Source organism: Juglans regia, chromosome 12, assembly GCF_001411555.2.
Source record: "Juglans regia cultivar Chandler chromosome 12, Walnut 2.0, whole genome shotgun sequence".
In the NCBI taxonomy this organism is placed as follows: Eukaryota; Viridiplantae; Streptophyta; class Magnoliopsida; order Fagales; family Juglandaceae; genus Juglans; species Juglans regia.
Genome location: NC_049912.1, coordinates 2,482,936 through 2,623,274, shown reverse-complemented (window position 1 = coordinate 2,623,274; position 140,339 = coordinate 2,482,936). Strand labels below are relative to the sequence as shown.

Sequence of the window (140,339 nt, the reverse complement as noted above, 5' to 3'; positions counted from 1 at the left end):
TGGTTGGGTCTTTAACAAGACTTGTTTCCAGCACTAGGCCTCCAAAAATATATCATCTAGAATAGTATGAATCTTCCCAAAACAGAGTAAAAGAAAAAAAAAAAAAATCTGAAGCCCAGTCGAGGGGAGATATAGCATGTATTTATTTTTGGTAAATAAGAGAACAAACGAAAGTAGAAGACAAGGAACAAAGGATCATAAAAGAAAGATCATAAAAGAATACCATTTACGCCCTTCAACAGGGAAGACATGAGGGAGATAGTCTTTCAGTTGGTCAAATTCTGTCAATTTTCCAATGGAAATAATGGGTAGGAGGTTCCTTAACCATTCACAAACAGTCCCCCACGCCATTGATCACTTTAATAACAAAAACTTCGACCCCACAAAAATGCATGTGTCGTACGTCAACAATATAACCATTTGAAGAAATCGATTGAATCCTTGTTCACCTTGAAGTCATGGAAGCGTTTAATTTACACTCTCATCTGCATCTAAGTTGTTGAAATTTATGTCAAAGGCATGTGGCCTGATTGACATAACCTCCAACCTCCAAAAAGGAGGTTTGGAGTTCAAAACCCCCTCCCTCAAATTTAAAAAACAAAAAAAAAAAAAAGTTGTTGAAATTTATTGTTAGTTATCTACTACCAAATTAAATAGAGATCTTAAAAATTAATACACAAGGGCAAAAGTACTCGAGTGTGAAGTTGGAGAGAAACATTAAATAGATATGGACTCCAACTCAATATTTATTAATATATTAATATATGTTGTGAGAATTTTATGAATATTAAATATTTTTAGCTACAGTACTAATAATATTTTATATCTCAACAGAAAAAATGAGGGAAGAAAGTTTTTGGCAAATTAATCTACCTTGAATAAATAGTTATTTGTCACAATTTTTTTTTTTGGATGCATGGGGAGGGAGGATTCGATCCTTGGTTATTTGTCACGTATTTGATCAAACACAAATAATCTAATGTTTACGTGAACCTCCCAATTACCGGGCAAAATATTATTTTCATAAGTAGTCAAAGATTATCCGATTCAGATTATTTTTTTATAAGTAATCAAAGATTTTATTGAGAAAACAAGATAGACATAGATATATCCAATCCAGATGTTATAATCTAATAGTTGTCACAATGTTTTGATGACAAAAGTTATTTTGGTGAACACATGCATCTCCACAGAAGTAAATTCCCACATGGTTGCTAGTTATTTCAATACTACGTATTATGTTACAAAAGAATTCACCAAAGAACAAATTGTAGATCTACAGATTGGCCCTACATGACTGTCCAATAATCTGGGCTTTCATTAGAAATTAAGAAGCATCCTTAAAAGCAACACCATGAGTAAACAAAAGATGAAAAATGTTCAAAATTCACTCCCTTAATGGCCATAGAAAGGAAGCAGGTTTTATGGATCTTGTGCATGCCGAGGAATGACTGTGGCCTATCAGAAACTTAAGTCAAATTAAGATCTGGAGTCTCTCCACCGGTAAAATGTAGAAAACAGAGAGACTATAGAAGGAGAATGTGATCAATACTTCTTGTTATGATCGAATGAATTGAAAAATGCTATACAATCAGTTCATTTATATAGATACAATGATTATTTACAACTTGCCATCTGGACCACTAATATTCATAGTTGGATAACTAACTTAACTACCAATTTCATGAACACAAGCCTTTTTGTTTCTGTTTGGCTTATTGAGCTTTTAACTCCAGACCTTCTATATGATTTTGTAAACTCCAACACCCCCCTTCAAGATGAGAATGGATTATATTAATCATTCCCATCTTGTAAATAAGGTGATGAAAACTGAGTGAACTGAGGGGTTTGGTTAATATGTCAGCTAATTGATGTTTAGAAGGAATGTGTATGATTTTGATGAGGCCTTCTTGTAATTTTTCCCAAACTAAGTGACAATCCAGTTGAATATGCTTAGTCCTTTCGTGATGCACATGATTAGAAGCAATTTCAGAGGCTGGTTTGCTATCAGTATATAATAAGGCAGCTTGAGAATGTTGAACATTCAAATTAGCTAGTAGATATATGAGCCATTGGATTTCACATGTAGTTGCATTGCTAAGGCCCTATGCTCAGCTTCAGCAGATGATCTGCTTACAGTGGGCTGTTTCTTCGATTTCCATGAGATAAGAGAGTCTCCTATAAACACTGTGAACCCAGTTACACTTCTTCTAGTGTCCAAGCAGCCACCCCATTCACTATCTGAGTATGCTTTCAGATGTAGAGATGATTTTGCAGACATGAAAAGTTCATGTCCTGGTGTAGCTTTAATGTATCGAAGTACCCTCTCGGCAGCTTGAAGATGTAATGTACTTGGATTGGCCATAAATTGACTTAATGCTTGAACATAATAGGCTATGTCAGGTCGAGTTATAGTTAAATACAACAATCGACCTACAAGCCTTCGATATGAAGCAGGATCAGTGAGAGTTGGTGAAGAATCAATTGCACTTAGTTTTAGATTGGACTCCATAGGAAAAGCTACTGGTTTACAACCAGAGAAACCACTATCTTATAGAATGTCCAGGGCATATTTTCTTTGATATTGTGAATTTTTTCGTCGCAAAAAGTAAAAAATCGTTGCAAGAGATCCCCAATTTAGTATTTGCGGCAAATTTGTCTGTCACAAAAAGTCTAAAAATCGCCGCAAGAGACCAGTTTTGAAATTTGATGTAAAAAAATTGCCACGATGTAAAAATCTCCGCAATTAAAGGATTTTTGCAGCAATTTTATTTCTAACAGACAAAAAATTACCGCAAAAAGCCTTATTTCTTGTAGTGACGTGTACACACACACATATATATGTGTATATATGTGCATATATCATGGATGCTCAATCCCTCAATGATATAGGATAATATAGAAATTGTTTGATTTCTTTCACTTATGAAATTACATTTTACATTTGTAACAGTAGTACTACTAGTTGCTTTAGTACTTGACATAATGTTGCGGAGCTTGTGTTGAAATTTTCAACTGCACAACTAGTACTGAATTATTGTGTATATATATATAGCTTTTTTCTCCAATTACTTTAGGAGGAGAAGTACTCCTTAACAACATATATGAATTCAATTCTGCATTGAACGGACAAAGCATCACCCTTTACGTAGCCTTTTGAGGTATCCATGAGATCTCTGAGGGACAAAAAGCTTGGGAAACCAAAGCCAACAGTGTCCAAGAACCAGCGCTCACCTGCAAGATAAATATATAAAGTTTTCAACCTCAAAAAGAAAAAGAGAAATTAATAAGCTTTCCACGAAGGACCCAATTATGAGATCATCTCTCTCTGACCTGTTTCTTCAAGGTGGTTGCCTTTAACTTCGTCCCTTATTTGCAGCCAGTAGTTTGCGTACAATCTTGATCGGCCACAAGTAAGAGTTTCTGAAGCATCAAACTGGAGATAGAGAGACAAGAATCCGTCTGCTACGCTTTTGATTCCCTTTAGATTGAGCTTCAACCTCCTATATATATAAACCTAATTATGACATGTTTTACTAACTGATAAACCTAACCCACATGAAATAATTGTTATATGTATATATAAAAGCGAGATAACAAACAAAAGATCATATATAAAAGAGTACCATTTACGCCCTTCAACAAGGAAGACATGAGAGAGATAAGAATAGTCTTTCAGCGGGTCAAATTTGTCAATTTTCCAATTGAATTGATGGGAACTAGGATATTCCTTAACCATTGATAAACACTCCCCCATGCCAGTCACTTTCATAACAAAAACTTCGACCCCAAAGACACATGTGTCGTCAACAATATAACCATTCGAAGGATCGCCAAGAAAATCGAGTGGAAGTAATTGGGTGAATCCCCATTCAGTTTTTAAGTTATGGAAGCGTCTTACAATCCCATCTGCACTTAACAAAACAAAAAAAGTTTAAAGAATATATATTATTATAAAATGTCAACTCTCGAAATGTAATAAATGCTGGAGATCTAGACATAAATGAATATGGAAAATTATAAATGTTATAGATTCACGATAAAAAAATTGTTTATTTGTGACTATTTATTTCTCACGAAAATAACTATTTTTTGTTAAAATGAGTGTTTTTCGTCGCAAATAGTCATATATTATCGTTACAATTAAATGTTCGTTTTTCTTTTAGTAGAACTATTTTTTTTTTTTTCCATCTCAACATTTAGTATAGACTGGCAAGAATATTCACGATATATATAGCATTAAATATAAGAAAAAACATTGTTGAATCAACTTCATATTAATAGAAACAATTATATATAAGCAAACTAAAATTTGGGAAAAGCTACGCGCGTATACCTTGAACACACAGGTAGTTGTTGCGTATTTGATCAAACACAAAGAACTTGAAGTTTACGTTAACCTCCCAACCAGGCAAAAGATTATTTTGATTTGCTATTGCCAAATACAAAGAGATGTGATCGTTCCCATGATTGCAATATATATTCTTCTTCCCATCTGTGTGGAGTTGTAGTACCAATCTCCTGGAAATTATGAAAAAGAAAATGGTCAGAATATTTTATTGGAAATCAAAACAAAAGCAAAGACAGACCAACAACGTCTAATCAGAGATCGGGCATCGAATCTTCAAAATGCTGTACTTACCATTGATAGCCGCCAACTTCAAACTGGCCCGATTCACATTTTTTAACCTCATTCTTAAACAGAAACGAGAAATTCTTTATTTGAAATGTGTAATGAGCTGGCGGAAGATCTCTAGTTGATCTTACAACTCCTGATCAGATACATAGAAGATAAAAAAAAAAAAAAACATTCGTACAAAAAAAAAGATATAAACTTACTACTATACAAATTTTACTAGCTAATTAATATATACCACTACTCGCCGGTGGCGGTGCATCCAGCGCCGCCGCTGCACAGCCTAATTCATCAAAAACCTCAGAAGGTGGTGCTCTTACAGCGACACTTGGTTTTATGCACTCCATGCTTAATTTCCTTTTTAACACTTCTTTCTCCTGGCCATCCAGCTTATATATTCATGAATTGGAGAACTCTTGATCTTATAATATATATTTGCTTTGTTTGAGAGTTACTTAAGGAATAGAATGAATAAAGTAATAGAGTTAAGAAAAAGAAATGAATGCGTGCGATATATATTGGAATAAATATAACGAATGAAAAAGAATAGAATGATACGAAAAGTAAATAACTCAAATTATAATTAAGTTTAATAAGAAGGAACGGAAAGGAACTTTTATAACAACATGATTGATATTAATAAATTAATAGCTTTCATTTCTAAGTTATCAATTTTTTATTCATAAATTGTAATCTTACTTCTGTTAGAAAACCACATAAAATTAATATAATTCAATAATCTTAGAATTTCTTGATCTCCCCATGGCTCAAGCCAGCTTTGAAGTACGTACTTGATCTTAATTAGGTACTTCTTCTTATATATACATGAAGAGGTGATACAGTTGCCGATTGGTGAATGGGGGATCGACGGAAGAGTCAATTGATAATTGGTATGGTCTAAAGTGTTCTAAATTTCTAATTGACAGAGTGGAGATTAATATGCAAAATACCTGCAGGCTATTTTTGCCAGAAGTCTAGTTGTGATATGCATGTTTGGATGTCTTTAAAGAATCTTTTCTGCTTATGCATGGTTGCATGATTCTTTTCTGCTTCTGTAACTTGGTTACAACAGTTGAGTAGGCCCAAACCTAACTTAGGTTGGGTTAAGCTGATCAATGTAGATGGGAGCAATTTTGACAGTCCTGGCCCTAGTTGGAGGTGGAGGGATCTTGATCAGGGACTTTGAAGGTAGGTTTTTGGCAGCATTTTCCTCTCATTTTGGATGCAGTTACGGATGCGCAGTACTGCGTGCGATTCTAGATGCAGCAAGTTTCACTTCAATGCAATAGAACTGGAGTACTCTGACTCGGTGGCATGCAGTGGTTAACTGATTGTGGGGAAAAGATTCTTTGCATTTGACCACGCTTGAATTTTTGAATCAAATTTTGGTTTGTTGTCAAGGAAGAATTGCAGCGCTAGTGTTGGAGTTGTTGGAGAGGGGCCGGGCTACATTCGTGAGAGGCTCGTGGGAAAAACTCTATTCCCACCAATTTTATTCGTGGAAGGCTTGTGAGATATAAGTCGCCACAAAAAGTATTTTATCTCATGAAAGGTCCAAGTCGTGAAAAATACCATGGTGTTCTCATGACAAATCCCGCAGCAATAGCCTACTAAACTCGCCACAAAAGCACATTTTCTTTCGTTCTTGTTTGTGGGAATAGGAACAATTACCATGAGGGGTAGTGGTGGGTATTTTTATTACCCACTACAACATTTGGTGGAAAAAACTTCTTCGAGCAAAAAAAAAAGTATTTGCCGCGAGATATATTCATGGCAAATGCTAAAAGAATTAAAAAAATATATTATAAAAGTAAAAAAAATAAAAGACATGGTTTCACACCTATAAATAAATATTCAACTAATCATCACAAACAAACATGTATGCAGTTCACAAGAGGGGAAATAAAGAGAGGGAAAGAAATAGAAAAGAATATGGAAAAATACATAAAACAGAAGAAAGCAAAACATTGTTTTGGCAAAACTCATCTAGCTGCTCTTTTGATGTCGAAGGAATACTTGAGTTCCAAATGACATCTCTTGTCATCATCTTCAAACTGTGTAAAGAAGGTAACAAGAAAAATTAACATCTGTCAAGTGTGTGATATCCGATTCAGATTATTATTATTTTTTTATAAGTAATCAAATATTTTATTAAGAAAACAAGATAGACATAGCTATATCCAATCCAGATGATATAATTTAATAGTTGTCACAATGTTTTGATGACAGAAGTTATTTTGGTGAACACATGCATCCCCACAGAAGTAAATTCCCACATGGTTGCTAGTTATTTCAATACTACGTATTATGTTACACTACAACAGAATGTATCTTTTGTGACAGAGGAAACCGTCACAAAAATATGGCAAATCGTCACTAAAGATATTTGGTGACGGTTTGAAACCGTCACCTAAAGTGCGTCACAAAAAATATTTGGTAACGGTTTACTGTTCAACCATCACAAAAAATATTTTTAGTGACGGTTGGATGTGTTCCGTTTGGTAGAACGTTTGAACATTCCTTTTTTTGTGACGGTTGAGAACTGTCACAGAAATTCACGTTTGGACGTAAAATTAAACGTTCGGACGTTAACCCGACCGATTGGCGTTCGAATGAGAGAATTTGACGTTCGTTAATGCGTCCGAACGTTAATTAGAATAAACGTTCGAATTTCCGTTCGAACGTAAATGGAAATGTTCAAACGTAACGCGTTTAACGTTCGGACGTTATTTTGAATGTAAAGGAAGGAGCGTTCGAATGCAAGTGGTTTGTTCGAACGTTAATCGTTTAATCGTTCGAACGGTTTGTTCGTTTGAGTGTGAGTACGTTCGAACGTAGAGGTTTACGTTCGAACGTTACTATCCAATTTTTGTATTCACGTTCCAACGTTGGTTGGAATGTGAACCAACGTTCGAACGATTTTAATTTACATTCGAACGTACAGATCATAAATACTAATTTCATAAAATTTAAAAATATAATACCAATTGTATTATATTATATACTATCAATTAACAAGTAATGATGTCTTATAAAAGCACAAAATTAGATATTAAAATTAGCCACAAATACTGATAAAATTTATTTCTTCTTTTTCCCTCGCCCACCGCAATTCTGTTGCAACAACATAACACGCTCCATTTGTACCATCATCTCCCGTTGCACTTGCTCTTGCACTTCACTGTGTATTCTTTCCTCCTGGTCTCTCCATTGGTCCTGCAAACGCGTCTCTAAATGAGACTGTCGTTCTAAGAGAGACTCTAACTCTTGCTGTGTGACCTCATATACTCATTCTCACGCCGTGCAGCTTCTAAATCTGCCGTAAGATTATTAATTTGTGAAGCCGATGAGGTTGAGGAGGATGAACATCTATGCTTAATAAATCATCCCAAACCTCTTGCCATACTAGACTGCGGCCCGAGCACTTGCGTGAATATGTCTATGTCACTAGGAAAGGATTCCCCAGAAGCCGACTGTATCTCCATCATTTTTTCCTGCAATTTGAAAGGTAATAATCGTAAATAATTAGTAACGTATTAAAAAAAATAGAAATAAAAAATAAATTATTCAAATGTTACATAAATAATTTATTTAACAAAATTAACACATTGAAGAACTTGAATTGTATAAGAATGCAGAAGGCAATTTTGGACATTCTTTAGCAATCCGCCAACGTGACAAAATTAATCTAGGTATTATTATTTATCAATTTCATTTGTTAAATAGTGTGAATTTATACTTTAATTTTGCCCTTTTTTTAATTTGCATTTAATTTATAATTTATAATTGCACTATTGCTACAGTTGCATGGTGGACTAATTTTGGTCACGAGGTTCCAATGCTTTAAAAGTTTGCAGTTCGAGTACTAAGTCATTGTTGTTGTGCAACTGGATGTGAAAGAAATTGGAGCACTTTTGAGTTTATTCATTCAAAGAAGAGAAATAGATTAGAGCATAAACGTTTGAATGATTTAGTATTTATTCGTTATAACTTGAAGTTACGAGAGAGGTAAATTTTTTCAATACAAATGTTTTTCATTGTTGAAAAATATATAACATTTTCACATATATTTGACATTTATTTTGACAGGAACATAAAAAAAGGTAGAGATGCTTTGGATCCAATCAACCTTGAAAACATTGACTTGATGGAAGAATGGGTGGGTGAAGACTCTGAGCTTATTGATGGAGAAGACTTGGATTGGACAAGTATTGAGGAGCCATTAAGCTCACTAAATTTGGAAGACGGTGATGATGATGGTGACGTTGATGGTGATGGTGACGTTGATGAAAATATTATGAATAACATTTCGAACGTTGATCCTTATTGTCTTTTTTATGAAGATGAGTGATTTTATTTTAATAGTTGGATTGAGAACTTATTTAGTTTTACAAGTATGTGTGTTGTTAAAATTCAAGACTTGTATTGAGAAGTATTACTTGTTTTATGACTTATTTTATTGTTATTTTGGAATATAGTTTGTGTGTATATATATATATATAATTTATCCATATATATACTATTTCGAAACGGTACTGGTACCGAAATATTTATCCAAAATGGTACACGAAACGGTACAGGTACCGAAATATTTCGTTCCAGTGCCTTGACCGAACCGGCCACCGAAACGGTATTCAAAACTTTGGGTGATATACCATTACACATCGTGCAGGGCCAATAGGGATCGCTATCTGAATACTGAAGAGTTCATTGATGCTGTTGCAACACAACTTAGAGTAAGACTTTCAGCCTGAGCATAATAGCTGTATGTAAACACATTATTATTCTTCTATGCACTAGAATGGTGTTGGCACTGCAGTTGCTATCTTTCTTTTAATTTGTATGTAATAATAGATAAATATATGATATGTCACTGTTATGGGAGTTTATTTTGGCCTACATCATCTATTTTTAACTACAAGACTAGTGGCAAGTGCTATAACAATGGGAGATAGATGCTTGTTATTGCATTAACAACGAGAATACATTACCTTGCTTTGTTAAAAATTTTACCTATATAAAAAAAAAAAAAAAAACAGCAAGAATACATGGAACCGGATTAGAAGAAATTATTTTCTTTTGCTATTGTAGTTGTGTGCGTAAGATTGTGTTGTTGCTCTTGGTTTTCTAATCTGAAGATCGATCTTAATCTCTTATCTTACTTTGTTGCTCCTTCTGTGTTTGAGTTGGGGAACAGAGTTTATTTATTTGTGTGCTCTTCCCACCATTGGTTGTTTTTGTTTTTCTCTTTCATTTTTGACCAAAATCTAAACCATGCATATGAGTCCTATCTGTAATTCCAAATTAAAAGCAACTAAAACCATACATGAAGATTATTGAAACACAAAACAGAGAACAAACCCTTATATAAACTATTCAGAGTGTGAGAGAGAGGACCTGCGAGAGTGGTGATGCCATAGACGAGTTCGTGGACAACTTAGACCGAGAACCGTGCGAACCCCTTTGCTCGATCCTTGTAAAGTGTCTCAGGCTGGAATCCATGGAGGGACGCACTGAGGCGACGCCATGTTCCGTCTTCGTAGGAGCTCGGGGTCCAACCATAGGAAATACGATCCACGACGTCAACGAAGTTGGAAGCTCCACCGATGTTTCTGGGGTTGAACGTGGTGGATGCAGGTTGTGGGAATCCCTCCAACTGGTGGATGCCGACGAGGATGATTTGCGAAATTCCCGGGAAAACTTGGGACTCCTTGCAGAGATCTCTGCAAAATTCTATCCCCAAGCCCTAATTTACCCAATCCACAAGCATCAATTACGGGATGTGGCCAACAAATGTGAGAAAATATAAGAGATTTCACCTTCAATTTGGTAGATTTTGGTCTGAGGAGGTCGGCAATTTTACCGCATGAAATGAGAGAGAATCTATTCCCACCAAGGTTTTGTCCAAAATGCAATCAAAGTTTGTAGACGTGTGTATATTTGGGCATTTTCTTTTCCGGCGAGTTCTTTTCATGGGAAAAGACATACTTATTACAACCAAATAGACTGGGTCGTAGTGATGTTGATGCAAAAAGTAATTTCTTATGTCATGCACCCATTTCGTGGCATCAAGTACGTATTTCCCACCAGCGTTTGTCTTGGAAAACAAATTGGTGGAAAAAGGTCTATTATGTTGTAGTGTATATATATGCATCAATGTCGGCAGGAATTTGATCTTAATTCCATGCTTTCCTTTTGGAAACTACTTTTCTCCCGGTGGTCGCGACCACCGATCGGTCCAATGTATTGGAGATCTGATAAACAAGAAGCCCAAGGGACTCCTAGATAGGCTATTTGCAAAGGAAGCAGTTCCCATATATATAATCTGTAGTGTGCATGCTGCATGCATGAAACGTCAACTTTCAAAATTCCCAATAATTAGTCTTTAATGTTTTACTATCTCCAACGTTTGAAACACAGAAATAATAAGGTTATGTATAGACGTAATTCCCAGTGGGAACCATTTAAGATTCCCAAATAAGTATATAGATAATAGACGTCTTTTTAATTAATTTAAATGAAGAGATCCAGCTGGGAACTAAATTCTACTAAGCTAATGTCATCGTGTAATCGGTCCTATTCGGTTTTGATCAGATCGGACCAGTCCGAGCCGATCGGTTATCTCTAAAGATTGGATTGAACCGTTAGCTATCGGTCCAATTTAGTCCGATTCGGTCCATATGAGCTAGAAATATTATTTTTCTCGTTTATTTTTTTGGTAGATAAATTAATACAAAAAATTAATTAAATTAGTAAAATTAAAATTAATTAAGCTCTTTAATGTGGATTATGTAACTAATTACTCGATAAAAAATTAATTACAATTATATTTATGATGTTAATAGTTACTAATTTAATACTTTAGTAGAGTATGTATCTGCATATAATAACATATATATCCTATGATTTATTGTATGATATATTAGTTAATTAATAACATATATTATTTTACAATTTATATAGCCAATGGTGATAAATTAGAGAAAATTACATATTTAACTTATACAACTACTATATAAAATAATATATTATATATTTAAAAAATATTTAAAATTTTATATGTAAGTTATTTGATTGGTTTTGGTCCTGTGCAAAAAAATACACGTGGGACCGGATTGAAAATCTAAATTTGGAAACACTATGGACCGAGACCGAGTAGGGGTGAATTCAATTCAATCTGGTCCGGACGGTATTTCCAGTCTGGACCAAAAAATATTTACCCCTAGTTACCATCACTACAACATACATATATATATATATATATATATATATATATATATATATATATGGGCTTTAGTGACCAAATATGGCTTTTATTGTGTCACTTGCGAAATTCAAAGATGGGGAGAGTAATTAGCCTGATAAAACATGATGGAGATGATCATAAATTAACCTTCTAAGATGTTATGCATGGACAATAGAGCAGCCTAGATAGTAAATTTAATAAAATTATATGATTGTGTCAGGCAATGTGTTTTAGGACATTATAACAAGTCACGATTTTAAAGGACAATTTCGAGAGACAAATTTAGAAAATTATATTGATAAGTACTTGGCGTAAAAGATAGTACTCAATCTACGTATTCTAGATAAGATACGAGTAGATTTATAAAAGAGTTTTTCTATAGAACAGTACTCGATCTACATATTTTTTTCTTTTCTTCTCTTTTCTTTTTTTTCTTCTCTTCCCGTTTTCTTTTCTTCCCATTCGAATTTTGCGTCCCATCCCGCGAACCCACCCCTCCTCCCTCGCTAGCAACCTCGCATCACCTAGCCTCCCTCTGCCCAGTGCCACCCACAACGCTGTAAAAATCATAGTCATGTGGCATTGACCACAAATTATAGTGTAAAAATCGGTAGCAATTACAAGTTGTCATTTGTGGCATTTTTCATTACTATTTTGTAGCCACTGGCACGCTACATATATTGCGACTGTAATTTACTTTTCAAATTGATCATAGTCATGTATATATATCAACCATCAAATTAAGACCATAAAATTGGCAATCAATTTTTCACATGATCGATCCTTATAAGTTTCCCATATCCTAATTAATATAAGTACTGTTTTTGCAAAAAAAAAAAAAAAAGGGTCCAAGTCATGTATATTATTGAGGGCGGCCAGCTTTTCTCGAGATAATTGATCATGAATAATATGAGAAAATGCCAGGATTTTTCTTTTTTGAAGCTAAGAGATCCGTACGTAGGAAGCCAACTCAAAAACCCAACAACGAATGCAAAATATGAATAATACAAGAATAATTAATATATACATATATTTTTATATATAATATATATGAATGGCCCATTAAGTCGTAACGTCATTCGAAACAAGATTGGTTTAGTGCTGTGGATTTCTTGGACGTAAACTTCACACAAAAGATATGGGAAGAATCGTACGAGTGGATTTCAAGAAATACATAAGGATGCCCAATCCATCTATGATAATTTATTAGGATATTGGATGGCTTTGATTTTTGTCACTGATCTTAAAATTACATTTTATATAATATCTTTAATTCTTACTTTTGCTATAGACATAATAATAATGTTGCGGAATTTTACATTTGCTATAGACATTTGCTACTGAATTATTGTATATTAACAGTAATATTATAGCTAATTAATTTGTCTCCAATTAGATCATCCGGAGAAATCCTTCACTACAGATATGACATCAATTTTGCATTCAACCAACAAAGCATCATCCACTAAGTAGCCATTTGATGGATCCTTGAGATCTCTCAGAAACGTAAAGGTCGGGGAACCAAAGCCAATGTTACTGCTAGAGAACCAATACTCAACTGCAAGATATATAAGAGTTTAGTCATAATTTTTTCAACCTCAAACAGCAAAAGAGAAATAATATTTTCGCATGAATGATCAAGAGATCCCTGACTTGTTCTTTCAAGATGATTGCTATTGACTTGGTCCCTTATTCGCAGCTTGTATTTTGCGTACAATTTTCGGTTAGGAGTAACGATTTCTGAATCATCCGGTCCAAGAAAGAGAGACAAGCAGAAGCCAAGATCTGAGGTTGCCATGTCTGATCCCCTTGGATAGAGCTTCAACTTCCTATATATATAATACTAATACATGACAATATACTAAACTCATATATAAAGTATAAAACTCAATACATTTGAAATTCTGAAATAAAAGCAAAGATTCCAAATATAAGATATAAAAAAGTACCATTTACGCCCTTCAACAATGAAGACATCAGAGAAATAATAGTCGTTTTTCCGCGCATCAAAGTTGTCAACCCTCCAAGTGAAATAATTGGTTTGAGGTTGTTTTATCATCGACAAGCACACTTCCCTGCCACTACCTTTGATGACAAAAACTTCAGCCCCAAGAATGCAAGAATCGTCAACAATATAACCATTTTGAAGGATCGTTGAGGGTGTTGTAAGAATTATGAAAGTAGAAGCATGAAAAGAAAACAGAGAAAAGGCATGAAAGAAACAGAGAAGAAATTGTTGAAAATGGCTATTGTATTCGATATTGCACTCTGTACATGATGCCACTGCTTTATACAGAAAATGAATCAAAGAGGAAATCCTAACTAACTAAAGAATATTCTGACACTATACAGCTAACATAACAAATTGTAAAATTACATATTAGTACAAAACATGTCAGCTATGAATGGGACTGTTTAGTAAATTTGCTGAATAATGATCATATGAGAGCAGTCCATTTGATATAGAGTCTGACTGCATATCATCATCTTGGAGGAGGACACGAGTTGCTGCATTTGCATGAGATAAGCTGATGTTGGACTCTGCATTGATATTGGACTGCTCTAATATCCCCCCGCAAGATGGAGAGTAGATGTTAGCTACTCCCATCTTGGAGATATGTGAATAGAGTAAATGAGAGGGCAAAGACTTGGTAAACATATCAGCAAGTTGCAACTGTGTAGGAACATGAGCAGTCCGAAGTTGGCCTTCTTGTATCTTGTCCCGTATAAGATGACAATCCACTTCAATGTGTTTTGTCCTTTCGTGAAACACCGGGTTAGATGCAATATGCAAGGCGGCTTGATTGTCACAAAATAACTCAGCTGCTTGAGGATGAGAAATGGCAAGATCAGTCAACAATTGTCTTAACCAAGTGAGTTCAGTAGAGATGGAGGCCATTGCCCGGTATTCAGCCTCGGCAGATGACCGTGATACAACAGTCTGTTTCTTGGACCTCCAAGAAATGAGAGACTGTCCCAAGAAAACACAGAAGCCAGTGACAGACTTGCGAGTGTCTGGGCAAGAGGCCCAATCCGAATCAGAATAACCAATGAGTTGGATAGAAGAAGTAGAAGACAAGATGATGCCTTGGCCAGGAGCATTCTTGAGATAACGTAACACTTTGTGAGCTGCAGCAAGATGAGTAGTTGAAGGACAATCCATGTATTGACTCAAGACTTGAATAGGGTAGCTTATGTCAGGTCTTGTGAGTGTAAGATAGAGCAACCTACCAATGAGTTGACGATAAGGAGTAGGATCAGATAAAGGGGTTCCAGAATTTTTGGTTAATTTGTGGTTTTGATCCATGGGAAGTTTAAGTGGTTTTGAAGCAAGATTACCCGTATCAGCCAATATATCAAGTGTGTATTTCCGTTGGCAGAGATGAATGCCTGTGGGAGAGCGAGCTACTTCAATGCCTAAGAAATACCTTAGTGATCCGAGATCTTTGATGCGAAAATGAGTATTCAAAAAATTTCGCAAAGAAGAAATGGAAATGAGGGAGCTGCTAGCAACTACTATGTCATCAACGTAAACAAGTAGTGCTGTGAAATCAGTGGCAGTGATACAAGTAAAGAGGCTGTAATCAGCTTTGGATTGCTTGAAACCAAAGCTGATCAAGGATTTAGAGAACTTATCATACCACTGCCGTGAGGCCTGTTTGAGGCCATAAAGACTTTTGATCAGTCTGCAGACCTGTCCAGGTTGACCTTTAGTGTATCCCGGGAGCTTTTTCATATATATTTCTTCATGTAAATCCCCATTAAGAAATGCATTGTTAACGTCAAACTGTTGTAAGTGCCATCCTTTAATAGCTGCCAAGGCAAGCAAGGTTCGGACTGTAACAATCGTGGCAACTGGAGAAAATGTTTCATGGAAATCCACTCCCTCTTTTTGAGTAAAACCACGAGCAACTAAGCGTGCTTTCTTCCTTTCAACTGTACCATTAGAATGGTATTTAGTTTTATAAACATACTTGCAATCGATTGGAGACTTCCTAGGAGGTAAATCTGTTAAGACCCATGTCTTGTTGAGTTCTAAAGCATCAATTTCAGCTTCCATTGCTTTGCACCAATCATGATCTTTAGCAGCTTGTCTATAGGTTTGTGGGTCTTGATGTGAAGAAATGGTAGTAGAAAATAAAGCAAAAGAAGGTGATAAATGTTCATAAGAAATAGAAGAAGATAGTGGAAAGGAAATACCTGGATGAGCTGATGACATGTCCACGAGTTGTTTGGGTGAGATGGAACTGACTTGCTGACAATGAAAATCCTGTAAATATTTGGGAGCTGTTCTGGCACGGGTTGATCTTCGAAGAGGAGGACGTGATGGAAGTGCTGGGTAAGTTAATGAAGAAGAATCTGTGAAAGGTAAAGAGGCTTCTGGTAATGGAGCAGAAAGGGTGGTATGGGGAGAAAGAGAAGATGATGAAATAGGTGATGATGATGTGTCTGATGGGAAGTGAGAAGGATTTGTTTGAGAAGAAAAAGAGGGTTGTAATTGGACAGTTTGCATGGGGTAGGGAGAAGGTAAGATGATGGGAGTAGGAGAGGATGTAGCAATGGTTGGTTGATGGAAAGGAAAATTATATTCATGGAATGTAACATCCCGAGATATGAAGATGGTCTTGGTATTGAGATCAAGCAATTTGTAACCTTTTATACCAAAAGGATAACCGAGAAAAACACAATGCCGACCTCTTGGATCAAATTTTTGGCGATTATGAGAGAGGGTAGAAGCAAAACAAAGACATCCCAATACTCGCATGTGAGAGTATGTAGGAAGTTTGTTAAACAAGAGCTCAAAAGGTGTTTTGTTTGAAAGTAATGGACTGGGAATGCGATTAATAATGTAGGCAGCTGTAAGTATGCAATCTGTCCAATACAAAAGAGGGAGGTTGGACTGAATTTTTAGAGCTCGAGCTATGTTTAGTAAATGCTGGTGTTTACGTTCAACCTTTCCATTTTGTTGTGGAGTTTCCACACAAGTTCTTTGATGAATAATGCCATGTTTGTTGAAGAATTCAGTCATTTGAAATTCAAGGCCATTATCACTATGAAGTATCTGAACTTTGGTGTGAAATTGAGTGTTAACCAGATTGCAAAAACTCTCAATACATTTTCTGGTATCAGATTTGGTTTTAAGCAAGTATATCCAAGTACTCCGTGAATAGTCATCAACAATGGTTAAAAAATATTTTGTGCCATCATACGCTGTAAGGGAATGAGGTCCCCATATGTCACAGTGTATGAGTTCAAAAATGGTTTTACTTTGATGAGTACTATTAGGAAATGGAAGACGATGATGCTTTGCAAGTGGACAAACAAGGCAAGGATTTTTATCAGATATGGTAGAAATGTGATTAGTGATGCAAGGATCTTTGATTACATGTATTTTGGAAATAGGGGTGTGACCCAACCTACAATGCCATAGATCAGAAATCATATTCACATCCTTGAAAATTGCTGAAACAGAAATGGTTTTATGTAATGAAATGGAAAAGTGATCGAAAAGAGCTAAAGGAGGAACTTGAGCAGAAATCAGATTGTAAAGTCCAGCTTTCATCTCACCCATGCCAATCGTGGTCCATGACAAAAGGTCCTAAATAAAACAAAATTGTGAAAAGAAAAGAACACAACAAGAGAAAGAGTTGATTAGTTGTTTGACAGAAATCAAATTGAGGTGAAATGAAGGGACACATAAAACATTGTGCAAGATTAGTTTCGGGTTGATATGGACAGTGCCAATGTGGGAAGCAGGAGCTGTTTGGCCATTAGGAAGCTTAACAACAAATGAAACAGAAGATGTTATTGAAGAAAAGAAAGAAGTGCTACAGATCATATGATCTGTAGCTCCTGTGTCAATTAACCAAGGGGTATGTGTGTGTGTGTAGGAGGAAGTACCATTCATGGTGGGTAGATGTGAACATTCTGCTTGGACGTTATTGACTGCATGCGTAGCAATGGAGGCCTCTGTTGGTTGCAGTAGAGCCAACAACTTCTGGTATTGGTCCTTAGTGAAGGTCAGCTTTTCATTTGAAATTTCTTCTTCCTGGTCGAGAGAGGACATGTGAGCAGCTGCATTGTATTGCTTGGTTTTGCCATGAAACTTGTGGCCTGGTGGATACCCTTGCAGTTTATAGCATTTTGTAGCTATGTGGCTTGTCATATGACAGTGAGTGCAGGTTGGAGGTTGAGCATTTCCAGCTTTGAAACAAACATCAAGAGTATGACCTGGAATTTTGCAATAGGTACAAAATGGTCTGTCTCGTTTGGATGTTGGGGTAGATTGAGGTGAGAATTTGTATGATGAGTAGGGTCGGTTGACAGCAAGTGCCATTGTTTCAGTTGAGGGAAGATTAGGCACCATAAGATGTTGCATTTCCTGTTGTTGAACCATAGAAAAAATTTTGTTGATAGGAGGTAAGGGGTCCAAGATCATAATCTGATCACGAGTGGCATTGAATGAATCATTAAGACCCATAAGGAATTGGATTACACAATCCCTTTGATAGTGATCAAGGAGAACAGCCAACTTGCCACAAGAACAGTCAGGTAATGGATCAAACAAGAGAAGCTCATCCCATAGAGTCTTGAGTTTACCAAAATAAACAGAAACAGAATCAGTATCTTGAGTTAAACCTGTTAATGCCTTCTTGAGTTGAAAAATGCGGTGGCCATTAAATTGAGTGAATCATTCTTGGAGTTCTTTCCAGACTTGAGCAGCATTGTCCACCAAAGCAATGCTGGATTTGAGAGAAGAATTTATGGAATTATGCAACCAGGAGACCACGAGGTCATTGCAGCGTTCCCATGCATCAAAAAGAGGGTCTGAGGTTGATTTTGGTTTGGTGAAGGTGCCATTAATAAAACTGAGTTTATTTTTGGCACGAAGTGCCCTGCACATGGCTCTCGACCAAGTAGTGTAGTTTTCAAAAGTGAGTAGGTCAGGGACTAAGGGAAGAGATGGATTATCTCCATGGTCAAGTCGGTAAGGATTGGTTGGATTGGAGAAATCCAGAAAAGGAGAATCAGCCATTTGAAAAAAAAAAATTTTACTCTGTATCAATCTCTGATACCATGTAAGAATTATGAAAGTAGAAGCATGAAAAGAAAACAGAGAAAAGGCATGAAAGAAACAGAGAAGAAATTGTTGAAAATGGCTAATGTATTCGATATTGCACTCTGTACATGATGCCACTGCTTTATACAGAAAATGAATCAAAGAGGAAATCCTAACTAACTAAAGAATATTCTGACACTATACAGCTAACGTAACAAATTGTAAAATTACATATTAGTACAAAACATGTCAGCTATGAATGGGACTGTTTAGTAAATTTGCTGAATAATGATCATATGAGAGCAGTCCATTTGATATAGAGTCTGACTGCATATCATCATCTTGGAGGAGGACACGAGTTGCTACATTTGCATGAGATAAGCTGATGTTGGACTCTGCATTGATATTGGACTGCTCTAATATTGCGAAAGTAATTGAGTGAAACCCCATTCAGTCTTAAAGTTATGAAAGCGTCTTACACTCCCATCTGCGTCTAAATTGTTAAAGGTTACAAGAAATCTTCAACTATCAAAATAAATATCCCAAAAAAATATGCATATATATAAATAAAGAAAATCCCATGCTAAGCTTTAAATTGAAATTTAACTTATCTGTATATGTATATATTAAAAGAGTAAATATTTATTAAAAATTTTGTCCCAAAAAAAAGATATAATGATCAGATGAGACAGTACTTTCACTATCCAAACGGGGCCGTCTCTTTTATCTAATATTTACCATTGAATTTGTAAATCTTCTTAAAAGAATATTAAATGTTAGAAACCTACGTACCTTGAACACACAGGTAATTGTTTCATATTTGATCAAACACAAAGAATCTGAAGTTTACGTTAGCCTCCCATCCAAGCGAAAGAGTATTTTGATTTTCTATTGCCAAATATAAGGAGATGTGACTTTTACTATTCTTCTTCCCATTTGTTTGGAGTACCAATCTCCTGAAAATGGAAATGAAAATGAAAATGGTTGGATTTATTTATTTTTTATATAATTAAATAAAAAACAACTGAGAGATGGATATATCTTCCAAGTGCACCAATTGTAGCCGCCAACTTCAAACAGGCCCGATTCACATTTCTTAACCTCTGCGTCAAACAGCACCGATAAATTCTTGATTTGAAATGTGTAATGAGCTGGCAGAAGATCCCTACTTGATCTTACAACTCCTTAGTCGACATAAAGATGGGGAAACAAGTTCAGACAAAAGATATATATCAGTTTACTAAAAATCTTATTTTAAAAATATTAATAACTTTATGCATGAATTGGACGCACATCACCAATGTATTAATTAATATTAATATAATTTATTTCCTGTTTTGACTTTTAATGGATGGGATATACATGGATTTATAAAACCGACGAAGTCAGGGAGTGGCCAGATGTATATAACATTATTCTAAATATATATATATAACTAACTATTCCATAGTTTTTTTAATATATTATATAATTAAGCAAACAAAATGAAACCAATATTGATATGTCTAAATATCAAACAACAATACTGGGGAGAGAGAGAGAGAGAGAGAGAGTCATGCATGTATACCATTTGTATCGATGTCAGCAGGCAGAGAATGGCATGCTTGATCTAATTCCATGTTTTCCTTTCGAACACTTTTTGTTCTGCCGCATGCATGCATGGTCATCCTTATTATATATATGCACTGGATCGAGAACTGATCTTCCGATCCGAATATATTCTAATTGTTTGGTTGCGGAGTTAGTCAAGGAATTATAGGATTAACAGAGTTATAAAGTTAAGAAAAAGAATGGAATCATGAGTTATAAGAATATATAATATGTGACGAATGAATTAAGAAGAATATTGAAATCAAACGAAAAGCAAATAACTAACTTGGATGATAAGTAAAATAAGGAGAGGAGAGGAACTTTTATAACAACATTGATATTATTATCATGTCCTTCATTTTTAAGTTTCCTTTTTCTATTCATAATTAAATTTTATATTCTATATTAAAAAATCAAATATAATTAATATAATTCAATCATCTAGAATTCCTTGATCTCCTCAATATGGCTTGAACCAGCTTTGGAAGTACGTACATCGATCTTAGATACTTCATCTTACATGCATACAAGTCATGTCTTTTATGTAAAGTAAATAAAGTTAACAATTGGTTCATAACGATATTGTATATTATGAAATTTGTTTGGAGGTTCAAACTATAAAAAGTTTAAATGCTTGAAGGTTTTCAATTATTTGATTCATGACATGCACTTGGTTATAGATTTCAGGACCTACTAAAAAAAAAGAACTACCACCACAAAAGCCAACTCATATTATCTTTTGGGGCTCTCACTTTCTGGTACAACTGACTTTGTTTGTAGTGTGTGCTTTAAGCTCTTTTATTAATACCCATTTTGAATGATTCAATTAATTGATCATTCTAGATAAGTATGATCGATCAATAGCTCTTAAACAAAGCAATCACTGCACTTAAATTATTACAAAATAACAAGTGTCACCACCATGATCAATTGAGGGTCTGGAAAGAGCTAGAAGGCCAGAGAAGTACTCACTCATCTCAAAGGTTGGAGAGACTTAATTTAATTAGAGAAAGTGCTGCAAATGTCCTAATTTCTTCATGTTTTTTGTTTACAATTTACCCATTTTTCCATTGGGTATATATCATATAGAATATACCCGATAGATGATCTCTATTCTTCATGATAAGCTTTAACTCCTGGTTTCTGAATATAAAATTATTTCAAAATGTCCCAAACTACTCCTTAGCTTGATGCCACTAAAATATAATGGGATAGCTTAGTCAATGTCTCAAAGCAATCATTCAAATTTAGACGAAGAAATTACGGTGAAATTTCACTTCAAGAAAAGAGCCACGACAAATATTGTATCCAATTTCTATATAAACTTAATTTGCAAGTAAGAAGAACACAAACACACACAATATAAAGCAATAAAAAGGTTATGGAGACACTGATAAGGAGTTATCAGGACCACAACCCATTTTAATAGCTTAAGGTAGAAACAACGTGAGGACACCAAAAAGCAAAAGAAATTACAGATAAACAAAGAAGACGACAATCACCACATTAATACATGCAGATCCAAAAAAAATAAAAAAATAAAAAAAAAATAAGAAGAAGAAAGAAGCTGAAAGAAGAAAGAAACACCCTGCCCATAGGCATGTTTAAATGGGCATTCCATGGTCCTCCATTTACAATTCTCAAACCCATGAGAATAAAAGGGGTCCTTCATTTCGGTGCAAATTACGTTGCTTTACCAAACAACAAATTCACAAACCAGTAACACATTTTGAGACCTATATCAAACTATTGAAGACAAACTTAACACAAATTGGAATAGTAATGTTCTTGCTCAACAGACTCTGCAACCCAGAGAAAGTGCCCATCACAAAGTAGGAATTTCATGCAAAAATCCATCAAACTGTGGTGTGCAAATTAAAAATATCACCCAAAAATTATTAACATCTAATACACACATCAACACGTAAACAAAATGCAGCCCAACAAAATTTTTCTCATGCAAAAAAGGACATGTTTTCAGATTCAAACATCCCAAAATTATATAAGAGTATCTTACCAATGTTAATCGGCGACAACCGAGTGGAGGAGAGGACGCGGAGGACGTGATCAACAAAACCCTATTAATCGGCTTAGAAAATGTCAAAAGAGGTCGATTTTTGAACTGGAAATCGCAGAAAATCGAGAAATACACAGAAAATTGGTGTTTATCGTGCTAAGAGAAAATGTATAACAAGCTAGCCATGGGCGCCAAATCAGTGGAGGCAGATTCGCTGTTAATGGTGATTTTCGGTGGAAGAGGACAGCCGTGTAGCAACAGAAATGGGTGGGTTTTGATTAATTTGTAGGTAGAGAGAAAATGGAGAAGATGAATTTGGGAAAGAAAGGGAAACCAGGATTTCTGAGCACTGTACGGGTTAAAGTCGAAGGGAGGGGGGAAAATAGAGTTTTCGTGCGTATTCGCGCCTGCTTTTAAAAACTCATTTCGGCAATTCTAATTCGCTGCAAATAAGCATTCATTACCCAGAGATGACTTTTACGACGAAATATTTCGCCGCAATAATTATTTATTATGGCGATTTTCCTATTGGACGGAAATAAGTCGCCGCTACAGTAACAATATTTTGTTGCAACGACATAAATCACCGCAATAGATAGAAAAGTTGCCGCAAAAGAGAACAATACTATTCTCCCTCAGCATTTCCAAACTTCATTAAAACAAAAAGGGCGAATTTTGTTGTGGCAATTTTAAAATCACTGGAAAAAACCTATTTTCTTGTAGTGACTCCTCTTGCCTGGGTACTAATTGTTTGCTTTAAAAATAAAAAATAAAAGTAAATATCTCAAATCAAGGATATAAAAACTTATTATTTTCCAGGTTTTTCGAAAAACCTCAATATGTGACACTTGAGAAACCTTTATAGAAACCATGTAAAAGGGTGGGGTATGGTAGAATAATAGCCTCTTGGGGACTAGTCAATTTATTGCTTGTGAAAAGATCTTTTTGCTGGTATGTTTTATAACAATACACAGTAGTGAAGTTTATTTTGTTGTAACTAGGTTTTTTTTGTTGTGTATCATTGCCAGATTGGAGTTGGAGAGATCAAAATATTCACTATGCTTGGATTTTAGCCATTAAGGGATTGTTGAAGTCTTCATAAAGCTTGTTCTACCCACCCACTTGAGCCCAGGTGCATATTGAAATAGCTAAGGGGAAAGATATATATAATTTGTAATGCTTGGATTCAGGTGCAGGACAATTGCTCAATATTGAATGAATGTGCACATTTCCAGATAATATTGTTTAGAACATATATTTAGTAGTTGAGTTGTAGGTTTTGGACTCCAATTGGTACACCCTAGTGTAGCCCAAAAATTACATTAATGTGAATTCTATGTAATTGAAGGACTTTGCATGGATGAATGAATGTATTTGATTAGGAGCTGATTCTGTACTTTAACATTTTACATGTGGTGTTTATTATTCTTTTAAAGTATAATTTATGATATTTTAGGTCAGATACTAAATATATATTTAGTGACTGACCTGAATTTAATACAATGTGCAATATGCCAACATTATCTGTATAATTATGACAATAGAACCCAGCGAAACGGTGAATGGAAAGGAAAAAAAAAAAACTGAACGAAATCTACTTTCGGCGAATACAAAATCGCTGGTATTAAGAAAAATTAAGTATTAGCGGTGACTATGTATCGCCGTAAATTCTTTACTTCCAGCGATTTATATGCACTGTAAATACGCAGTACTTCCGTCAAATACATATTGCGGCGACTTCTGTATTCGACGTAAAAACGTTTTCGGTGGTTGGCGAACTTTGCGGCGACTTTTCGTCCTTTGGAAAATCACAATCCGCGACGAAAATTGAGATCGTCGTGATTATTGTCGGGTCCATTACGTCGACTCATATCGCAATAAAAAATATAAGTTGCGACAATATCCCAATATCCCTAGGACTGGTAGAATTTCTTGCGGCGATTTTTCGGATTATTTACGACGATACAAATCGTCGCTTATTACCTTTCCCAACGAAATCGGACCAAAAGAATAGGCTCTTTTGCGGCGTGTTATCATATTTTTTGGGACGAATAAAATTCGCCGGGAAAAATAATTTTTCCAGGAGAATTTTACGTTTCGATGCAATTGATCAGAAAAGACATCTTTATTTTGTCAAACACGCAGCAAGGTAGAAATCGCCGGAATTGATCATATACAGCGATTAAGGTATGTATAAGCGTCGATTTTGAGCGCTGGAAAAACCCTTTTTTTCTTGTAGTGTTCTATATATAATTTTCTTCAATATCACTACATGAACACAAATTATAGTGTAAAAATCGGTCGCAACAAGCTGTCATTTGTGGCATTTTTCATTAATTTGCCAGTGCTGGCATGCACGCTACATATATGCGACTGTTGAGACTACCAGAAAAGAACTTTCCACTACCCCTTGACATGGATTCTCCACAACAGAATACGCACTACATGGATACTGCATGGACAGCTGCAGAGTTGGCAGAACGTGGACGTGAATATTCTTCTGTTAGTTAGTTACGATTGTTATGAGCTGTAAATAATATTTTCCTTGTTTTATATTTCATTTCTTTTGTATATATATACATTAGTCGATAGCATACAAAAGACATGAGAACATATTCCAACTTTAGACATATTCTTCCTCTGTTTTCTTCTGCTACGTAATCTCCTTCATGGTATCAGAGAGCCATGAGCACTGATTCTTCCTCATCTTCCAATACTTCACCAGAGCAAAACATGCAAAACCAAAACCCTTCAAACCCTGAATCCAACCCTCATCATCCTGCAAGTCCTTATTTCATCCAACCTGGTGAAGGAGCTTCTTCTCTGTTAGTTCCCGAGCTGTTGACAACAGAAAACTATGTCACCTGGGCACGGACCATGCGTCGAGCTCTCAATATCAAAAACAAACTCGGTTTCATCGATGGTAAAATCACTAAACCCACCAATGCATCTGATCCTTTTTTTACGGCATGGGAAAGATGTAATGATATGATAATTTCTTGGATTCAACACTCTGTAAGTATCGAGCACAGACCAACTATTGCACATGCTGACAATGCTGCTACCGTATGGCATGACCTTTGTGAACGATTTTCCATTCAAAATGCACCACGCATTTTTCAGCTTCGGAAAGCAGTTTCTGCTTTGATCCAAGATGATGATTCTGTGAGTATTTATTACAATAAACTCAAAGGATATTGGGATGAACTAGAAATATATGAACCAATGCCTCTATGTACATGTGGTTCTGTCAAGATCTTGGCAGATCACCACTACCGGAGTAAGGTTATGCAATTCTTAATGGGGATTCATGACTCTTATGATAACAAGTCAGCAATACTCCAGCCATTATTTACAGCTCATAACAATCGTAACTAACTAACAGAAGAATATTCACGTCCACGTTCTGCCAACTCTGCAGCTGTCCATGCAGTATCCATGTAGTGCGTATTCTGTTGTGGAGAATCCATGTCAAGGGGTAGTGGAAAGTTCTTTTCTGGTAGTCTCAACATCCCCCCGCAAGATGGAGAGTATATGTTAATTACTCCCATCTTGGATAAATGTCGTGTGAAGGCAGGAGAGTGTAGCGGCTTAGTGAACAAGTCAGCCAACTGAGAGTGAGAAAAAACATGAGCTGTGACTACTTGTCCTTCTGTGATCTTATCACGAATTAGATGACAATCTAATTCAATGTGCTTTGTTCGCTCGTGAAAGATTGGATTTGCAGCAATGTGAATTGCTGCCAAGTTATCACAATATAATGTGGCAGGGTTTAAGATTGATATTTTCAGATCAGCAAGAAAATATCTAATCCATGTGAGTTCACAAACCACTGAGGCCATAGCTCTATACTCGGATTCCGCAGACGATCTGGACACAGTTGTCTGTTTTTTTGATTTCCATGATACGAGTGATCTGCCAATGAAGATGCAGAAACCTGTTGTAGAACGCCTTGTATCAGGGCAATTAGCCCAGCTTGCATCCGAGTATGCTGAAAGTTTCATCTCCGAATTCGCAGGAAAGAAAAGTCCTTGTCCTGGAGTTCCTTTTACATATCTAAGAATTTTGAGAACAGCATTGAAATGAGGATCACGGGGAGTCTCCATGAACTGACTTAACAGGTGCACACTTTGGCTTAAATCTGGCCGTGTATTGGTGAGATAGAGTAGCTTGCCAATCAATCGCCGATATAGTGCTGGATCTTTGAACAATTCCCCTTCATCTTTACTGAGTTTGACATTTGGCTCCATAGGCAAATTAGATGGCTTTGCAGCTAACAATCCAGTTTCAGCAAGTATGTCCAAAGCATACTTCCTTTGGCAAAGTTGAATACCTCCTTTTGTGCGCCCTACCTCAATACCAAGGAAAAATCTAAGACTTCCAAGATCTTTGATTTTAAATTTTGTTTCCAAGAATCTTTTGACATCAGAAGTGGATTGAGGATCGGAACTCATTAAGATTATATCGTCTACGTAGACAAGAAGTGCTATAAAAGATGTGGTTGTAGCCTTGATGTACAAGGTGTAATCTGCCTTCGATTGAACAAATCCAAATTCAATTAAGGAAGATGAAAGCTTGGCATTCCACTGCCTCGAAGCTTGTTTGAGACCATAGATGCTTTTTTGTAATCGGCACACTTTGTTCAGATTTGAGGATGAATGACCAGGAGGTAAGCGCATGTATATTTCTTCATCAAGGTCTCCATAAAGGAAAGCGTTGTTCACGTCCAACTGTTGAAGATCCCACCCTTTAATTGCTGCAACTGCAATGAGACAACGTATAGAAACTAACTTAGCAACGGGTGAGAAGGTGTCATGAAAATCAATCCCCTCTCGTTGCGTAAATCCTTTTGCAACCAAGCGAGCCTTAGCTCGCTCGATGGTCCCATCCGCCTTAAATTTGTACTTGTAGACCCATTTGCAATCAATTGTTTTTTTGTGGGAAGGTAGATCAACAATAGTCCAAGTTCCATTATTTTCAAGAGCATCGAGTTCTTCTTTCATTGCCTTACACCAAACAGGTTCTTGGATGGCTTGAGTATAGGAAGTAGGTTCAGTATGTAAAGAGATAGAAGTAGTGAAGGCCTTGAAAGCATGTGAAAGAGATTCATAAGAAAGTGAAGCAGATAAAGGAAAGGATACTTTTGAACCTTCAGCATTGGAGAGGGAGGAACCTTGAGTCTCGGATTTTGACTGAGAAGGGTCAAGTGTAGCAACCTGTTGGCAATGGAAATCCTGTAGGTAAGCAGGTGCTCTTCGAGTTCTATTTGTCCTGCGGAGAATGTTTTGATGAGAAGTAGAATCAGAAGATGAAGAAGAGATAGGATCATGATCTTGTTCTTCAGGCTGGAGAAGGGGAGTGAAGGTTTCGGTTGATGTAGCAGAATTTTCAAGAGATGTGGTTATTTCAATATTCTGAAAGTTCTTTTCTGGTAGGCTGTGAGAAAAGACAAAATCTGTTTTGGAATATTGTGGTTGTTTTAAGGGAAAGATAGCTTCATGAAATACCACATCTCGTGAAATGAAAATCTGATTGGTGGACAAGTCGAGCAGCTTGTATCCTTTTACACCGTATGGGTAGCCTAAGAACACACATTTTCGGGCCCTGGGTTCAAACTTAGTTCTAGCATGACTAAGTGTAGAAGCAAAGCATAAACTGCCAAATATTCGAAGATGGGAGTATATAGGTTTGACTTGATATAGGAGCTCAATTGGAGACTTGTAATTAAGGTTGGGAGTGGGGGTGCGGTTGATCAAATATACTGCTGTTATGACAAATTCATTCCAATACTTTATGGGCAAACCAGATTGAAACTTTAAGGCCCTTGCCACATTTAAAATATGTTGATGTTTGCGTTCGGCTAATGCATTCTGTTGGGGGGTGGCAACACAAGTAAGTTGATGATGGATCCCTTTTGTTTGATAAAATATTGGCATTTGAAATTCACCCCCATTATCGGTTCTAACAATTTTTATTTTGGTTTCAAATTGATTTTCAATAAGGGAGCAAAAATTTTGAAGAGCAATACGTGCCTCTGATTTGGTTTTTAACATGTAAATCCATGTACATCTTGTAAATTGATCTACAATAGTGAGGAAATATTTGGATCCATCATGAGCTTGAGTATTATTTGGACCCCAGATGTCTACTGAAATCAGGTCAAAAGGCTTTGTGACTTTGTTCTCAGTGTTTGAAAAAGGCAATTTATGTTGTTTTGTAAGTGGACAAATATCACAAAGGAATCTGGTATGAGCTTTAGGTCTATTAGAAATGTCATAAACTTCTTTCAAAACATGCTCAGTCAAGGAGCTATGTCCTAGCCGATAATGCCATAAAGTAAAGTCATCAAAGTTTGTAGTAGCAGCAGTATTAACAGAAGTAAAGTGAAGTAAGGTTTGAAGATGAGAAGTTAAAGCATTAGGTGAGCTTTTCTGGTGTTGAAAATGGTAGAGGCCATCCTTCACTTTACCCTGCCCAGTCGTCGTCCAAGAGAAAAGGTCCTGAATATAACATGAGTTAGAAAAGAAAATTAGACAACAATTGGAGGTTTGAGCTAAAGACTTGGCAGAGATGAGGTTAAAAGAAAACGTGGGAACACAAAGCACATTTTTTAGAGTTAGATTTTCTGATATTTGAACATCGCCAACATGAGTGGCTGAGGCAGAGTTACCATTTGGTAATCTTACTGCATTTGAAATTGGAGCAGTGATGTGAGTGTAGAACCGTGGGCTACAAATCATATGATTTGTAGCTCCGGTGTCAATAATCCACGGTGCAGCAACATATTGTGCAGCAGTGTGTGTTTGTGCAGAAAAACATATGTTGATACCAGACATGGGAGGGACATCTTGAGAAGTAGAGGTAGATGTCATTTGAACTTGATTTGCAGCAGGGACATGTGCTTCAGGTGGCTGTGTTTGGAGCAAGGCAATTAAACGACTATATTGCTCTTGAGTAATGGCTGGAGTATTGCTGACTTGTTCCTGTTCAAAAGAAACATGATTAGCAACTGGTCTGTTTTTGTAGAAATTTTTGTGTCCAGGGGGGAATCCATGAAGTTTGTAGCACTTCTCTTTGGTATGTCCAGGAATGTGACAATGTGAGCAAACCGGGAGACCAGGATTGGCCTTGAAGCAGCGTTCCAAGGAGTGGCCAGAAATATTGCAATGTGAGCAGAAAAGTTTGTCTCGACGTGAGTTTGGATGAAATCTCTGATCTGGTCCTTTAGTGATCATTGCAACAGGTGTGGAAAGTGGAAGGGAATGCAGTTGCCGACGCCTTTCTTCCTGTTGTACTAAGGAAAGAACACGATTGAGCGGTGGAAGAGGGTCATAAAGAAGGATTTGAGCTCGAATATTATCATAAGAGTCATGAATCCCCATTAAGAATTGCATAACCTTACTCCGGTAGTGGTGATCTGCCAAGATCTTGACAGAACCACATGTACATAGAGGCATTGGTTCATATATTTCTAGTTCATCCCAATATCCTTTGAGTTTATTGTAATAAATACTCACAGAATCATCATCTTGGATCAAAGCAGAAACTGCTTTCCGAAGCTGAAAAATGCGTGGTGCATTTTGAATGGAAAATCGTTCACAAAGGTCATGCCATACGGTAGCAGCATTGTCAGCATGTGCAATAGTTGGTCTGTGCTCGATACTTACAGAGTGTTGAATCCAAGAAATTATCATATCATTACATCTTTCCCATGCCGTAAAAAAAGGATCAGATGCATTGGTGGGTTTAGTGATTTTACCATCGATGAAACCGAGTTTGTTTTTGATATTGAGAGCTCGACGCATGGTCCGTGCCCAGGTGACATAGTTTTCTGTTGTCAACAGCTCGGGAACTAACAGAGAAGAAGCTCCTTCACCAGGTTGGATGAAATAAGGACTTGCAGGATGATGAGGGTTGGATTCAGGGTTTGAAGGGTTTTGGTTTTGCATGTTTTGCTCTGGTGAAGTATTGGAAGATGAGGAAGAATCAGTGCTCATGGCTCTCTGATACCATGAAGGAGATTACGTAGCAGAAGAAAACAGAGGAAGAATATGTCTAAAGTTGGAATATGTTCTCATGTCTTTTGTATGCTATCGACTAATTCCAACTTTAGACATATTCTTCCTCTGTTTTCTTCTGCTACGTAATCTCCTTCAGCGACTGTATATATCAACCATCAAAAGACCATAAAATTGGCAATCAATTTTTCACATCGATCCTTAATTATTTTCTCATATCCTAATTAATATAAGTGTTTTTTAAAAGAAAAAACAAATCGGTCCAAGTCATGCATAATATGAGAAAATGCCAGGATTTTTCTTTTTCGGAGCTAAGAGAGTACGTACGTAGGAAGCCAACTCAAAAACCCAACAACGAATGCAAAATATATATGAATAATACAAGAATAATTATTAATATATATATATATATTTATATATATGAATGGCCCATTAAGTCGTAACGTCATTCGAAAAAAGATGATTGGTTTAATTTAGTGCTGTGGATTTCTTGGACGTACACTGCACACAAAAAATATGGGAAGAATCGTACGAGTGGTTTTCAAGAAATACATATGGATGCCCAATCCATCTATGATAATTTATTAGGATATTGGATGGCTTTGGTTTTTGTCACTCTTAAAATTACATTTTATATATCTTTAATTCTTACATTTGCTATAGATATAATAATGTTGCGGAATTTGTGTCGAATGTATATATCAGTACTTCCACATGCAACCATTGAATTATTGTATAATTAATAGTAAAATAATATCTAATTAATTTGTCTCCAATTTGATCATCCGGAGAAATCCTTCACTTCAGATATGACATCAATTTTGCATTCAACCAACAAAGCATCATCCACTAAGTAGCCATTTGATGGATCCTTGAGATCTCTCAGAAGCGAAAAGGTCGGGGCACCAAAGCCAACGTTACTTTTAGAGAACCAATGCTCAACTGCAAGATAAGAGTTTTGTCATAATTTTTTCAACCCCAAACAGCAAAAGAGAAATAATATTTTCACATAAATGATCAAGAGATCCCTGACTTGTTCTTTCAAGGTGATTGCTATTGACTTGGTCCCTTATTCGCAGCTTGAATTTTGCGTACAATTTTCGGTTAGGAGTAATGATTTCTAAATCATCGGCCATTAGGAGATAGAAAGACAAGCTGAAGCCGTGATCTGAGGACGTTGCCTTGTTTCCCCTTGGATAGACCAGCCCCAACTTCCTATATATAAATAATACTAATTCATGACAATCTACTAAACTCATATATAAACTATATATAAAACTCAATACATTTGAAATTCTGATATAAAAGCAAAGATTCCAAATATAAGATAAAGAGTACCATTTAAGCCCTTCAACAATGAAGACATCAGATAAATAATAGTCGTTTTTCCGCACGACAAAGTTGTCAACCCTCCAAGTGAAATAATTGGTTTGAGGTTGTTTTATCATCGACAAGCACACTCCCCTGCCACTACCTTTGATGACAAAAACTTCAGCCCCAAGAATGCAAGAATCATCAACAATATAACCATTTGAAGGATCGTTGAGGGTGTCGTGCGAAAGTAATTGAGCGAAACCCCATTCAGTCTTTAAGTTATGAAAGCGTCTTACACGCCCATCTGCATCTAAATTGTTAAAGGTTACAAGAAAATCCCATGCTAAGCTTTAAATTGAAATTTAACTTTTCTGTATATATATAAAAGAGAAAATATTTATTAAAAATTTTGTCAAACAAAAAAAAAAAATATATATATATATATATATATATAATGATCAGATGCTCACACTTTTACTATTCAAACGAGACCGTCTCTTTTATCTAATATTTACCATTGAATTTGTAAATCTTCTTAAAGAATATTAAATGTCAGAAACCTACGTACGTACCTTGAATACACAGGTACTTGTTTCGTATTTGATCAAACACAAAGAATCTGAAGTTTACGTTAGCCTCCCATCCAAGCGAAAGAGTGTTTTGATTTTCTATTGCCAAATATAAGGAGATGTGACTTTTACTATTCTTCTTCCCATTTGTTTTGAGTACCAATTTCCTGGAAAGGGAAATGAAATTGAAAATGGTTGAATTTATTTATTTTTTATATAATTAAAAAAAAAAAAACAACCGAGAGATTGATATATCTTCAAAGTGCAGTACCAATTGTAGCCACCAACTTCAAACACGCCCGATTCACAGTTCTTAACCTCTGCCTCAAACAGCACCGAGAAATTCTTGATTTGAAATGTGTAATGAGCTGGCGGAAGATCTCTACTTGATCTTACAACTCCTGAGTCGACATAAAGATGGAAAAACAAATTCATACAAAAGATATATATCAGTTTACTAAAAATCTTACTTTTTAAAATATTATTAATTTTATGCAATTGGCCGGACGCACATCGCCAATGTAATAAAATATTAATATAATTTATTTCCTGTTTTGGCTTTTAATGGATGGGATATACATGGATTTATAAAACCGACGAAGTCAGGATTATAAGTCAGCCAAAGTATATAACATTATTCTAAATATATATATATATATATAACTAATTATTCCATAGTTTTTTTAATATATTATATAATTAAGCAAATAAAATGAAACCAATATTGATATGTCTAAAAATCAAACGACAATACTTGGGGGGAGAGAGAGAGAGAGAGAGTCATGCATGCATGTATACCATTTGTATCGATGTCAGCAGGCAGAGAATGGCATGCTTTATCTAATTCCATGTTTTCCTTTTGAACACTTTTTGTTCTCCTGCATGCATGCTGCATGGTCATCCTTATTATATATATGCATTGGATCGAGAACTGATCTTCTGATCCGAATATATTCTAATTGTTTGGTTGCGGAGTTAGTCAAGGAATGAATTATAGGATTAACAGAGTTATAAAGTTAAGAAAAAGAATGGAATCATGAGTTATAATAAGAATATATATAGTATGTGACGAATGAAGAAGAATATTGAAATCAAACGAAAAGCAAATAACTTGGATGATAAGTAAAATACGGAGAGGAGAGGAACTTTTATAACAACATTGATATTATTATCATGTCCTTCATTTTTAAGTTTCCTTTTTCTATTCATAATTAAATTTTATATTCTATATTAAAAAATCAAATATAATTAATATAATTCAATCATCTAGAATTCCTTGACCTCCTAAATATGGCTTGAGCCAGCTTTGGAAGTACGTGCATCGATCTCCTTCTTCTTGAAGAGGTGATACGTACACTTGCCGATTGGTGAATGGGGGATCGGAGAGTCATTAATTGACAATTTGGTTTGGGTTTTTCAAACTGACAGGGTGGAGAACGTGCAAAATCTCATTACTGTTTCTGAATGATTTTTCAACGGCTATTGAGTAGAATTTTCATTTGTTATCTCTTTCTCCGCTGTGTTGCTATCAGCACCTTCACACTTTTCTCAAGCAATGAAGTCCCTGAATGGCACCAAGCCATGAGTGAAGATTTCACAGCCCTCATGCCCAAGAGTACCTTATCATGCCCAAGAGTACCATCTCATAAAAATGCCATTACAAATAAGTGGGTCTTCAATGTCAAGCGAAGACCCATCAAGGCTAGGGATGCTTGGTTAAAGCGTATAATATTTAGTCTACAAATGTCTATGGTCTCCAAGAACCATCTTGTGATTTGGTTTATATGAGTGGAGATGATTGAGGTAGGCATTTGAGATGGAGAGTCGTTGGTTTGTTCATTTGCTGATGTAACACCTCGCTCTCCCTCGTTTAAGATCAAAGTCATTTTTACGAAATTCCGGAGAACTAGAGTGCTAACACTAAACTTGATTTTAAAATATTATTTTATAATTACGCCAAATACAAAGATTCTATATAATAAATAAAATCACTATTTATTAGAAATATTGAAACTATAAAAGAGACTATGCAGAAGCATTTATTAAAATCTCTCAAACTTTGTACTGTACAAATACCTTGAAAGCTTTGTGCATGATCTAGGCTTCTATCATAACTCTCTAGACCAAATCTCGTCCTACAGCTCTATCTTCATAATGAATAACGTGTTTGCCGATATTATAACATGTGTTGTACATTGATTTCCAAATAACTGACTTTAATAATATATATAATTAGCTAACGTAAGCTAATCTTAATCTATGATCAAGCTACTTATCATGTAGCACTATTAATCTAATATTTCTGGAACAGAGCTGAATACTTATAAAAATACACGTATTGTCGCATAAATTATTACTAATAAAGCACGCACAATCTAATTATAAATCCAAAATAACTGGCCTATAATTCCATAAATCCTAAAGTCTCGGTAATCCTAAAATATTATCGCTTCCAACTAATTTAATATCTATGTAACTTCCGCAAACCTTAACAAATTAAATGATTTCTCCACAACTTTGCCATTAACACCGAGTCCTTGTAATTTCTTGGTATTCCCATGTTTATAGTTATGTATAAGCACCCAGCTATTACCTAAAATACATGTAATCCAATAATATATATTTTGATATATAAACTAATCGGTTCTAAGAGGTTTGACAATAGGAGGGGTAGATATATCGTACGGTCAGAGAAGTTTATGTAGGCTGGAGTAATTAAGAGAAAATTTCATGGAGAGAGAAAGTTACATGAAAATAGTGGGAGAGGCAGAGAGAGAGAGAGAGACTAACGTAAGGGAGAGAGCTTACGGTGATTCTAGTGAAAGAGAAAATTGAGAGGTAGAGAGAGAGATAACTTGGAGAGAAAAGCTTACGGTGTAGTCTCGACAAGGTGCTGGAACTTCCATCGTCGACTAAGGTGCAACGGCTGGCTTTAGGCGCTCTATTTTTAAGTGGCTAAAACAGAGGAGTGTTTGGACATGGGCATGGTCGTGCTACTTGGTGGTTGTCGTGGCCTTGGGTGCAGAAGTCTGGCGGTTGGCGACATGAAGGGGGAGAGGTGGTGATCGATGTTATCTGTGGCTAAGGAAGGAGACATTGAGGAGCATATGTGGCTGCTTTCTCGTGGCTGTGACATTGGTGGAAGGAAGAGTTGATGGCAGCCTTACTGTCACTGAGCTTATTGGAAGTTGTACGTCCATGGTGCTGCAGCTAGGCATGACTAGCAACTTCCGTCGTGCATACTACTTGGTTTGGAGGTTGAAGCAACCACGGCATGGAGGCTGGCTAGTTCACAGTGGTTTGTGAAAAGGAATGGTTGTTGTGTGTCGATGAAGGCTACGTGGGAGGTTTGCAATGTGTTGCCATGAAAGTGAATAAATATTGAGAGAGAAATAGGAAGGTTGTAGTGGCTTAAAAAGGGAAGAGATGTATATAGAGAAATTGGGAGGAGGTGTCCAACAACGTGTTCAGCTCGAAATCGATCACTGACTTCATAGAATTAAACTCAGTTTGTGACTATGAAAGAAGAAAATCAGAAGGGAAGGAAGGTTGGGTTAGGTGAATGGGCTGAACATGAATTTGATACTGCAGCATGGGGAAATAACAGAGGGAAAGGAATAGGTATATAAAGAAATCCGGAGAGGGTGCCGTAGAGTTAGATTTGGACTCAGTTAGTGATCGACGAGAGTTTAAATTTAAAATTATAATCTAGCAATTTATTTAACTTAGGATTGGGAGTGATTGAGATTGTGTAGGAGACCTCAATCAGGGATGATTATAATGAGAAAAATTCTAATAGTCGATCTTAAATTTTAAAATGAGTCTAACACGTCTAATAAATATTTTTGAGCTTTTAAAAAGATTTATTGGCCCAATTATTAATTTAATAGAACTCACTTGGTCTATAAATATTAATGGGCTTTAAATCCAATTATTGGCCCAATAAAATTCTCCTTAAAACTATTATTGAACCGGATCGTTACAGCTGAAGAGAATGATGTGAATTTAGGTAAGAGGTTGGAAGGTGTTTGGTCATCAACTGAAATGATTGAATCAGTGTGTTCAAGTAATATTTCAATAGAGGATTCTTCAATGAGCTAGGTTGGATGATTAGAGGATGTGTCATCCACCTACAAAGGACTTTCTGCTGAGATAGTAGAAATATGGGTACAAAAATTGGATCGAGAATTATTTCTGGAAAGGGACTTACCTGTGAAGGAACTGATGCTGTTGTTGATGGACTAGGTAGGGATGATATCCAGTCTTGAGCAAGGAAGGCATTCTCATCAAGGATGACATGTTTGTTAATGATCATTTTCTTGGTGATTGGGTCATAGCATTTATAGCCACGATAATTTGAGCAAAAGCCTAAGAATATGCACCTTTTTTTACTTATACATTTGTTTGTGACTATTGTATTGTCAAAGGAGTGGTAGCAAGCACATCCAAAGACCTTGAGAAGAGAGTAGTCTGTATTTTTGTTCAAAAGCTTGACATAGGGTGTTTCATGATTCAGTAAAGCAGTAGGCAACCTCTTGATTAGGTCTACTACAGTGTTAAAAGCATCTATCCAGTAAGTAAGAGGAAGCTTGGATCGAGCTAGGAGGGCTAGGTTTGTTTCTACAATGTGCCTATGCTTCCTTTCGAATAGGCCATTTTGCTAGGGTGTGTATGGACAAGATATTCTGTAAATAATGTCATTTGAGCTTAAGGAATTTTTAAGTTGGTTGGAGGTAAATTCTCCCCCACCATCTAAGTGAAAATATTTGATCTTTTTAAATAGAAAGTTTTCTCCAATGTATTTAAACTTGAGAAAGCACTGATATGTTTCAGATTTATGATGCAATGGGTATATCCAAGAGAAACAAGAAAATTTTTCAATGAAGATGACATAGTATTGACAACTATTAGCAAAGGCAAAAAGTGAAGACCACAGATCTAAGTGAACTATTTCCAATGCTTCTGTTGTTACATTATTGTACTCGACGGAAGGAAGACTTTTGGACTTAGAAAGTTAGCTGAGTCATGTACAACTGACCCAACAATAAGAAGCTGAATACATTTCTTAAGATTATCTAGAATAAGAGGTGCTGGATGACCTAGTCTTCAATTCCAGATGGTTGAACTTGCAGAGACTCCAATGAAGGCAGCAAACTTCTTGGATTTATTGGTTGTTTTGGATAGATGGATTGGATACAAGCCATCCTTACTTGGCCCTTGCAAAAGCGTTAGTCCTGTGAGGTTGTCCTTCACACAGAAATAGGAATCAGTTAGTTTAAATCAACACTTGTTATCAACACAAAATTTTTGTATGGACAATAAGTTAGCAAAAGCATTTGAACAATGGAGAATGTTGTTCGTTTTAAAAGACTATTTAGAATTAAAAAGGATTGAAGAACCTGTGTTTGCTATTTGCAAACATGTATCATTTCCTACAACCACCTCTTCTTCTCCTTTGAATGGTTCTTGAAGAGCCAAGTTCTCCAATGCAGTTGTCACATGGTTGTTAGCTCCATTGTCAGCATACTAGGGCTGCTCATCAGATTGGTCAGTAGTAGAGTTGGTTCTTGCAGGCATGGCTTCCAATTGAGCAGGTGGATGTCTTCCTTGATATGAAAAATTCTTCTCTGGGAACAGTCCAAGGTCTGATGTCCAGTCTTGCCATAGATTTAGCAAGGTGCTCTGTTGAAGTTTGAGTTACTTGACTCATTGTTGTTTGTGTTTCTCAAGGGTTGATTCCCATCTGATTTTTTATGTTGATATTTTTGGACTGACCAAAGGGATTTCCTTTATAATTGCTGGAATTTGCAAGTCTTGGTATATAAAGCAAAAGTGGAAGGATCCGAGGACTGGGATTGTTGTTGGTGATTGTCAAGTAGTATCACTTAGTTGAGAAGTTCTGCTTGGAAGTCTTCTGAGGACATTGTTGACTCACAAGTAGCAAAATTAAAGGAGGTGATGAACGATGTATAGGCAAGATTGAGTCCACCAACAATGTAGGAGATGAAATCATCATCTTTTATAAATTTTCTTAGCATTGTAAATTGGTCAGCAAATGCCTTGACTTGGCTAAGATACTTAGAACAAGAACGTGACCTTGATTTAGATATTAGAGTTGGCATTTCAAATATACTATTATGGATCTTGATTGTGAAGCAAAGCTTGAGTTCCACACCTGTTTGGAGGTGTTTAAACCATATACTGAGGATAATACACTCTCAAAGAGACTCGTGTTGAACCAGCTCGGAAGGTGTTGATCCTTGTTTTGCCAAAGGGAGTAATCAGGGTTCACTATTGTGGTGACTTTTCCTGATTCATCAACTAGAAATCTAGGAGGGCATGGCTCATTACCATCAACAATGCCCATCAGCTCATGGCTTCTAAGAATTGGTAAAGACTGAGACACCCAATTCAGATAAGTGTTGTCCAATTTGATAGAGATAAATTGTGTAATGCTGGAAAGGTTTAGGGTGTAGTTATCCTATGGTGAACCAAAAGATAAATGAAGATGATATTGTTGGTGAGTAGGATTGAGGGGTTTCCCAAAAAAGGGCTCTTGTATCATGTAAAAATAAAGAAATGAGAATTTTTGCACAAAAAATGCACACATATTCATTTTAGACACAAGTATATATGCACTGTCAGTAAGTATAAGATCCCATCATTGTTGGGATTACAATTACAACAAATAAAGAGAAATTATAGCTAATTTATGGAGGAAAATCTGTGACAGTATCATAATGATTTGAGGGTATATCTTTTGAGCCAGTTGTGCTACTTTCCTTCAAGGGAATCTTACCTTTCACATCTTCACAATCTGGTATGGTGAGTGAGCCACGAGCTGGACAAGAGTTTACCTTAGTATTTGCGTACATGTCTGGAGCATTGTTGGATGACTGTATCTTAACAGTGGGGAGGGTCCTTCCCACTGTAGAACGACCCTCCCCATTGTAGAACCATGGTGAGAAAAATGATGGCAAAAACTTTGGAGTGCTTCCATTCGAAGAGGTAGTGGCCCATTTTGCTAGGTCGTGCACACAAAAAAGTTATTTTTTTAATAGTGGACCTACTCTTTTATACTCAAAGATGACATATAAATGGCCTAAGTTCTAAACTTAAGAGGTTTGATATACCGAAAGTTGCATAGCCATTACACATATTAACAAAGGCTTCTATTGAACATATTCCCTGTTTTGTATGCTGTTTTGACCAACAGTTTGAAAAAAAAAAAAACAATTTTAGAAGACCTTGGGAGAAGTTATACTAGAAGTTTTGCGAGGGTCATGAAAGAGTATTGGTTAAATCGAGTGAGTACTTGTATTTTATGTTTTCATTAAAGGTATATTCAACTGACTTTTGACTGGCATTTTTTTTCTTTTTTATAATCAAGCATATAGATATATAAAACAGTTATAGAATACAAGAGATAACAGGGTGGGAGGCCCCGACATTCATCCCAAACTAGCTAGTACAACACAGGAAAAAGAAAAAAAAAAAAGATTTAGGGCCAAGAACTTGACCCCCACTCATTTCTCACAAGGGAAAGCCGCCTGGAGTGATTTTGATACAATCTGATAAACGGACTATAATACTACGATCGAAAGCAGCAATGAATGGGATTTGTGTTGTATGTGGCTGGTCTAGACTGACTAAATAAGACTTTCACTATCTTTTTCACACGATCCTTGGTTAGGGTGAGCAATAACATAAGAAGATAGCAAGCTAGAGAAGCGTCAAATCGCCAGCAAGAGACTGCCAGGAACTATAGTGGCGCATGAGGACCACACGCCACACTAGGAGACTGGAAGTTGGTTGGATCTAAGAGATTCAAGGCCGCTAACCTCAAAAATACCGCGCGTGTTGGCGGCAAACTCGCCGTGGTGTGGCGACACGTGAGATCCACGTGCTGTTTGGGTCGTGTGTGAGGACCACGCACCACTCTTTTCGACGTTTTTCTTCTACCATCCAAAGGATCGACGGCTGGAGAGTCTTGTGGTGCGGCGCGTGGTGGTCTTGGGTGGTTGGAAAACAGTAGCTCAGCACTTCTCAATGTTATGGTCAGAAAATTTAGAAAAAATCAGAAAAAAACATTGTAGAACATTATCTAGACTATACAAGCGGGAGGGTGGCTGGAGCCCTATGGATAGAGAAGGTAAGATTTTTTTTTACCTCTCTGGAGAGCATTTTCACTAAAGAGAGAAAACGAAAGCAATGCTATTGTACCTCAATAGTGGAAGACTTTTGACCGACTCAAGTGGTAAGACTTTTGGTCTCGAGAATATGCTCCTCCAAGTCTAACTTGTAAACGGGTAAAAAATATAAAAGTATAAAAATATGTTGTGTTTGCATAGGTGTCTCGTTCAAAAAGTATTATTTAACCGAGTGGATAGTTAGATTACCTTAGCTTAACAGACGAAGTAATGTTAGATATAATTATGAGATATACAAATCTCGTATATTTCTTTTAAAAAAAGTGAAATCTATCATTAGAAGTGAGTTTTTTTAATATGGGTCCTAGATGTATTCATTTTTCTCAAAGAAAGTATGTGAGGTTTGCACGCCCTAAGACGGTATAAATCATGTCATTATCACACCCCCTTTTTCAAGCACCATCTCAAGCGTGGAATGCGTATAATGAGAGTTTAACAAGCCTACTACGACATCCTTCGTAAATACTACGTGCTCCCAAAATATCACATATATTCATTCACCTTTGGACGAATTCTTGAATGTTTTATTTTCACTCGAATAAGATTCAAAATATGGCTGCCCCTCTTTTACCTCGACGATAGACCAACTTGATAATTGGCACTTCGGTTTTAGGCAGTTTTCGGTGTTAGGGGTTTGATCCACTGAAATCACACCAAATCGGATTAAAATTAACCTTTACCCAATTGAAACCCCAACTGCAAGTCTGCAACCCCACAAACAGATACTCTTCTCGGATTTATCATATTCCTTCAGCAAGTCTTGCCAGATTTCTGTGTATGTATAGATCCAAGTTCAGCTGTGATTCGGCTAGAACAACCCCAAAGTGATACCAAACCTTTTGGACATTCAGTGCAGCGAGTTTCGATAGGCCATCCTCCCCACTTGATTGGGTGATCGCACTATGCAATTAAATCGACACCCAACAAAAAGATTTTTTTCAGCATTGAAAAACTATAGTTCATAGATTTATATTTTGTGGGATTTGAATGAGAATTACATCTTGCTTTTCATGCAGTTCGGTGACATCAAGAACACAAGTCTTCCCTTATGGTTAGAGATAATAAGTAGAAGAAAGAAATGGCGGCATCTTTTATTCTGAGCATCATTTCCCTGTTCCCAGCATAAATTTGTCATATCTTAGTTTTGTGTGCATTATTCTGAGCATTAGTATGCGCACTCAGCTAGCTGGAGCTGCAAATGTTTTACATGATTTCTATGTCACCTCTGTGCTCCTCAATGGCATTCATGGTTTGCTGGGGCTTCTCATCAATTCCCCAAAACTTGGCAGTTTTTACATCATCATGAGCCATCAATCGTGAGAACTCCTCGTGGTCGTATTCTAGGGTGGCTTTTCCCCCAAACTCCCTCGGAAGATTTTCTACATCGAAGAGCGTCTTCATGAGCTCTACACTTTCTTTATTTTTGGGGTATGCAAACTTCACCTTCTGAAATGTCTTCGGATCCAGGAAGTATTTGACAACCTATTAAAATTGAAAATAGCACGCACTTCATTAATGCAAGATCTAGCGGGTAAAAAGATAGAGACAGAAGATAAATGCAGGGTGCAACAGTAGGTTTCATTCTGCACAAAGGAAATCTCATCTAAAATGAAATACCAGATTCACGTCCAGAATTGCATATAGCAATAGAAGGAAAAGAAAAAGGAAAATCTACTCTCGGCCTTTGGGCTTCGACATCCCTACTAGAGTTTGATAATGGGAGATTTCTCTGGCTTTAGGTATGGACACACTGACTCGTTTGTTTTTGCAGATAAAATAAGTTGAGATTAAAGTTAAAAAGTTGAATAAAGTATTGTTAGAATATATTTTTTAATATTATAATTATTTTAGGATTTGAAAAACTTGAATTGTTTATTTTATTTTATATTGGAAGTTGAAAAAATTATAATGATTAGATGAGATGTTTTCTGAAAACAAACGAGTCCGTGCCCAAGTAATCAAGAGTCAAGACTGCTAAAGCAGGACAAATATGCAGGTTCTAATCTATCGAAGTACAATTGTACACAATAAGAAAAATAAATAAGAAATGATTTTCAAAGTTTCATACAAGGAGTAAATTATCGTCAAACTTCAATTCAGAGAAAGAAAGAAACAACAATATGCATGCAGTAGAAAGCCAGAAGCAAAACAGAGCAGAAGTCCAAACCTTCCAAAATGCTTGAAAAACCTTTGGTGGACTATACAAAATTGCAACCGCAAGCCTCTCGGGGTAGTGGTTTTGTAAAATGTTAGTGATCTCACGTGATGTTTTGACAGAGACGCTGGTGTTCAATGAAAATCCAGTGAAATCTATCAACCATGACATCTGTTCTTGACCTTCACAAAGGTTAAGGATAGCATTTTCTAAAAGATAGACAAAATGCATGCCGAACAATATCTTCTGCTGATGTGGTGTTCTGAAAAATGGGAAGATAAAAGATTAACAAAACGAAATCCAAGTGACAGTAACACACATTATGAAAGAAAATCTTAGCTCAAACCTGCATCCCTGGCCTCATTATGAGCACAGTCCTTCCATGTCGATCATGAAAATCTGCTCTGGACACTTTGCCAGTCTCACCTTCATGGGCTACTTCATGCTGGACATTAACATTTTCCTTGAGTAAGGGGAGTCTCGAATACAATAATAGTATTGGAAATATCAATCAGCATGATAACTGTCTACATGTCATAGCACCGGTCATCAAGTTCATGTCATTTTGCGTAGGGTGCCAAAAACTGGGGTCTTAACTATTTCATCATCAGACTTTAGCCATCTTGGAATTGCTAATGTTGAATGACAATTAGATTGATTCCATCGCAAAAGTTTTTACACCTCAATTGTGCAAAGGGCTATGACTAGCGTACAAAAGTTTTTAGACCTCAACAGTACTGAGATTAAGGGCAGTAAACAATTTTATTGGAAAGCAAACATAATCAGTTGTGTCTGCCATATATATGATTAGAAGCTTAGGAGAAAAGGCATGTATAAGCTAGGCCATCCAAAAATAGGTTATCAATTAATCAGGGACAGAAAACCCACCAAGTCATAAGAAAAATAATTAGTATAACTAGAAACAGCCACAAAAGTTGCAACATATGTACTTCTAGTTTTTTAATGTTGTCGAAAACATGTAGTCGATAAGTGATCATAAATACCCAACGAATCTCTTCAGGCTTATAAGTGGACCTCCACTTGAGTGTCTCTTCCAACATTTTCTTTGCCTTTTCAACATTCCAATTCCGAGCTTCTAAATATCTCCTCAGGCACGCATCAGTGCAGTACTTTAAACTACGTCCAGATAGAGGTCCAAGAGAAGCCCCGAGTTCACTGACCTGTTTGTAAATATGCCTCATTAAGTCTCTGTGATCAATATGTCACGAAAAGCTAAAAGCATCATAATAGAGAACAAGCTTGGTCATAATCAATAACAAGGAAAGCTCTTACTTGAAAATAAAGATAAAAAAAAAAAAAAGCACTTGGCCCTAGAATCTGTCCAAGAAATAAATTACTTTTGCATCTTTCTGTGAAGAGTCACTCTCCTGATGATTCTGAAGGTTCCTTCTTAGAAGATACATTATGACTGCCAAAGGAGTTCACCTACAGGAAATAACATTCATCTAAGACAACATAAAAAGTTCAAAGACAACATTTTTAGGTTCGTAGAAAATGTAATCATTGTGACCATAATAATATCAAAAAACAAATAGCAAAACGCATTTGATAAATTAAGTTTGAGAGATTGCTGAAGCTGCACACTTAACCAACATCAAAAACTTGCTCCCAGAAGTCAAATATCTTATCCAGTGAAATTCTATATCTCTATCAACCATGGTGAACAGTAAGATTGTTTCACATGTCACTTATCTCTGCCATAAAAAATTCAACTTCCTTTCACTTTAGTTTGTCCATACAACGTAAATTTGGGATAAGATCACAATGTTTATATCTATCACAACATAAATTCTCAAACCATCGACCATGCAAAACAAAAGAAGCAAGTTGCTCAGAGCCCATTGTGGCCAAGATTAGTTGCCCCTCTTGACTAGCCACATCCAGAAGCAATCCAATGGTTGTGATGGTTAAAGAAGGTCGATTGGATCAACCTTTCCTTCTTTCTTCTTGTTTTGTTCTTTTTTTCTTTATATTATGACTGATTCTTTTACCATTCACTTGATCATCCCGCTAATCTATTAATCTAATTCATCTATCGTTCTCAGCTTTTAATTTAGACCATGCTGCTGACCCACTACTACTATTCCCACCCGCTGTCTCTTGAAAAAAACAGCCATCACAGAAATCCTTAATTTACAATCACAATGGCAAAATGAGAATCAGCAACATAACTAACAATTCTGCAGACAAGCTTCAAAAACAAAATTAAAAAGTTGACCAAAATTCGAAAACAAAAACATGCAACCATCCGAATCAAAACAAAACCAACCTTTTCAGATTATTTAATAAAAAAAAATGGGAGAAGATTTCTGACTTGACGGAGATCTTTTAAACCCGACTCTCACAATCACATTTAGGCGTCTTTGAGCACCCCCCCATAAAAAGGTGCTGAAGTGACTTGATATAGAGCTCAGAAGCACAAGATCCACTAAGAATTATTCAAACCATCTAATCCAGAGAACATAAACTTTCAACACTATGCCTAATCGGAAGAGTCAATAGATAGTTCCAGGAATGTAAAGACATGGGAGTGACCGAAAGATCCAGTTCAAATTTAGAGACACATTCGCATGCAAACTTACGCACAGAAACAATGCACAATTTTTGCGTGCGTGCGTGCGTGTAAGTGTTTTTGAATATGAAAACGTGAGCTGGTCACATACCTGGTGAAGCAGAAGAGACTCCGAGAGAGTGAGAACTCCTGACTCAAAATTCTCTTATTGGCGTTTTGGGCAACGAATGACGATAGGAATTAGGTGAGAAGAGAGAGAGAGAGAGAGAGAGAGACGGAGATGCATGCGTTTTTCTCTTCGAGTTGTTTTTTTACCTCGCGAGGACTGTATTGAGTATTCACGTGAAAATGTGTTGCCGAGGAGGTACGGGCGGAACTTGAGCGAGACGCGGAGATAGGGAGATTTGATATGGGAAAACTCTAATGGGCCAATGGCAGTCCCCGTTTATGTTACGTTTAATTTATAATTTTTAGTGTGCGTGGGAATTCAAGTCTCCGTGTTTAGACTTCAAAATGAGTTGGTATGAACTATGGACTCTTTCGGTACCCGATTCCATTATAGTTTAACCAATCATATTTACAAAAAAATTATATAAATACAAAAAAATTATATAAAATAAACATATAAATTGATATGGAATACGTTAAATCTACTTAATAATAAAAATAATTTTACAATCTGACATATCGCATCAAGTTATATCAATTTATAAATTAATTTTTTTATAATCTCTTTATGATTAAAGTATTTTCTTAATTAAAAATAATAAATACATCAAATATACATATATTTATATATATATATATATCTGCTTTTAATCCTTTTTTCTGGAGTAATAATAATCTTCGTTCTAATTTCATTGTCTTATATTGCAATGATTCATTTTAATTAATTTCATAATTTTCCATCACAATAATTGATGAGGTATAATTTAGGAATAAATGAAAAATTAGTATATGAGTTTTCATGTTTATAAAAGCTAAAACTACCGTTTTCAGCTTTCATAATATCTAATCTTTAGAATTAAAAAATATTTTCGTCAATTTCTATTTATAAAAGTATAAAACCATTCGGAAGAGTGCAAAGTGACATTTGATACTCACGTGACATTAGTATTTTTTTAAAGCATTTTAATTGAATTGTTGACATGGCATATTGATGCATGTGTCAATGGGGTGAGTTTGGTTGCCAAACTCATCTCAACTCATCATTATAACTTTTTCAAATTCCAATATAAAATATAATAAACAATTCAAATTTTTCAAATCTCAAAATAATAATAATATTAAAAAATAATATTCTAACAATATTTTATCATCTCAACTCAACTCAACTCACTTCAACATCTAAACGCACCTTAAGAGTGACATAGGGTAGTAGCACGCTAGTAGCAATCATTTTGAATTTTATCATTAAATTTTATTTAAATATATTTAAATATAAATATATTGAGATATGTATTTAAATGTATAAAATATATTGAGATAAATTTAATTTTTTTATAAAAAAATTAAAAAAATAATAGACCTTATCAATAATTGATTTAAGATTAATTGAGATGAATGCATTTCAACCCCAAACCTCCTACCCTACCACAGATCTTCTAGACCCAACCACACCTACGAACATGAAAGAATAAATTTATTTATAATTATTTTTATTCACACATCAAATACATTAATTATACAAAAGGTTGTTACGCCAACTTACATAAGAAAAATTGATAGTTTTAATAAAGAGTAATGTTAGATATAATTTTAAGTATATAAGTCCGACATACTTTCTTTTAAAAAAAAAATCCCGCCATTATAAAAATATTTTTTTCATAAAATAATAGTACATCAGAACTTAAGTATCTGTTAGTTTAAATGAAAAGGAGAGTTAAATAGTTTTCAAAAGGGGCATAAAAGTTACAGAAAATAATAGCTTGTGTATTACATGACGATCTCACTCCTATTATATTATTTTGATGTGAAATAATCGACTAACATCTGAATTTGTTGATTTAAAAAAATAAAAAATTAACTTAATTTTAATAATATCACATCAATACAGTTCCATAAAAAAAGTCAAATTAGAATATAACCAGTAGCATATAATCAAAGTACAAATGGTTGAGGCACAAGATGGAGGCTGGAGCTGCCATAATCCAGATTGCACCCCACTATTAATTTAATTGGATCCCCACAAGACTGCACTAGATGGAGCTGTAATAAATCCACAACTTTTTTGGATGGTGTCACATTAAAACCAATATTAATATCACTTTTTTGGATGGTGTTAAATTAAACCTTTTAGGGCCTCTTTGGAGTTGTGGTAAGAGTCTTAAAAAGCGTTTAACTGACCTTAAAAACTATTTTATAGAAAAATTAAATTGTTTGAATGTTATATATTAAAATATTTTTAATCTCAAATAAGTTAAAAAGTGAGAATAATGCGGAACGTAATTCGAATTTAAAAATAACTATCAATAGATAAAAATACTCACACAATTTTTAAATAATTAAAACTTTTAAACTTTTAAAGATGTGGTTATAATATTTAAAAATTCAAATAATCGTCATTTCTATCTCATAAAATAAATTTTTAGTTTGTTTCCAAATAAACATAACATGTTTTAAACATATGGTTACTAAATAGTAAATGAATTTTTAATAGTAAAACTTATTATTTAAGTTATAAGTTATAAGTTATAAGCGTTAAAGCTATAATAAGTTATAAACTATATTTCTCACCATAATCCCAAACAAGGCATTTAGTATTAATTCAACTGTGTTTTGATTATTTCGTTTATAAAAGTTGGGTTTTCTATTTTTTGGTTGGTTAAGATATTTTTATTCTTTTTTATTATTATTATTGTTGCAATAGATGATTATTAAATGTACAATTCCAATAAATAAGTGTTCTTTTTTGCTTTTTAGATCAAGTTTGCCAACATTAATGTGATGCTATTTCAGTTCTCTCCTCTTAACAAAAAAAACTTCAAAGTGGTGAGCAAAGGTATTCTTATTAGAAAAAGAATACTTGAAGATAGATGCCATAATTTTCAATTTTTACAATATTGATTCATGATAATAATAAAAGATTACAATTAAGTAATTTTATCAGTCTCCCTACTTAATTTTTGAACAAAAATAAATCGGATTAAGGCTAATTAAAGAGTAGGATAAGGAATCCCATATTTAGACGCATGGGAGAGTGTTTGATTAGAAATCCAATATTTATTTCAACATCTACAATTTCAAAACTGTGATATTTAAAACCAAAAAATGTGATGAAATCGATTCTTAAGAATGACTATAATTAGATAAAAAAAAAAAAAAAAAATTTAAGTCGGGAAACCTCTACAAGGCAGAGCCCTTCAAACTCACTCCAGCAGAGTAAATCTCAATCTCATACACCACATCCTCAAAATTTTCCCCACACGAAACTGGATCCCTACTAGACTGCACTATATGGAGCTGCAATAAATCCACCCAACTATCCAATATTAATATCACTTTTGTCGATAGTGTTACATTAAAACCAATATTAATATCACTTTTTTGGATGGTGTTACATTAAAACCTTTTAGGGCCACTTTGGGTTGTGGTAGGAGTCTTAAAAAGTGTTTAAATGACCTTATAAGCTCTTTAATAGAAAAATTAAGTTGTTTGAATATTATATATTAAAGTACCACAAATAAGTTAAAAAGTACGTTTGAGGATAATGCAGAACGTAATTTGAATTTTAAAAAGACTATCAAACTTTCAAGGATATGGTTATAATTTTTAAAAATTCAAATAATCGTCATTTCTACCTCATAAAGTGCTTTTTTAATTTGTTTCCAAATAAACGTATCATGTTTAAAAGTTTTTTAAATATATGATTACCAAATAGTAAATGAATTTTAATAGTAGAACTTATTATTTAAGTTATAAGTGTTAAAGCTATAATAAGTTATAAGCTATACGCGTTAAAGCTATAAATTATATTTCTCACCACAATCCCAAACAAGGCATTTAGTATTAATTCAACTGTGTTTTGATTATTTGGTTTATAAAAGTTGGGTTTTCTATTTTTTGGTTGGTTAGATATTTTTATTCTTTTTTATTATTATTGTTGTTGCAATAGATGATTATTAAATGTACAATTCCAATAAATAATTGTTCTTTTTTTCTTTTTAGATCAAGTTTGCCAACATTAATGTGATGCTATTTCAATTCTCTCCTCTTCACAAAAAAAAAAAAAAAAAAACTTCAAAGTGGTGAGCAAAGGTATACTTATTAGAAAAAGAATACTTGAAGATATATGTCATAATTTTCAATTTTTAAAATATTGATTAATGATAATAATAAAAGATTGCAATTAAGTAATTTTATCAGTCTCCCACTTTAATTTTTGAACAAAAATAAATTGGATTAAGGCTAATTAAAGAGTAGGATAAGGAATCCCATATTTCGACGCATGGGAGAGTGTTTGATTAGAAATCCAATATTTATTTCAACATCTACAATTTCAAAACTGTGATATTTAAAACCTAAAAATGTGATGAAACCAATTCTTAAGAATGACTATAATTAGATAAAATTCTTTTTTTTTTTTTTTTTAAGTTGGGAAACTTCTACAAGGCAGAGCCCTTCGAACTCACCCTAGCAGAATAAATATTGGTCTCATACACCGCAACCTCAAAATTTTTCCCACACAAAACTAAATCCCTACTAGACGGCACTAGATGGAGTTGCAATAAATCCACCCAACTATCCAATATTAATATCACTTTTTTGGATGATGCTTTTTTAGATGGTGTTACATTAAAACATTTTAGGGCCTCCTTGGGGTTGTAGTAGGGGTGCTACCCGCCCCCTACGGGGCGGGGGCACCCCTTCCCCGCACCCCGCCCCGCAGGGGCAGGAGATGGGGTTTTCATCCCCGTCCCTGCCCCGGGGATGTGGGGGCGGGGTGCGGGACTGATTCCCAATCCACCCCGCCTCTTTTCACTTTAAAAAAAATAATATTTATTTTATTTATAAGTGCAAAAATAATTAAAAATATATTTTTAGATCAAAATTATAAATTTAAATTTTGTAAATATGACTATAATTTAAAAACTATGTAATTTTTAAATTTGTTAGTGCATATTTTGTGTAAATTGTAATGTATTAATTTTTAAACTATGTAGTTTTTAAATTTGTCAATGCATATTTTGTGAACAAGTCTAACAAATTGTAATATATAGTTATATATATAAAATTTGTAAAATATTATTAGATATTTATGTTTATATATATATGTGTATATAATATATATATATATATATATAAATGGAGACGGGGGCAAGGCGGGGTTGGGCTCTTCGAGTCACCCGCCCCCGCTAGGGCCCCTAGATGCGGGGCAGGGGGCCCCTCCTCCGCACGGGCGGAGCGGGGTTGGCCGCTCCACCATGCGGGGGCAAAGCGGAAGCGGGGGCGGGGTTAAAGCTATAAATTAAAGCTATAAATTATATTTCTCACCACAATCTTAAACAGGGCACTTAGTGTTAATTCTACTTTGTTTTGATTATTTTGTTTATAAAAGTTGGGTTTTCTATTTTTAGGTTGGTTAAGATATTTTTATTCTTTTTTATTATTATTATTTTTGCAATAGATGATTATTAAACGTACAATCCGAATAAATAATTGTTCTTTTTAGATCATGTTTGCCATCATTAAAAAATAAACTTCAAAGTGGTGCGGAAATAAATACTTAATAGAAAAGGAATACTTGAAGATAGATGCCATAATTTTCAATTTTTGCAATATTGATTAATGATAATAATAAAATATTGCAATTAAGTCATTTTATCAGTTTCCCTCTTTAATTTTTGAAAAAAAATAAATCGGATCAAGGCTAATTAAAAAATAGGATTAAGAATCCCATATTTTAATGCATGTGAGTGTTTGATTAGAAATCCATTATTTATTTCAACATCGACAATTTCAAAACTGTGATATTTAAAACCTGAAAATGTGATGAAACCAATTCTTAAGAATGACTGTAATTAGATAAATTTTTTATTTTTTTTAAGTCAGGAAACCTCTCCAAGGCAGAGACCCTTCGAACCCACCCCTGCAGAGTAAATCTCAATCCCATGCACAACACCCTCAAAAGTTTTCCTACACGAAACTGGTTAAATCGCTGACTTTTCACCAAGGAATATAGCCCCAAATGATTGTTTGCACCCATATGGTGTTGAACCTTAGACCTTGAAGAAGACCAAGACCTTCAACACTTGAGCTAAGCCCTAGGGGTACACATAAAAATCTTAAGAATATGATATCTTAATTTACTCCTAAACATCTTATATAAATTATTTATCTATCTCAAATATATTTTGTTTTCTTTGGAAATAGGACTGTTTGATACAAAATGCTTAATAATTAAGGAATTACAAGGAACAAAAATATATATGGATTGTGACTTTTCTTTCGTTTATATACTCTTTGAAATAAAATAATTCCTTACTTATTATACAGATTATACTAATGATCATAATGAAATAACAAAAAAATAACATTAAAAGTAACCATGACAGAATTCAACATTGAAAATAAATTTTCTTATGCGAGTTATTCTATTATTCTCGAGCAGTTGTGTAAGATTCAAAGTTTAAAATTTCTCTTCCAAATTAAATTATGTCATGTAAACATTGTATGTGTTATCCACGCTGATTTATAAATGGAATTCTTCTTTCAATATATGAAAGAAATAGAGAATGCCAATAACAACACGCCTAAAAGAACGCCAACTTCTGCATAAATACATCTGTGAAATAAAAACACAACCAAACATTTATGTCCATTTAGAATAAAAGGACACTACTACATATCAAAAACTAATACTAAAGTTCATTTAGAGCTTGAATTTGGTCACTAACAACATCACAAAAGATGAGCGTATCATCCGCGAATAGTAAGTGAGAAATGGAACCGACACTATTACTATTGTTGCCCACCGAAAACCAGCAAGAAATCCCCCCCTTACGACAGCCTCCTTCATGCGACTCAATGGCTCGATTACTAAAACAAAGAGGAAATGTGATAGAGGATTCCCTGGTCGCAAGCCCCTTGAAGTCTGAAAAAAATCACAAGATTTTTTGTTAACTAAAACTGAAAACCCAGTGGTCGAAACACAATATTTGATCCATTCGCACCACTTGTCCCCAAAGCCACATCTCCTTAGCATATAAAATAGGAAGTTCCAACACACATGTCCATAAACATTTTCCATGTCTAGCTTGCAAAGGACCATCTAGAATGCCTTCTCTTAACCGTTTATCCAAACACTCATTTGCTATCAAAACTAAATTCAAAATTTGCTAACTCCAAACGAAAGCATTTTAAAGTTTGGAAATGAGTTTATTCATCACCAAACTCATACGATTAGCTAACACCTTTGATATGATTTTGTAGATACCACCTACTAAGCTAATAGGCCGGAAGTCTTTCAAATCATGGTCACCAACTATCTTTGGAATAAGAGTAATGAAAATAGCGTTTAATGACTTTTCAAACTTAATATTAGAATGAAAAATATGGAAAAACTGCATCATTTTCTCCTTCACTCTTGAAAGAAAACCATAGAAAAACTATATGAGCCTAGGGCTTTATCTTTGCACATACCTCTCACCACTAGATGTACCTTCTCTTTAACAAACGACATCTCCAACCAACTTGCTACATCCGAATCTAGCTAGTCAAAAATTAAACTATCAAGTTTGGGGCGTCATTCTACTTTTTCAACTAGGAGATCCTCATAGTACTGCATATTATGATCTTGAATCTCTTTGGGAGAATGTAACACATTTAAGCATGAATGGAGGACTTTAATAGCGTTGTTGCGCCTATGAGAATTAGCCACCATGTAAAAGAACTTAGTGCATTTATCTCCCTCCTTCAATCGAAGCGTACTTGATTTTTGCCTCCAATATATTTCTCACATTAACAAAACTTTCACAATTTCGGTCACCACCACATTCGTCCTTAACAAAGAATCCTCATTAACGTCCCCTTCCTCCAATGCTTGCAACTCATCCCAAAGAATATTTTTTCGCATTATCGCGTATCTAAATACTTCTTCATTCCACTTCTTTAAATCAACTTTTAAAGCTTTAAGTTTGCCCGCCACTATGAAACTAGGAGTACCGTCAAAAGAATAAGCTTCTCCACAAATCCTTCAACTTCCACCCACATATTCTCAAATTTGAAAGAATGCCTAACCTCATGAATGCCACCACAATAAAGAAAAATTGGAAAATGATCGGAACATACCCATGACAACCTTTTTTTATATAGATCCGAAAACACGAAGAAGATACTAGAAATCTATCCAACATTGACCACCCTTGACTAGTGGACCAATTATAGTCACTAGGGAACCCAACAATGTTGAAATCATCATAAAAAATCCAAGGTAAATCCCATAAAGAATACAGACCCGTCAATTCCTCCGACAAAGAGCTTCTATCACTATCCACATTGGGTCTATACACACCCGCAAAAGTCCACCTCCCCTCATCCTCAATATTAGTAAGAAAAATTTTCTTGAACAGAAGATATTTCTAAAATGATATTATTTTATAAATTATTTTACAAAAATAGCTCACTTATGAAAACAATATTATTAAAAAAATTATACTAATCATCTCTAAAAACACTATACATGATTTTTTATCTTTTTATTTTTTTTTTCTTATCAAGTATGTAGTGTAGGGACAATGAGTAGAAGAACTCAATTAGTTTAACAAAATTAAAGCCAAAATAAATAAATAAAAACAAATGTAATATGTAATGTGAGAGATGATGAAGTATTTATATTTAAATAATATTTAAATGTTAAGATAAAATGATATAAAATAAGATAAAATGAAAAGGACTGTAAAACCGAACTAGGCGAAAGCATTCAGATCCGGGTGGACTTGAACCACCATCCTCTCAAGCCCCCCGGGCTCGAGCGCTCTGTACCATTTCGAGCTTCCAGATCTCACAAGTATTTTTCAGCATTTTGAAGATTATGATTTATGAGAAAACAGCCCAAAAAGATTCCTCTTGATCGGGAGGATATTTGACTCGTAGGTTCTCATTCAATCTTAAACCAATAAATATTTTACCTCACTCCTATGGAATAAGGAAAGAAGAACAGTGGCCAATCAAACCTAGTACGTTTAATAAATAAATAAAAAACAATACCCATTTGCACTCGGAGGCAAAGGGAATGACACTTTCAGAAATGACATTTACAATCGAAATGTGTAAATATCGTATAATTTTTTTAAAAAAATAAATAAATACGAGATCTATTTTAAAAAATTAATTTTTTAATAATAAACTTCATTATTTTTCAAAAAAATTATATATAGCATTACACTTTTGTTAAAAAGAAAAGCTTAGCTATCCTGAGTAGAAAATGATACTTAAAATTATTTTTTACAATTTTTATATAATTATATTTTAAATGAGATATTTTATAAAATAATTTATAAAAATAACATCATTTTATATAAATTTTACACTTAATTTATTACTATTTTACTATTCAATTTATTTTTTCTTTTTACTCTTTGAATCTAGATTAAAAATTTCAAAACATTACATTTTTGTATAATCTTAAAAACAAAAAATTCAATCAACCAATATAATAAAAGCGCCTCTTTCTTTCTGACTCAAAACAAAAGGAGTTCAATTTTAATAAAATTAAATTTATTAATTAAATTACATGATTACATTAATTGATTATTTTTTTTTTTTAAATTATACGAAAAGTTTATGTTCTGAAATTTTTTAAAAAAGCAAAATGGTAAAAAAAAAAAAAAAAAAAAAAAAAGTAATGCTATGATGTGTCATTAGATGATTAGAGATTATTTATTATAATTTACTTATAAACCTATCATCTAATGCCACGTCATGGGATGATAGAAGTTAATATGATGAATTGTACGTATACCGTTAGTTCATCCTCCCCGAATAGGTTATCAATGAGTGATGTAATTCTTTCGTAAAACAAGAAATTAAAATTTTTACCAGATTCCAGCCGTCATGCATCTCTGTTTTCGGTGTTTACTTCGTGATCCATCCAGTGTACAGCATCCATCTCACGTACCGAAAACTGAGTTCTTGTTAATCCCCTCCCATCGACGCCCAGCTTGTAACTCTGACCGATTCCCAAAGTTGAAAGCTCTTCGGTCACTCTTTCGAACCCTCCAATCGAGTATTTTTTATAAAATAACTTGTACGATAATCGTAAGACAGTTACCATTTCATTCAAAAATATAAAAAAAAACAACAGGACCATACCATTTCCTTTAACCAATGAATCAAATGCCTGGCAGTCGTTGGTAGATTGACATGAGTTCAGTCATTTTTCCTAAGCAAGTTTTCCAGTCTCGGACTTGTACAATGCTTGCTTGGTGAAAGAATATTCATTCAAACTATCATTTATAACAGCAGACCAAAAAATAAAACTAAACTGCCAACTGTAACTTTCACGAGTCCTGTTTGATACCAATAACTTCAATGCTGCATGAAACCTTTCCACACCATCAGCTAGGGGTCGAAATATCAATAAGACAGGAGAACATAGGCTCGCCACAAGCACTTCAAATGACCAAACGACTCCATACAAATACAATTGTTGAAAGATCAAAAACTGCTAATACAATAGATGAAATCAAGCAACCATTTCATTCCAAGACATACTGGCATACAATTTGCCTCGAAGATATACTGATATACAAACCATTTGATTCCAATACATACTGGCATAAAATTTGCCTTACAAGCTCCAATTTCATATTCGCTACAAAGAGCACAAGCAATAGATAATCATTGGCCAAACCAAAACCAAGAATTACGAGGGAAACATTGCAACATTATAACTGAATATTTTCCTAGAACTTACAGGAATTGCAGCCATTGAACCCTTAATTAGAAACAGAGTTGGGATGCCATCAAGAAACTATGGCATCTTGTGATATGCAAGTAGTGAACTATTCCATTGAGCCCTTAATTATATTCATAGAAAGTAATCGCAGCCACTGAAATACCTGAAGTCCGTTGATAATGAACATATACTTTTAATGATTCCTTTTATTATACTTGAGGCATCGGGTACCAAAGAATCAACACCTACAGCATACAACTGAACTACTTTGTTCCGTCCTATTTGGGCAAAAATTGTAGCGATCTTTTGCATATACAAAACACAAAACTTTACCATTGAAGCACACAGTTGATTTGACGAACGCCAACGACAAGATTTCCAACAGACAATCATTAAGATTTATCTTTTCTATTTTTCAAATTTAATTTTATTGAGCAACAAGAATAGTTATATGATTAACGGAATGGACCTATAGTTTGTCTGTACTTTTAAAATCTGTTGTTGAATGAATTTAATATATTGAGTGGCCCATACGTCTCAAATGCAAACAAAGGGAAAATATGAAATAAAGAGTATACCTCAAAATCCATGTGAATTGCTAGTGTATGAGTTGTAACGTTGCTGGTGTAGCTCAGCTTACCCTTTTCTTCTGGTAGGCAACCATGGGCGTCGCGAGCAAAAATATAAATGAACACAGAAAAAGCAGCACAGGGAAACGGCACACACCGGTGGGGAGATCCCGGGCAAACTCCCGTGCGATCTCCCCCTCAAACCAAAAAACGTATAACTTTTTTTATTATGCTTTTTTGTGACCTGCCATGCAAGCGCACCTGTCATGGCAAAGGTCGGATGACAAAGATGGATCAGGACTCATAAGCCACACTCAGACTCGGGCCTTTCCGTCCTATGCATCCATTTACATCAACAAGATACATGGAACGACCTGCCACAATTGATCTTAACAACAACATCTCCAGCAATCATGAACTCTGAGATCATTAATAGATGCAGCACCTACGCGTCGACCAGTAAGCCTTCCCGTGAAATCATTAACTCTGAGACTGCGAACCTGTGTATCGGCTCCGGAGTCCCGGTTCAAAGGCAGTTTCAACGCCATGCCTGCCACAAAATAAAATTAAATTAAATCCCCGCAACGAAACATTCCATAGGAGAGAGATTTCAGTCAAGGAAAATCAATCAATGAACAAACCCTATAATTGATACGGCATCAGATCCCACAAAAACGAAGCGGTTATTTGAAAGATCTAGAAAAAAAAATAAAAGGCCAAAAAGAGATCTTTATTAATTACGAAGCGATGCCAAAATAAAAAGAACTATCACTAGCAGAGGGTGAAATTCGCATCCAAACCTTCAAGTAGATCTCTCAGAAAGAAGTCCCTCGATCTAGCGACGGTCAAATAAGAATTTCTAAAGACTCAAATCCTTTCAAACTCTTGAGGCGGCCATCGGTGAGTAGAATTCTAGAACAAAAAGCAAGGCAGGGAAGCCTCGAGAAAGAGATCTGCAATGGAGAGACCAAAAAAGGGAGGCGCCCATGAGAACAAGAGGCATTCGAAGAAGGCCAGGGAAATTGCCAGGCGCCTTTCCTGCTTGAAATAAACTCGAGGATCTTTCAGTCCACTCGTTGGTGATCACTAATCGGAATATATAATGCAAAGGACGGTTGAGATAGGACAATGACTTCAGAATCAACGGTAGAAATTCATCTTGGAATTGACGACCTCGTGAAACAGCTCATTCTTGCTGGTATTCTAAATTGAATTTTTATACGAGTAATTTTATATATAATTATGGAGAATATAATTATTATTTTAAAAAGTAAATTTTATTATTAAAAATTTATTATTTTTTATATAAATCTCTTATTTTATTTATTCTTTTAAAAACGATTATTCAATATTTATATAATTCATAATTATAAATATTTTTTCTCTTTTCATATCTTGTCACATAAATATCTATTTCTCTAATTGTTTATATTAAACATGTGAGACATGCTTGATGAGCAAAGATTTTTGTAATTAATAGTTTTGGAGAAGCAATTTATATTGGAATGTGTACAAATTGATAAAAAAAAATTAAAAACTTATTGTATAAAAAAAATTGTGTTTTGGGGAGTGGAATCGGTGAAAATAAGGGTACGTTTGGAAACTAAACTAAATTCAACTCATCTCAATTCATCATTATAATTTTTTTAAATTTTAACATAAAATATAATAAATAATTTAATTTTTTCAAATTCTAAAATAATAATAATATTTAAAAATAATATTTTAACAATATTTATCATTTCAACTCAACTCAATTCAACATCCAAACGCACCCTAAAGTTTTTGTAAAAGTTTATCTTTTTTTTTATTATTATTATTATGAAGATTGCTTGTCACTTGAATTTTTCACGAAATATATAAGTAAATGATGAAATTAGGCTCATTTGTTTTCAGAAAACATCTCATCTCATTTAATCATTACAACTTTCTCAACTTTCAATACAAAATAAAATAAACAATTCAACTTTTTCGAATCTCAAAACAAAAATAATATTAAAAAATATATTCTAACAATACTTTATTCAATTTTTTAATTTTAATTCCAACTCATCTCATCTCATTTGCGAAAACAAACGAACCAAAATTCTTGAATACCAAACACCTCTAATTTACTCATCTTTATTTAAAATTCCCATTTGTCTCTTTCTTTTTTATTTTTAGATCATTGATATAAATTATACATAATATTGTTCTAGTCATGTTTTAACTTTAAAAAAAAAAAAAAAATCTTCTTCTGACCTTCAACACACACTACCATAACAAATGTTGTTCGTCTTCATAAACTAGCTAGGAATCGTACATGCAAAGTACGTGCTTGATTCCTCAAAGGAGTCAAAGTGCTCGCTACCAAGATGAGCATTGCCACCACCACAAGCATCATGAAGAGGGAAAGAACCTGTCCCCCCTAGCGAGCATAATGAAGAACAAACTTGCTTGCTACCTCAGCATGGATCAAGGAAGGCAAAGAGCTCACCACTTTGGTGAGCAACATGGGAACGGAAAGGGCTTGCCCTAAGTGAGCAAAAGGGAGAGCGCCAAGGATTACAAAGTGCTTGCCACCCAAGGCAAGCACTACATGAAGCAAAACATTTGCCACCTCAGCTAGTGAAATGAAGAAATGGAGAGATAAAGTGCTCACCAGGGCTAGTACCTTGGCAATGAACGTGGAAAGGGATAGAGCTCATATCGTAGGCGAGCACAACAAGAGCCAAAACGCTCTACCCTAAGCAAGCCATATGGAAAGTAAAATGCTCGCTCTGAGTCGAGCACCACAGTGAGTAAAGCTAAAGCGCTCATATCCCATGCGAGCACTTTTACGAGCAATAGAGACATGGAAAGTGATCATACCATGAGCATAATGGGAAGTGAAGTGCTCGTACCGTAGTTGAGAATGATGGGAGGCAAAGTGATCGCCCCCAGGAGAGCAATATTGAAGCGAAGAGCTCGCCCCAAGATGAGTATCATGGGGGTAAAGTTATTGTCCCTAGTCAAGCAATACGAAAGTAAAGTGTTTGGCCCAGGGCGAGAAATACTGAAGCAATGAGCTCGCCTCGAGGTCAGTTCTATGGTGGGCAAAGTGCTCGCCCCCTAGTTGAGCAATATGGAAGTAAATTGTTCGCCCAAAGGTGAACAATACCAAAGAAAGAGCTTGTACTGTAGGCGAGCATCATGGGGAAGTATCGAAGTGTTTGGCCCAGGTGAGCAATACCAAAGCAAGGTGCTCGTGCCAAGGTGAGTACCACAGGAGCAAAGTAGGCAAGCATCATGGGGAAGTATCGAAGCGTTTGGCCCAAGCGAGCAATATCGAAGCAAAGTGCTCATGCCAAGGTGAGTACCACAGGAGCAAAGTTCTCGTCCCCAGTCAAGCAATATGAGGGCAAAGTTCTCACCCTTGGCAAGCACCATAGGTGGCAAAGCGCTCATACCCCATGCAAGCACCTATGCGAGGCAAAATGTTCGCTCCCTAGCGAGCACCATGGACCACAAAGTATTCGTACCATAGGCGAGCACCAAAAGTGCTCATACCATAGGTAAGCACCTTGAGAGCCAAAAGTTTTCACCCCCAGGTGAGCAATACAAGAAGTAAGGTGCTCACCCCGAGGATAGTACCACAAGAGTCAAAGTGCTCGCCTCCGAGTGAGCAATAAGGGGAGAAAGTGCTTTCCTCCTTGTGAGCAATACATGAAGTAATGTGCTCGCTCCCAGCAAGTATCAGTGGGGCAAAGTGGGGCAAAGTACTCGTATCCTAAGCGAGCATGAAGAGATGTCAAGTGCTCACTCCCTAGGCAACACCACGGGAGACAAAGTACTCGTCACCAGGCAAGCACTACCAAAAGCAAAGTGCTCACAAGGTGATGATAGGATCAATTTCTTAAGATAGGCACAAAAAGTGGATTAGCATTTTATTATACTTGTCAGTTTTATAGGCCCAGTGTTAGTAACAATTGCGATTTTCCATGTCCAATCAAATATTTAAACAAATTTTGAGTTTCGAGATCAGTGAACGTCAGATATATAAATTGATGATAATGTCCAATGAATAATGTTTTTACATAATCAAATAACTCTATAAAAATTTGCAAAGTTGGACAATTTCATCAACGCAACTACAAGAGAAAAACAAAGCCTGAGTCAAAACTCACTAAGTACAGAAATTTCGTCTACTCAGTAATCACCCACTCGTTTCAATGACCGAGAAATAGATGCTACCATTTTTATTAATTCTAAAAATAATGCATCACTTTTAAAAAAAATACTTTCAGTTAACTTTACTATTCACTATTTTCGTAAATACAAACACAAAATAAATGTTAAATGTAAGGTTTGAAATTTTTTTTTTTCAACACTTACTTCTCGCCTCAATGTAAATTTATTTATTTTTGCTGTACATGCTCTGAGAGGATTAGCATTGGATTGGCCATTCTATTCTTCAAATTTTGACTAATATGTAGCTTTTTCACCTTTAGCTAATCATTCAAAACTTGAAGTCTATATTGGATTAGTCATCACACTCTCTATAATAATAAAATATTATTATTTTTTATTATTTATATTCTTTTTCATAATCTTCAATAATCTCCAACAAATCATATTCATTTTCATTTTTACAATCCAACAATCTATAATATAATAATCTCATATGTATATAGATGGTAAAATCTCATATGAATAAAAATCTCATATCTATAATATAATAATCGCAAAAAATACTTTTAGACTTGCTATAGTTCTTTTCATATTTGAAAAGAAGAATAGATTTACTGTAGTTTATAGTTTGGATGAAAACAATTTAGCTAATTCAATGTGGAGTAAATATAAATGATATTTACTAAATTTGAAGATGAAAAGGTATTTGGCTAATCCAATACCAATACTCTGAGATCTTTAAGTTAGCTTGAAGGAAGGTCTAGAGACCAAATAATGATCACGACAGAAATTTCTTCATTAGGAGCTCTCTCTATTTAATATTGTTCCCCATTTCCTCGACACAAAAGCTCACGGGCCCTATAACTTTGTAGTTTTTGTACGGTGTTTGGAGGAAATTCACTGAAATTTGTAGGCTTTCTAAACTGCCAAATAGACAGGGCTATGAAGTTTGAAACTACCGAATGCACATCTGGGACTTGCTCATTTGTTTTCCATTTTATAAAAGATTTGTGAAATCTGAAATGTCATGAAAGTTTTATATATTAAGACTGTGTTTGGATGTTGAGTTGAGCTCTTTATGAATAGTAGTGAGTTGAGTAAGTGGAGTGAGTTGAGTAAGTAGAGTGAGTTATGTGGAGCCTATCTAAAATGAGTTTAGATGTGTTTGGATGTTAAGATGAGTTTAATACTATTTATGAGAAATTGAAAAAGGTTGTGGATCTCATGTATAAAGATGTGTTGAGTTGAAAAAGGTTGTAAACCTCACGTGTAAGGAAGTTTTGAGTTGAGATGAGTTTAGTAATTTGAGAGTTGGGTGTTTAAATATTAGATTCAACTTAAAATTAGACTAAACTTAGTTGATCTCAGCTGAGTCTTGCAAACATACAGGGCCTAAGTATTATGGATGAATTGTGATTTGTAAATTGGAGTTATGTCGTTTAGTGAATCTGTATTTTTAGAACTGATTAATGTTATTCCTTGCATGATAAAATAAGGAGCATCAGAAGCAGATCTCAGTATACTTTAAAGGCTGGTTGTATTGGATGACAAAAAGAAGCATTAGACAGTTGAAGGGCAAAAGGGAAAACAACCCCAACGTGAGAAACCCTAGCAGAAAAGAGTCCCAACTGAGTCCTCGTTCAAAACTGTCTAAAGCTACCTCCCATCGATTCTGGCTGAGTAAACACTTCATATGAAAAGTGTTCAAGGTTGTAGGTGCTATTCTCAAGTACATCTAAGTAAAACAAAAATAGAAGCTAATCATATAAAAGAAAGCTACTAGTGGTTGACTATTTCGGCTGGCACAAAGATAACAGTGATGGACGGTGGCCAGAAAACTGGAAGGCTGGCTCTACAAAAATCGATGGAACTCGATCATGGAGGATCTACATAAATTGAATTTAGGGTTTTGCCTCTCAAACAATCAGACATATTTTGTTTAAATAATTGATCCAAGTGGTGGATACATGACATGGCAATGTCAAGTGGGCAAAACCAGTGGAAGAAGTCAAGCAGCCGGTTGGCAGGATTCTTTCTCATTGTACACAGAAACTCCACACCCTGCACACCACTTAAAAACATATGATTTTACTCTTTTATCCTCATATTTCTGATAAAAGAGTAAAGAGAATACCTTATAACTGGTTGGACTAATAACCCACAAATAACAGCCATCCAATAGTTGATTGCCACGTAGGCTTCACAACTTAATTTCAGTGTGACCACACATCAGCCGATTCAAAATTCATCCCCTCACAATCACCCCCACCAAATCCTTCCCCCCCTGCAACCAACGCAGACCCTTCTCCCCCCTCTTGCAATTGAAGGCAAACCCTCACACTGACGTTTTTCGGCCCTTGCGAGTTGGGAATAGGTGGAGATTGATGGAGGTGCAACTGGGTTCGACGGCGACGGATCCCGAGAGAGGCACACCAGCACTCGAGTCAACGACGACGAGAAAATGGAGATGAGCTGAGCATTGCAAATCTAAGAAAATGGTAGTGATATGCTTCCCTTTAACAATAGAGAAAATGCAGTCGGAGGTGTTATTGCATATCTGAGCTTTGTTTTTTTGGTATGAAAATAATGAGATTTCTATGTTGCGATGGTGCTAGGTGCTATCGGTGGCGGTGTTAGGAGGTGTTTGGTTGTCTCATGGTGCAACCTTTTTTTTTTTTTTTATTCTGTGGCAAGGGGTGGTAGGGCACGGTGGGGCTTTGGGGGTGGGTTAACGCTAGTTCTCTCTATGTATGTGTGTGTTTGCCATGGCTTCCAAATTGCATTTTCCTTATTGCTTAATTCTTTTATGTTGCATCCGATCTGTCTTCAAACTTATTCACAAGCCTTCTGAATATGCATATTTTTGTTTTGTTTTGTTTTCTTACCAAAGTTTAGTTTTTTGTGCATTTTCTTTAGTAATTTTTTTCTTAAGTGTTGTGGGTTCTCGAAATTCTAATTGTAGAGAAAATAATTTCTGATTGTAGTTGATCAAAAGATATGAGTCATAGATGTTTGTTGTATTTTGGAGAATTTGGTACACAAAAGAATTAGGCACTAGCTTTGCTCTTGGGCGGCGGTGCAAAGAAACGGAAGAGATGAAAGGGAGGAGCAGTAGTGAGATGAGTTTCAAAAGGGAGGGGCTGGTAGTGGCCTAGCTCTTTTCTATTGTGTGTGGTTGTATGTATTCTCACTTTTATGTGATTTCTAACGTGGCAGCTCATCAAAGGAGAGTTGATACTCTTCAATAAAACAGCCCGACCACTTAGAAACGAGACTAAAGAGTAAAATCATATGTTTTTAAGTGGTATGTAGAACATGACGACATTGTGGCTAGTATCCTAGCGAATGGTCTGGCAGTGACGACACCGACGATCATATTTGCTTGATATGCTATTCAGGCACTTGAACCCGCGTGGCAATGACACGAAATGTGCGTTGCGGTGGAAAAATATTGACTTTGCAAAACTTATTGCCTTACCTACTGGGGGAAGGAAAAAATAACTCAGCTAATTTTTTTGTCGACAATCGGAACCTGAGAATATTCAAGGATCCGTTACCGGGCAGGGTAAAACCAACAGCACAGAGACTTGCAGAACAGGAGCCACAAAGATGATTATATTTGAACAATAGCAGTTGTACTCTCTGAGTTGGTAGGAATACGCATAAGGAATTCATCTTAAGGGATGTTCGGTAATGTTTTTCATTTCATCTCATCTTAGGAATACAGTTTCGGTTCCGTAGTTTTCGAGATCGGATCGAACTGAACTGGACCGGTTGGAAAAATATATATATATATAAATTAATTTTATATATTATACAAAATATTTATATATATAATATATAATTATATATTAAATTTTTAATAACATTTTTAATATATAATTATATATAAAATAAAATTTTAATTTTAAAGATGAAAATTTAATTGATCATATGCTTTAAACATAATATATATATATATATTAAATTATTAATAACATTTTATCATAAAAAATAATACTTTATTATATATTTTTTACATTTAAAAAAAACCGAAAAAGTGGACCGGATCAGATCAAAAACCGGTAAAACTGGAGGTACCAGTTTAGGAGAATAATCGGGGCGTAATCGGTTTTGAAAAATGTAAAACCGGTATATACCGGTTCAGTAGTAGATTTTGTCCAAAACCGGACCGGTTACACCCCTACTCAAAACAAACAATTTCAAACTATCCATTACAACTTTTTCAAACTAATCATTATAATTTTCTCAAATTTTTAAATAAAATACAAAAAAAATTTAACTTTTTTAAATCTCAAAACAAATATAATATTAAAAAATAGCAGTGCTACTCCCATCAAAACTTCGGTACCGAATAGTGTATGTAATTTTTTCATTTTTTTTCATACATTTTTTTAATCACTTTACACATTTTAAAAAAAAAATTATAAAATTGTTATAAAATATTTTCTTAACCATTAAGTATAAAGTAAAAAAAAAAGAGTAGAAAACAATTCGGTAGAAAAATTCGGTGGGAGTAGTGTTTCTCATTAAAAAATTATGTTTTAACAATATTTTAATTTTATAACATTTTTATTCAACTTTTTCTCATTTATTTTTCTAAAATCTCATAAAACACATCATTTAAACAATTTTACTATTATTCACAAACTATTTCACTACTATTTTTATATTTCTCAACTCATCTCATTCTCTAAACATTCCTAATATATTGGTTGTGGCTTCAACGTTAGTTGTTTCTCGAGTGAAACTTAGGTTTCTCCAATTTCAATTTGACATTGGTAAACTTCTCTAACTTTATTTATGTAAAGTCTAGACCCAAATTATTTAGTCGTTTATAAGTTTGGACCACAGACCCAATTTTATTACAGTTAAAAAGAAGGTTATTTTTTTGTATTGAGCAGATAGGATTGGATATGAAATTATTGGTCTAGATTCAAAATGGGGTAATTTTCACCCGTTAGGCCCATATAATTAGCCTATAAATACATATATACATACAAATATATATATAAATATATATATATATTATGATACATCGTTAACTAGGTTGATCGTGTTCAAACTTCAAACAAATTAACGAGCACCAATATTCTCAAAGCCGCATGGAATTATTTTGGCCTAGATCAGAAGATCAATTTCGTTAAAGGAAAAAAAATTAAAAAATAAAAGAGGAGATCATGATGAATCATGTTGAATTCAAATACTCACAACAATAAATTTGTCTATTTCCCACGATTTCTTTTTCCAAGACATAAGATGGTGCAACCACGTAGCTGAAAAAATAAAATCAACCTTTCATCAAAAAATGATGTCCGACGACCAAAAAGTCGTCAACAATACATACTTTATTCTTTATTTTGTAATTAATTATATAATATGTCATTAATGAATTATGCAAATCTTAATCACTAATTCGATCTTAATTATGGTTGGGATCGGCAATCAGTTTCTTTTTCGCAACCTTTTTTGCCGCCATTAGCAGGCGTCTCATGGCAAGACGAATCGTCCGGATGCAGACCGCAATCGACAGGAATATTACCCGATCGTATAGGTTCATATTTGAGCGTAGATGCATCTGTATCTCCAACAAGAATCCCGCAGACCAACATGAACATGAAGATCAGGCAAATAACAGCTCCTTTAGACATTGCCATTATATTTAAGTAGTACTAGTACGTATAAGGTACGTACGAACTGTAAAGATCGATCGTTCTCTCTTGGTTTCCTAGACTTGGAGTTGGTTCTGATATCTTGGTAATGTGTGTCAAAGAGTTTGCTGATCATCAATATATAATATCTGGATCACAAGGTGTGTGGAATATTTTTGTAGCAAAATGGTTATACGTTGAGCTAAAAATAGTGTCTGCAGTACTTAATTAATTCCATGCACTTCGCATGCATGCATGAGTTTTTGTCGGACTCATTCGTGGTCAGAGTAATTAGAACGGGTCGGGAGGAAGTCATTTGGCTTCATGAGGTCCACCTACTTTTTTTAGGCACTCTAAAAATATATTAAAGGTTTGAAGAAATTAATTATTGGTAAAAATTAAAATTGCAACATGCATCATGTATTTACCATATGAATTGGTGGTTTACAATGTAAGGAATTAATTCATCATGCATATAAATAAAACTGATGAATTAATTAAAACACATAAATATATGAATGGAAGGGCTTGTTTGGCACTGCAAAGCAAGAAATTTGTGAAATGGCATGAAAAGATCGATCCTTGTCCAGAAACTTGAAGAAGGGGGGCGGAATAATTTTACGTGATCTTGTGGCTAGAAAATATAAAGGCTCAATTAATTTTGGCCAAAAATTAATTAACATTATCGTGTACATATATTCTGATCTATCCACTATAAGAAATAAGGAAGCTTATTCCAGCGATTTCATATTCACCATAATAGTAATCATTGTTGATAGTACTCTATTTTAGAGTACTTTATTTCAACACAAGCAAAGTCGTCGTAGCAAATTTGATTTTTATTGATATTCAACTCATTTTGATTATTTTTCTTTTTATATTTTTAACATATCCCAATAAGGAAGATAGTGTTGATGAGTTAATAGGCACAAATCAAGGGATTTTTAGACTTAGGCCTCGTTTACTTTTGTAGATGAGATTTTTTTTAGATATGTATGAATAATGTTGAGATATGTGAGTTGAGATGAGATGAGATGAGATGAGATAGTTTTGTTAAAATGTGTGTGTTTGTTTATAGAGATGAGACGAAAATGTTTAGACTTTTTTTGTAATATCTAATAAAGAAGAAAAACTAGGACCCACCAATTATTGTGTTTTTTTTTTTTTGGATAACAATTTATGTTGGGGCCCACAACACTATGCCTCACTCCTGCCCTCCCTCCCTGCCTCCCTCCATGTGATGTCGATGACCGCCCTCCTACATGGATGGTGATGCTGAGCCTCTTCCCCCATGGAGCTCTTCGAAGAAAAAATTTCAAAATCCACCCAGTTACCAGTCCATGGTCAACGATATGAGACCGAAGAAATGATCCAACGACCAATATCTGCCATCAAGGAGGTGGTGGAGGACAGCCACGACGCAATCCACCTCCAGAAATATCTTCTTGAATAATGGAGGCCTCAAAACTCATGCAGGTCTTCGATTAAGGCCAAGGAGTTGAGTCCGTTACTGCACTCACTCTTCCCACAATCAATGAACAGTATTAAAATAATAAGAGATGAACTGAGATTAAAAAAAAAAGTGAGATAAAAAATGGGTGTTTGATTTCAGAGATTGTTTGACCGTACAAAACTTGAGAAAAATTTTCAAAATTTTGTGTTTTATCTTTGAAAGCAAATGAGACCTTAGTATTTAAGTTTTTTTTTTTTTCCAAATTAAGTATTTTATTATGTTGGGTCTCTTCTACCGGGTGACGAATTTGCATAGGAAAAACAATGTCATAAAGACATTGATGGAGGGTGGGGTGACTACCTCAAACTCTTGAGATTGGGCAACTCGAAGACTTCCAAGTTAATAGTTAATAGTTTTTCGAGAAGTCTCATCGAGAGTGACTATCGAGGATTCTTACCGATTAATATATTTTTTACTTAATAGTTAAGTAAGTGTTTTTTAATAACTGTGTGAATTTCTTTTTTAAAGAAATGTTTAAGAAGTTTTAAAAAAATGTTTGAAAAAAAAAAGAAAAAAAAATAGCTATTTGGTGAGAATTCTCGGTGGGTGATGCTAAGTAGAGATCCAAAAATGGTTAAAAGTTTGGCTGGTGAGAACACTACAAGTTTATGTGAATGAAGTTGTTTTTATTCTTCAAAATCATGAGTGAATTAAAAAATGACGGTGCTACTTCCACAAAGGGAGTCCACCGAAACCACCACCGAATAAATAAAAAATTGTCTTTTTTCATTTTTTTTCAAACATTTTTTTAAATTTATTAAATATTTCTTTTTAAAAAGTAAAAAATATATATTCATTTTAAAATAATTACTTAACAATTAAATAAAAAAATGCATTCGGGGGCCATCAGAGATCACCTTGTGGGAGAAGCAATTTCCATTAAAAAAAAAAGGCTTCTTCGACCTTCCTTCTCTATTGATTGTATTGGGTTTGGATGACCTAGAGCCTACCGAAGAGTTTAACCAAAACAACCTACTTTCTAGTAATATTACTTTTTGAGTCAAGTCTTCGAATGATAACTCTTTCCTACTTTTTAAGCTTCGAACTCCTTTCCTAATAGAGCTTGTAACGCACAAACTCAGTTCAACCGCTTTGGCCTTTCCCGGGATTTACATTAGGGGATGTTTGGAAATATTTTTCATCCCATCCCATTTCACATCTCATCACATCTCACTTTATTCCCAAATATAATTCAAATACAAACACTTTCAAATTATCATTAGAACTTTTCTAATTTTTCAAAAAAAAAAATTTCAACTTTTTCAAATCTCAAAATAAAAATTATACTAAAAAATTATATTTTAATAATATTTTAACTTTATAATATTTTTTATTCAACTTTTTTCTCTCTCATTTCTCAAAACTCCATAAATACTTATCTCAAACTACCTCTCACTACTATTCACAAATCATTTTATTAATATCACAAAATTATCATCTCATCTTATTTTTCAAGCATCCTCTTACTATTTGGGTAGTAGCATTCTTTTCTTCTATATCAAGCAAATTGATAAGTTTGGATTAGGAGTTCTTCACTAATTCAACATCTTTACAATTAGATATCAACATTGTAAGAAACCGACTATAATGAAAATATTGATAGTGAAATATCCCACTTCGAGGGTAAGAAATCCTCCAAAAAAATTAGAAAGAAAGTGAAGAAAAAAATAAGTTTCTATTACGTTCTAGATAATTCATCTGGAGCACTAAGGCTCGTACATATAGCTGGAAGAAAGATGGCTTATCCCTAACTTGGGCTTAGGTTGACTACCAAGCAAACTAGAAAAAAGAAAACAGACTAAGGACGTATACCTACCGTAACACACCACTTAATTAACCATTAGATTAACCTTTAAGCACTCTAGATTAGATTTTTAATTTTGGATTATTACTTACATTAAGGTTGATAGTGAGGTTAGCCTTAATCTTAGCACTTAATACCATTAAGCTAAGGATTAGACAAGTAAGCCCATTAGTGAATTTAGAGGCTTTTAAGACCTTAGAGCATTCATGGGTCTAGCCCAAGAAGCCTTGAACCAAGCCCTTAGGAAATTCAAGACTTGGTAGCTAGCCTTGGCCCAAGCATAAGAAAGGCATAAAGCCTTTGGGCCAAAGTTGGTGTATAATTGATCCATGGCCCAATTAGACCAAGTCAAGCAGTTTCAAGCCAATCTTAGTGGATCTTGAGGTTTATTTTCAACCCTAAAAATCTGGAAATGAGATTCCTCTCATTCAAGCCCAAGAATCATAAGCCATGAACCCACACATTTGACCCGTTTATGCCCACAAGTCCCAAAACCATGTTTGGATTTATTTCACCATTTAAGACCAAAAATCTAATACACCATACCATTGGTTTCCTTAAACCCAAATCATATCCTAAGTACTTAAATTAAGTTTCAAAAGTTGGCTAAGACCATGAACCATCGTACTTGAGATTAGTGAACTTTAAGTCATGCTTTGAAACTTAATTTCGTTTAATCTTTTCTTAACCTTCTAATTCGAATTTTTCTTGATTGATTATTTCATTTCATCATACTTAGACCTTACTAATATCCTAGCTAAACCTCCCCACATGTCATTAAGGAAAATGACATATCAAACCTCAAACTTGCATCAATCGGTTATTGTGTATCACCTTTGAGTACGTGGACTGTATTGCCCTTAGGCCCAATATTTTGTGGTTTAACCTTCAAGGGTAATATGGTCCTTAGACACCTCATGAGACCCCTTCAAACCCAAAATTAGCCTTGGACGAAAATGGTTCCACAAACCAAACCAAGAAGCCAAACCGATTGCACTTTAGTCTAGTTTGAATGGGAATCAGTTAGGTTCGAATTTAACCAACCATCTGCCTTGATGGAGCCACCACCCCATGCCACCTCCATCACCACCCAATCCCCAAGAGGTCCCATGACCATCAAGAGAATTTTGACTCAGTTTTTCCTATCAAAAACCATCTAAAACCGAACTCAAAAACTGTCAAACAAAAACCACCTGAACTCGCCGGTTTGCAATGGTGGTTTGATTGACTTGGGGTAATCTGAATCATGCCCCACAACCTGGACACCTCTAATGGACAATTGTAGCTACAGTGAGGAGAAAGTAATGGTGGTTTCAGGCCACTATGCCCCCTGCACAAGGTGACATAAGCCATGGAAAGCAAGCTGAAAAATTTCCAGACTGGTGCACCACCTACTTCACCCAATCACCAAGCATCTAAGTTAACATCTCTCCCCCTCTTGAAACTTATAAATACCTCACTCACTTCCTCCACACCTCAGCCCTAAGCTTCCCCTTGAATCTTGAAAGTACTTCTCCCCCTTAGAGATCAAAAGAGTAAAATCGAGTGAGTTTTGTTAAGTTATTGAGTGTTCTTGATCAAAACTATCTTGAGTGCTTAGAAGGTCACGAAATTTGTAGGTTTTCTTGCTCTTGATCTTAGTTAACATCTCAAGCTTTGTTTCCAAGTGTTGGTATGAAATTTAGTTGAGTTTTGAGAAGGTTATCATGCTTAGTTAAAAACCGGGTCATTAAAGGATGGTTTGAATGATTAAATGATCTTAAGTGAAAATTTAGTTATGTCATGTCTTAAGCATGATTTGATATGATTTATTATTGTCTTATAATAATTATGAACGATTTGATTTGTGATTAAAAGCATGCCATGATAAGTTTTAAATCTATCTTATTTTGATCAAGAAGTATGAATCGATTTTGAATAAATTGGTGATTAAGGATTTCTTAGCCATTTAAGTGTTAGGATGAACTTGATATCCAAGAATTAGCCTCTATCATGTCATTAAAGATGTTAGTGATTATTTGTGATTAAAGAAAATCTCATATGCATACATTCATAAGGATCAATAGTTGTCAATTGAAAACACACTTAGACATCAACTAGATTGCATGCCACGGGTTAGTACTGTTTGGGCAAGTTCTACTTTGATTTTTAAAAGATCATAGATGATTTTAGAATTCCAAAAATATGAAGTCCATGAAATTTGGTTAAATTTGGAGTTTATTTGCAATTAATGAAAATTTGGGTCCTAAATGACAATTTTTGCAAGTCTATGGATATTTTTATAACTACTCAATTTTTGAAGCTTTTGATTGTGAACATCAACAATAGAAGTATTAATCCTAATTTAATACGCATTTGATTTATGCAACTACGACGTTTTTTCAATTTGCTCCGAAAGTTTGTAAGTTGGTATTTAACTTACACCTTGATAAGTTATTTATGAATTATTGATAAATGATTCATTCATATTTCAATTGTTATTTTGAGCATAAAATATCATGTTATATGATATATTGAGTGCATGACATGTGATATTTTTTACCATTTTTGCATATTACATTTATAAATATCATTTTCAAATGAAAACTTACTACATATGCACATGTCCTGAAATACATTTTTCAACATAACATGAAAAATAATTTGTCACAACCCCAAAGGCTAGGATGGGGATATATCATAGTAGAACTCCAATGTCCACTCTATAGTATTTAAGAATGGAGTAGTAACTCTTGGGTTGAGGTAAAACGGTCAATAGGCTTCGAATGAGTTCTTTTTAAAGAATGCCGAAGCGAAGTCAATATATTATGACATTTAAAGTTGGTGGATGTATACATTATGATGTTATGTTATATTTACCAATACATTAAGAACAAGTCTATAGATAATATAGTTTCAACGTGAGTTGTACTACTGTCACCAGCAGGTACTCACAGTGCATATGAGGAACTACGACATTAGCACAAGTTATGATGTTAATTATGAATTGCTAATAATGATGAAAATTTATGATGAAGTTATGTTTTCAAAAATGATGGCCAAAATGTTTACTGAATGAAAACATGTGTCTCCATTTTTCTAAAATGTTAAGGAATCTGAATGAGAGACATGCATACTAATTTTTCTACATCTCATGCATTGCATATTTATCATGCTTCATGTTTAATTTATCTTTGTATAAATTGGTTGTTTAACTTATTGAGATTTCAAGTAAATCTCACCCTTTTATGAGACCATTATCATTCCACTCGGAATTATGCAAGTTGCGTCAAAACACGAAGAGAACGAGATAGATGGAGTGTTGGATCCTCATGATTGAGGAGGAGCCAAATCTTGAGAGGAAATTGAATTTAATCTTGATATTTATAGCCCAAGTCCTTCGTGCTTTAAATCACATGAAGAAAATAATTTGACTTTAACTCTTAGTTGTACAAAGTCTATGCTACATTGGTATTTTGAACTTGATTATTACTAATGAAATTATGATTTTTTTGTTATTCTGGCATAAATTATACTCACCTTTTATTTTTGCTGCGAATAGTGCATACTGCTAGTTGCATAATAGGATAAATTGCATATTAACTATCATGTACAAGGATATGTAACCTTGTGTTGTATGTCCCAACGCTCTAAGTCTCTGTTCCATCTCAAACGGAGATTGAGAGCATCACACCTACTCTATGGGCTAAGCCTGTTAACTACAATTAGGTCCAACAAATAAATTACATGCATGCTAAGAAAAATAACATAGCAAAACACAATAAGGCCCCCGAGCCTAACCCTGTTACATATCATTTCACATGTCAGACTATTACAAATCCTCTCTCATTAGAACATCTTGCCCACAAGATGTGGGTAAGTTTCCTTGATCTTGGAAGAGCATCTTGCCTCCTGCCAAGATTCCATCTCAAATTTAACATCATTGCCACTTGGACAAACATTGGATACAATCTCAGTTTTAACAACAATTGAATGCAACTCATCTTTTGTGGCAGTTTTTACTATATCATTTTCAGTCTTCTCCGCTTTCAAATAAAAATAATTACTTTTTTTGAGAAAAACTGGTCCAAGATGGGTCAAAGAAGTTGAATCAACTTTTGAATATGGGTGCAATCATCAACTTGCTTGCTTGATTTCAATTTGAGGAATTGGAAATGTGAATCTACAAACAAGTGTGACCTTCTTTAGGAGATTGGAGCAAAACTCAATGGCACTAATGAAGAAAGGAGATTGGAGCAAAACTCAATGGCACTAATGAAGAAAGGATAAGAGAGGGTCATTATGCCTTAGGGGTAAGTGTTGGTGATAGAATTGGATTTGAGTTTCTTGTGGTAGTATGATGTGGTTCGTTTAGCGAGGATTAGGGTTTCCAATTAGGATTCAACTAAGGGATTAAGAGCCAATGACAAAGAGAGTAAGGGACACCTTCTAGCCAGGGAGGATGCCATACAAGGCGTCCTCTAAGCATGAATGGAGGTCACGACAAAAGGGACATTGTAATAACTGTGAAGTAAACTATGAGCTTAACTAAGGGTTTAAGAAGGTGGTGTCAATTTGGGTGGAAGTAAGAGTGGTAGAGCTGATTTTATATCTCAATGAAGTATTCGACGTGGTCATTCTTACCAACGCCACCATCAACCTTTGCATGTTGCGCGTTCCCAATTTTTGTAACAGCTCCTACTCTTACTTCGTCTTGCATCGCACAAATTTGCTGCTCCAGATATGATAGATTTTTCATTGAAGCTCTTCTTGGAGTCTTTTAATTTTTGTTGAAAAAATATGATAATTTGTTGTGTTTGTTCTACCAGCTCCATGATTTTGTAGGTTGTGCAAGAATTTCTTCCAATGCATATACATTGGTGTCTCTAATACCAATTTGTAACAATCCAACTATAATGAAAATATTGATAGTGAAATATCTCACTTAAGTGTGAAAAACCTCAGCCCAAGACCCTGTTACATATACTTACACATGTTGGACTGTTACAAACAACCTCAGACTTGATAAAAGTTTTCCACTACTACTAAAAGCTTAAACAAATAATTCAAACATTGAAAACGGCAATGATGTAAGCATTTAGATCTGGGTGGACTTGAACCACCATCCTCTCAAAACCAAGATGACCAAGGCTCGAGCGCTCAACCATTTCGAGCTTCCAGATCTTCTCCTTTACAATAATTCGAGGGTTAAGAGAAGTTTAAACAAGTTCTCGTTGATTATTGGGGTGATGTTTATTCAAATAAATAATGATTCCATCTTAAAACATGGGAACCTTCCATATAATTAATTACACCATAAATCAAACTTCACTTGACTACGGAATAAGGAAAAGAACAATGGGAACCGTTCTAAATAGATAAAGGAAGCTCGTTTTCTGAGTTTGAAATTTTTGAACGGAGTCCACCATAAATCAAACTTCACTTGTCTCTCTGTACTCAGGTTGATAACAAATGAAATGCTGCATAATTTCATGCCGAAAATAAAGAAACACTCGATGGTGTATCACTAGTTTCGTTCAGAAACGACGACTTTTTGGACCGCAATGGCCTCGCAAGCTTATATCAGAAAAGTTATCAACAGAAAGAAATGAAGTTCTTACCGACGCTGACGTCCAGTTAAGCCCTTATTGTCGTCAAGCAGCTTCGGACCGATCCCATTAGAAATGAGCATTTAACTCAACTTCCAAGATCTTCACCAACTACTGTATCAACGTTGAAAATTATTGACTAGAGTTATGATGAACGCTTCTACTAAACTGGAATTATAATGAAAGCTGAAAATAAATTTATCATAGACTCTAAAAAAGAAAATGAGCTAGTCACAGCCGCCATTAGGAGGAGCCAAACAAGATTGAATATGAACTACGAAATGAAAAGATTCAGATTCAAGTTTTTGGATCATACTCGGTATCATCACCTCAGATGCTGCACAACCTCATGCTTGAAACACCTAAAACCTTCCAAGTCACTTTGGCAGCCAAAAACCTTGACATGTGGCACAACACCTTTCCACATCACCAGCTAGAATCGATATGCAGGGCGAACACAACCTCAAAACAAGCACTTTGAATGCCCATAAGGACTTAATACAGGAATACAGTTCTTGATCTCAAAGTGTAGTAGAAATACGCGGTACATATTAACATACAGTCCTCCCAAAAGACGAAACTTGCTGATCCAACAAATGAAATCTAGTAAACCATATTCGATCCAAAACTACAACAAAGACGCACACGTTGGCAAATATGAGGTTACAAGAACTGCTGCGGTTAGGCCATTACGAAGCCAGAGATGCCATGGATAATTAGTAGTGCAATGTAATTGCGACCACTGAAAGGCGACTTGATTGTCTTGCTTATGTTCTTGTTCATTGTAAATTGGGTTGATTATATAGATAATTACTTTCAAAAACATTTGATGTAGAAGGGAAGGCAAATAGACAAATATAAGTTACAAAAAGGTTTAAATATTATTGTCTTTTGTTTAAAAATTTGAAAAATTACAACAATTGGGAAAAAGTTGAAGATTTTAAATTAACAAATATTTTGTATTGAGTGACGTTTGGAAAACGTTTGCAACAATCTTTTGAATATGACAAAAAAAGAAGTCAATAGATTTGTTGCTCCATGGACAAGATTTCCAACATATTAATTAAGATAATCTTTTCCGTTTTTCATAATCTGCTCCGACACATGCTTCTAAAATCTATAGTTCAAATTTCAATACTTCTTTTTTCAAAAGATCTATAGTTGAATAAATTAAATAGATAAAGGAAAATCTGATATGAAGAGTATACCTCAAACTCCATGTGAATTGCCAGTGCATGAGCCGTAATTCTGCTGATGTATCTCAGCTACCCCTTTCATCTGGTAAGCAACCATGGGCGTCGAGAGCGAAAATATAAACGATCGCAGAAAAAGCAGCACAGGGAAACAGCACACACCGGTGGGGAGACCCCGGGCAAAATCCCCGTGCGATCTCCCCCTCAAACAGAAACGTATCACTTTTTATTATGGTTCTTTGTGACCTGCCATGCAAGCGCACCTGTCATGGCAAAGGCCGGATGACAAAAATGAATCAGGACTCATCAGCCAGATTCAAACTCTGGTCCTTTCGTCCTGATATTATCTTATACATCCATTTACATCAACAAATTACATGGAACGATCTGCCACAATTGATCTTTTCATAATATCATCTCCGCAATCGCGCTCCCACAGATCCAGCGCCTTCGCGGGGACCAGCAAGCCTTCCCGTGAAATCATAACTCTCAGACACCGAACCTGAAAAATTGGCTCCGGACGAACGCCACGCCTGCCTCCAAGAAAACGAATAAAATAAAATCACAGCAACGAAACATTCAAAGGCGAGGAATTTAGGTCAAAGAAAATCAATCGATGAACAAACCCTAGAATCGAAACGGAAGCAGATCCCGTAAATCGAAGCGATCATTTTAGAGATCTACAAAAACAAAAGCAAAAAGGCCAAGAAGGTATCTTTATAAACTACGAAGCGATACCAAGAATTCAAAACATAAAGAAGAAGAATCATCACAAGAAAAAAGTGATATCCGCAAACAAACCTTGAAGTAGATCGCTCAGAAAGAAGATCCTCGACCTATCGAAGTTCAGACCAGAATTTTAATAGAGTCAATCGGTTCACAGTCTTCTACCGGCCATCAGCGTGTGGCTCCCTAAGCGACCTAGCCGAATTCGAGAACATGATGCAAGGCAGGGAAGCCTCGAGGAAGAGACCTGCAAGGGAATTATGAGAAAACGGAGGCGTGCAGTAGACCAAGGGCGTAGAAAGAAAGCCAGGCGCTTTCCTTGCTCCCGTTGTTTTTGACAATATATAACGAAACGGACGGTTGAGATTGTACAAACACTTTAGAATCGACGGATAATATCAGACTACCTTTGTTTTGACACGGCAGTGTGCGTTATTCGCACGCATATCAGAAGTCCTTCTAGAATTGATCTCGTGAAACACACAGCTCATTTACGTAGTCCTCACTCCTCACGCCCCTTTCATAAATTCGGTTATTGACTAATTTCATTTAATTGATAAATTTTAAAATTAAAATTAAATTTTAATAGATGAATTTTAATATTTTCAAATATCACTACTTTTATTTATAACATATAAATAAAAATTATGCCTTCGAATGAAAACAAGGCATAATCAATTCACGATCCTCTTCTAACCAATATAGCTCATTTTCACAAAAAAAAACTATCATCTTAGTTAATTTTATAAAACTCGCTCGTTTGTTTTTAAAGATAAGATGAGATTAAAGTTAAAAAATTAAATAAAGTATTGTTAAAATATATTTTTTAATATTATTTTTGTTTTGTAATTTGAAAAAGTTGAATTGTTTATTTTATTTTGTATTGAAAATTGAAAAAGTTGTAATGATTAGATGAGATGTTTTCTGAAAACAAACGAGGCCAATCTGACTTTTTTCACCTAATAGGTTCACTGAAACTTCAGCTGGTGTTGGACCTTTCACTTGTGTCTGTTGAAAGCTTGCCACCTCTTCTTTTGCACATCTTCAAATGCTACATTTGGATATTAAATTGAGTTGAATTGAGTTTTAATATTATTATTATTTTAGAATTTAAAAAAGTTAAATTATTTATTATATTTTGTATTGAGATTTGAAAAAATAGTAATGATGAATTGAGATGAGTTTTCAATAAAAAAACAAATCTATTTCTCCTTAGCTAAATTCTTCTAAGAACACAAGTAGTTTCCTCAAGTTCACTTTTCTGTAAATATATTATAAAAATTAACATTTGTACACTTCCATTTCTGTAAACTGCTCAAAGAATTTGCCTAAACATCTTGAGCAACAACACAACATAAGGTTTACGTTCCAGCAACCATTGTCATCAATTAACTCTTTAACAGTAGCTTCACTTGGAAGAATCTTCACATGTGATTGAACCCTATAAGTAGTAGAAGTTGGTAACCACTCTCCATCTCATACCCTCTGTTATCTATGAAGGACCATTACCAATCTTAGCAGCCAAAATACACCATTGTTTAAAGTATTTTTTTTTTTCGTTATCTTGGCCAGTAAAGAATTGGGACCTCTCCTTAACTCTTGATTTATATGTCCCCACCAGAACTGAGCCATCATGGTTGAGATCTCCTTACACAACTAATTAGGCAACTTAAAAACACTCATTGCATTAGTTATTGCTTGTATAACTGTTTTTACAAGATTTCTTTGCCAGCCTGAGATAAAAAGTGATTATTCCAGCTGTTTATTCTATTTCATGCTCCTACGTCTTGTACTGATTCATCTCTAACATTTCACCTTGTATTCAGTTTCTGCCCAGATGCATGTTCGTACCTATCCATTAAACTTAACCCTTCTGCACATAATAGGAAAATATAAGGAGACTCCCTAGTCATCCATTAACAAGCACTAAGTATTACACTATTGAGACACATTTCATTATTAAATTTGTCCATTTATCACCAAAACCAATTTTTCCCATATCTGCCCTGACGTAAGTCCATTCAACTAAACATCCAATTTTAATGTTATACTCCATTCCCTCCCTTTCTGTCTAGTTTTCAAGGTATGTATGGTAACACAATCTTCAGCCTATTAGCAATAGTTTTATACAATACACTGTATAAACTTATTGGTCTAAAATCACTAACAAACATGGGACTATCTATCTTGGAAATTAAGATCTCATTTGTTTTCAGAGATGAGATGAGATAAATTGAATTAAAAGTTGAAAGTTAAATAAAATATCGTTAGAATATATTTTTTTAATATTATTTTTATTTTAAATTTTGAAAATGTTGAATTGTTTATTTTATTTTGGGTGGTAATTTGAAAAGATTGTAATGATAATATGAGATGAGAATGGTTGTAAAAACAAACAAGGCCTAATGCAACATATGTCGAATTAATCCTCTCCTACAACTGCCCATCATTAAGAAATCTTAGAACTATTGTAATAATCTCATCCCCAATTATATTTTAGTATTCTTGATAAAAGCAAGCCTCAAAACCATTGTGGCCTAAGGATTTTAAAGGCCCCGTTTGAAATAGTTCATCCTCCACTTCCATCCTAGTAAATGTTTTCTCTAAATTCTCATTCATCTCCATGGTAGCTCGACTCTCTAAATGAGATAAACAATCTTCTATTGCACCTTGTGAGGGACTGCTTGAACTATAAACTTCCTTATAATGGTCTTGAAAAGCTCATTGAATTGTTTATATTATTTTGTGTGGTAATTTGATAAAGTTATAATGATAAGATAAGATGAGATGAGAATGATTGTGAAAACAAACAAGGCCTAATGCAACATATGTTGAATTAATCCTCTCCTCCAACTTCCCATCATTAAGAAATCTTCGACCTGTTGTACTAATCTCATCCCCAATTATATTCCAATATTCTTGATAAAAGCAGGCCCCAAAACCATTGGGCTGAGGATTTTAAAGGCCCCATTTGAAATAGTGCATCCTCCACTTCCATCCTAGTAAATGTCTTCTCTAAATTCTCATTCATCTCCATGGTAGCTCAACTCTCTAAATGAGATAAACAATCTTCTATTGCATCTTGTGAGGGACTGCTTGAACTATAAAATTCCCTATAATGGTCTTGAAAAGCCCCTTGAATTTCCAACTGATCTGTTCTTAAAACTGACATAAAGCCCCTTGAAAGTATATTGTGTTTCTATCTCCTAATTTATACCAGTTTTTCTTGGCTTTTTGTCTCCACTTTATATCTTCTTGTTCTAATAGATAATCTTTTAATTAGAGCTACATTTTGTGGCCCCTCAACTTCTTGTAATCTTTTTAAAGCTTCTGTCTTCTCCTTAATCAACTTCTCACCTCTATTATTACTCCATTTTGATGAAGAATTACTGCACTGAAAAAGAGCAGATTGTACTCTTTCCAGCAGGTGTGTAACTGGAAACTAAGCATTCCAAACCTCCTTAGTTATTTTCCCACAATCATCATCATTTGTCCAGCACACTTTCGCATGGCTATAACATATTTATACATCACTCCATGGTAATGCACCATGGAAAATTCTTTGGGTTAAGCCTAGACAATAATTTCCAAGTTCATTTCACTCACCTCAGGTTGACCTTCTATTGTCTCCCAACCACTGATATGCCTCAACGAGAAGTTATGATCAACAAAATTAATCTCAGATTTCCACATAAGTGTCAAAGCCCCACTTCTCCGTACTGGGTCAAAAATAAAGCACACATCAAAACCTAATTTCCTTTTCACAACTTCTATTTTTGACGTTGTAAGTAGTGTTTCCATCATAAACGCCACTTTGAGATACTTTACATTTACCAATTGGTAAAGATCTTGAATTGTCCAAGGGCTCCCAAGCCCTCGGCAATTCCAACTCAAAAGATTCATAATCCTCAGCGGGGTTGACTAGTAACCTCCGCCGATTCCTCCTCCACACCATTTCCGGTTAACCCAGTAATTATTTATGCTTTTTTCCCTATTTCCTGTTCTAAGTTTTCATCAACCGAGAACAAACTAGAGTGCTTTTTAACAGAGGGTAATAGAGGACACTAACCTGTGCTTCCTTGCGACAGAGCTCCCGTCCAATTTCTTTTTGTGTGTATTCCTTTTGTGAATTCGTATCAACAACTCCCTCTCATACGCTTTTCTACGTACCAGAGTTATGTCATCTAAAGCAATCTCCCATCAGACTAGCCCTTGAACATGACAATTGGAGAACATTCTCTCGATCTAAATTGTGAATCGATAAACTGGTGCTTGAATCATCTTTATAAGCTTATTGCCCCATTCCTCAATGCCTTCATCCATTATCTACCCTCAGCCATGAACCAAACTACTTGTCTCCACCTGTAATTTGTTTTTTGTTCACATAACCAGAGTCACTGCCACTGTCGCCATGAACCATCTTACAGCAATTGAAGCACATTTTTTGTAATTTTTTATCGACACCCACATACTTCTTACGTTGAGGTTTATAATTCTTCCACGAGCAACTACTCTCCTTAAATCAATTTCCACCCTAACTTTGAGATACCTCCCCCAACCTACTCCATCATCAGGGACATCAATATCCAAAATTCTACCAATTGATGAGGTTGTAAGATACCATTAAAACGTTTCAAAACAAACAAATTATTATTAAATAGCCATGGCCCTTCTATCCAATATCCGATCTCTACCATTGCAATTTACAAAGATAATAACAAAAGTACTTAATCGTATCGTATCTCCTTGAAAGTAACTCATTTTTTCACTTTCCACACCTTCCATGGTAGCCCGAATTAGTTCCTTCTGAATATATGTATCTACATAAATCCTACCGATCAAACTCCTTTCACATTTCTCAATTCATCAACTCGATTATCAATTTCTGCATTTTCTTTGTCATAGAAGCTACTTGAGTTCCAAACTTCACTTAACTCCTCTATATTCACTGAAAAACCTCCACTAAGCGTTGGACTAATTCTCTCTACTTAGTGGGAGTAGAGTTAAAACCTTATCATCTTTCACCTTAGACGATGATCGAGAGGCGACTATAAGAGGACAATTATGTTTTAAATAGGGAATATTTTTGTAAAATAAATTATAAAAAAAATAATTATGTATGTATCATTACTCTTCATGGGCACTGCTACATGTATGCACGGAACAAGTCCACCAACAGTGCACTTCATCTATTTTTTTTCAATTTTTTTCAAAATAGAATGCACTATTGGTACACTCTTTCAATGCACTGTTTCAGTCTGTTTAACATATTCCATTTAATAATGAACAATGCTAGGACCACCAAGAAAATTGATCGAGGAATTGTACCCTCAATGTATAATAATATGTTTGGTTCTTTTTCTAAAGCATTTTTTATGTAATTTAAATACAAAAATATAAAAACAATACTAAAAAATTAAACAAACACAAATCCTAAATTATGCCAATCTGTAAAAATTAAACACTTTGTTAGTGTACCTATTATTTTCTTTTAATAATAGTGACAAAACCTATTTGAAGGCTTGTAGGGGCAAAACCTTTTTAAATTTTATTCATTGTCCCTGTAGGGGCAATTTTTATAAGCACCACTAATTATTTCTTGTTTGGTCACAGATAAGATGAAAATTGAAAGTTGAATAAAATATAATTAGAATATAAATTTTTAATATAAAATATATATATTAATTATTTATATTATATAAAATATTTCCATAACGAAGCGGAGGTGAGAGAGTGGGGAGAAGCGGAGGTGAGAGAGTGGAGAGAAAAAGGTGAATCCACCACCCCCAATGCCCAGTATAAACCTCATCAAGAATGAGGCTGGATCTTCTACCACTAGTGTCGTATCTACAGAACTAGACATTGCTAACAGGTTCCAGCCACTTGGCAAACCTGTCCAACCACAGACTTTCTCGTCTGCGGTAACTACAACCTTTGACCCATATGCGAAACCAATTGAGTTAAAGAACACAAATGTTATTGTCCCTCAGTTTTTCCTCCCAAAAGGAAAATCTGAATATTTGAAAAAGAATTTTGCTTCTTATCTGTTCCATATCGAGCCTAACAGCACGATATATACAGATGTTTTCCAAATTTCTTCTTCTTACTTTCCTTCTCTTTTCCACTGGATCCCTGAAGATTTTTCAAAAAATCTCCAATTCTATTCCAGTATTCTTATCCAAACAAATTATTTGGTTATCAAACCTATTTATGACAAGGTTGATACCAACAAATTAATATTTCACAGTGCCTATATCCACCGAGTCATTACTCAAGCAGAATGGGGATATACCCCATCTATTTCCAAACGACTCGCCCAAACAGACACTACTTTTTCTTACTTTGATGCTTGGAAGCGCTTCATGTTCTTCCAAACCCCAGATATGAGTCACTCTTGGTTCATAAAATTTGATTCTAAATTTAAAGGAAATTTTCCTCTCTGGTTCATCCAATGGTGGAACCAATATGGATTAATTCCTGAAAATCTCCCTGATGAGCTCTTCAAAGCTTATCAACATTTCTCAAAAATCGTTGATCCAACTTTGGATCAACACTCCAAAAAATTTCACCATACTTTACACTTCTGTAAAAGATACCACCTCCCGTGGATCTTTAAATGGAATTATGAAAGAAATGGTGATGTTATGACCCGAGTTTATTTCACCAAATGGTGGGATAAATTTGCAAGTTCTGAAAAGATTGTTGATTTATTGATCAAGGATTTTCCACAGACTGCACCGAACCTGCAGAATAGAAAAGAATTTCCGAAGATCATGGCTGGACCATCCAAGGCTCCTGAATATCCCTTAAATCAAACCCCTGCGTCTCCAACAAAATCCGAGGGGGTAAAAGACAAGGACAGTTCATCCACAAAATCCTCCAAGTCTAAAAAAACTGATATCTTTGATGGACTTAAAAAGAAGGATTTAATCAACATACTTAAAGAATCACTATCAAAGTCTCAAAGCAAATCTGAAGATGAAGAAAGATGATATGATAAATATGCATTGTCTGATTCTTCATCTTCAGATTTGCTTTGAGACTTTGATAGTGATTCTTTAAGTATGTTGATTAAATCATTCTTTTTAAGTCCATCAAAGATATCAGTTTTCTTTTTAGACTTGGAGGATTTTGTGGATGAACTGTCATTGTCTTTTACCCCCCGGATTTTGTTGGAGACGCAGGGGTTTGATTTAAGGGATATTCAGGAGCCTTGGATGGTCCAGCCATGATCTTCGGAAATTCTTTTCTATTCTGCAGGTTCGGTGCAGTCTGTGGAAAATCCTTGATCAATAAATCAACAATCTTTTCAGAACTTGCAAATTTATCTCGGTGAAATAAACTCGGGTCATAACATCACCATTTCTTTCATAATTCCATTTAAAGATCCATGGGAGGTGGTATCTTTTACAGAAGTGTAAAGTATGGTGAAATTTTTTGGAGTGTTGATCCAAAGTTGGATCAACGATTTTTGAGAAATGTTGATAAGCTTTGAAGAGCTCATCAGGGAGATTTTCAGGAATTAATCCATATTGGTTCCACCATTGGATGAACCAGAGAGGAAAATTTCCTTTAAATTTAGAATCAAATTTTATGAACCAAGAGTGGCTCATATCTGGGGTTTGGAAGAACATGAAGCGCTTCCAAGCATTAATATAATCAAAGTAAGAAAAAACAGTGTCTGTTTGGGCGAGTCGTTTGGAAGTAGATGGGGTAGATCCTCATTCTGCTTGAGTAATGACTCGGTGGATATAGGCACTGTGAAATATTAATTTGTTGGTATCAACCTTGTCATAAATAGGTTTGATAACCAAAGAATTTGTTTGGATAAGAATACTGGAATAGAATTGGAGATTTTTTGAAAAATCTTCAGGGATCCAGTGGAAAAGAGAAGGAAAGTAAGAATAAGAAATTTAGAAAACATCTGTATATATCGTACTGTTAGGCTCGATATGGAACAGATAAGAAGCAAAATTCTTTTTCAAATATTCAGATTTTCCTTTTGGGAGGAAAAACTGAGGGACAATAACATTTGTGTTCTTTAACTCAATTGGTTTCGTATATGGGTCAAAGATTGTAGTTACCGCAGACGAGAAAGTCTGTGGTTGGACAGGTTTGCCAAGTGGCTGGAACCTGTTAGCAATGTCTAGTGCCGTAGATACGGCAATCTACGGCACTAGTGGTAGAAGATCCAGCCTCATTCTTGATGAGGTTTATACTGGGCATTGGGGGTGGTGGATTCACCTTTTTCTCTCTCTCTCTTGTTTTCTTCTTGCTGGCCATGATGGGGTTTCTACAAGAATTCACGGGTGAGAAAGTCAGGGATTGAATTTTGTGTGCCTTTGATGTATTTAATATCAAAATCAAAAACACTTAAAATAGCTTGCCATCGTACAAAAATATGTTTTGATGCAATGTTTTTAACATCTTTTTCTAAAACAAATTTTTGGTCAATTCTGACCAAAAATTTTTTATTTAAAAGGTCAGATTGAAATTTGGATATACTATAGCCAAAATTTCTTTTTTGATAGTACTGTATTTTTCTTGTGCAAGATTCCAGGTTCCGGAATGGAAACGAACAATTTGTTCAGATGAACCTGGTGAAACGCATTGTTTCAGAATGCCACCATAACCAATGTCTGAGGCGTCTGTCTGCACGATTTTAAATGAATCAGAGGTAGGGATACCAAGGCACGGAAGAGTTTTGACATGTGTTTTGATTTTCCTTACCAGATTTGTATGGATTTCTGTCCAAGGAGGAGGATTAGAAAGAAGTCGTTTGAACAAAGGACGACATTGTTTCCTCATATCCTTGTAGAAATCAGCAACATAATTGAGAGATCCTAAAAATCTCTGCAATTGTTTTTTATCAAGAATGACATCAGGAAATTTGTCGGCAAATTCAATGGCTCTTTGAATAGGCCTGATTTTGCCTTCAGAGATGTCATAACCAAGGAATCTAGTCTTGGTTTGAAACAATTTAATTTTTGTTGCCGAAACAACAAGACCATTGAATCTAATGATGTCAAGGAACGAATTCAAGTGTTTCCAATGTTCATCAATAGATTTAGAAAAAACAAGAACATCATCGATATAGACAATGGTGAAAGTAGAGAACGAATTGAAAATATCGTTCATGATATTTTGGAATTCACTGGGAGCGTTTTTAAGGCCGAAAGGCATCACGTTTCATTCAAAATGACCAAAAGGGATAACAAAAGCAGTCTTATACCTATCTGACTCGGTTATTTGGATTTGCCAAAAACCGGACTTTAGGTCAAATTTGGAAAAGACCACAGCTTCACTTAACCTATGAATTAAGTCATTTTTGTTGGGAATAGGGTACCTAATCCACTCTAAGACTTTATTCAAGGGTTTGTAATTAATAACTAGACGAGGGGTTCCTCGTTCTAGTTCTGCATTCTTTTGGACATAAAAGGCAGGACAAGACCAGTGTGACTTGCTTTTCCTGATAATACCTTTATTCTGAAGATCTTGTATCTCCTTCTTACAATATTCCAGCGTCGTTCTATTCATCTGAACAGAATGAACTTTTGTTGGAATATTGGATTCATCAAATCCTTTGATATATGGGAGAGAAACTATGTGTTTCTTCCTATACCAAAAAGCATTGAGTAAATCAGAACAAACGTCTGTTATTAAACGTTTATTGAAATCTTTAATTTTTGAAATTAAAATAGGAGAGAATAACTGTTCTGAAATCCTTTTGTATTTGATTTCCTGTTAGAGGAAATTCAAATGTTTTTGTTTTTGCTAAAAATAAAGATTTTTTGCTTTTATCCGTGTCAATTTCAAAACGGGAAGTAAAATGAAATTTTACCTTTTGACCGAAAGGATCGGTAGTAATACCATCTTTCTCAGTCATAAAAGGGTATAAAGAAGAGATAAAAGGGATTCCCAAAATCACTTTGTCATACATGTTTTTGACTAAAACAGAGGGAATCCGAAAACAAATATTATCCTGGCAAACATGAGCATTATTGAGCTCATATTATTTATATATTAATATAAATAATTAATATATATATTTTATATTAAAAATTAAATAACATTAAATTTTAAAATCATAAATAAATAACTATATATTATCATTAGTCAATAATATTAGTAGTTATACTAATACTATATCACTATATAGTATATTATATATATATATATATATACCGAAAAAATGGGACCGACAAAATCGAAAGTACCGATTTAGAGGTATAACTAGTGCAGTATCAATTTTTCAAATTTCAAAACCGATATATACCGATTTGGTTTTAAAATATGTCCAAAACCAAACCGAATACACCTCTAATCCATGACATCTCCATTAGAAACTTGTGGAGTTGTAATCAAGTGGCATGGCTTTACTTGCCGTCCAATGGAACTTCGGGAGGCATTTAAGTAATATATTAACATAATTAAGATAGATGAGCAAGACACGATCCTAAACGTGATCCATCATAATATGTTATATAATAAGTTAACTGATCTCCCTCAGTCTCTCTTATGGTCACAGGTAAAAGAACCGATGGAAAACCTTGCAAAAGGGATTAAGATATGCTACCCCATTAAAGAAAATGAAAATACAAATATTAGGAGTTATAAATAGCACGTCAATGTAAGTATTAAGTATGAAAATACAAGTATTGTATGATTTTCATTTTATTTTTTATGGTTTTAAAATGTCTAGGTACGGAAGATAGTTTTGATAATTGTATGAGCTAACAGTCAGGCACGTGATCAAGGGATTTATTCTCTTCCGATTGTCTATAATTTTTTCTAAATTTTAGCTACAAATCACAATTTCATAATTTTCTCCTAAATTATTCATTCCCTATCATTTCTCTATTCTATTGAAATAATATTTTTCTATTCTTTCTTTATTATTCTTTCTATTATTTTATTTCTACATCTTTAACTACTCCCTATAAAATATATATGAAAAACAATTTAGGGAATGAAAAGTAACTCTCCCAATATAAGAAACCACTGATCACATCCTTAACATTTTCCTTAAAATGGCACTTCCTTAAAATGGGACACCGGATGGAGCGTGTATTTGAAGGAAACCAGATGAGAATGATGCTCTTAATAAATACCTTTGTTTTTTGCTAAATTAAGTATTTCATTATGTTGGGACTCTTTCAAACGGGTTACTAAGGGCTAAGTTTTGGTAGTTAAGCACAATCAAAATACACTACTATTATTTCTTATTTTATTATTACTTTTTACTATTATTTATAAAATATCTAAGATCACCTCACTACCCAAATGCAACGTGAAGTTATATTGATAGCAGGTGGGGTGGCTACCTCAAACCAGCCTAAGATTGGCCATGTTTATGGATGACCTATAGCCTACTGAAGAGTTTAACCAAAACATGCTATAAATTAGAAAAATTACTCACAGACCACATTTTCTTTTAATTTTCTGTCAGCCCCCTCTGCCCTCTCTACAATCTCTTATGCTCTCTCACCGTCTGACTCTGTCAACTATTTATTGAGATAATTTGTAAATAATAATAAAATTTGTGAGTTAAAATTTATGAATAGTAACGAAGAGTAGTGAGATGCAAGCCAGCTCTTAGTTGTAAGCATTAACCACTCGTCGATAAAATAATGTTTGAAAGAATTCTATTCACTGGCCTCGTGAATATATTAGCCCATCGCAAGTAGGTATCAGTGAGTCACAGGTATATATAATTCAGTTAATAACAAATTTCCTAGGCTTATCAGAAAAATTAACAACAGAAAGAAATGTTCTTACCAACGATGATGTCTTAAGCCCTTAGACCGATGACAACTTCGAAGATCTTCACCTACCATACCGACGTTGCAAGCTCCTTGGTCCCTTTTGAACTTCGGCTTGTGTCACCACATTATTTCATTGACAAAAGATTTAAGAGGTATGAGACTCGGAAAGAAACATCCCCAAGGGATTTATATAGTCTTTTACCAATCAATCGAATGAGTTTCCATGGGGTGAAATCAGCTATTGTTTTAATGAATTCAATCGAATGATTGACTTGCTTGGTTAATGAATTCATTAAACCATCGTAACTTTAAATTACTAAATTACTAAGAAACTAAGGCAATCTTCTGACAGCATAAAAGATAAAAAGCCAAAAGACTTTCACTACCATTCATAAACATCGTAACTTTAAACTTCAAAGCCAAAGGCAATCTTCTGTAGGATAATAAATAAAGCCAAAGGCAATCTTCTGTAGCATAATAAATAAAGCCAAAAGTTAAAAAAACATGCTTCTACTAACTGCAATTATAATGAACGCTGAAAATAAATTTATCAACTCTGGAAAAGAAATTGGTAGTCACAGAAGATTGAAAATGAACTACAAAATGAAAAGGTTCAGATTTTAGTTTTTGGATCATACTCGGTATCACCAACTCAGATGCTGCATAACCTCATGCTTCCTAGTGTTTCTGCTGCAACAACAAAGCAGCAAAACCTCCATAAGAATCAAACTTCCAAGTCACTTTGGCAGCCAAAAACCTCAAGTGGCACAACACCTTTCCACATCACCAGCTAGAGTCGATATGCAGGGCGAACACAACCTCAACACAAGCACTTTGAATGTCCAAAAAGACTTGATACATGAATACAGTTCATGATCTCAAAGCGTAGTAGAAATACTATTTCATGTTCAACTCCAGGATATAACACAACATAAGAAAGAAAGTGGTCCATAACTACAAGTTTCGGTATATCACAGCTCCAATATCGGAGTAAGTAAAAAAAAAAAAAAAAAAAAAGGGACAAGCTATTGATACGCGTTGGCAATTATGAGGGAAAAATTGCAACATTATAACTGATGTTTTGAATATTTACATGAATTGCTGACGTTGAGCCCTTGCAAAGCCAGAGTTGAGATGCCATGGAGAAATTATGATGTCATTGAGATAATATAATTAGTAGAGCAGTGTAATTACGGCCACTAAAAGGAGAATAGATTCATCTTGCTTATGTGCTTGTTCATTGGGTTTGGATATATAGAATATATATAATTACTATAAAAAAACATTTGTTAAAGAGAAGGCAAATAGAAACTCAAATACATGAAACTTAAAAGGACACTTAGAACATCTCAGAATATTTGCGTTGAGATGTTTTATAGGATTTTAAAAATTTGAGAGAAAACATTTGAATAAAAATATTATATATATTAAAAAAAAGTTGAAATATAATTTTTTTGTTCACCAAAGAATCAACACCTACATCATGCAACTAATCTACTTTGTTCTGTATTATTTGGGCGACTATTGCATATGACAAAAAAAAAATCAATAGATTTGACGAACGTCTCATGCAGCGAGACATTAATTAAGTCTAAAATCTATAGTTTAATAATTTTTCCGTTTTTCGTAATCTGCTGCGAGACATGCGATGGAATGAACCTATAGTTTGTCGGCACTTCTAAAATCTATAGTTGAATTCTTTTTTTTTTTTTTTAAATCTATAGTTGAATAAATTAAATTGATAAAGGAAAATCTGAAATAAAGAGTATACCTCAAACTCCATGTGAATTGCAAGTGCATGAGCCGTAATGTTGGCTGATGTATATCAGCTACCCCTTTCATCTGGTAAGCAACCATGGGCGTCGAGAGCGAAAATATAAACGATCGCAGAAAAAGCAGCACAGGGAAACGGCACACACCGGTGGGGAGACCCCGGGCAAAATTCCCGTGCGATCTCCCCCTCAAACCAAAAAACGTATCACTTTTTTATTATGGTTCTTTGTGACCTGCCATGCAAGCGCACCTGTCATGGCAAAGGTCAGATGACAAAGATGAATCAGGACTCATCAGCCAAATTCAAACTCTGGCCCTTTCGTCCTGATATTATCCTATACATCCATTTACATCAACAAGTTACATGGAACGATCTGCCACAATTGATCTTCATAACATCATCTCCGCAATCCCGCCCCGACAGATCCAGCGCCTTCGTGGGGACCAGCAAGCCTTCCCATAACTCTCAGACACCGAACCTGAAAATTTGGCTCCGGACGAACGCCACGCCTGCCTCCAAGAAAACGAATAAAATAAAATCACCGCAACAAAACATTACATAGGCGAGGAATTTTAGTCAAAGAAAATCAATCGATGAACAGACCCTACAATCGAAACGGAAGCGGATCCCGTAAATTGAAGCGATCATTTTAGAGATCTACAAAAACAAAAGCAAAAAGGCCAAGAAGGTATCTTTATAAACTACGAAGCGATACCAAGAATTCAAAACATAAAGAAGAAGAATCATCACAAGAAAAAAGTGATATCCGCAAACAAACCTTGAAGTAGATCGCTCAGAAAGAAGATCCTCGACCTATCGAAGTTCAGACCAGAATTTTAATAGAGTCAATCGGTTCACAGTCTTCTACCGGCCATCAGCGTGTGGCTCCCTAAGCGACCTAGCCGAATTCGAGAACATGATGCAAGGCAGGGAAGCCTCGAGGAAGAGATCTGCAAGGGAATTATGAGAAAACGGGGGCGCGCAGGTGACCAAGAGGCGTAGAAAGAAAGCCAGGCGCTTTTCTCGCTTGGGATAAGCTCGAAGGATCTTCCAATTCCACCCGTGGTTGATGACAATATATAGTGAAATGAACGGTTGAGATTGGACAAAGACCTTAGAATCGACGGATAATATCAGACTACCTTTGTTTCGACACGTCATTGTGCGTTATTCGCACGCATATTAGGAGTCCTTCTTGGTATTGATCTCGTGAAACACAGCTCATTACGTAGTCCTCACTTCTCCGGGTTCTCCCGCCTCCTCTCGTTTGTTTTTACATATAGAAACACTACTTTGCCTCCCCAAAGTGACACCTCCATTTGATTACTGGTTAAATTTTTTTTTTTTTTGACTTAATGATTAAGAAAGTGATTTTAAATATATTGATGTATTTTTTTTTTTTAAGTATATTTAAATATATAAAAAAAATGTGAAAAAAAAAAAAAAAAAAAAAAGAGATTTTACGCTGGGCGGTAAGCCCAGCGGTCAAAATGGGGCGGCATTGTAGCCGCACCCTTTTATATATAAGATGACATCTTGAGATTAAAATTAAAATTAAAATTTAATATTATAAAAATATATTTTTTAAATGATATCATACAAGTTTTTCTTGTCTTTCTGAGTTTACATATATAGTTACGCAATTTTTTTATTTTTTATTTTTCATTTGGGTCATTCTCGACTTCATTAAATTTCTTGTGTATCACCTGTATAGTGTATATAATCTTCCTTTACAACCTTTGAGATGTTTTTAACTACATATTAATCAATTAACTAGCTGGAAGTTTTAAGAGAGTTTATCTAATAGTTAAAACAAATCTGGAAGATTCTTGCACGTGAGAGGTAGCAAATTTATCTAGCTAGATGATTGATAAGACATTTCTAGAGAGATAGAGAGTATGTAAAGAATTTATTTTCTTTTGTGAAGAATTTATTAGTTATTCATATGCTTTTTTTTTCACTTATTAATAGTAATACAATTATACAATAAAAAATCTAATGACTTTTACATTATTAGATGTTTTTTCAAATTTATTCTTAATCTATAAATTTTTCTTAAAGTTTAGAAAAATTTGAGTAAATCGAGAAAAATTGTATAATTTTATGACGTATGATTTTTTTTTATATAGTCACGTGCAAAAAGTACATATTACTTATGCTGACACATACCGCATACTTTGCCGATCACCCCCCAGATACCAAATTTTAGTTCCGTCCCTGATCTTGGAATCAATATATCAGAATTATCAATGAAAATTTTGAATAATGAGTTAAAATAAGATAAGTTGAGATCAAAATTAAAAATTGAATAAAATATTATTAGAATATTATATTTTTAATATTTAAAAGATTTGAATTGATTATTATATTTTGTATAAGAATTTAATAAAATTGTAATGATGAGATGATTTAAAAATCTTTTTGTATCTAAACCTCCCCTTAGCTTCCGCTATTATTCTTTTATCATTTCTCTATTCTTAAATAGAAAATAATAGACATATCACTCTTTTTACAAATCTTTATACAACATGTATGTTTTAAATGTGGGATATTTTTATTAATTATTTTATAAAAATAATATTATTTTAAAATATGATTATAAAAAATTAAGTAAAAAGAATTATATATGAATCATTATCCTTCTTAAATTATTCTGTTACCCCTTCCACTCGAAAAAGCAAGGAGGCAGAGTGCTACAGCTGACAGCAACTTTGATTTTGATGTATTACTTAATTTTATTTGTTGATGAATTATTTAAAAAAAATGATATTTGTAATTAAAGAATATGTATATTTCTTTTTAAAAAAATAAATAAATTTGAAATTTACATAAAAATAATAATTATTTAATAATAAATTTTATTTTTTTCAAAATGAGCGTCTGATTCTTTCCTAATTCATAATTGTATTTAATATTACTTATGTTTTAATCATGTTGTCGACGATGTATTGGATGGCTCTTGCTTTATTAGGTGTATTGAAACCACTGGTTGTCTTTTATCAATAATAAAAAATAAATAAAAAAATAGACCATCCAACTAACAGAGGAATAAAGATAGCTGTATAAGATCTTTTTTATTACGAATAATTAAGTAATGCTTAAATCACAGGAGTACTAGCAATATTACAAAAAAAATAATTAAGTAATATAAAACCAGATCTTATTATTAAAAAAATAAAAACAAAAACAAAACCTTCCCAAGGAAGGTTACCGCATAGACTACGGAAATAAATTAGGAGAGACATCAGCTCTAACAGCTGATCTCGTACGTGATTGGCCATTGGGGAACCAAGATTTTAGACCATTACATTTATTTATTTCTCTCTCTCTCTCTCTCTCTCTCTATATATATATATATATATCTTGTACGTCTACGACTTTGCGCTGGTCTGGTTTCGTGCCTTTTCCTTCTCCTTCACTTCGCTTCCCTGCGTCTTGTCGTAAGCTTCAGGTACAATTCCAGATATGCAAATCAGAGTTTAGACAAGAAACAGAAAATTTACAAACAAAGCTGTGGAAATTTAAATGGAGCGTCATTTACTTGACAAATAAGTAAATATTACAAACAAATTTTCAATAATAATATTATTAGTTACAATTTTAATCATGAAGTTAGATATTATATATAGATAAATGCTATTCATTATAAATTCCAAATTAAAGCTGATCATGTATCGTAATTTAAATTCATTTTCATTTAAATAGTTAGTACTATAAATAAACATCAAATAGAGTAGTATCGAATAGAGTAGTATCGCTCTATATATATATATATATATATATATTAGGGAACAACACGGGTGCATTATCTCCGGGATATGCACTCGACATAATGATTTAAATAAAAAAAAGTGTAAAAGTTAGTAGCTTATTTATTTGGAAAAAGAAAATACAAGATTAAAGAAAGGTAAAAAAAATTAAGATTAAAAACAATCTATTTACTCTATTGGATTATCTATTTACTCTCTATATAATAATAAAATATTATTAATTTAATATTAAGAGCCTTTTGATAAAACATGATCTTTCATTAAATTTTACAAATGAGCTACACATCAAATGATTAAGGATTTTAATGATTTTTTGATAAAACAAGACTTAACAAACTTAACGAAAAAATAAGAAAAATTAACAGAAAAATAATAAAATTACTATTCACAATTAAATAATTACTTATTATAATAAAGTATATATATATATATTTTTCGATGAGGGGATCAAACCTAAAACTTCCATTTTAGAGATTTGGGTGTTGGGTGTTATGCCGTTAGTCTATATGCCTTTGACAATATTGTTATAGACCGTCGTGCTAGAACTCTAAAAAGATTTAAAAATAAATTCTAAATACTTTATAATAAAAATAATTTTATTAATTCACCACATAAAACTAGTTCAATTTATGAAGTTATTTTTGTAAATATTTATGAATTTATTTTTTAAAATATTTGTGATTTTGTTTTTTTTCTTTAATTACGTGACTAAAGCATTTCTTTTGCTAGGGTACGACATTGTAGTTGGGATTTACCAGGGTGATTTTCATGGATACGCTTGTTCTGCTCGGTGTGTGACTGTGGAAAAGACTGGTTCCCTCCATATATCCCTCCAAATCCTTCGTCATCCGATCTGGTGGCATACCCCTCGCCAAACGAATGAGACATCACGTCCCTTTCCAAACACATGAATTACCACAAATTCAAACGCATCAACAACATATATAAATTTATCCCACAAGACTAAAACTAACAAATGTTCATGTAGGTACTAAATAAATAAAAAACAAGAGCACAAACCCAAGTTTCTCATTTGGGTTCTGGCCGGAGGTGTCCTTGTCATGCTTACGCTCAAGTTGGCTGCTAGCCATGGTTGTGACCTTCCGGAATCTGATGCCAGATGCTTTACGGCTTACGTTATGAGGCGGAGTCGACGCTGAGCGGGTATGTTTGACTTGATTTGAGAGCCCAATTCATCGTTTGCCTCGTAATTTGGATCTTTATAGTGCTTCGATCGGTTAAAATTAAGTGCCAAAAAACTGAATGACAATCAAGCTGCTGTATCTGTATCTTCAAGTTTAGAAAAGACTCGGTCGAGCAATGCTGTCCGATTCTAAGGGACCAATCCGGGTCTAATTTCCACAAACTACCAAAAATCCTCGTTCTACATCGTGACACGTAGAATATTGTCAGAGAACACGAGTCGTGTTTTAAGAGTGTCGAGTGTTACGTGGGTGCTGTGGACATGCACCTTGACATGCAATGTGACATTTGGACCATTTGGTGGGTGCATGCAACCGTGCAAGCCACCTAAATGTCAGTACTGGCCACCTTAATTTAAGTTTAAGTTTATTATATTTTTTATTAAGTAAATCATTTGATAAATAAATGATGAATAAACGTGGTGGATAAATGGGTTCTTTCTCCATTTTACAATATTTGGATCGTGACGACTAGTCCAAGGCCCCATCATAATGGCCTATATATGTTTCATGGCCAACTCTGTCGCCGACCGGGCTGATAACCTTTTTCCCTGCATGTATACTAAATGCCATAATGGAAACGAAAGTACTTTACTGTTGCAAATGCTCAACCCAAAAATTTGAATTGGTTGAAAACGATAAGTTATTACCAATGAAATTATGTTTTCTTGCTAATAAGGTTTTGCAATAAGACCCTTTTTAATCATTTATCTCTTTCTCAATCAAGCTTTCTCTTTAATTAAACAATGTTTCGTGTTGATCTTATAGGGTTTTTTTCCATTAGAAAATCTTATAGGGTATTTTCAGAAATGAGGGTTGCATGTAAATGAACTGAGGCAGGGGAGGGAGAGAGACTCGGAGGAAAGATAGGGGATTGGGTGGACGCGGCTCCAACATTTTTTTTCCTAGAGTGCCTCCATGGCACACTATCATTGGCTAGTGCGAAAACCTTTTTTAAATTCATTCGGTCCCAAGTTTTTCTCAACTCCCAAATATATTAATAATCCTATTTTATGGCGGATTAATACTTTTTACAAACGAGAGAAGAGCTTTGGGTTTACATAAATTATGAAACCAAAGTTCTTGCAAAACTCATATATTCAGGGCAGGTTTGGGGGGTGAGATGAGAATTTTATGTTTTGTTTTAGTGTTTAAAATATTATGTTTTAATATTAATATTGTTTTGGAATTTGAAAAAGTTGAATTGCTTATTATATTTTGTATGGAGATTTAAAAAATGTGTAATGATGAGATAAGATGATATGAGAATTTTATATTTTGTCTTGTACCCCAAACCTGCTCTAAGTGATGCTAATGTGTCAACAATTTGTATTTAGAAGGATAAAGTTGTAATTTTTATTAAGTCTTGTAACTAATGGTCAAAGAAGTGACTATATGCCTATTGTTTTCTTTGTCCTTTTGTGATAATTCTAATTCATTGCTTGTAATCCATCGGTTATTAGATGGCCACATGTTTTGATCAGATGCATTAGGACTATTGATATAAGTCAGCCTTATAAAACGCATGTTATAGCTACTGTAGTCGTAAGAGATCAAAGAGACTTAAGCTCATTCTGGTGGCCTGAATCTTGTAACCTATACATCCTTGCGATTTGAAGCTTAAATAAAATGATCTCTACCCAGTTCCCTCTGTGGATGTAGATCTGAAAGGGTCGAACCATGTTAAATCTTCGTGTTCTTGGTATTTTCGTTCTATTCTCTTATTTTCTATCTGGTTGTGTCTTTGTTTATGATTTTTTGAATCAATCTTGGTACGTGTTGCTGTATTTGGTGTTCTTGTCAAATCACTAATTTTTACAACACTAAAAAACTAATCTATACAATAATTATTTTAAGCTATCTATCATAACAAAAAAGTATAAAACTAATGTCTAAAATGAGGAAGTCTTGTTTTATCCAAAACATATATGTCATATAAAGGCTTGTTTAGAAATAGATCTCATCTCAAAATTTTCATCTCATCTCATCTCACATACTTCTCAAATATAATTCAAATACAAACATTTTCAAATTAATCATTACAATTTTTTCAAACTAATCATTACAACTTTCCCAAACTTTCGGAAAAAAAAATAAAAAATAATTCAAAATTTTCAAATTCCCAAATAAAAATAATATTATAAAACTATATTCTAACAATATTTTAACTTTATAATATTTTTTATTCAATTTTTTCTCTTTCATTTCTCAAAATCTAAAAAAAAATACATAATTCAAACTATCTCACTATTATTCACAAAATTCTCATCACATCTCACTCTCCAAATGAGCCCTAAATGTGTTTGGTAAGTGAAAACTGAGGACAGGTTTGAGGAGTGAGATGTGATGAGAATTTTGTGAATAGTAATGAGATAGTTTGAGTTGAGTGTTTTTTAAATTTTGAAAAATGAGAGAAAAAAAAGTTGAATAAAAAATATTATAAAGTTGAAATATTGCAATAATAGTTTTATAATATTATTTTTGTTTGAGATTTGAAAAATTTAGAATTATTTTTTATTTGAAAATTTGAAAAAGTTGTAAAGATTAGTTTAAAAATTTTGTAATGATTAGTTAGAAAATTTTATATTTAAATCATGTTTAGGAATAAGATCATATGAGATAAAATGAGATCAGATGAGAATTTTACGTCTCATCTCATACCCCAAACCTCCCCTGAGGTAAAAAGAAGCATCTACACTAGAAACTCCTAAATTTGCTAAAGCATCAATCAAGTTATTCCCTTCTCTGTTGGTATGAATTAATTCAAAAGGAAATAAAGAATGGATATTAAGTATGTCAGTCCACATTTCAAAATACTTTCAAGGAGGCTCTTATTTTTTGTTAAACCTAGGAGGAAAAGAATTTGTCTCCACTACTAATTCTAAAATTTGCAATTGATAGCATAAGAATAAATCATATTTCAAAGCATAAAGCTCAGCAAAAATGTTTGTCCCATGACCTAGATGGCAAGAAAAATCATAATCAAACTTAATATCATGATTTCTAATCCCACCCCCACAAGTGGCAACCAAGCTTTAGGCCCAATACGCTTCTGCTAACTTTGGTGCAGGCTTTAGAGGCCTAACCAATAAATTTAGCTCCTGCAACCAAGCTTTAGGCCTCGTTTGTTTTCGTAAATGAAATGTGATGGATTGAAATGAAAGTTAAAAGTTGAATAAAATATTGTTAGAATATATTTTTTTAATATTATTTTTATTTTGAAATTTGAAATTTTTGAATTGTTTATTTTATTTTGTGTGAAAATTTGAAAAAGTTATAATGATTAGATGAGAATAACTGTGAAAATAAACGAGACCTTAATCTTTTTGCACAGTTGCGCAACTGTTTTTGGAGAGTCTTCATATCTACCAGCATTCCAAGCTAGCTAACCAGACCTCTCATAGTATAAGACACAGAACCAAAGAAACAATAATGTGAATATGATTTGATTCTTTAAAAAAAGACCACAAACATTAACATTTTTGTTTCCATGAATTAGAGCAAAGGGAGGAGGCTCCAAAACAGTTAAAGAAATAAGCCCAAACCTCATTAGTTAGAGAACAAAAGTAAAATAGATATGCTTCACTTTTGAAGTCTTTTTTACAACAACTACACTAAGATACAAAAGGAATATCACAAGCTTGTGTATATTTTCAAGTCTGAAGCCACACCATGCCACAACTTCCACAAACAAATTAATCTTTAGAGTTAACAAAGGATTCCATATGCATTTAGCACAAACAAATTCTGGATGATATTGTCTAATGATATTCCATGTTGACTTTGTTGTGAAAGAATAATCTGAGATATGTTTCCAAACTCTACAGTCCTTTCCAAGTTTAAGCTTGACAAGGCATTTCATGACTTCACATAATAAGGGACGTCCTCCCAATGAAAGCAACTTTGTATCACTCCAACCCGAGCTCGAACATATGTCTTTAATTTTTAGTGAATGGGAAACAACAATAAATGAATGCCTCGTTTGTTTTCGCAGATTAGATAAGAGGAGTTGAGATTAAAGTTAAAAGTTAAATAAAATATTTTTATAATATATTTTTTTAGTATTATTTTTATTTTAAAATTTGAAAAAGTTGAATTGCTTATTTTATTTTGTGTGTAAACTTGAGAAAGTTGTTATGACTAGATGAGATGAGATGAGTTGAGAGAAGTTGTGAAAACAAATGAAGCTTATTTGCTAGAGAATGTGTTCCTCTCCAAATCTTCATATTAGAAGTTAATTGACCCATAGTTCACCGACCATTCGCTTTTTTGATCAATGACAATGAGAATATGACAAATAGATCACTTCCGGATATGATAGTCTAAAAGTCTTGGCACCACATTTTCAATCGCAACAACCTTTGATAAGTACTTTTGCGTCATATAATTTGCCTAAGGAGAGTCACCAATAATAACTTTCCATGCTTGTTTACATTGAAGAGCCTTCAAAATGTAAGAAAGGTTTTGAATATCAGCACTATCTTCCTAAATAGGTCTGGCTATTTTCTTCGAAGATATCTATTTTTCCTTTACATGATCCACATAATCACCCCCATAAAAAACTTGAAAAATCTCCATGAATAACTTCAATAACTTTCTTTGGAAGAGCTAAAATTGATAAAATATGCACTGGTATTGATCGCGTAAATGTGGGGATTAATTTTGTGAAAATTGAATTAGATTCTCAAATGGTGATCTCGTGGTGGAATAAGCGGAGATATGGCGTGTGGTACTTGAGGATTTTTGGAGGGATATTCTTGCCCTTACGGATTCTATGGTTTGCGTAGTTCATCACGTTTATATGAGGGAAACAAAGTTGCTGACTGGTTGGCTTGTAGTGGTGCGGCTGGTCTTAACACAGAATGTAATAGTATCGGGGATACGCCTGGGATTCTTCGAGGATTAATTCACTTGGATATACTGGGTTTCTCATCTTTGCATTGCTGTTAGCGTCATCCCTCATGTGGCGTTTGGTCGACGTGTTGGTTTGGTAAGATTTTATTTTCTGGTTTTGTTATGTTAACGTCTTTTTTGTAGGTGTGGTTTTGTGCTCGTATTTTTGTTCGCCTTGGTTTGTTTTATTTTTTTGGTCAGAGGCTTCTAGGCCTTTTTGACACATTGTTTCAGAACTTTTTTGCTTATCTTGTAATCCTAGGTGTCGGTCTGTAACTACGGTTTTCATCCGTCATAAGTGAGAGTATATAAATAAAATTGAGACGGGGTCACTCTTAGTCTTGGATAGGCAATCCTCGGCTCTTCGAAAAAAAAAAAAAAAGCCCTCCCAAAAATTATGACATTTTTTTTATTAATTTAATTTAATTTTAAATTATGTAAAAATAAAAAAATTAAAAGAGTATTATATCTGAGTTTTTTTAACCTCAAATATATTTTATTCTCCATAAATCATATATATGCTCATGGATTCATCTTGTAAACTCAAATGTTTTTAATTTGATTATTATGTTGTAAGTACGTTTCAATAATTAGTTTTGGATATCATAATATGACTTTTCGCGTGTCTTTTTCTTTAGGTTTTATTTTGAAAATTTAAGTTGAACATTATGGACAAGCCAAAAACTTTAACGTTATTAAGATTAGGTTTTGAAATAAAAATAGAATGAACTTATTCAGCTTTTAGTATTGTCGATATAAGGTTTTGAAACAAAATAAATGACGACTTTCTTATAAATTATTTGCTAGTCTATATTGAGAAGAAATGTGATAATTAATAATCTTTAATTGTTGAAAAAACATTAAGATTAATTAGCATGTTAAATGCTCTTTTTTTTTTATTTTTTATTTTACATTCAAACTTGAAACTTCTTATAGAAAAATACCTTCAAATACCTTCAAATCCCACACCCTATCAAAAATACCTTCAAATCCTATGAAAAACACCCCCACAACCTATGAAAAAACTATAAGTGTGGGGTGAGAGAGTGAATAGTGACCGATGCATAGCATTCATCATTCTTATAATATACTTATACACGCTTTTAAGTAATCTTTTAAATTTTTTTATATACAAATTTTTATATATCCTATAGCTCCCTCTTTACATAAATCATGGCTTCGTCCTTGGGTACAGAGGACTTCACTAATTTGATTAGAGTTAGTTTTCCTCCCATAGATAGTAATATACTTTTTCATCCAGCTACATTTTTTTAATCTTATAAATATGAGGTTCATAACAACTATTAGGTAATTTAATTACCATAAGATAGGGGAGTCCCTAAATAGGTTGTTATAATAGAACCTTCTACAAAACCAATATTTGAAGCTATCAACTGCTTTCTAACTCGAGAGACATTTTTATGAATTAGAAAAGCTCTATTGTGATGATTTATGTTTTGGCCTGATGGTTGTTCATATTTAGATATGAATCCCATAAGAGTAGATAAATTTCTTTTCAATCTTTTAGTAAATAACAAGAAATCATCTGCAAAGAGGAAATGTGTGATTAAAAAAAAAAAAAACCTCTAGGCACTAAATAAGGTAAAATTGTGGTTCTAGTGGCAAGTTTCATTAATCCTCTAGTGAGTGGTTCCTCCCTTAAAATGAGAAGTGACTGTGAGTTGTGATTGAGTAGAATTATTGCATATTTTATACATATAGAACTCACATATTTCAATTATTTCATGACATTATTATTGGTTTTAAATGGAAAAATAGTTAAGAGGCTTAAATCGAAGTTGTGATTTAAATTGATTTATAGCATAGTTTATGCTTAATTTTACACCTTGTGATTTAATTGGGTAATATTTTTTCACATGCACAATACATTTTTTATATTTTATTTTTTCATTTTATTTTATTTTTTTCCTAATTTCTATTTTTTATATATAGGCCAAAATGCACTGATGCTTAAATAGAAAAAAAGAAAAAGTTAGAAGAAAGATGCACAAAAAGAAAACGCATGCATAAAAGGGAGCAGCCAAACGTGAGGGTCTTTGGAGTTTATTTATAAAAAAAAAAAGTGTTTTTAGTTTCACAAAACTCACGCACGCCGCATGCAAAAGAAAGAAAAGAAAAAAGCAAGGGTTTTTTTCAGTTTTGCAGAGGGAGAAACCTAAGGGCGCAGTAGGAGTTTTATTTTTCTTTTCACTTTGGTTGAGAGTCGTAAAAAGGCACGGGAGTTTTGAATTCTTTTTTCTTTCGTGAGGAGACGGACGCAACCGAGGAGATTTTTTTGAATTCTTATATTTCGTTTGGACGCATACAGCAGCGCCGTCGAAAAACCTTGAAGGGTCTAACTGCCGCTGCCCAACCTCCTATATTGCCTACCTCTTCCATCTCCATTCATTTGGTTTGTTCTTTCTACTCTTTAATATTTATTTAATTTTAGTTTAAAGTTTATGATGTATTTTTGAGATATTTGGTTGAAACTTTTGAGCATTTTATTTGTTGTTTATTTACTTAATGTTAGTTATTTTTCTAACTTCTTTAAGTTTCCATTAAATAGACATTACAATTATTATGGATTGATTTTAAAAAATTATGATTTAAGTACAAGGATAAACCCTAGAATTTTGATTTTGGAATTTTTCAATTTTCAGCTCATATTGAATTAATTATTTTCTAATCTAGCTTAGTTCTTAATTTAGTTTTGTTAATATTTTAGTTTCATTGCATATTAGGTTCATTAAGACTTATTTAATTTCGGTTTTATTAATAAATTTTCTGATTAATTGAAATTGTTTAGCTTAGTTGATTTCTTGATTGTTAATTTTAATTTGTTAGTCTCTTATATTTCATTTCGACACTCAAAAAAATCTAAAAACATGAATCTAGTCCACGACTAGTGCCCTTTTCATTTCCGTTGCACTCTTGCATTCATTGCACATATCACCACTTTTATTTTCTCTTTGTGAATATTTTCATCATTTTAAACAAGTTTGATTTCAAGTAACTTTCCTTGAGGAGATGATTTAGGAATTTATTCTTAATTATTACGTGACATCTTCCTGCACTTGGGACAACCTTTGTACTGCTCATTTTTTAGTGAGTCAAGTTGCTTCGTAAATCAAATGAACCAAGAGAAGGAAACTTAAATCAAATAAATAGAAATAAATGTTACAACTATAAAAATTTCACAAAAATAAACTCACAAACTAACATGATGACTTCATATAATATATGTTAGATTTACTTTAAAATAAAAATAATTTTATAATCTAACATCCTATATCAAGACATGTTAGCTTGTAAATTTAGTACTTTTATAAAATCTCTTTCAGACAACCATTTCTCAAATGGAAAACTTCACCCATTCATTCACAATTATTCTTCAACACTTCCGTAAAAAAGAAAGCCAAAGTAATGTTAATTGCCAATTATATTATATGTCCTAACATATATATATATATATATATAAACACACACATACATACATACTTTGCGATAGCTTTGATCTTCTTCTTCTTGTCGACTTGAATGTACGTACCAGTCGAAAGTAATTGGCAATTAACTTGAATGGACCCTAGCCTGCATTAAAACAGCAAAAGACACCTTCAGTTTCGAAAGTTAATGTATCTTTTCCAGCTAGCTAGCCTATGTAGCTTGGAGCTGTAAGCTGCTAATTGGGCTTTATCGGATCTCTTTTAGTTTTCTAATCATTTTCGGTACTGTTCATAAAGTTTAGCGAGCCATTTTTCAGGATAAGCATTAACCAAATATCAAATGATAATATAGCTTTTTGTTTAGTCGACTAAGCTTTTTATCCTTTTCACATGAATAAAAGCAAGTCAGTACTTTATATCATTTATCGGATATAGCAGGTGTTGTTTGGAGGCATTACCGTTGTTGGCCTGGTGTGTCCCACCTAATTTCAAAGGAAAAATTATACTTGTAATTGCGAGTGTGAAAATATCGTACAATCATTTTGAAAAAAGTAAATAAATATAAAATTCACATGAAAAGAAATTAATTTTTTAATAATAGATCATACTCTTTTTTAAAACGACTATACGGTATTTATGCATTCCACGACTGTATATAGCATTAATCATTTCAAAGTATTTCGAGATTTATACAATTTTATGGATTGTAAATATTTTTAAAAAAAATGAACAATAAAGTTGAAACTTACATGAAAAAAAATTATTATTTTTTTAATGATGAATCTTATTTATTTTCAAAGAACATTGAGCAAAATTTGCATATTCTAAAATTATATTTATAATTACTTTTATATCAAATATAAACTATAACGTAATTCATAACTAATCATTATAACATTTCCAAACTTTCAAATAAAAAAAAATTAAATTAAATTTTTTGAATCCCTAAACAAGAATAATATTATAAAATTATATTCTAACAATATTTAAACTTTATAATATTTTTTATTCAATTCATTTTCTCTCATTTCTCAAAATCTAAAAAATACTTAACTCAAACTCTTTCACTACTATTCACAAATTATCTTACTATTATTCACAAAATTATCATATTATTTTACTCTCCAAACGAGTCCTAACAATTTTTTATATTTATGAGTAATTTATTGACTAAGAAAACAGAAAATATAGGTTAATCTATCATTTTGATTCAATAACAATACTATATACTACACACTCTTATATAATCATTTGAAATGTGATATTTATATTATTTTTATTTTTCTAACGAAAAACTTAAAAAATTGCTGAGTGTTTAATACCTAAAACATTTTACTTAATTTGAAAAAATCGAAAAGAAATAGTAGAGAACTTCAGCAAGTCTACACCCTACGGTACGGAATACCACAGTTGAATGTGGCACGTCGTTTAAAACATAAGGAAAGGCCCCGCTGTCGTTCAAGACAGACCAACCGACCGTTACAGCGATATTGACATCATTAAGAACATTCAAGAAAGTACGGCGTCCATGGAATTCTCCGGTACAGATGTCATGTCACGTTCATTCATCAGACTTTTGTCTACTTCCAGACGCTCTTACCGATAGGCTCCATTCAGAGTCTCCAAGCTCTCAAGCTACGACATCACTAAAATGGAGCAGAGCTGCATGCAGGCACGGTCGGTCGTACTAAAGTAAACTGTCTTTGGATTTTACTTGAAGGAAATTGTGCAGTTATTTTGGGGGCAATAGAGCAGTGGACTCGCAGGTATTAATTTTAGGAGTAATAATACACAATTTCTCTCAGTTTTATATATTATAATTTTTTAAATTTTTAAATTTTTTAATATTTTTTATAGATTTTTATAAAGTTTATTTTTTTAAAATTAATTCAATTTTTCTATTCATTATTTAAATATTAAAAATTTGATAAAAGAAAAAAATAATAAAAATTAAAAAAAATGTGATGTATAAAAATTGTGTGAATAGTAAGACATCGTGTAGATTTTTTCTAATTTTATAAAACCAGAAACAAGTTACATAAAAATTAATTTTATAAATTTTCGTGTATTTTAACGTATTAATTAAATTAAAAAATTATTTTTATTCTAAAATAAATTTGATAAATTATATAAAATTATGTTAATTTATAAAATTATTTATACTTTTAATTTGGTCGATTTTGTAACACGGGCTCTTTGAATTCGAAACACCTGCTGGGTGCCTAAAAAGTGAACAGGTTCAAGTAATAATACCTCTGGCCGAGCAAATTCTAGCCAAAATGTCATCATTTTGTACTTAAAGCGATGAATGCATATGAAATGAGAGGAGAAAATAAGCTGATATAGAAATGAGTAAGAGGATAAGTTGGTTCCTAATATATTTTGGAGTTTAAAAAAATGGGAAAGACTGATAGATATATAAAATAATACGATAATATTTTTTTAAATAATATTAAAATTTTACTAAATATTATAAAATTTCGCTTTAGATATTTATATATCTCTCTAATATTCCACTCTATATTCTAGTGTTCTTATTTTAAGAAATTGAATTTTTATTTCACCCATTTTTTTGTTTATGGTTTTCACCTAATTAATATGCCAAAGCTTTTTTTATTATTATTATTCAAGTCAATTTCAAACCTAGCTAGTTTCTTCTTCTTTTTCATCAAGGAAATCACGTACTTAATTTCTACTATTTTTTTTTAATTGGGTATGAGATTCTCTTTTGGCTAGATGGGAATGTGTAGATTTTATTATTTAATTTATATTTCAACACTTTCCTTACGTATGGATCAAACTCACTCTCAATAAGTGGGTACAACACATAAAATATTTAATTAAATGAAGTAGAATGTTGTATAGTTAGAGTTTGAATTCAAGACTTCTATTCTGATACTATATAAAATCACCAGTTATTCTGAAAAAATAAGCTATGAAAAAAGATAAATTTGATTATTTACGTGTGGCTAGCGCTGCATTAATAACGTACTAATTATCTCGGTGCATGTCTTATTTTATTACAAAGGTAAAAAGTTTTTCATGTTTTTTAGGCGTACATCGAATCTTGAGATCACAGGAGAAATTCATGCGTGGAAAATACATCACCTTGTAAAATTTATATATTTTTTTAACAAATTTACCTCTTATAAATAGAAAAAACCTCTAAATAAATAAATAAATTAATATCATCTTCATGACAGACTTCATGAGCTGCCAAAGAGTCCTTCTTGCCAATTTCAAATAAATAGCCATCAATGGCCACTTTCTAAGGTACGAAATATACTCTTGTCTTTTTCTCTCCTTTAGTTGCAGGCCATTGGGTGAGCAGGTGTGTGTAACACGTTGTTAACAAAATGATTGCAGTTTAGAACAACGAAAGGAAAGGACGGACCGGCCGCCGGCCGGGAGGCCAGGAAGGCTCGTGGAAACGACGAAATAGATGCATACCAAACCTCAGAAAGTGCATTCTTCGTTGTATGGGACCCTCTCAAATAAAATTTCAAAGTACTCGATTGTGCATTTTACCGTGATCATGAAAGGTCACGATCAGTGCCCACGACGTAAACGGCAAATATCATGCAGTCCACTGCTATCCCTGTCATGCACACTGCCCATATAAACCTGATAATGCTATCCCTGGCATGCATGGCTTCTCTGACTCTATTTACCTGTGTGAGAGAGAGAACTTGACTATAGGTGTAGTCAGAAAGGTACAGACATTAATTAACTTTTGCTATTTATTATAAATTTTTTAATTTTTTATTATTTTATTTTTATTAAGTTAATTGAATTCTTTTATATGAGATATAGATAATGAGATAAAGATTAGATGGTTTTAAATTAAAGTTGAATAAAATATTAGTTTTTAATATTTTTATTGTTTAGAATTTGAAATTTTTGAAATTTTTATTATATTTTATATAAAATTTTAAAAAATTATAATAATAAAATGAGATAAGATGAAATATTTTCATTATTCAAACGAGTCCTTACTCATCATTTCTATCTCATATATTTGTTAAAAGAAAAAAAAAAAAAGATTGCGTATGATTGTGGCTTAAGAAGGATAAATAAAACTATTCTTACTAAAAGCCATAATGAGAGGAAAATTGACCCATAAGATCATTTGAAAAAAGATAATGATAAGATTACTATTTACTATCACTCATTTATTATTAATCTTTTTATTTATTTATTTTTAATTAATAATTAAATAATTGACTATTAGTGAAGTTATCTATATTTTTAATTTTTTTTAATAATTAAGAATGTTAAAAAATATATTTAAAAAATAATAATAAAAAATAAAAAATTCAAATACACTGTAGAGTAATAAAATGATGGTACGAGATTATTAGCCTATCAAAATACCATTGGCACAAGGCAGTAGGACCAGCTCTCTTATACGCCTACGATTTTTTATTATAATTATTTTATATAATTATATTTTAAATTGAAGTTATTTTATATTTTATATTACTTTTATAAATTATATTATAAAAATTAATGTTCTAATAATGACAGCCTTGAAGATTCGGAAACTAGTACTACACGGTCTACGTACGTGGTAAGGGAAAATATCGCCCGGTACCTCATGATGTGTGCAAAAAAATCCATGTTACTGGAGGTCTGGTCTTCCACACATGATCACAACATCGATTGGGGATTAACCTCTGCCATATGTCAAAATCAAACACCACTTCAAGAAATCTCAGCTCTGCATTACTTAATTAAATTAAGAAAAATTCTATACTTAAACTTTATACACCACACACTATTATTTTATAATTTTTTTAATTTTTTTCTTTTACTAAATTAAATAGATGATGAGTAAAATAATTAAATTATTTTAAGAAAAATAAAATTAAAAAGAATTAAAAATTAAAAATTAAAAAAATAAAAATATTGTGGGACTTATGAATAACAATACTCTTAAATTAAACACTGTATGAATGATATCCTGATAGATAATGCCACAATAATTCGACATCTAATATTGACACATTAACTATATACCTTATCTTCATGTTTATTTTCTAGACTAATGCCATATATTGAACTACTTTATAAGTGTGATGTTGATGCATGTTTTGTAGCCACCGTACAACAACGAGTCTCCCAAACCTACGAGGAAGGAATAGAAGATGGCGTGAGGTGGCCGTATCTCCTCCGATGTCAAAGTTAGTGTTGTAGAGAAATTAGAGTGATGGATGTGAAGGTAAAGACCGAACTTGGGATAAGATGGAAGTTGGAGATGGATACCAAGTGTGTGTAACCCCGCACCCGTTGCTGGCCCTCTTCCTTTTATAGCTGCTTCCTTGGGAGTTTTTTGGTGGCTGCAATGATCACCTCTGCTTTGGATGCCGTGACGTTACATTTAATGCAGTTGTTCCTATTGGTTGCAAGGACCCGACCTCGAGATTGGTCACTCCTAATTGCATTTAATGCAGCCAATCTTACAGCGAATAGGATCCTGGCCTGTCAGCCTCCCTTTAATGTATGGTGATTGGAGGAGCCGTCAGCTCCTTTTCCCTTTCTCGGGCCTCTGGCTTCGTCTAGACCTTCTCCAATTGGAGATCGTGAGCCCTGGGCCGGGGGCCCGGCCCAGTTGAGTGCAAAAACCCCTTTCCACCAGACATCGTCCTTAATCGCACAACTACATGTAACATTGGTTTAAGTAAAGTTTTGCTAATATGACACATTTTGGTTTTAGCTACCCATGACTCAAAAGTTTCATGTTGAATTAGCTATCTCATTCTCTATACTAATATAATATTCTTATTTTTATGTACTTTTTAATGCATATTTTTTATAATTATTAAAAAATATATATTTTATACTTTTTTTCTTAATCATCATTTTCAACGATCTATACCTCAAAATACATAAAACATGTCCATCAACTTAAATTAACTTAATTTTCAAATACAAAGCATCAAAATATGTATAAAATGAACTTCATGCTTCGTGCAAAAGTATAAGGGCAGCAATTAACGTTCAAAACAAGTTGCATTGTAAGACTTGTGCTGCTATTTTGCCCAGAAGAAAAAGAGTTACATGATCAAAGAATTAAGCTGGAAACTTCAAAACTTGGCAATGAATTAACGAGATATTCTAAAACCTGAAAATCAAGAGCCAAGCAAAAATAAACACACAGAGAGATTATAGCATAGTATTTAATGTGCATTTTCAACATTATAAAGTTAATAAAGTCAGTTCAACATCCACCATTAATATCAACAGCAAAAATAAACACACAGAGAGATTATAGCACGGCTAATTTCCACGACCCGATCGCCAAAACATTAATTTCCGCATCGGAGAAATGAGATTCGAGCTGAGAACAAACCAATCAACGCCATGAAGAAACAGTCAGAAGTGGGACTTGGTTCCATGCCAGAGAGAAAAACCCAGGCGTAGATTCGATTAGAGAATACGAGGAACTGTAATTGTAGTTCCATAAGAGAATCTTAGCCTGACTCACTGCGTAGTGGCTGAGGGCTACAGGCTCAAAACCACAACTTTCCATCAAAATCCTCCAGTGCTCTTTGTCCTCCATACGTTCTCTCTTGCTGCTTCCCGGCTCCTCAGCTCCAATTACACCTGCGATTCGACGGCCAAGTAATTGTCTCTCCACTTGGAGCCTCTCGGGGGAGTCTCGGGTCAAGTTGGGCTCCAGCGATTCGAAAAAGGCCGAGTAGAACCTCGACGCGTTCTTGAACCGCTGAAAGAACCCGACACCGTTTAACCTGACTTCGTATTCCCCCAAAGTAACAATTTTTGGACTCAACGACTTGGCCAGCCGGAGAGCCGTTTCGACGGAGACGGGAGTTTCGTCTAACAAATTGTATAGCTGAAGCATGAAGTTTACTGCCAAGACCTCATCCGGCTCGACTCGGAAGCTAGACTCGTCGAGCTCCTCAATCGGGGTCAGGACAGGCTCGAACAAGAAATTCATCTTGAGGATATCAGCAAATTCGCGTAGCCGGTTTCCGGTTGCGAATAGGGAAGCAGCCGGAGATTTACCGAGGGCCGGGGCGGGTATGCCTGAGATGCGAATCGTAGTGGGCTTTCCGGCGGAACGGGTCGCCAGAGCTTGTAGAAGCGCTGCCCATTGAACCCCTTGAACGATGCCGAAATCTACTATGTGAATCTTGGTTGCCCCGTCTGTAGCTTCAAGGATTGCTTGGTTTGCTGTTAAATGTGCAAACTTCGAGTATGGGCACGCATCGTTAAGAGATTTGTAAGTCAGTGTGAAATCCTCGGACGCGCTCTCTTCTTCAGTGACAGTAGAGCTTTTCTCAGTTTGAACAGACAGCCTGCCACATAGCGCCTGATAGAAGTGATAGGCTACCCTCTCGGTTGGATCTCCACGCTCGGACACTAATTTTCCGAGTCCAATAAGTGATTTCACAGCACGACCAGGTTCCGAATCGGCTAGTCTAGCACAATCGAGGAGCTTTTTGAGAAGAGGCCGTGCAGACTCGACTTCCGGTGAGTGGCTAGATGAGACACCACCGACGTCGTTCCTGTGTGGGATCTGCAGTGAAGTGTTCGGCGGCTTGGCGTCCTTAATGATAGCCGGTGGAGATGACGGCGGTGGTGGTGATGGAGGTGGTGTCCACGAGGGGACCTGGGGTTGAGGAGAAGGGTTTGGAGTAGGACTCTTCTGAGTATCTGGGAAGACGAATCGGTTGAGGTCGGACGGAGGACCGCAAGCGACGCTGAGTCGACTGGGGCGGGTGGCAAACGGATCGGAACCGTAGATTCCATAATCGGCATTGTTCTGCCATGCTTCGTACCCGGAGGGCAGATTGGAACTATCCGTTGAATCCCCACCGCCCATTAAGCTGTCCATCCACTCGTCGGAGTCGAACTCACCACCCGCACCACCGCCAAAATCCGCAAACCTAAACCCGGTCGAGTGATGCTCCAGGTTAGGAAACTGAAACCCTGGCTCGACAGAATCTGGTCCACCGCTGACGTGATACTGGTCGGGGAACCCGGTACCAGTGAGGCCAAAACCCGAACTCGGAGAGCCGGACAAGGTGTGGTGAGTACTATTTGTCCATGGATTCAGGGAGAGGGGATTGACGCCCACGAGCTGTTGTTGTTGCCGGTGGTGGTGAGCATGGTGCTGTTGTTCCTCTCGCTGTTGTTTCTGGTTGATGACTTGCTGAGCAATTGCCATGAGGTTGCCGCTGTCCGTACACATGTATGCCATTCTACGGCCAAATCTAGCCGGAAAGAAACTGCACAGCTCGCATTACCCCCAGAAAGATCGAAGCAAGAGAGCGAGTGTTGTGCGAGTATTCACGGTCAAAAGAAGAGAGCCAGAGACGGGGAGTGAAAAAAGTGGAGTAGGTCGAAAGAAAGAACAAAAGCTGAACAAGGCGGGTGAGAAGGACAAGAGCAGCGCTGGTAAAAAGCCCCCTTCCCAAAGAGGATAGATAGATAGATAGAGAGAGAAATATTGAAACAGAGAAATAATTATCTGACCTGTCAGTTGAGGAAAACTGAACGTGTGAAATTAGCCCTAGTCTACTCGTGTGCTAAATTAACGACCGTTGCTGCGTTACCGTTCATAAGAGCTTTTTGAGTCAATTAAAATAATAAATATGAATAGAAATTATTATTAAGAGTATTTATTTTGTATAGAGAAATTCTATTTGCAGTCTTCAAGTGGGGACTGCATGTGCAGACACATTATAAAATGAGAGAAAACATAATTTTAAGAGGGATAATTTTGTAATTTTAAAAAATTTTAAAGTTAAAATAGCCTAGGCTTGTATTGTAGTCCCCAAATGGGGACTGTATCTAGCATTGCTCTTTTGTATATATGATGTGATATTATATAGATTATATATATTTTTAATTGAATGTTGAGAATAATTAATTAGAAACAGTCATACAATAAGTATAAAATATACACTGTTATAATAATTTCTCTCTAGTATTACTCTAATTAAAATGAACTTTTTGTTAATATAGAAAAATTATTGGCTAGACATTTCACCAAATATCATATATGCAACATGTCCAAACCAAAAATTATTAAAAAAATTTATTTTCAAAGAATCGAGTATTTTTTAAATCAAGAAATTAGTTTTTATTCTCATCTATTATTAGTTTATTACAATACCGAAAATACACCTCGACCTGTCCCCTACACCTCCCAAACTGATAGAGATCCTCGTTACCTAATGAGTAGAGGACCCCACTTCCATGCCTACGAGTCTGTTACTCATTGACACGTCGATTTACTAGTGTCCAAATGCGTCATAGCTCGCGACCCGAGGGGTACCTTACTTTTCGACGTTTTCCAACTTTAACTTATGAAAAATGGCCGCCTGGCTGCCCGCTAATTTTAACCGTTCACATATTAAAATTTTTCTTTTAATTTTTTTTTTCACTTAATAATTAAAAAATAATAGTTTTTAGTGTATTTATATATTTTTTTATTTTTTAAAAAATATTTAAATATATTAAAAAATTTAAAAATCTAAAAAATTAAAAAGAGATTTGTTCTATCTGGTACACCTAGCAGTCAAAGCTGAAAGGCACGCTAGCACAACCCTTAAATTACTTACAAATAAAATTCTTCTCATCAATCACTATTCACTATCTCACATCTCATACTTTATAAAAAAATTATATATGTGCAGTGTGTGAGTGAATAATAACTAATAAGTATAATTCATCATTTACAAAACCTAATTCATGTAATAATATGGATGCTACAGCTAGAGTTATTGGGTTGGTGATCTTTACATCAAGTGTCTCATTTGGAACTTAGTTTAATATAATTTTAAGCTAAATCTAACATCTAAATATTTAATTCTCAAATCACTAAACTCATCTCAACTCAAAATATATTTACTCGTGGGATTTTCAAACTTTTTCTACTCAACACATCTTTATACGCAAAATTTATAACATTTTTTAACTTCTCATAAATACATATAAATTTATTTTAATATTCAAATACATCTAAATTCATCTTAGGTGGATCTCACAAAACTCACTTCATTACCTCAATTCACTATTATTCATAAAGAATTTAACTCAATTTAATATTCAAACGAGGCTCAAGGTTGTGGGTCTATTGTATTTGAATGTTAAGATGAGTTTAAACATATTTATGGAAAGTTAAAAAAGGTTGTGAGTCCCATGTGTAAAGATGTGCTGAGTTGAAAAATGTTGTGAGTCTCACGTATAAAGAGATTTTGAATTGAAATGAGTTTAGTGATTTGAGAATTGGGTGTTTGGAATCTTTGGATGTTAACAGAATTGATTTGATCTCATTTCAATCTAAATTCCAAAAAGGACCTAAAATTTGGCTAAAATTGAAAGTTTTGACTAAAGCCAAAGTCGTTGGAGATATTAATCCATATTGGACTATTAATCCCAAATTCAAAATAATAATATAGTACTATATATTTTAATAATATTTTTTTAAAAAAATTTCTTTAATATTTTGTAAATACACTCTATATATTAATTAATAATTTAATTTTTATTTAAACTTATTGCTTCTCAACTATTTTTTTCTTCAACCTAATTATCCAACAAATACACTCCAACTATAGAAAGAGAGAAAAAAAGAAAAAGAAAATGGAGAATTGAATAGTAAAACTTTAGAACAATAGAACTTGGAAAGTATTTTTAGACTATAAAATTGTTTTAGAGATGAACAGTAGAATTCTAAATTTGGAGAATATTTTGACTTTCTATAGTTCAAAAGTGTAGCGTTTGAGTTTTAGACTACTCCAATGGTGACCACTTCAATAAAAGTTCGTCAAATTTGTCTAGGCACTAGCCAACACCAGTGCTATAAACCATTTCAATGTTTTGGCCAATCCCTTGCAATTTAGGCTTTAGGTTTGATCCAAAGATTGTTTTTTCTTTTTTCCTTGTTTTATAATAAAATATATAAGAACGAGAAATCGTTTAATTAATAAAATGCAGCCAAAAAGAACAAAAAACAAAAACCACATTACTACTGCAAGCATCGTATTTTATGCAACATATTGTAATCAATAAAAAAAAATTCTATAGAGAACTTATTCTTCAGCCGCGACTACATGTCGTACACTCTCGGCAGAAGTACTATCATTCTATGGAAAAATGCTCTCTGTGCCTACATAGATTTATTACATGATCCACTTGTACCTCGGGGGGGCATAATACCATCCATGCACATTTTTGGAGCCAATGTATCAATATACACGAGCTTTTGGTGGGAATGGCTCTATCTCATCATCTAAAGTGTAAAGGTGAACTGGCCTGTAATCTAGCCGGACCTTTTCCTTCTCCCAATATCTACAGACCAAAATGAAGCACATTTCAGATAATAAACAAATTAGAAGCAGAATGAAGTTACTACCAAAATAAAGGACAATATTGATATCAAAGGGAAAAGTACAGTTCGCACAAAAAACTACAACAATTGGCGTCTATTGCCAATAAGTGGTACTTCGGGATGCAAATTGCAAAAATGGTGTAGAAGCAAAATGCACTTTACCCTAGGACTGTTCATCCGGGTCTTGGCCTGGGAACCCGGGTATACCCACGTATCTAAAAGATCAGGATACACAATGATATCTTAAAGATATTTAACACTCAATAACGAGCAATTAACATAAAATAAATTGATTGCACTGACATTGCTGATCATCCTCAAATGGGAAAAGCCCCGGCCTTAAACAGATTATCAAGGAAAAAAGTAAGTTAATAAGATATGGAAGGAAGTTTTTTCAACACCACAAAATATGAAAATATATTACTATCATCTCAACATCTGCCACTTTAAATAATTGGAGTAGCTAGCTTCTACCATGTTTGGATGCCACTTGATTGACCAAACAAACTAAGCATGTTCATCACAGATCTGCATAGTCTTCAGAACAAACCAATATTGCAGTTGCTATCGCAATAAATCCTCCTTTATCAACATGCTTTTTTAGTAAGTAATAAAACTCTATTAACATGTATTGAACTTCAATTCTTAACTAATCGAGTCCATATATCAGGCCCCCACCAAAAAAAAGGTTGCTAGGTGTTTATTCCATCCACAAAACCGTATGTTTGGTGCAAGTTTAGGAGAGGGAAGGATATATAATTTCTCCCCACGTGTTCAAAAGGGAAAATTGACAGGATTAATTACAATTACTACTATTTCCTTGGCCATTGTACCCTCATGTTAAGGGCATTTTGAGTATTTCCAGAAGATTAATTAAGACATTCTCCTTTCCTGTCAATTACCACTTTTAGAGGATACAGGTGCCGAAAGGTGGGAATTTATCCCTCCACCATAAAATAAACCACCCCATTCGATTTCAAAGTTCAGATCACATGTTAGTTATCCGACAGAACTCTGTAAAGACTCAACTGCTACACCACACCACACCACTCAAAAAACTCTGTCAAATTCTACTTCAACAATGGCAATCTACATCCATGATCTCAAGCCAAAAGAATTAATTCAGTTGGGGTGATAAAATGACTTACCCCAACGTGTGTTTCATCCAGTTCTCATCATCTCTTTTCTGCAAAACCAAAGCAACTTGATTCATTATACAGAAACTAACATGAAAGAGAAATCATTAACTTTAAAATAAAGAAGATTAACTGGAAAATCTTCACGAGCATGTGCCCCTCTGCTCTCTTTCCTGGCTTCAGCAGAATGCATCGTGATGCAAGCATTTATCAAAAGGTTTTCCAACTCAATAGTCTCTATCAAGTCTGAGTTCCTGTCGAAAGATTTTTGAATTTAAGCTCACAAAATAAAGAATTTGTATCGTGTTTTTTAATCATGGAGAGCATGATCCCCATAATTTACCATATTAAACTCTGATCCTTCAATTGAACATCATGAAAGCTCTCCCATGTCTTGTCAATCAATTGAGAACCTATGGAGGCAAAAGAGAAAGAAGATGGAAAAAGATGCTCATTATTAGGGTTAATTAGATGGTTTCATAGTAGTATTTGTTTCCAAAGCTGTGTAAATATTTCAGCAAGGAAAACTCAATTTCTGTTGGGTTGGGTTTCGAGTACGGACTACAAGTTAAGCAGAAGAAAAACACCAAAAAAAGTAAAAAGACAAACTACAACATGAAAAAATACCTTCTTCTAATGTTTCCTGTGTACGAAACACAGCTGCATTATTTTGCATTATTCGTTGCATATTCAACCGAATTTTTGAAGTTGGCATTGAGCCATTTGAATTCCTTATTTTGTCCAGCCACTCAATAGTCTTCTCACCAGCATCCTTCTCCAAAGGTTTTTGTTTCTCCCCTACAAAATTTCAAGTGGAGGCATCTTTAGTTTTACATACATATTTCATAATCAAGTCTCCAAAGTAACATCAAAATAAACTAGCCTGGTCTCTGAATCTCAGCAACTGTGTTTGCACATGCTCGTCCAAAAACAACAATGTCCAGAAGGGAATTTGCACCAAGTCTATTGGCACCATGAACTGATGCACATGCTGCCTCTCCAGCAGCCATCAATCCCGGAACTACTGCATTGGGGTCATCACCTTTAACAGTAACTACCTGAGGAATGAATAGCAGATTGATAATAATAAAGCATACTTAGAATAGAAGAACTAGGCACTAGGGTAATTTAATAGAGGTATAAACACAAGATTTATTAGTGACCGATTCTAAGCATCAAACTTTTTTTTTTAAGTGATTTTAAGCATCAAAATTAGCCTCATAAACCACTAGATTTTTAAATCTCTCTTTACAACAGTGTTTATTTTGTTTGTTATGGCCTGGGTTGTGCCCATATTAGGGATTGCACTACTATGAAGTCAGTGAGAGATAGAATAAAAGGCAGAGGAAATGTATTACTAAGGGGATACACGTACTTGGGCTTCATCCTTTCTTCCACTTTCCAATAAAACTTCAAAGGAACTAAGAAAATTGGCTCTGCCAATTCCTTAAATATGAGAATCAACTTAATATTGAACATCAATATCTCAGCAAAGTTAATATTATATCATAAATGATACCTCGCCGCGGTAATTAGTGGGAATTCCTCCCATGTTATAATGCACAGTAGGCAAAACAGGAATGGGCTCCTTTGTAACATCGACACCAGCAAATATTGCAGCTGTTTCAGAGATACCAGGAAGTCTCTCCTTAAGTACTTCGGGGGGCAAGTGATTCAAATGGAGATATATATGGTCCTTCAAAGGTCCTGTAGACAATTAAAATCATAGTTATATCGAAACTTGAAATTTGAAACAAGGTATAGAAATTTTACAACTGAGCTGGTAATTGCTCCTTATCAGTTTTATACAGGTTACACTCAAAACATAATATTTTGCATAAAATTTATGATTGGGTGCATAAAATATATACACAAAATATGCATGCACAAATACATAAACATTCTGCATATATCCTACATCGATATTATCGGGAACAATAATTGGTTTTGTGGATAATGGCCAGAAATAAAGTTTTAGAATTCACTAACAGCCATAAGACCTATATTTTCCATTCCTGGATGCAGACAACGCATGAGGATGAAAACATATGTGGGAGCATGTCACACCTACACCACGACCCTCCCGGATTTCCATAGTCATAGACCTGGAAACAACATCTCTTGAAGCAAGATCCTTTGCCGTAGGTGCATATCGTTCCATAAAACGTTCACCTTCACTGTTCCTAAGAATACCACCTTCACCACGGGATCCTACAATATGCAACTAAAAATATCAACAACAAAAAATATATTTTAAGAAAGATCATTTATTAAATATAAGCAAGATCACAGCAGTTGAAACCATAAAAAGACACTACAGACTACAGATTAAGCAACTAAATGCAATCCTGGACCTCCAAAATAACTAGGTAAGTACGAACCTTCAGTGATGAGGCAACCAGCACCATATATACCTGTTGGGTGAAACTGCACAAACTCTAAATCCTGTGGGAGGAATATAATCAACAAAGGAATTATATATGCATATAAAGAATAAGACAAGTCAACAGAGAAATTGAATATTGGGGAGAGAAAAGAAAAACCTCGAGTGGGAGCCCAGCACGTGCAACCATGGCATTGCCATCTCCAGTACATGTATGAGCCGAAGTTGCAGAAAAGTATGCTCTACCATAACCCTAAGAGAAACATGCCATATGTGGATACTTTTGCTCAACTAAAACAAGAGTTTCATTAACAACAACCCAGAGAGGAAAGAAGGTAACGGTTATAGTACCCCTGTAGCCAGAATTGTAGAACCGGAACGAAATCTATGCAATGTACCATCTTCCATATTTAACGCAATTACTCCTTGGCAGCTACCTGGATGTACCGCATAAAGAATAAAAAAGCCTTCTCATAAAAAGAAGAAAGATTCTCTTTCATCATGGTTCCTATAAATGCAATGTGGCCAGGAAAAAAAAAAGTAATTCCTGATAGTTTATGCAACTGAACATATCACTACGAGGCAAAGAAAGAGACAACATCTAAAGGATCATTGACAAGTAAAGATCAAACAAAGTGCTGACAGAAAGTCATCTCAGGCAACATTAAATAATCCCTTGTCAGTTAGTCCCTAAGCTAGGACATAGTGAGTGGAGAAACCTAATGTGGGGAGCATGGGTTTGTCAGAAGAAAATATCTGTGGTCAGATATGGACGGGGGAGAGTGCTCTCTCTCTCTCTCTCTCTCTCTAAACTCTCTCCCTTCTCTCCAGACTTTCTCAAAAAAATCTCTGGCTAGAGGGGGTGGGAGCTTCAACTCCCTCCCCCCCTTCTCCTCTATCCGATTTTCCTTCCTGTGTATTGTTTGGTTTTTTGTTTTTTTCAGGTCTAATAAGGGACAATCGCCGATTTGAGACCTTCCGATTACCAAAAGCCTACACGCATCGTACCTTGGTGTTGTCCAGCCGCCGATCTACAAGACCACCGAACGCGGCGCCAAACAGAGTAGCGTGTAGCCCGCATGCGCGGGTTGAAGTTTTCGGAGCCATCAGCGTGTGGCTCCCACGCGCCACCGAGAAGACATTTGTGGACGCAACGCTTGGCGTTTCTAGGACCTGTGACTCTGGGACTTACAAGATCCACAGTCGACCTTCCTCCCAGAGTGGCATGTGCCTGCAGCCTCTGTGTTCTGTTTTTTTGTTTATTGCAATGTTTTCTTAGTTTTTTGCAATGTTTTTACAAAATAAAAAACCAAAAACATAGTACCCTCGGACCTTAGTCCGATGAGAAGGTCCTCCCCTCCACTTAGCCGGTGTTTTGGTGGGGTTTGGTGCACCCTACTCCGCTTAGTCGGGGTATGGGGTTTTGTCACCAGGTTCTGTTACCTCTGTCGTGGACAAAGTTGTGCTATCTCTTAGACTTAGCTCTTTAGAGATCTGCCATCTGGATTAGACCATGTCAGTCACGGAAGTGTGCTGGGAAGCTATTAACGATTGTAACTTGCTTGTTTTCAAGTCAACTTTGTAATGTCCTCTATTGATGAATGGAATGTGCTCTGTTATTATCAAAAAAGAAGAAAATAACTGTATATTTTGTCAGTGGGAATGAGAAAGGCTTGCATTTGATGCAGCTGGAATGGGATACTGGCAACATTTACTAAAAAGAATTAGGAGTGGGCAGCAGGTCCCTGCACCCCGCTACCCCGCCCCCGCATGGTGGGGCGGGCATCGCTGTCTGCCCATGCAGGGGTGGGGGCCAGGCTGGCCCCGATGGGGCCAGCCTTGCCCCGCTACTTATATATATTTTATATAAATATATATTTATACATATTTATAAATATATGTTATTAGTTTTACTATATATAAATATAGTCATATGTATGAAGTATAGTTTTTACTTAATACATTGTGCAAGTTACAATGTAGCATAATGTGGCTTTTATATAGAAGATTAAGGCAATACAAGAGTCCGCAATACAAGAGTCTCACTTAAGCAATGTGAGACTCTTGTATTGCCTTAGCCTCCTACATAAAGGTCACATTAGGTTACATTAACTTACAAATAATATACACTAACAAATTTAAAAACTATGTTATTAGTTCTTATATTACGATCATATTTACAAATCTAAATTTACATTTAGGTCCAAAAATGTGTTTTTGCTCACTTTTTAGACTAGAAATAGTTTTTGGGTGGGAGGGTGTTGGGGAAGGGTCGACCCCGCATATGCTGCATTATGAGTCATTATCAACCAGCAACCAGCAAGCAAAACCACAGTTATGGCATAATAACTTACCATCACTGTTCATTAATAGATCCAAAGCAAAATATTCCACAAAGAATTGGGTATTATGTTTCATAGACTGGCCATAGAGGGTATGTAATAAAGCATGTCCAGTCCGGTCGGCAGCACATGCACAACGATATGCCTGTCCACCTATAATAACAAAAAAAAAAAAAAAAGCCCAAAATCAGACATCTTCAAACACAATCCTTGATAAAGAGATTAAAATCCAAACATCGATGGCAGCATCATCAGACCTTTTCCAAAATTCAAGCTCTGACCACCAAATGCACGCTGATATATTCTTCCATCTTCAGTTCGTGAAAATGGCAATCCATAGTTCTCAAGCTCAATCACCGCTTTTGGTGCCTCCCTACACATATACTGAATTGCATCCTGATCACCTACATGATACAAAATATGCTTGCAGCTTTAAAAAAAATGAGAAGAAAAGGATGAATAAAAAGTACATACAAATTTTGCAAGAGCGATGTTAATGTCAGTACAAGAGACTGCATGTCACAATTTGCAATGAGAGCTCATTATCTCAACATTCAGAACAGACAAAATGGCTTCCTTCCATAAAACATTTCTGGTTCTCTTCAAAGTATACATGCCATTACGTAGGGCAAGAATCATAAGAAAAACAGGAATATCACCGCAAAGGATGACCCGATGCATAAAAACAATCTAAACCAAATGTGAAAGAAACCAATACAAGTAAAAGCCAATTTTATCCTCATTGTAATTCATAAAAAGGTAGTAATTTGCTTAACCCAAGCATCCAATGTGGGTACCATGTAAGAATAATACAAATAAAATGAAAGATTTGTCTGTGTAACACTGGTATATACCAAGCCAATCACTTCCCTTGACCGTGTCATACATGTGCCACCTCCAGTCGTCTTCAGTCATGTTTCCTAATGCAGCATTTATACCACCCTATACAGAATTAACATATCACAGTTAGTAAATGATCCAAGCGATTCCCATCAGTACATACATATTGATGTGAATATGATGAAGAGAGATAAAAGTTCAATAATAGTCAATTTAGAATGCTTCATGTATGATGAAAGGAAACAAAATAATATTTTAATGACCAGACCGATTATATGGATATAATTTATCAACTAGTTTATCACAATAAATGCATTAGATCAACTGAGAATTAACCACTCCACACTTCCGCTAAGGGATAAAAAATCAGTGTGAATATGCAATCATTAAGAAGGATTTTAGTCGTACAATGCAGGCTACCACCTGGCTTACACATGACTTGGAGTAAGCCTTATGATGCAATGACCATCTAATCCTGCAGTTATTGTACCGAGAATGACAACCTCATCTTGAAAATCATACCATGAAGCAAAGACGGGGGGCAACTACCACTATACCATGCACATGTTTAGAACAAAACAACCGGAAGAAAATATCAATTCAATACTGCATATATGTACTAGTTACCACATATACAACACTTAGTTCTATAATCTGTACCTGAGCAGCAACAGTGTGCGAACGAGTAGGGAATAGCTTTGTAATGCAGGCAGTATTGAACCCATGCTCCGAAAGCCCTATGGCTGCTCGTAGCCCTGCACCACCGGCTCCTACAACAACGGCATCATACGTATGATCAACTATTGTGTATGAGGAGCGCCCCACAGTCTGCCACAAGCAAAAGGGATATCTTATAACTGGGGCTGTAAATAAACAAGACTATTCGACAAACAGGTCAAAAAAGGTTCAAAGAAACTTGATTTCGTTCATTCATTAAATGAGCCGTTAGTAAACATAAATGATATATTATTAAATGATACAACTCATATCAAACTTGGCTCGACTCGTCTAAGTTTCATATAAACTCAAATATCTTCGTACTTATCATCTTTATAATCTTTAACTTTATTTTTTAAGTATTGAAAAAGATAAAAGAAAACCATATTCTTTACACAATCTGGATTGTTTGAATATTTATGAATATAATCTTTCATATATGAATATATAAACTATATAAAAATATTCACAAAAGCCTAAAGATGGTTTATCAAAATTTATAGATAAAGCTACATGCATAATATAAATAATTTGTCTTGTCAAAATAAGTAGTTCATGAACAAATTCGAGCTCGCTCAAAAAACAGATAAGCTGCTCGTGAATATAAAGGAAACTCGGTGACAATCTCGAATTTGACTCGTGTTCGAATAAAAGTTAAATGAACAACCATCCACTACCTGCTCCACCTCGAGTCATTTACACCTCTACTTATAACCAAACCAAAGCTTTGAAAAGTAAAAGTGAAACCCCTCCCTACGAAGGAAAAAGGAAAAACAAAACTACAAAACGCGTACATGTTGAATAAAATAACTGTAAATGAGCTAATAAGATATTGGAACAAATAGAGAATTTATGTGTTAAACTCAAATAAAACATTCCATTTGCTGCCTGGAACTCCGAACAGTGGAGAATCTGAGACGAATAAGCTTAGATTATCTTTCCTACAAGTGCTTGGCAACCACTCGGATCACAATTATAAAAAAATAAATAAAAAAATAAATAATCCATGAGTGAATGAGAGGGAGATAGATTTTTTTTTAAAATGAAGTAGGAGCATATCGGTCATGAAACAAAACCAAATATCGTCGATCAAAGCAAACTCTAAAGGTATCCATGAGAACAGAAAATCAACCAGATAAGGAACGTAAAACTTAACTTAAAAAGAAAAACAAAAAAGAAAAAAAAGAAAAAAGAGAACGTAGAACCTAGCCAATTGAAGACTAATCAAAGACGGAAAGGAGCATTAACACGAAGATTTAAATATTGGACGTGCGAGAGAGATATCGCACCGATTCAGTGGAGAAGAAGCGCGAAATGTGAGATCTGAGGGAGTCATTGGACAGCGATCTCTTGAAAGAGGCCGGAGAAGAAGGGACTCGAAGGCCTCGAGAAACGCACCGCCACATTTCGGTCTTGCTAAGTCTATAAAGCTATCTCTAGTTGCTTTTGATTTTGTATGTTTTGAGTGCTTATAAATATAAAAAATTCTCCCCGTTGGGAGGGGCAGTATCGTGGAGGCGTAATGGGAAGATTTCAAAAGAACAGTCGAGGTGGCGAATAGCCGATGCATGTGATTACCGGTGAGAAAACCAGCACGCTGTTGAATGTTGATATTCAAGTTTTTCACGCCAACTATACTAAAACTTTTTAATTTTTAATTTTTTTTTAAATTATAATGCATCTCGTTATAAATAATGTATTAACACACCGATTAATATGTAGAAAAACTCATTACCACTCAGGCTATTAATAAATAGTTAAACTTATGTATCTAATTTTTATGATTAATTCAAAAATTAGTACTTAAATTTTCGTATTTTTACAAGTTTTTATCTTAATATTTTAACAATATTGATGGACATATCCAATTTCAATTTTTTTTTTTAAATTTATATGTCAATATTTTAAAAATTAAAAACTTTAGATTGATATATAAAAACGTGCGAAATATTCAAATACTGAATTTACAATTAACCTTAATTTTTAATTGATTTTTCATTTCTTTTACCTCTTGTAATTTGTAACAAGATTATCAGACGAATAAATGTATAATATAACAAATAAACATAGTGAGATATATGAGGATAGGTTCAAAATTATAATTCTTAAAATAAAAATATAAATATTCTAAGAAATATTAATATTGTAACTTAATAATAATAAAATTGTGATTTTAAAATAAAATTTAAACGAATTAAAATGAGTTGATTTCAGATTAAGTAGGTTAATTCGTTATTAATTTTTTATAAATAGTGTATTAACAAGTAATTTCTTTTGATATGAATTCGTTAATATTAAATTTAAATTTATTAATTTTATATCGTATTTGTATTGAATTACGGATAGTGTTAATTTTACCACCTATACAAAATGCATTCCAGAGAGAGCTGGGCAGAGTCAATTTTTCCTTAAATTAGTTCAACCTTAACGCCTGAACTATCCTATGCATTAAACTTGGGTCGACATTTTAAACCCAAAATGAGGCCACGTGTCAAGGAGCATTTTTGGCCAGCCAGGACTGAAGGATATGACAAAGATACGGCCACGTGGTCTTTGATCCCTTCACTAGCGGCCCAAAAGAAGTCCTTTTCGACTGGTCCACAAAATCCCAATCTTACGGTTACGATTAAAGTAATCTAAACGGTAAGATACATAAGAAATTTTAGATGAGATTTTGATATTTCATAAATGATTCCTAATATGATTATGTTCAATGGCGAGACAAAAAAAAAAAGTTGATTAAGAATATGATAACTAACTAAAAATAATTTGATCAATAAATATGCAAAAAAGTATAATAAGAATCTACGATGCACTAGAACATCTTTGTTAGCTATCCTTTACAATGTATATGAGGTTTTTACCTAACGAATAATGATATTATGTCGTCTCAATTTGTCTCTTCATTTTGATCGTTCATACATTTAATTTTTTTTATTTACTGATTAAGGAAGTGACTATTAGTGTATTAATATATTTTTTTATTTTTTAAAAATATTTAAATATGTTAAAAAATGAAATTTGTATTAGTGGGCATGCCCATCGATCGAAGATGGGCGGCACACTAACACTACCCTTTACCGCATGTGGCTCCTCACCTGCCAATAAATTATTCTTTCCCATTGGATTTGCAATTTATTTATTTATTTTGACAAATTGCAATTTATAGGCTAATAGAAGTAAATGGAGAATGTCATATTAATTTAGAATTGGAATTAAAGGAAAAGTAGAAACCCAACCTTTTGGTTCGTTCTAGATTTGGGTTGAATAGGGTAAGTTGGACTATTTCGTTTTTAATATACTTTATTTCAATTATTGAGATAGAATTGATAATGTTGATGCATTTTGTTGTCAATGGTGGATGCTAATAGTATGTTCCAATAACCAACGGTGCTGTCGATGATGGTTGTGGTGCTCGACGATGGTTGAGGTGCTCGGAATGCTCTCCACAATTCATTTGAGGGTGAATATCATTATGTTTGATGATTTTATAAACTCTCATGTTCTTATGATTTTACATCCACTATGTTTGAGAAATATGAAGATGTATTGGTTGCCTAGAAGCCCCCTTTTTCTCTATCTCTTACTTCACATTCAAACTAAGTGCTTTGCTTTATGTTTCATCTCCCACCCTTTCAGCTGCTGCATGTCACTTTTGTCTCCCTTTTAGAGTTTTTTGTTCTCTCAAACTAATTTTGAGAAGTGCTATATACATAAAGAATACATAAAAATAAACTCACAAATTAATGTGATTTAATATGATTCGTTAAATCTACTTTATAATAAAAATAATTTTACAATTTGAAGTATTGCATCAAGTCATATCAATTTGTGAGTTTACTTTTGTGTAATTCCTTTATAGCTAAATTATTTCTCAATTAATTTAGGGGACTGCTAGGGCCACCAAGAGGTGGTCCCAAGAGTTTCAGCCGAAAGTGCAAAATGCACTTTTTATTTTACATATTTTTTTCAAGCATTTTTTAAATCACTTTAAATATTAAAAAGAATTCACAAACTCATTTAAAAATGTTTTCTTAACAAATAAGTTTTTTTTTTAAAAAAAAGAAAGAATTGATAGCTTTTATCAGGATGCTCCCTCGGTGGATACATCATTTTCTATTAATTTATGGCAGGATCTTTCTTGTATCTCCTCTCATCTACCTTTGTTTTGGGCTTTTAATACATCAGCGAACTGGGCTTAAACTTGAATTTTAATATTGTGGGTTTTATACCCAACAAAGAACATTATTTTTTTTTTAGGAATCGATAACATCGTTAAGAGCATTGACAATGGCTAGAATCTTAATTTTTGGCTATAATATTAATTTTTGACTAGGTGAGTCCACATTAGACTAGTCATTATAAAATTAAAATAATAATATAATATTATATATATATTTTTTATTTTTGTAAATACAATTTATATATTTTTTAGATCTTCATGCTTTGTAGAAATAATGTGCATGCCATGCATGTTTTACCATTCAAAGAGAGAGGGAAGTGATTAAATAATTAAATATTGATTTTCATTGTAAATAGTAACTAGCCATATTTGGAGAGGACTTCAGATTTACTATTCATCAAGTCTTAAGCTTTGGACCATTGGCTAGTTCAATGTAGAAGATTTTTCTCACATCTAGCTAAAGTTTGGACTTGCATTGACATTTAGCTAGTCCATTTCTAAGCACTTGGTCTTGGTCGTGCTCAACTTGGCAAATTGTACTAGTTTACGATTGACAAGGGAGTGAGTGTGTTTGATGGGATGCTTCCTGGATGGGCTTACCCTACGCAGAAATTGCTGAATTGGGTTCATAGAACTCTTTGTCCACTCAAGAAATAGTAATTAACGGGCCTGGGTCTAGACATGTGGGCCACAAAGACAAGTGCTTCTAGGCCGATCAAAACAAACTTTATATTCAAGACTACCAAAGAAAATACCTATTTATCTTTGAGAGCACCAAATAAATTTCCTGGAGAAAATACTCAATTCTACCTTAATTTACCTATCAATGTTCAATCACATCCTAAGTAATCAATTTTGACAATCAGTCGACAGTCACTCAAACTACAATGAGAAATTTTATTTACCCCTTGTTGGGTCTGTGGAGCTTAGTTTTATTCGTGCGTTGGCGCAACCCGACTCGACAATGATGAATTATTATTTTTTGGCAGATTTTTAGGCTTTCGGCAAAAAATTTTGGTACTGTTGCAATCAAAAAAGCGCTAAGCAGAAAGTTCGCTCGATAATCGCAAGAGCGAAACTCGAATAAAGAGTTCTTCTAGGCCCACTCGACACACCACTCGAGCGAATAAATGCATAAAAGTGAAAATTAGAGTTTCCGCCACATGACACTTTAAATATGTACTTAATGAATAATTTAGTACACCCCAAGTATCTGGAACAATTAGATTTTGCTCAAAAGTGTATTTTGTGATTTCTCAGTATAATAAAATATTCTGCAGCTCTGGGGACGTAGGCATATTGCCGGACCACGTTAATTTTGTGTCGTGTGATTAATTTGCTTGCATTTGCTTTCACTTGTTTGCCATCATTGTTGTTTTTCACAACACCCCTCGGTCAAAAATTTGAGATAAATACCCTTGATAAATAATTAAAATAAATAAAAACAAAATTTTCAAAAGTAAAAACAAAATATATTTAACATATCATATCAAGTCATATCATTTTGTGAGTTTACTCTTTTTCATTTGGTTAATTTAGGGTACAATATTTGCACGATATAATCATGCAATAATACGCCAAAACGACTCATGATCATCGGCCTAGCTAATTATTTGGGGGCAATGAAAAGTTGACTCCTTCACCACAGAAAAGAGATCGATGAAAGAGATATGCATGGCTTCGAGCTAATTCCTAGCTAGTGGATAATCAGCAGTCAAGTAGGCCGGAAAATGATAGCTAATAATTATATATCCATGACTGATCATGATCGATCTTCGGTCAGTAGCTGTATCGAACAGTGTTCTTTTAGAGCCCACTATTTAAATCCACAACGTGCAGCTTTTCTTACCATATAGAGGCCGGAGACAGTCCATGGAAACAGCATTAACATAAAAGCATAAACACCATGCATATATGGTCAGTACGTACGTAGCTCTCGAACAGTGTTGTTTTGGCCGATAGAGACCATGAATTTAAACCCACATGCATCGTGCAGCTTCACATACCATATATGCACAGGAGAAGAGGGGGAGACCAGTACCCATGATAGCAATCGTAAACAGAAACCAGGCCACGAATCAGTACTCGATCATGACGAGGAGCAGCATGCACAAAAGAACTTTGGAAAGCGAAATGATCAAACCAAATGAGGAGGCCATGATCAAAATAACATGCAGTACTACTACTTCCTCTATATATTATCAAAGTTTTGTTTGTAAAATATGTTAGCATTAAAACTGATCCATATATATGGTTTTACTTTTACAAGATCATTGCCCATCTAGCTAGCTAGGGTATCATCGATTTTATCATATATGCATGCATCCAGTTTTCCATTTTTTGGACACACCCACCTACATTATTATGTATAAGGTGATCATTCTTGTGATGTGTTTACATAAAATCCTAACAATATATAAAAAATACAATCCTTTTTTAAATATATATATATATATATATATATAATCTTTCTTTTCTTTCAAAGCATTGGGTTTATTTGGTATTTTTTTGTATTTCCTATTTAATTATGAGGAATGCTGTAAGTGTATTGGTCAACACACACATTCAGAAAATCTATTCATCATCTTAATTCTCATCATCATCTCACTATCTCATAATGTGGTATTAGATGATAGGTTCACAAGTAAAATATAATAAATAGTCTCTAATCATCTAATGTCATATCATAAAATGATGGAAAGATAATAAGAATTAAAATTATGAGTAGCATTACTCCACGCACCCACCCATATATATGTAATGCAAATGAAATGTTGATTCTGCCTTCAATTGCATGCATCTAATCCCAGAAATGCTACGTACGGAGTCTAAATAAGCACGAGATCATTAATAATTTGTACGTTGAACGTAGGTACTTTTGGTAATTGGTAGGAGGAGTGTGATATATCATGTGTTGTAGTCATCATCATGAATTAGAAGTGCCGGAGTTGAATTAGGTGAATGGAAAAGGTGCAAACTGCAATCAAATTGGATGAATATTAGAGGGGTCGATCTGATGCTAAGTTGCTAACCGACAATATTCCTGTTGTCATGAGTGGAGATCATCAAATTGTAGAGTACCTTATATATAATTGAATTCCTATATATTAATGCTGCCGACCCCGGCCCTTACAATAATGAGTTCCAATTAATTAATTAATTAGACCTTAATTTCTCTTGTTCGACTTGCTGTTCCAGTACTACTTTTACAATTACAAATTGTCCCACGTGTGTTGCTTGATTGACTAATCAGCATGCATGCACGGTAATTCCTTTTCCTTTATTACGTTACTTATTATTACGAGAAATTATACTTGTAGTCGTGAGTATGTAAGTGCCGTGCAGTTGTTTTAAAAAAAATAAATAAATATGAGATCTACATGAAAAAAAATTAATTTTTTAATAATAGATTCTACTCTTTTTCAAAACGACTGCATGACATTTACACATTCTACGATTGTATATAATATTACTCTATTATTATTACCTTCACAATCCGGCCAGAACTAGGAGTACCTTGTACTTGCAATTAATATTGCAGGTTTTATTTTTGAAAGAGCTACAAATTATATGCAATGACAGCCAGGCGTATCGATTAGCATAAATTTATATTTATTTATATAAAAAATTATAAAAATTATAAAAAAAAAAAAAGACAAACTAAGAGGCATATTAACATGTTTCTGTTTGATTTTCTGATCAGGCCTTCATGTGGTGGTATACTCTTGTACGTGGATGGTTTAATTCTGCACGAAGTACTTTTTTGTTTTTGTTTTCCTTTTACCAAGGAAGCAACCGATACCAAAGAACAGATAATTTGTCTTGGGCCTTGGCAGTTGGAAGCTTTATCTCACAGGTGGCATCAAACGGAGGGACGTGGGAGGGGGGGCCGCTCCCATTTATAAAGAGACGTGCCGGCCTAAAACAACTGCAAAGATATGGCAACAACCAACAAGATCTAAACCCTTTTGAGCTTTTTCCCAAGGGAAAGATTAGGGAATCGAGAGTTTTTTCAAATTAATGTGAATGAATGAATGAATTTGCGCCTGATCATCTCTTACTAACACTTTCTTCACAAGTGATCATGACCTTTTCGTCAACATAAACATACGTGAAAGAAAATTCTATGCATCACTTACTATTTACTTTTATATTTCATATTTTATAATTTTTTTATAAAATGTGAAAATATTTTTTATAAGGTGTTAAATATGTGGTAATGAATAATGGTTGATGATCAGAAGAATCTTTGATACTTGAAATATTCATTAGAAATGAGTGGAAATTATTAATCTTTTTAAAGGGTTTAAAATTATTTTCCTTTTAGCGGTACTGCTGATTAATTAAGCAATGGTTTTGCAAACCAAACCGATATCATGAATATCAAATAACTTATATGCCATAATTAAGCTGCAATATATTTGAGGATGGGAGACACATGCATCACTATACTCATTATTTAATGGTGGTTAGAAAAAACAAAGTGTATAGTTCAATCACTATGCCATATCTTCTTTTGGAGATCTTGAACACTCCATCTCTTCACTCTGAATAAATCACAAAAAGACGCAAATGATATTTGGATGCAGATATATAGCTCGATCTTTTAGCTAGAAAAGTTATAATATATATATATATATATATATATATATATATGTTGAAGAAAATTCCACCTCATCTCCCTCTCTCTCTCTCTCTCTCTATATATATATATATATAAATGAATACTAAAAATTCCCGTTAAGTCCCAACATGCATGGCATAGAGGGAATTAACAAATTTACAGACGTTTTTTTGGGGGCCGAGTGGTCCTAGAATCTTGTGTAGTTTATTTCTTTGTCTTCCCTGTGTTCATGTGAGCTACATGATAAGGTCAAAATAGCTTACACAAATTAATAAGCCGTTGGAAAATCCAAGAACTCAATCTTCACGTACATATTAATGAGCTTTGTTTCTGTTTCTATATTGTCCTGCATCCAGCATGCATCATGAGAGGCTGAGATTTTGAGATTTGAGGAATTAAGCTATATATCTAGCTAGCTGTGTCTTTTCATGAAGTTTTACATGCATGCATGAGCTGTACTTGTCTTTCTAATATAAATCTAGATGAAGCTGTGGTACTGTTGCACCCTGATTGGCAGACCGTTTGGGAAATCGACAAAGGGGAAGGCATAGGCTTGATCCGTATCGGCTAACTCCCAGTGGTAGTTGAGGACCATATGGTGGATGAAAACTGCCATTTCTAGCTTTGCCAATTCCGATCCCGCGCACAGCCGTGGTCCTCCCCCAAATGGCATGAAGTTATTGCTTGTTGTTGTCATGCTCGGGCAACTGGATGAAGATCCCCGCAATATTCCATTGTTCTGCTCAATCATAATCATCACCACACCATTACAAGGAGGAAATGATGAAAAATATCACAGTAGTTTCTCTTGAATCTTATATATAGCATATAGAACATAGGTCTCTCTAATACTCCCTTCACGTGTGAGCCAAATCCAATACTTATGAAATATTTAATTAATTGAACAAGATCTCTGCTCTGATACCATATAACAATATTTATCATACATATATCCTATCTAGGCTTCTATCTACATGATAACTCTAAAAGCATAAATATAGAACTCTGTGCTTGTGCATGTAGCTATAACAAACGAATTTTTCAGGACATAAACTGCTAAGGACAGGTTTGGGAGGTAGGATGAGATACAAAATTCTCATCTCATCTCATCTCATCATTACACATTTTTCAAATCTTCATATAAAATATAATAAACAATTCAATTTTTTTAAATCTCAATTCAACTTTTTTAAATTTCAATATAATAATAATATCAAAACATAATATTTTAAATACTAAAACAAAATACAAAATTCTCATCTCACCCTCCAAACATGTCCTAAATCACATAACATTTAACTGTCTAAAAACACACATGCACCAAATATCAACAACAGGGTTGCCGCTCATCCTAATTGACAATTAGCAACTTCTCCAACCCTATCCATATCTATTTAATGGGCAGGCGAGTTGACAAAAAAACTAAACTAATTAACTTTTGTCACATTTACCCGAAGTACGAACAATTTAGATGGGGTATTTTTCCCTTCAAATAATAAGATGATTTCAGATGATTTATAAATATTAATAAAAAAATTATGAAAAAATAATAAAAAAATATTAAATAATAGTAGAGTGATGAACCCAAACGATCCTTAATTATTCTATTTTGCCCATAAAAATGGATGTACATATGTGGCAGGCAAAATTCTAGGTGTTCAAGTGGTGGGACATTCAACGAAAATGATGATGAGGTCCAACTTCTTGGAGAGAAAAACAGCATAGTACATTGGCCCAACAATTATCTCTGTCAATAAGTTTATAATTTCCTTTTTCATTTTTTCTTTTCTTTTCTTTTCTTTGCTAAGCTAGAGGAGTTTCTCACTTTCTTGAACGGGGTTTTGCCTTTTTTTTCTTTTCTCTTTCCGGAATATGGTGGCTGGTGATGATCAGGACCAGTTTTGTCAATTCATTGACCCACCATAGAAAGGCACTGATGCACGTGTACTTGAGAACCCCACCTCCACATGGGCTTTAATCATCTCAAAACCCAGAGGCCCTGCCCACACGCACGCATGGAATAGCGAGAGAAACGGCCACAACTTTGTGGGGGCAGACTGGCAGTCGGCTGTACTGTGTGTGTAACATTGGTTCTATGATCATGACAGTTCATCTCCAAGAAAATCCCAGATCCCACCATCCTTTTATAACCACCCCTAGGCCCTAAATCCCAATTCCATACAGATATTAAAGGCTTTAATAGAAGTTTTACAATTAATTTTTTTAAAATTTCAATTTTTAGTTACTAAAAATTTATCGGACAAAAGTAAAGTTAGAAACGGATATTAATGGATTTAATATATTAAATTATAAAATTATTTTTATTAGAAAATAAATCAAACGTAACATATAAAATTATGTTTATTTATAATTTATTTTTATAAAATATTTTTATAATTATAGCATTAGCTTCTATCGTATCACGGAGTATGTATCTTATGTATCAACTTGCATGTGGAAAATAATTATAAAAGAAATTGTGTTTGGACTTTGGAGGGTACTTCAAGATAAGGACGTAGCTACAGGGCATAGGGCAGGGGACCCCAAAAATCTGAAATAAAATTTATTGAAAAAGTTGATATTCTTCTAACGATGATCTTTTTTTTTAATCTAGTCTATTCCACCTGGTCCCACAAGGTGATATTTCAAACTTCATTCCCATGTTTAACCAATATTTTGGTTTTGAGAAATGATTTATATAAATTTTAAATAGATAAATTTTATATAAGTCTTTATAAGAAAGTGGATCTCATTTTAAAAAAATATAAAAAAAATTATTTTTTAATAGTGAGACTCATTATTTTATAAAAAATTTGTATGAGACTTGTCTATTTAAAATTTATATCTAACATTACTCTTTAATTTTGCATCTTGATGATATATATACATATATATATATTGTGTTATGATTTTAATGAACTTCGTGTCTTAGAATTTTTCTACCATATAGAATAATTATTCTTATCATCTATTATTCACTATTTTATATTCTATCCCATATAAAAAAAAAAATCTATCAAATATAAAGTATGGAAATAAATAGTAACTGATATATAACAAAACTCATATATATATATATATATATATAATAAATTTTTTTTTTTTCACAACAGTTTACGAGCAGTCTTGGATTTGATTAAGATTAACAAGCAACCAACAGCAAAAAATTAATAATAATAATAATAAAATTTACTTAATTTTGGCCACTATTCCCAGACAATCATTTGCAGCACCAATTGGGTCTACGACCAATTATCCAATGCGTGCCAGTGAGAGCCACAGCAACAGTAACCACTGAAAGTGCTTGGGGACCTCTGCTAAGTCAATCAAACCTAAAACTCCTTTTCCTCTCTCTAGTTTAATCTACCAGAATATATATTTATTTTGAAAAAAAAGATAGAAAATGATAGCACTCATTATGAAAGGCATGCTGTCAAAGGGGCTCATAACTCACCTGCCATCTCCACGGGTTGAACTGTTGAGGCTGGTCAAAAAGCAAAGGATCCAAATGCACAGCTGCAATCACCGGAAGCACTTTCCATCCACATGGAATATCATACCCTTTCAAACACAATAATAATAAACAATGCAACCAAAAAAAAAATTCAAAGTTGGGTCAGTTTCTGGCAACCTTCCAGCGAAATTACACTCATTTTAAGTGCCTTGTCATACCTCTATACCGAACATTTTTTAGTGCCTTTCTGTGAAGAAACCTCACTACATTACCAAGCCGGAGTGTCTCATTGATAACCTTCACAGGAGGGAAAAAAAAAAAAAAAAAGTCTGAAGAACTGAATAATGGAATAATTTGGATTCATCGCTATTAGAAAAATAAGCACTTGTGAAGGATTATTTATGATGAGAATAATTATTTATGATGAAAACAAATTCATTTTAATAAAAAATAGTCATTTTCGTAAAGAATAAGTGATCACAAATAAATAATTTTCTTATAGTGTATATATATGTTCCATAAATTTACTGCAAAATCATTGAAAATAGTACTGCTTGAGCTTACACATTGGGTGAAATCCATTTCCTTGTAGTCATCCCAACTCAACTCCATTTCTCCTGATTGCTTCTTGGCTCTGGCAATTCTGAGGTGTTCTTCCTGAAACAACACATGAAAAAATAATTAAAATATGGTAAATTAAATTTAAAAGGGATTTGTCTGTGACTTTGAGGAGGTACTTACTCTTAGCTGTTGAATAGCATTGGGACAACCTTGCAAGAAGTATATAGCTAAAGCTATGGCTACTGATGAGGTTTCATGGCCAGCGAAGAGCAAGCTTAAAATCAAGTCAAGGATTTGCTCTGTTGAAAGATTGGAATGCTGCAAAACCCATCCAAGAAGATCATCATCTTCCTCTAAGTTCCCGCTTCCCTCCTTCATTCTCTGTTGTCTATCTTCCATTTTGCGCTCGATAAACTTTAGGATGGTTGCTCGAGACTGTGAAGCAGAGCATCAAACGAGATAAACCCAGTGAAGCCATGATTTTTATGTATCTAAAACATTCAGAGTTATCGTCCATTGGGGTAAAATTTCTAGTTACCTGCAAGGCCTTTCTATATGCTGTTCCGGGAAAATTCAGAGGAGCCGATACCACTCCCTTCATGAAAGTAACATATTCTTTCTTCAGCTGCTCGGTCTCGGGAACTCCGGGTTCCATGCTCATGATATGTTTCGCCATCAAATTAAAGGTAAACTGCAATTCTTATTGATAAATAATAAGCAAAGCTGGCTCAATAATTAAATTTGACTGTCTGAATAGAAAAAAAGTTGTCGTCTTTAAAGCTTTTACCTTCTTGGCTTCATCTTGAGCTGAGAATATAGAATTCTCCTTCCAGGTGCTCAGTACAAGCACGGTATGCTTCTCCACCTCTCTCAAGAGATGGGTCCTAAGCCTGGCATGGCTCAAGAAGTTGAGTGCGATACTCCTCATGTCTCTATGCATTTCTCCAACTAATACCAACATTGACCATTTTCCAAGAATCCCACCTATGCTTCTGGGATAGCTGCATTCAAATAACTTTCCTTCGTTCTGTAAGATGAATCTGTTGAGGCCAGCATCTACCGAGACTATTGTTGGCTCTCCAAACAGATTAGACTTGTAAATTTTGCCATATCTGAACAATGAGAAACAGTTGATTTAAGAGCTATAATTGTATAAAGCAGAACATAGATTTTTGTGTGTCGACGTCATTTTTTTTTTTTTTTTTTTGTGGGTGTATGTGATATTACCTTGATATGTGTTGCTCCATGAATTCTCCAATTGAAATAGCAGAGTAAGGCTTAAGATAACCGATAGTTTCTCCAAGAAAAGGCCAGCCCATATTCCCTGGTGGGAGATTGAGTCTGCTTCGCTTTCTTCTGATGAAAATGAAGATCAGAAGTAGAGCAAGGATAGACAGAAGAGAACAGAGAACCAGCTCTGAGTCAGGCATGGAGACTTCACTCTTATCTCCCTGATCTCTGTGCGTGGAATTTGCTTAGCCTGTTCTAAGCAGTTTGAATCAGATATCTGCTTCTTTTTGGAGTTCTACGTCTTGCTGAGAAATGAACTTGCACTTTCAGTAGTTTCAAAAACTAACTTGAGCAGATGGTTTCGATGAAACCAAACTCAAGTGCAAGCTTCGAAGCCAAACGTACTAGGCTGCTTTTTATAAGCTTCTGTGTCTTTAAGCGAAAATAGCCGAAAGTATAGCGAGGAAATAGGCTTTACACTTTGGAAAATGCTATCTAAAATAAACTTGCATTTTTTTAGTTCCATAATTTTGTTTTGCTCATAATTGGTGCGTGAATTTGCTAACTTTCTGCTAAAATAATCCTACATTTTGATACATAACATGGCATGCAAAAAAGTAAGTAGAACTAATCTATCCCGTCTTATTAAAAAATTATATTATAATAATATTTTATTTAATATTTAATAAAATATTTTATTTTATCTGAACTGTTTAACAAAACGAGGACGAGGAAGGGTCATGTGAAGTGTACTAATGGTGGAGCTACCCTAGCTACTATTTTTCTTTTGAATTATTGCTTTAGTAAACAACAACTAATCCCAGATGTAATTGTGAAGGCTAGGGTAATAATTCTGTCCTTGGTGCTTATCATGAGATCAGTAGTAAAATATACATAGACTACTATTTTGTAACTTTTTTTTTTTTTTTTTACAATTAATATTCTCTTACTCGATTTTGCCATTTTTAGTCGAGTTTATTGAGGTGATACATGATTTGGATACATTTTACGAAAACAAATCGAATGAAAAAATAAATAAAAATTAGCGTAAAAAACATTTGTGTCTAATTATATAGAAAATATATATAAAAAAAAAACGTGAACATGAAAATACATTTTGTAACGCCTCAATAGAAAGTCGAACTTACATGACCTTATATACTTTAAAAGAATTAATCAATTATGTATTTGGAGTTCCATTGAAAATTGATTTAAATTCAGAGATGAGTTGAGATGGTTTTAAATGAAATACTAAAGTTAAAAAAAATATTATTAGAATATTATTTTTATTATTATTTTAAGATTTAAAAAAGTTGAATTGTTTATTATATTTTGTGTGAGAATTTGATAAAATTGTAATTATAAGATGAGATGAGATGAAATACTTTTTGAATCCAAACATGATATATAGAGTAAAATCTTCTCATTCTCAAATAATACGGAATCTCATACACCCACCTACATTCTCACGATACATGAGATGTGTATCCTTCTTAAAGCATTTTTATTGGATTAGCTAAAAGTTAAATCTAATGAGTATTTAGTTATTAAAGAGTAAAATATATTCACATTGAATTAGTCAAATTCTAAATATTTAGAATTTAGCTACAGTAACTTTCAAAATTTTTTTCAAATTTGAAGGTTACTGTACATACATCAAATACATATTTTATTAATTATTTCTCTTTCCATTTCATATTTTATCACAATTAATATATTAATTTGACTTAGTGATATATTAATTTAATAAAAACATGATTATTAATTAATATATAATATGTATAATAGTAAAATATGATAAAATTAAATAAATTAATAATTAAAAAAATTAAATATTTTTAAAATTATTAGTTATTCATTACCATATAATGAATAAATATATAATCTAATGTAGAGATTTAATATGAATAATCAAAATAAAATTTATCTTATATTATTTTATTATTATATAATGAAAAAATAGCTATTCCAATATAGAAATTTATGTGAATAAAATAGTTAAAAATTAAATTTCTCTTATATTCATTAAAATTATCCTTTAATTTTGATTAATCTGATGAAAGTGCTCTTAGCCATGTAGCCGGAGAGAGTTCGGTTACATAATCGCAGCTAAACTACTTGATTATATGTGCTGTAACCTGCTGATATTTTAGTTCATACTAGCTGTCGAGTTTTGGGAATTTGGCTTTGTACTGATTATACGGACTTACCACTTCTAATTTATCCAAAAAAAAAGGAAGAAATAAGAGAGAAAACAGAATAAATATTAATGGTAATTCAAGAGTATTGATACTAATCCATTCCATATTTTGGAAGGATGCACTATTTTCAAAGACGAGACGTAATTAGGTTTAAGATCATATATCTGAGTAAGACATGAGACATGACACCGGCCCTCTGAGTACGTACGTAAAAGGGCTCTCTGATCATCTCTTATATCCAAGAGACTGCCCCACTCTTGCGTACCGCTAAACATTATTGATTTATTTTTTTATATTTTTTTAATACATTTAAATATTTTAAAAAATAAAAAATATATATTAATATATTTAAAATTACTTTTTTTAATTATTAAATAAAAAATAATAATACAAACCATCAAATAGAACGATTCAAATGGAGCGGCAGACTATCTTTTCTCTATATCCAATCTCTTATCTCTAGAAAGAAATTAAGCATCGTTAAAGCATGCAAAGACAGAGTGGATCAGTGACTGATGGAAAGAGTAATGCAGAGTAATTGGTAGGTAAGAATTAAATAAAACACATTTATCATGTCCATTGACATGAGTGCCACTGATCATAATTGAAAGAAAGTGTCATGCACACGTTGACATTAAAAAGGATATTCCCCGGCCATAAACAGCAAATTAATTTTAACTTTTTTATTTATTTTGCTTCCAAATCATATAGAATACACACATTTGATTTACAAAAAAATAAAATAAAATCATTTTTAAAATTTCTCTAGTAAATTAAATGATGCAAAATCAATTGTTTATATTAAAAAAACTCTTTTCATCAGCTACTATATATTATTCCACACTCCACACTCTATAAAAAATACCTCTACACTTTTTAAAAAAAAATTATGAGTGTAGGATGTATGAGTGAATAATGACTAATACATAACATTCATCTTATATTAATCATGTGTGTACTTCACATTTGCTAGTAATTATTAAAAATTATTAAACTATTTTTTTTTTTTTTGTCA

The 140,339-nt window shown here is 34.2% G+C and overlaps 7 protein-coding genes, 2 long non-coding RNA genes and 1 pseudogene across 22 annotated transcripts; 1 reads left to right on the top strand and 9 right to left on the bottom strand.

Moving 5' to 3' along the window:
* Nucleotides 1-2,894: 2,894 nt before the first annotated feature.
* On the bottom strand, nucleotides 2,895-5,044 carry LOC108997576. Its single transcript, XM_018973920.2, has 6 exons — nucleotides 4,875-5,044; nucleotides 4,643-4,772; nucleotides 4,337-4,521; nucleotides 3,627-3,909; nucleotides 3,334-3,503; nucleotides 2,895-3,234 (listed from the first exon to the last, which is right to left on the bottom strand). The coding sequence occupies exons 1-6, from the start codon at nucleotides 4,981-4,983 to the stop codon at nucleotides 3,074-3,076; spliced, it is 1,038 nt and encodes a 345-aa protein (XP_018829465.1). The 5' UTR covers nucleotides 4,984-5,044; the 3' UTR covers nucleotides 2,895-3,073.
* A 19,920-nt stretch (nucleotides 5,045-24,964) lies between these two features.
* LOC118343967 lies at nucleotides 24,965-25,927 on the top strand. Its single transcript, XM_035683482.1, has 2 exons — nucleotides 24,965-25,051; nucleotides 25,229-25,927. The coding sequence occupies exons 1-2, from the start codon at nucleotides 24,965-24,967 to the stop codon at nucleotides 25,925-25,927; spliced, it is 786 nt and encodes a 261-aa protein (XP_035539375.1).
* Nucleotides 25,928-31,133: 5,206 nt separating this feature from the next.
* On the bottom strand, nucleotides 31,134-33,396 carry LOC108997577 (probable inactive serine/threonine-protein kinase fnkC). 2 transcript variants are annotated; one of them, XM_018973921.2, is made up of 6 exons: nucleotides 33,249-33,396; nucleotides 32,722-32,851; nucleotides 32,454-32,617; nucleotides 31,906-32,191; nucleotides 31,601-31,782; nucleotides 31,134-31,509 (listed from the first exon to the last, which is right to left on the bottom strand). In XM_018973921.2, exons 1-6 carry the CDS (start codon nucleotides 33,349-33,351, stop codon nucleotides 31,349-31,351), a joined length of 1,026 nt encoding a protein of 341 aa, XP_018829466.2. In that variant the 5' UTR covers nucleotides 33,352-33,396; the 3' UTR covers nucleotides 31,134-31,348. The 2 variants fall into 2 exon arrangements, with proteins under 2 accessions (XP_018829466.2, XP_018829469.2); XM_018973924.2 differs by having other exon boundaries at nucleotides 31,906-32,185.
* An 8,247-nt stretch (nucleotides 33,397-41,643) lies between these two features.
* Nucleotides 41,644-45,753, bottom strand: LOC108997536 (annotated as a pseudogene).
* Nucleotides 45,754-52,097: 6,344 nt separating this feature from the next.
* On the bottom strand, nucleotides 52,098-57,884 carry LOC108997532. 2 transcript variants are annotated; one of them, XR_001997164.2, is made up of 4 exons: nucleotides 57,615-57,883; nucleotides 57,456-57,510; nucleotides 55,387-57,364; nucleotides 52,098-52,441 (listed from the first exon to the last, which is right to left on the bottom strand). It is a non-coding gene; the product is annotated as an uncharacterized LOC108997532 (long non-coding RNA). The 2 variants fall into 2 exon arrangements; XR_004797794.1 differs by lacking the exon at nucleotides 57,456-57,510 and having other exon boundaries at nucleotides 57,615-57,884.
* A 15,672-nt stretch (nucleotides 57,885-73,556) lies between these two features.
* Nucleotides 73,557-92,029, bottom strand: LOC108997530. 12 transcript variants are annotated; one of them, XR_004797764.1, is made up of 8 exons: nucleotides 91,756-92,023; nucleotides 91,581-91,634; nucleotides 89,217-91,486; nucleotides 77,514-77,685; nucleotides 77,339-77,392; nucleotides 75,836-77,245; nucleotides 75,532-75,633; nucleotides 73,557-73,822 (listed from the first exon to the last, which is right to left on the bottom strand). It is a non-coding gene; the product is annotated as an uncharacterized LOC108997530 (long non-coding RNA). The 12 variants fall into 12 exon arrangements; XR_004797763.1 differs by lacking the exon at nucleotides 73,557-73,822 and adding an exon at nucleotides 74,823-75,099; XR_004797762.1 differs by lacking the exon at nucleotides 73,557-73,822 and adding an exon at nucleotides 75,145-75,390.
* Nucleotides 92,030-94,028: 1,999 nt separating this feature from the next.
* On the bottom strand, nucleotides 94,029-96,067 carry LOC108997529. Its single transcript, XM_018973847.2, has 3 exons — nucleotides 95,768-96,067; nucleotides 95,503-95,642; nucleotides 94,029-94,422 (listed from the first exon to the last, which is right to left on the bottom strand). The coding sequence occupies exons 1-3, from the start codon at nucleotides 95,836-95,838 to the stop codon at nucleotides 94,349-94,351; spliced, it is 285 nt and encodes a 94-aa protein (XP_018829392.1). The 5' UTR covers nucleotides 95,839-96,067; the 3' UTR covers nucleotides 94,029-94,348.
* A 14,370-nt stretch (nucleotides 96,068-110,437) lies between these two features.
* On the bottom strand, nucleotides 110,438-112,924 carry LOC108997571 (SCARECROW-LIKE protein 7-like). The gene has a single exon (XM_018973910.2). The coding sequence runs from the start codon at nucleotides 112,513-112,515 to the stop codon at nucleotides 110,644-110,646; it is 1,872 nt and encodes a 623-aa protein (XP_018829455.1). The 5' UTR covers nucleotides 112,516-112,924; the 3' UTR covers nucleotides 110,438-110,643.
* A 2,345-nt stretch (nucleotides 112,925-115,269) lies between these two features.
* LOC108997501 (succinate dehydrogenase [ubiquinone] flavoprotein subunit 1, mitochondrial-like) lies at nucleotides 115,270-124,621 on the bottom strand. Its single transcript, XM_018973817.2, has 16 exons — nucleotides 124,361-124,621; nucleotides 123,015-123,182; nucleotides 122,369-122,456; nucleotides 121,772-121,918; nucleotides 121,527-121,667; nucleotides 119,524-119,609; nucleotides 119,333-119,425; nucleotides 119,171-119,234; nucleotides 118,857-119,000; nucleotides 118,309-118,496; nucleotides 117,673-117,847; nucleotides 117,417-117,587; nucleotides 117,133-117,202; nucleotides 116,923-117,043; nucleotides 116,802-116,839; nucleotides 115,270-115,613 (listed from the first exon to the last, which is right to left on the bottom strand). Exons 1-16 carry the CDS (start codon nucleotides 124,475-124,477, stop codon nucleotides 115,511-115,513), a joined length of 1,914 nt encoding a protein of 637 aa, XP_018829362.1. The 5' UTR covers nucleotides 124,478-124,621; the 3' UTR covers nucleotides 115,270-115,510.
* A 7,541-nt stretch (nucleotides 124,622-132,162) lies between these two features.
* LOC108997500 (cytochrome P450 90B1-like) lies at nucleotides 132,163-137,529 on the bottom strand. Its single transcript, XM_018973816.2, has 8 exons — nucleotides 137,121-137,529; nucleotides 136,681-137,005; nucleotides 136,432-136,584; nucleotides 136,074-136,328; nucleotides 135,897-135,989; nucleotides 135,551-135,629; nucleotides 135,333-135,439; nucleotides 132,163-132,617 (listed from the first exon to the last, which is right to left on the bottom strand). The coding sequence occupies exons 1-8, from the start codon at nucleotides 137,321-137,323 to the stop codon at nucleotides 132,357-132,359; spliced, it is 1,476 nt and encodes a 491-aa protein (XP_018829361.1). The 5' UTR covers nucleotides 137,324-137,529; the 3' UTR covers nucleotides 132,163-132,356.
* Between the last annotated feature and the right edge of the window lie 2,810 nt (nucleotides 137,530-140,339).

Excerpts from the sequence above, each read along its gene's own strand:
- LOC108997501 (XM_018973817.2), bottom strand. The coding sequence starts at position 124,477 with ATGTGGCGGTGCGTTTCTCGAGGCCTTCGAGTCCCTTCTTCTCCGGCC. Across the intron at positions 119,426-119,523 it reads CTACAATTCTGGCTACAGGG|GGTTATGGTAGAGCATACTT; the intron begins GTACTATAACCG and ends TGTTTCTCTTAG. Across the intron at positions 118,497-118,856 it reads CCGGGAGGGTCGTGGTGTAG|GACCTTTGAAGGACCATATA; the intron begins GTGTGACATGCT and ends AATTGTCTACAG.
- LOC108997500 (XM_018973816.2), bottom strand. The coding sequence starts at position 137,323 with ATGCCTGACTCAGAGCTGGTTCTCTGTTCTCTTCTGTCTATCCTTGCT. Across the intron at positions 136,329-136,431 it reads CATATAGAAAGGCCTTGCAG|TCTCGAGCAACCATCCTAAA; the intron begins GTAACTAGAAAT and ends TCTGCTTCACAG. Across the intron at positions 135,440-135,550 it reads AAAAAATGTTCGGTATAGAG|GGTATGATATTCCATGTGGA; the intron begins GTATGACAAGGC and ends TGTGTTTGAAAG.
- LOC108997571 (XM_018973910.2), bottom strand. The coding sequence starts at position 112,515 with ATGGCATACATGTGTACGGACAGCGGCAACCTCATGGCAATTGCTCAG.
- LOC108997529 (XM_018973847.2), bottom strand. The coding sequence starts at position 95,838 with ATGGCTAGCAGCCAACTTGAGCGTAAGCATGACAAGGACACCTCCGGC. Across the intron at positions 95,643-95,767 it reads AACCCAAATGAGAAACTTGG|GGACGTGATGTCTCATTCGT; the intron begins GTTTGTGCTCTT and ends GTGTTTGGAAAG. Across the intron at positions 94,423-95,502 it reads TATCCATGAAAATCACCCTG|CTTACGACAAGACGCAGGGA; the intron begins GTAAATCCCAAC and ends TTGTACCTGAAG.
- LOC108997577 (XM_018973921.2), bottom strand. The coding sequence starts at position 33,351 with ATGACCATGCAGCATGCATGCAGGAGAACAAAAAGTGTTCAAAAGGAA. Across the intron at positions 32,192-32,453 it reads CAAGTACCTGTGTATTCAAG|ATGCAGATGGGCGTGTAAGA; the intron begins GTACGTACGTAG and ends TTAACAATTTAG. Across the intron at positions 31,510-31,600 it reads CAATCACCTTGAAAGAACAA|TTGAGCATTGGTTCTCTAAA; the intron begins GTCAGGGATCTC and ends CTTATCTTGCAG.
- LOC108997576 (XM_018973920.2), bottom strand. The coding sequence starts at position 4,983 with ATGGAGTGCATAAAACCAAGTGTCGCTGTAAGAGCACCACCTTCTGAG. Across the intron at positions 4,773-4,874 it reads ACCGCCACCGGCGAGTAGTG|GAGTTGTAAGATCAACTAGA; the intron begins GTATATATTAAT and ends GTATCTGATCAG. Across the intron at positions 3,235-3,333 it reads CAACCACCTTGAAGAAACAG|GTGAGCGCTGGTTCTTGGAC; the intron begins GTCAGAGAGAGA and ends TTTATCTTGCAG.
- LOC118343967 (XM_035683482.1), top strand. The coding sequence starts at position 24,965 with ATGGATTCTCCACAACAGAATACGCACTACATGGATACTGCATGGACA. Across the intron at positions 25,052-25,228 it reads GTGGACGTGAATATTCTTCT|AGAGCCATGAGCACTGATTC; the intron begins GTTAGTTAGTTA and ends TCATGGTATCAG.